This window comes from Barbatula barbatula, assembly GCF_947034865.1.
Source record: "Barbatula barbatula genome assembly, chromosome: 7".
NCBI classification, from domain to species: domain Eukaryota; kingdom Metazoa; phylum Chordata; class Actinopteri; order Cypriniformes; family Nemacheilidae; genus Barbatula; species Barbatula barbatula.
The window spans coordinates 8,290,238-8,408,984 of NC_136770.1; the positions used below are offsets into that span (position 1 = coordinate 8,290,238).

At 39.0% G+C, this 118,747-nt stretch overlaps 8 protein-coding genes across 16 annotated transcripts; 4 read left to right on the plus strand and 4 right to left on the minus strand.

The window, feature by feature from the left end:
• Positions 1 to 1,365: 1,365 nt before the first annotated feature.
• Positions 1,366 to 13,068, plus strand: LOC306896453 (retinol dehydrogenase 8). 2 transcript variants are annotated; one of them, XM_079460466.1, is made up of 7 exons: positions 1,366 to 1,812; positions 2,081 to 2,196; positions 2,699 to 2,860; positions 3,006 to 3,185; positions 10,226 to 10,319; positions 10,466 to 10,649; positions 11,421 to 13,068. In XM_079460466.1, the coding sequence occupies exons 2-7, from the start codon at positions 2,085 to 2,087 to the stop codon at positions 11,658 to 11,660; spliced, it is 972 nt and encodes a 323-aa protein (XP_079316592.1). In that variant the 5' UTR covers positions 1,366 to 1,812; positions 2,081 to 2,084; the 3' UTR covers positions 11,661 to 13,068. The 2 variants fall into 2 exon arrangements, with proteins under 2 accessions (XP_079316592.1, XP_079316593.1); XM_079460467.1 differs by lacking the exon at positions 1,366 to 1,812 and having other exon boundaries at positions 2,003 to 2,196; positions 11,421 to 11,520; positions 11,601 to 13,067.
• A 2,219-nt stretch (positions 13,069 to 15,287) lies between these two features.
• Positions 15,288 to 21,864, plus strand: LOC306896454 (importin subunit alpha-1-like). 7 transcript variants are annotated; one of them, XR_013786919.1, is made up of 12 exons: positions 15,553 to 15,715; positions 15,884 to 15,955; positions 16,030 to 16,170; positions 16,377 to 16,456; positions 16,624 to 16,892; positions 17,022 to 17,116; positions 17,324 to 17,587; positions 17,660 to 17,893; positions 17,971 to 18,153; positions 18,782 to 18,931; positions 19,340 to 19,539; positions 21,067 to 21,826. XR_013786919.1 is itself a non-coding variant. In XM_079460469.1 (11 exons), exons 2-11 carry the CDS (start codon positions 15,890 to 15,892, stop codon positions 21,120 to 21,122), a joined length of 1,506 nt encoding a protein of 501 aa, XP_079316595.1. In that variant the 5' UTR covers positions 15,288 to 15,715; positions 15,884 to 15,889; the 3' UTR covers positions 21,123 to 21,864. The 7 variants fall into 7 exon arrangements, 2 of the variants coding, with proteins under 2 accessions (XP_079316595.1, XP_079316594.1); XR_013786920.1 differs by having other exon boundaries at positions 21,099 to 21,826; XR_013786921.1 differs by having other exon boundaries at positions 15,593 to 15,715; positions 16,030 to 16,182.
• Positions 21,865 to 22,519: 655 nt separating this feature from the next.
• Positions 22,520 to 23,088, minus strand: anapc11 (APC11 anaphase promoting complex subunit 11 homolog (yeast); the record flags this gene model as incomplete). Its single annotated transcript, XM_079460472.1, has 3 exons — positions 23,040 to 23,088; positions 22,807 to 22,920; positions 22,520 to 22,665 (listed from the first exon to the last, which is right to left on the minus strand). The coding sequence occupies exons 2-3, from the start codon at positions 22,913 to 22,915 to the stop codon at positions 22,520 to 22,522; spliced, it is 255 nt and encodes an 84-aa protein (XP_079316598.1). The 5' UTR covers positions 22,916 to 22,920; positions 23,040 to 23,088.
• A 662-nt stretch (positions 23,089 to 23,750) lies between these two features.
• Positions 23,751 to 32,682, plus strand: ccdc40 (coiled-coil domain 40 molecular ruler complex subunit; the record flags this gene model as incomplete). The annotated part of the gene is made up of 19 exons (XM_079460070.1): positions 23,751 to 23,843; positions 24,056 to 24,146; positions 24,421 to 24,560; positions 25,003 to 25,086; positions 26,378 to 26,597; positions 26,670 to 26,827; positions 27,013 to 27,135; positions 27,390 to 27,511; positions 27,588 to 27,831; positions 28,485 to 28,667; positions 28,857 to 29,102; positions 29,262 to 29,475; positions 29,603 to 29,772; positions 30,146 to 30,237; positions 30,732 to 30,852; positions 30,933 to 31,115; positions 31,307 to 31,465; positions 31,601 to 31,738; positions 32,578 to 32,682. 19 exons carry the CDS (start codon positions 23,751 to 23,753, stop codon positions 32,680 to 32,682), a joined length of 2,886 nt encoding a protein of 961 aa, XP_079316196.1.
• Positions 32,683 to 35,995: 3,313 nt separating this feature from the next.
• p4hb (prolyl 4-hydroxylase, beta polypeptide) lies at positions 35,996 to 47,904 on the minus strand. Its single transcript, XM_079460232.1, has 11 exons — positions 47,553 to 47,904; positions 44,878 to 45,084; positions 43,910 to 44,043; positions 43,622 to 43,759; positions 40,437 to 40,541; positions 39,671 to 39,796; positions 38,760 to 38,960; positions 38,418 to 38,538; positions 37,937 to 38,118; positions 37,422 to 37,529; positions 35,996 to 36,937 (listed from the first exon to the last, which is right to left on the minus strand). Exons 1-11 carry the CDS (start codon positions 47,692 to 47,694, stop codon positions 36,872 to 36,874), a joined length of 1,530 nt encoding a protein of 509 aa, XP_079316358.1. The 5' UTR covers positions 47,695 to 47,904; the 3' UTR covers positions 35,996 to 36,871.
• An 8,673-nt stretch (positions 47,905 to 56,577) lies between these two features.
• On the plus strand, positions 56,578 to 64,948 carry nol11 (nucleolar protein 11). Its single transcript, XM_079460841.1, has 18 exons — positions 56,578 to 56,822; positions 56,996 to 57,109; positions 57,196 to 57,252; positions 57,609 to 57,757; positions 57,855 to 57,912; positions 58,054 to 58,195; positions 58,285 to 58,488; positions 58,613 to 58,689; positions 58,775 to 58,898; positions 58,979 to 59,076; positions 59,515 to 59,580; positions 59,664 to 59,848; positions 59,936 to 60,061; positions 60,224 to 60,451; positions 61,116 to 61,194; positions 62,063 to 62,155; positions 62,242 to 62,349; positions 62,447 to 64,948. Exons 1-18 carry the CDS (start codon positions 56,676 to 56,678, stop codon positions 62,558 to 62,560), a joined length of 2,169 nt encoding a protein of 722 aa, XP_079316967.1. The 5' UTR covers positions 56,578 to 56,675; the 3' UTR covers positions 62,561 to 64,948.
• LOC306896658 (uncharacterized protein) lies at positions 64,869 to 69,732 on the minus strand. 2 transcript variants are annotated; one of them, XM_079460842.1, is made up of 7 exons: positions 69,629 to 69,732; positions 68,809 to 68,882; positions 67,525 to 67,842; positions 67,031 to 67,348; positions 66,451 to 66,579; positions 65,968 to 66,029; positions 64,869 to 65,833 (listed from the first exon to the last, which is right to left on the minus strand). In XM_079460842.1, exons 2-6 carry the CDS (start codon positions 68,873 to 68,875, stop codon positions 65,974 to 65,976), a joined length of 888 nt encoding a protein of 295 aa, XP_079316968.1. In that variant the 5' UTR covers positions 68,876 to 68,882; positions 69,629 to 69,732; the 3' UTR covers positions 64,869 to 65,833; positions 65,968 to 65,973. The 2 variants fall into 2 exon arrangements, with proteins under 2 accessions (XP_079316968.1, XP_079316969.1); XM_079460843.1 differs by having other exon boundaries at positions 64,889 to 65,833; positions 66,451 to 66,576.
• A 25,111-nt stretch (positions 69,733 to 94,843) lies between these two features.
• Positions 94,844 to 105,715, minus strand: dgke (diacylglycerol kinase, epsilon). The gene is made up of 11 exons (XM_079461153.1): positions 104,865 to 105,715; positions 102,580 to 102,739; positions 101,465 to 101,584; positions 101,212 to 101,355; positions 100,759 to 100,916; positions 100,626 to 100,674; positions 100,418 to 100,531; positions 99,970 to 100,041; positions 96,433 to 96,560; positions 96,200 to 96,311; positions 94,844 to 95,915 (listed from the first exon to the last, which is right to left on the minus strand). The coding sequence occupies exons 1-11, from the start codon at positions 105,290 to 105,292 to the stop codon at positions 95,694 to 95,696; spliced, it is 1,707 nt and encodes a 568-aa protein (XP_079317279.1). The 5' UTR covers positions 105,293 to 105,715; the 3' UTR covers positions 94,844 to 95,693.
• Between the last annotated feature and the right edge of the window lie 13,032 nt (positions 105,716 to 118,747).

Consider the following 118,747-nt stretch of genomic DNA (forward strand, 5'->3'; position numbering starts at 1 on the left):
ACGATGCACCAGTATTCGGCGGCAGAACTTATCCAGTTCCGTTTGCGTCCTTTTAATCTTCTGTCAACTCCACATCTTCCCTTGGATATTGTGTACATACCACATCAGAAATATATACATCACGGGTGTCAGTGGAGTCATAACATCGATGGCTCGTGTCAAATACGATCCTTTTAGTCATCTTACCACGCTCGCCAAGTAGGCTTATACGGACTGTTAATCACAGTGTATTAACCAACCTGGCCAGATCGGTTGGCAATGATTCTGGTAAAAACTATTTCTCCTTTGGATTACTTAATATACGATCACTGGGGGCTAGCAATACTATATAAAGAGAAATTGAAGGTATCTCAGTTAACTATGTCTACATATTCTTCTTTTGAATCAATTGCCTTAAAAATTAATGGTGTGATTCCTACCATCCTTATAACTATCTAACTAGAGTACCAAATTGAATGGCGTAGTCAGTTACTGAACCTTTACCTTGTTTCAACTGTAGGAGTTGATCAGAGAAAGATAATGAGCTAACTGACTGACCAAAACATCCCTTGAAGTAAAAAATTATAATTCGGATTTGTGAGTGGGCCTCCGGCTTTCCAAACGTTCTGTTTTAAAAGTCTGTTTTACCTTCGCCGGTTCCCACCTCCTTCCTTCCTTTAATTGAACCTTATTACAGTGTCCCTGTGGTTTTATTGTTTCATAGATTACTTTAGTTCCATGTTTTTTTTATTAAGTTATACTTTGTCTTATGTTAAATCAATCTTATACTGCACGTGGATCCACTTCCTGCCTGGATTACTCCATGTTACAGTTTTATTGTTTTGTCTCAAGAAGCACACAGGCACTTATATTTAGAAAATCTACTTAAATGTCCTAATTGAACTATGAACTAATCCTGGCTTAGTTTAAGTCCTGTCTGTGAAACCAGGTCTGTAGGCTATACACCAATACCAAAATAACTCCATACTTCATATAAGCCCAGGGGTGCCTTTTTCTAAACCTTTGTGAGCCTAAGTTTATCATAGAGAACATGGCCACCAGCTCTACAATAAAAGAAAACACAACACAACCCAGGTTAATTATGTGACATGGTTGAGTGAGTAAAGTAACACTAAGGGCTATTGGTTTTTTAAAACTACTTCACATCTTCTTTCAACAACAATAAGCGCAACGTAAGAGTTAAACATTGTAATTTAACAAATAATACAAAATACATAGCAGGTGTACGCATCATGCAGCAATAAACAGCGGAAATGAAAACCTGCTAGAGTTCACATTAATCCTTTACTACTAAACAATTTGAACAGCTGAGGGCGGAGCGACACGTGCATCCCTGCCCCAGGTGTAGCCTCTCCTCTGGTTGTTGTGGCACCCTAGGACCGGGACTCAACAGACCCATTATATCAAACTGCATCCGTGCTTTCTTCCAAATGTATATACTTTCACACACACAGAAATATACACAGTTGTGCAATTTTGTGTTTAGCTTTAACAATCTGTGCTCTAGTGTTTCATGCATCAGGATTGGTGCAGAATGCAGGATGCTTCACAGTATGCAATATCGCTGCATGTTTAGCTTCTCTGTCCTGCATTTTTCAACAGTATATTAATTTGCCATTTTAATTTAATTGAATACCGAGCATACGGTATAAAGTAATTACTAGAAGATATTTAAATGTATCTGTTATATTTTGTTGAAGTCCAATATATATTAAAAACTTACTTGTTCTGTTTGGTGATATGGGCATGGTTTGTGTTGGGTATGGGACCGAAATGGGAGCAACAAAAAAGGAACCAGCAAAATACTTAATGGTAAATAAACCTTACTTTATTTTCATATCTTCAATATGAACGCAACATTATGTAATTTTATTACTTTACTAAAGAGATCTGCAGGGTGTATATAGATTGGTAGAATGGAGGGACCCACATTGTTCATTTTGCTGAGTCTGTATGCAGTGGATTAACATGTTTCTTTTAGCTCATCGCTCAAGCTCCCACTGCACATCAATATCTAATCCCTATTTCTCCCTGGCTCTCTTACACTCTCTTCTCTATCTCACTTTGTCCTCTGTAAAAGAAAAATGTCTATTGCAGCCATAAATCAGAAGGTTGTACTGGTCACTGGTTGTTCTTCCGGCATTGGATTGGCACTAGCTGTTCGCATTGCAAAAGATGAGAAGAAGAGGTTCATGGGTAAGTAGTAACAGATAGAAACTTCAAGAAACTGCTTCTAATGAAAATGTAGATTTTATTTTAGTATTTGGGACTTATTAATATTCAAATGATCAGAAGTTCTGCGTTACTTGTGGATTCTATAAAATAAATTGTAAGAAATAGGTTTTTGTAGATTACATCACTGCACAGCACGAATTGCAGACGGAGGGCAGCAAGTGAAAAAAGTTTGTGTTCATGAAAGGGGAAAGTGAAAAACTTAGATAAAAGTGGCTTAAAAACCTGAGTCTGCAGTCGGGAGGAAATTTAACACACCTAAACAACGATGGTTTGTGATGGTTAATTCCTATGGAGAATATCACATGCTGCCCTCAAGTGAACCATGTGATTGCAAACAACCTATTAAAAGGAGCCATAATCAGTTAGCCAGTAAATAATTTCTAGTATCTGAGATACAATCACACTACTAGAATGCATATTAGAAGATACGTTTAGATGAAACATGAGTTATGTTTATTGGCAGTGTATGCCACCATGAGGAACCTGTCTAAAGGCGCAGCTCTGGTAGAGGCAGCGGGTCGTACTTTGGGCCGCACTTTGGAGATCAAGCAACTTGATGTGTGTGATGAAACGTCTATAAAAGCTTGTGTGGACAGTCTACCCATGCGCAGGGTCGACATTCTCAGTAAGCACAGTGCTTCCTTTACATTCTACTCTTGTCAATTCCACATCAAAATACTAACGCTTTACTCCCATTACTTCTTTTTTCAATCCCAGTGCACAAAGTTGTGAAAAGTGTATATACAATATTTTCTGTGTGTTTTTGTCAGTCAGTAATGCAGGATTAGGATTGATTGGCCCGATTGAATGTCAGTCCATTGATGAGATGAAAGCTGTAATGGACACCAACTTCTTTGGGCTTGTGCGACTTCTGAAAGAGGTTCTGCCTGATATGAAGAAACGAAAAAGTGGCCATATTGTGGTCATGAGCAGTGTGATGGGAATTCAGGGTAAGTCACACCAGTAAATGGTTGCATAAACAGCTGCTAGGGCTGTGTCTTTAGAAGCTGTCAACTATCAATTGGCTATTTGCATATGGTTGCCATGTTGGAGTTCCCATATGGCCATCTAGCCCATCTAAATACCCATCTAGGCAAAAATTCTCCTTTTGACATACATGTCCGAGGTAAAGAGGCCCAGACTGGCATCCCAGAAGTTGATTGGCGCCATCTTGTGCAACAAGCCAATTAGTTAGGGCTAGTCAGTCTTTCACATACCTGTAAATGAGATGAGAAGCCATGACTTCCACATTTGTGCAAAGGTGGATTTATTTACAGACTCAAAAATGTAATTCAGACCACATTGTGAGTATATAGATATATACAGTGCATGGTTACTTAAAAGTATCAATGAAACAAAAAAAGGATAAAGAAAATTTGAAATCTATATACAGTACAAAAACTTTATAGAAGATTTGAATATATGTACTGGTAGCAACAAAATGCAAGTTGCTGTGCAAGTGCAACCAGACTGTTGCGCTGATTTTAAGATAGACCAGCACTAAAAATTCTTATATCAAGACTATATTTCTGTTGGATATTCAGGTTGCAGACAGAGGGCCCTATCAACAGGAGTGACGCAAGTGTTTTCTACTAGTTTCAGGCCGACGCAGTTTTAAATAAAACTGAAAGAATATCAATGTAAAAGATTTGTATCGTGTATATAGATTGTGTATATATAAGATATAAAATACCTTAAATATGTGGATAATGGGCTATAGGTGTAGCTTATCAGTAGCACAAAGCTAACTGGAAAATTAAGTCCAAAGGCACTAGTATTCGGGACAAGGTGCTCTCGGCTGGAGCCTCATAAGCAGTCTCATTCCTAACAGAGCGCCCCCTCCAATTGCCTCCTGGCGTGAGGAGAGAGCCGTTTATGCAATCCTTAATTTGCAACCAGTGCAGTGTTGACAGAATTTATCTGATTGTACTTTTTTGTTCTTGTAAGAACCATAGTGCCATAGTCTAACCTTAATGACATGAAAGCATGAATCAACTTTCCCACATCTGCCATTGATAGCATGTGTAACGTGTCATCTGAGGCAAGATTAGATCCAAACACAGTTTAATAAACATAATCCATGATACGGCATAGGTCATAAATCCAGGCAAACGGTATATCGAAGATAATCCAAAATGAGAAACACAGTTCAGGCAATGGTCATGGCAGGCAAAAAAACCAATCACAAAACAATATCCAGGTACAGGTTAAAACATGATTATACACGATCAAGGAACAAGGTAATGCTATCAGGAAAAACAATACTTTGCATTGAATGAGACGATGTATGGGGTTGAAAAAGTCCAGGTGATCAGCAACAGGTGTGACACGGAATGCGTGGAAAGGGTATGGGATCTGTGGAATTGCAGGGCAATCCAATTGGTGTTCGTTACAGCATGTGCCTTAGTTTGGATATCTTCTTAAGGTGATAAAACAGTTTTAGTTTTGGAGACATGAATTTCAAAAGACAGAACAGGGACAGGGATCAAAACAAAGTTTGGGTTAAAAATTCTCCCCCAGAATGTCCCTGCTTGTGAGGCAGTACTTTTCTAGAGTTCCGGAAGATTCGGGGGTTGGCCTTGGTCATCGAATATGCTGATTGTGGTCAGTTGTGGCCTGGGGGTTAGAGCGTTGGGCTTGTGATAAGAAGGTTGCTGGTTCAAATCTCAGTGCCAGCAGGTCATGACTGAAGTGCCCTTGAGCAAGGCACCTTACCCCTGATTGCTCTGCAGTAATGTGTCACTGTAAAAAAAACTACTTGTAAGTCGCTTTGGATAAAAGCGTCTGCCAAATGAATAAATGTAAATGTAATGTGATGATTGGGTTGAGTTCACAAATTCATTGGTTGACTCTACATGCTACATTGTGTTCCGGTAAAAACAAAACACCATTTTTAAAAGTTTTGTCGCGGTGAGTGTAGATCCAGTTTAAAAAATGACGAGTGTCTGTCACTTTATGTGAAGTCATCATTGTTCGACATTACGGCACTCTCCTGGACTGGGAGGATCCACTACATGCAGTTCTATGTCTCGGGACTGATTTGCCTAATCTTCATTTCAAAGTTCCTGTATGTCTCTCAATCTGTCCGGGCCTTTTCCCTTGATGTGCCATCCAGGAAGTTCTCGTACTCTTGACTTCCTCCAGCGGCGGTTTTGGTGGCCGGCCATTAAGAAGGACGTTAAGGTCTATATGGAGGCTTGCCGTGCATGCAGCCAGGGAAAGTATACACGTCAGCCTCCTCAGGGGCTGCTCCACCTTTTCCCGGCAGGCCATAGTCACACCTTTGCTGGACTTTGTTACGGGACTCCCACCGTCCAAGGACAACACAGTAATTTTGGTGGTTGAGGATCACTTCTCTTAGGCTGCCCGGTTCATTCCACTTCCCAAAGTGCCTTCAGCCAAGGAGACAGCTGAGCTCCTCATGAATCATGTATGCCAGATATTAGAAATTCCCCTGGACATTGTCTCCGACCGAGGTCTCCAATTCTTTAAGCGCAGAGGGGCAGCTGTATCTAGAGTTTTGAGTTAACATTTAAAAAATCCCTGTTATCTGTCTCTAATAACATTTTGGGCTGTTAGAAGACGAGGTGTGCTGCTGCGTTTTGAACCAGCTGAAGTGGTTTGATAGCCTTTGCAGAAAGACCAGCAAGGAGAGCATTGTAGTAATCCAACTTTGAGATTACCAGGGCCTGGACAAGGAGTTCTGCTCAGTGAGGACAAGGAGTTATGCTCAGTGAGGTAGAGTCTAACCTGAGATCGTAGAAACACGAGTAGTTTTGTCTTGGCCAGGTTCAGCTGGAGGTGATGCTCTTTCATCCAAGCTGAGATGTCACCTAGGCAGGCTGTTATGCGAGCTGCTACAGTGGTATAATCTGGGTGAAACAAGATGTAGATCTGGGTGTCGTCAGCATCGTCAGTGATACGAGAAGCTGTGTGCCCGTATGATGGGTCCTAAGGATGTCATGTAAATGTAAAAAAAGCAGCAGTCCAAGCACCAATCCCTGAGGGACCCCAGTGATCATGTGGTGAACAGTGGACAGCGAGCCCCTCTATGACACCTTGAATGATCTGCCGGAGAGGTTGGACTGGAACCAGCGGAGAGGGGAGCCTGAGATTCCTTTCGCACCATAGTGGATTCGCTATTTATATGGCAGAGCCGCAAGACTACTAGACAATTCCCCAGAGAGAAAACTCATCTGTTCATGCCAGTGGCGGTTCTAGACAACATTTTTTAGGGGGGCCAAGGAAGGGCCAATGTTTAACCAGAGGGTTATATTCAAGATGGGCTGTACTGGTACATCATTCTTGGACTTGCTGATATCTGTAGGAAGATGTACAGTAAACACACATTTGTTTACTTATGCATGTTTATCGACATGTATTTCAATTTATAAGACAAGTTTTTACTTAAAAAAATAAACATTAAGAGTCATATTGTCACAAAAAGGAATTTACAACAGAAAGCACCATTTTAAGGACACACAGTAGGCCAACAATGAAATTATAATTGCACTGCTTTACAAATACTAAAGACCTTCTTCATCACAAACCTGATGGTGCAGTACTTGATCCACTTTCTGTCCCTCTGGCTGTTCCCCTCTCTGTCCCTGTATATTTTCTTCCTCCTCACCCTCTTCTTCATGCTCATCACCCCTTCTTCATGCTCATCACCCCCTTCTTCATGCTCATCACCCCCTACTTCATGCTCCTCACCCTCTGGAATTTCCCTCTCTGTGTCAGAGCCCTTACTTTCATCACATGCTCTCTCTCCAACCTCCACTGACTCATCTGGCTCTCCCTTTTCCAGCTCCTTAACACCTTGATTTGTTTCTCTCACTTTTTTGTTTACTGGGGCAAAAAACGATGCTATGTGCCTTCCTCGTTTCATGATAACTATAAGAAGAAAAATACTTAGGGGCATGCATTACATTTCTTTGCCTGGGAACATGTGTGCAATATATTTTCACAATAAAGGATATTTTTGTCTTCATTTATAAATATTGTATATGTATTAGCCATTCATGGTCAATGCATATATTGCAGTACATTTAAAAATATAAGCACTAGTTTCCCATATATGGAAATGCATTATGTAATTTATCGCATTACGTTTTGAAGTATATTCCCATATATTTTTGTTTCGTGAGGGCATTGTGTAGACCTAGTAGCAAGGATACTGACATTTAGATATTCGCTTCAGCTTCAATAAGTTTGCTTAGATATGAATATATCTAGGGACATGTCTACAGAGGCACGGGTCTCCCTAGGCCTCCATGTAGAACCGCCACTGGTTCATGCGGGAGAATAAAAGGCGTGAGCAGACCATCTAGAGGACAAGACAGATTTTGTATCTTTATGTACACGATAATAATCTTTTGGTAGCACTTTAGATTACGACCTGCAATGTACCGCATAATTAAACAATTGTAACAATAATGTACATCTACTTTGTAGGTAAGGGGGAACAATATGCAAAGTTTGAGGAATAAAATACTGTTTGTATTTTAAAACTAAAGGGTAACTATTTTAATAATCGTAGCGTGAACGTACACAACATTTTTGTAATTTCAATGTACCCATAAATAAGCTACTGTGGATATGAATTAAGTATGGGTATTCTTATTTTATTATTAAGGCAAACACGAAATAAGGGGATATTATGTGTTCAGTTTTTGCGAAAGCAAAACAGCACAAATAAAGCATGCAGACTGTCTGTCAAATTGAAAATTGAAAATTTTATTTGATTGATTATGGGATTGTTGGTCCCTATGCCTTATTTTGATGAGTTTTCATGTGTAAAATATGCAAAATCAATGTTGATCTTTTGAGACTATAATCAAGCTGTTGTGTATTGACACAAATATATATGTATTTAAATAAAGTGTTCTTATTATGTCTCACTACTTAGTGAAACCACTAGGTGGTTGTGTATGTTCCATGGTATTAAACTTCTGTTATACTGAAGAAGTGCGTGAGCAAAAGGCAGCCTGAGCAGTGTAACCTGTAGGCCTATACCCTGTTCGGCACGCACGTGTCTTTTCTTGGTCAGCTAAATCATAAAAGGCATAAACCTTAAATACTAGTTATGGTTCCTTCTGTCTGAAAGTAGAATACATTACAAAAGTAGTTCAAGATCATGAAAATCATGTGTTCAGCTGGGAGTACAGCACGTTCAGCTTGGGAGTACAGCATGAGCACAAAATACATCGATGCATGATCACTGCATAACTGTTGATTAACTATAAGATTGTGTAATTTATGCAGGAACAGAACATGCAGATTGCCAATAATCTACAAATCCAGCGTTATATCCACCATTTATATAACATTCCTATATAAGGAGGCGGGAATGTAAAACAACTTTTTAAATAACAAAAACAAGCAATAAAACAAACTTAAAATGCTGGAAGCTCCCTCACGGTTGACTGTCGGCTACACAAACACAATAACACATCACATAAAGTCCAGGCCTGGTCCTCTCTCGCCCTTCCCTGTTGTCGCTCCTCTCTCATGCTTCCGGAGCTCCTCCGTTAGAGATGCGAGACGGGTGCATGCGCAGCTGTTCCCACACCTGTTCTCGTCCCGCCCTGCTCACCACATACCCCCATAGCCCTTGCTATGGGGACAGTCTCTACAGCCATAGCACCCAGGGGTTAGGACAGCCGAGACAAGAGAAAAGGAGACAGAAACACAAGGAATGACACAGGCGAGAGAGGAAAAAAGAAAAAAAATCCTGCTCCGGTAGCTGCTCTTCCTCGCAGTGCAATCCGATGGTACTGGACGCTCGGTGGATGGCTCAATCCTCCTCCACCCCCTGGAGGCCAACAATGGCTCCTCCGGCTGAGGGCAGCCTGCAGCTTGTCCTTCATGGAGGATGGCAGCATACTCTGGGCCACGGCGAACCACGGCGACTCCACTGCTCCCTCTCAAAGCAGCGAGGGCTCTCCGACAGCATGTCTGTCCTTCTTCCCGGGTTTCCGCACCAATGGAAGGAGGCGGGAACCGTGGGCGTACTTTTCCGGGAGAACTGTCCAATAAGGGACTAAGAAAAGTTGTTTCGTAAGGGAAAATACAGAGATAGCCTTAAAGTGGTCGTATGGCGTGAATACGTTTTTTCTTATGTGTCATAAGTTGCCCATGCATGTATTACAGACGTTTAACAATAACAATGACAATAACCTCACTCTACCCATTACATGGAAAACACAAGGCTAAGTTTGTGTTCATTTATGTTACTGATCTGTGTACAGCTTGCGTGACACATTTTAAAATTAGACCTTGTTTTATTTACAAAAAAAGAGAGATTAAGACTTTATAATGAATTTTGCTTGATTTAAATTTGGTTTTAGTTATGCCTGATGTTAGCGTTGAAACATTTTTAAGGACATATTTTAAAGCTGGTTATATTTCCAGGAATAGTACTTGTTATGCTGTTTATCTTTTCTTAAATTCATTGTGCTTAATGCTGAGTGAAATGGCTCTAAACTGGTTAAGAATCTTAATTAGGTAATCTTGCTCAATGTATTTCGAAACCGGGCCCATTAAAACTATTATTAATACAAGGAGCATCACAAGGGTATATTTCAGCACCTACATTGAATAGATTAATAGAGTATTAATACATAATTAATTACATTTATTGCAGCTCTCAGTATTTAAAAGAAATAGTGCATGAGTGCTTGATCACATACAACTGACAATGGTTGAAGGCCAGCATTTGTTAGAGCTTTACCTATTGACATGATACATGTATATATATATATATAGTTATGCAACCTGCCACAGACAAAAAGAACAACCATCTTTAAATAACAATAAGTTTTGTTTTTTATTTATTTATTGTGTATGCTTACATTTGGTTCATTTCACCTGTGTGTGAAAGTTGCAACAATGAATGTAATAATGTATTTGAATCTGTATTTTACAGGATTATCAACATCGATTTAACCATTTGACTGTTATTTAATCACTGCCCTGTTCATGTACACAGGTATATTGTTTAATGACATTTATGCTGCATCAAAATTTGCTGTAGAAGGATTCTGTGAAAGCCTGGCAGTTCAGGCACTAAGATTCAACCTAAAGTAAGTTACCATTTGTAGTTTGACTTTTGACTTTTTTTGTAGTAGGCCTGTCAATATAATATACTGCAATATTGATTTTGAGACCTCCGTGGTCTTTTTGGAATGCTTTAAATATCTTAAATTACACCTAAACTTAATATGTGCAGTATAAGCCTCATTGAACCTGGACCAGTTATCACAGAGTTTGAGCGCAAAGTTTATGAAGAATGCTTGAAGATAGACCTCTCCAGAGCTGATAAGGTGACTGCGGACATGTTTACCAACATCTACTTGAAGAATTACAGCCAGATATTTGAGACTCTTGGACAAACACCAGAGGATGTTGCAGAGGTGCTTACATGACCACACACACACACACTACAATATCAATTTATTATCAACTTTATTAGACCACCGCCGGTTTGTGTCATGTAAATATTACATAAAATACATACATTGTATCCATGAGATTTTAATGAAAACAACAAAAAAACTAACAATTAAGAAAAGAAAATCTAAATAACTGCCACTTCTCTCTACCCAAAAATGGTTTAGGCTAAAAGTCATGACCCTAGCTTGTGAACAGGTTCAGAGCTATGGGTGGGCCTAGGGGGCTGAAACGATCTCAGCAGTCAGCAGTAGAACTCTGCCAGTTTGTTACTGCAAGCTGTAGGTTTATTGTGACAGCAGGCAAACTTATGAAGCTGGACTAATGAGTGGATTAGGCATGTTTGTTTAATCGGCGAGAGGAATAACATGGATGAAACATTAGCAATGAGATCAGGTACGAGGGAGAAGGCCATTAACAATAGGTAAGACAAAAAGTTGTATTTTCGCATCTTTTAGTACTCTTTAATAGCAATTTTCTGTGAAATATGTGCCGATCAGGTTTATTCGGGTCCAGCTTTTAAATAATATTCGGGTCCGGGTAGTTCATTTCCCAGGTCGGCACAGGCTCGGGTCAAACTTTAAAAATATTGGACAGGTCCATTCAACAATGTCGTGATGCATGCGCGGATGTCATCTGATGCATTGTGGCGATTCTAACAGCAATGATCAATTTGTAAATGTAATTTTGTCTAATAATAACTAACAGTCCGTTGTTATTTCTTTATTTACTAGCACACATACAAAATCATTACCATGGAGAACCCACCATTTCGCCATCAGACCAACACTCTGTACACACCAATGACAACCCTGAAATATGCTGATCCAAATGGTGACCTTCCCATTGAGACCTTCTACAAGATGGTATTTGAACATGACAAGGTTTTTAATGCCAGTCTCAATTTCCTCAAGCTCCTACGCTGGAGAAGCCGCAAGAGCTTTACTATTGAGAAAGACAAGACTGCGTCCTAGAATACTCTACTGTAATATTCTCGAAAGAATGAACACAAAAAAGTAACCTGTTTTCCCTGCACTGAAAAAGTTATGTACAAAATGTTCTTTAAGGGAACTTAACATTGGCATCATGGTATAAATGTTATAGAAATACTTCGGGCGCACCCCATTGTCTAAAGCATGTGAGAAATAAAACCTATATGTAAGCTATTGTAAGGTAAGGTGACGTAATGATCAATGCTATAGAGACCAAATAAAATCCCAAAAGGTTTCTTAAAACATAATGTCTGCATTGGACTCCACGGAGTTAGATGTGGGCATGCATGTTGGTGCATCAGCAGAGAAGTTTAAGTAATCTGAGGAAACACTTGGGATTATGACTTGTTCTGTTGCCTAACTGTCTGTTGTTAACTGAATTTAAACTGCTCAAACAAGGAGCAGGGGGTCATTTATTCAAAACTCAATGACCACTTCCTCGATTTCCACTAGCGCTTTGTCATCTGATATTACAATAATGAATCACTCAAAAAATATTTGAGCTTGATTATTTTATATTTTTACATAATCTCTGCTAGCAATGAACACAAAGTTTTTTTCTGGAACCTACTGTTCGCATACAATTACAGTGCAAACGTTACAATTGAAACAATGGGTGGGATTCATTGTAGTAGACAGCGGGTTAGTGGTAACACTTGGTAGAAAATTGTCTTTGACGCAGATAACTCAATATTATTCCATCTATAAACTAAACGTGGAAATTGAAATCTGTCTATATAATAGATAGTTATCCACACATCTATCATCCAGCCATCCCTCATCTAACCATCCTTCTATTATAGATAAATACACATGGATAGATTTATGAGAAAATGCTGCACAATTATAACAAAAAAATAGCTAATATTGTAATTTCAAAGCACAAATTGCCGACCCTATATACAGTAACTTTCTAAACATTAATGTTACAATTAACCCAGCCTTATTATAGCATACAAATAGGGGATTTCAAACATGCTTCAGACCAGCGTTTTTCAATTGCAGTAGGCGACCTGCGCCCCCCCAGAATGTCTTAGATGTCTCTGAAAACCTGATTAACTCATAGGCTTGAGCATACCAATAAGCGACTGACATTATAGCACTGTGAGAGTCATTTGAAAGCAAGCATATAGATTATAGATCTACTTTCAAGTAATTCCTGTGGTCTTGTCATGTCATTCGCTATATATTCAAACAAGACTAATGTTTCAGGTGTCTCCATAATTAACACACAAGCTAGGGAGTTGTATCAGTATATCCTTTATTTTAATCAAAAGTCTTGTTAATTATTTATAATAACACAGTGATCTGTTATCTTTTGTTTCTAAAAGTACAGTCATGCAATAAATGTATTGCAAACCAACTTTAAAATAAAAATATTGCTTACATGAATCTTGTGACTTATTCTTTTGCTATGGAGGAAAACATTTGTTAGATTGTTGATATGTCTTTTAAAATACTTCTGGAGACACATTCAGAAAAACTTGAGATGGAAAGAGTCAAAGGTTTTATTTGCTTTGTGCCAGGAAAAATAATTTATACATTAAGGATATCTCGGTCGCTTACCATTACCTTTGGAATCTGTTATGAAACCAGAGGAAAGATTCTGGTGTTGGAGAATGCAGATGTAACAGCCGATAGGATGGACTAAAAAAGATCCTGTATTGTCAAGACGGAGAGAAAGGGTGCAAAGAGGATGTTTAGATGAATTACTGCACTGAAAAAAACGGACTCATCCGTTACATAATAATTTCGACATAAAATTTGCACATTAATATAATTGTATTTTATCATGTTTGTTGAGTCCAAAAATGTCTCATCAGTTGAACGTCCTTTATTCATGTGTTAAATTTTGACATAAAATTTGTACATTTCTATAACTATAATTAATCATGTTCATTGAGTAAAAAAACTCATAAGTGATTTTCCTATATTGCATTGACAAATCAAATATATCTACATTACATTACACTAAGATTCCAGCAATGAGTGAAACCCTCATGTGTGTCAGCAGCTACACCCACTTCTGCCATGCCAACTGACTACTATGGTGGTGTTCTCATGCCCAACCCATCATGTGACATCATCGTGGCACATTCTCTCAGTGAGGTTCAAAATGGCACAACTGTTGTTCGAGTCTTAAATTGAGTTGCATTCAGGTCAACACCTGGGTGAGCTTCATTCGGCTTCACCTGTTGACATAATTTTAGGTGAGGGACATGTTGTGCAACCTCCTCTGTGCATGATTTAGCCCCATCTGTACAGATAAATGATAGTGGGCGTGGTTTTCTTGCGCTCTGTCTCTATTACTGTGGTTGATTGTGACAGAAATGATAAATAAGTAGATAATTTGATGTATGGTGAAAATTTTTGTTTTTTATGTATTTTGTTATTTTTAAACGATAATTTACAAAGTAAAGAACAATACATTTATTTAATATATAATGTAAATAGTGTAGACATAAAAGGAAGTGGGCATTATGAAATCAAACTTTTCACAATTTATCAATGATTTTAAAATATGTATCATGACATTGGATCAAATGAAAAACAAAAGTTGTTTAAAAGCACTTAACTATATTAAAACTGATGTTTTTCTTTCTCTCTGGCAATGTGATGTATTTGTGGCAATTAAAAAGAATTACTGGAGCAAATCAGTTTGAAGGTTTCACTTTAGTTTCAAAACCAGTGTTACAATAAATTACATTTATTACATGTTGTATAGTAATATGTTATAATATAATAAAGAAACCCTGTGTGTACGTATATTTATAATACATATAAAAGTAAAAAAAATAAAAATAAAAGGTTGGTGCATCACCCTAATGAGGCGCCCCCGCTAAAAATGCAAAAAAATTGCTATAGCTACAGAACCTGAAAATTCCTTAATTCATGTTTAATAATAATAATAATTATTATTATAAGTAGCCTAGTAGTAAGACAATGATGAAGATGCTATTAATATTTATGATCCCTGATCGTTTTTATTGTCTTTTGTTGAGTATTGGTATTTATTTGACTGCCCCCACGTGGTAAATAGAGAGAACTTTATTTCCACAATCAGAAGTAACGCACAAATAATATTTACATACATTCTTAATTATCAGAGTTGAAAGTCCAAGGTAAGCAACAGCTGGCGCTGTACAAAAGATTAAAACCAGATCATAACCGTTCTCTAATAAATCTCTTCAAGGGTCAGTCCAAACTGTATCTATAGACACTCATCGTTACATTTTACCATACTGTATAGAACTTGTAATGTTTGCTTCCTTTCATTTGAAACCCTACCTAGCGTATACTATTAGACAAAAAACTGCTCGGTAGTTTCGACCCAGATGGGACTCGAACCCACAATCCCCAGCTCCGGAGGCTGATGCCTTATCCATTAGGCCACTGGGTCGTTACGCACAGAGAAGCGAAACAACCTGTTTTGAACACCAAACCTTTTTTGAAATTTCTCAGGTATGAGTAATGCTAACTGTGTTGTCTAGGACAATTTGTCTTTCAAAAGTCTGAGCTCTGGCTGTCAGGTATGAAGTACCGCGAGGTTTTGTGGTTTCTATAGGAACCATGGAACTGTGTTTTAGCTGTTGATGTCAATACGTGTTTGACTTAATGCCGCGATGCGCAGACCGATCGAAGTTCGACGTCAGTACCGCGAGACTATATTGACCCGTATACTTTCAAATCGCCTTTGACATGCCTCGAACAACCATGAACTTTCAGAAGATATCATTTCGTCCTATATTAGACCGGTTTTTTACGTTTTACACAACTCTCAAATAACACGCACAGTCCCAATTCCTGTTTCAGCGTCTCCTTCAGGTTGCATATGCAGCCAGGTGTACTTGGGTCGATCTGCCCGAAGTGAACTAGAGAGAGTGCATCGTGTTAGCACCGCCCATTTCTGCATCATCAATGTTACGAACACGAGGAACTGCTTCTTCCTTCTTAAATCTTGAGTTACTTATAAATACAACCCTTTCAAACGGATTAGCGGTCATTACTGGCTGTTTTAACAGTCTGTATCGTCGTTGGTGTGTGAGATGAACGATTTTCTTCTTTCCGTTCATTATTACTTAAAGTGCAGTGAATAACAAAACACTTGACTAAAGCTACGTGGCCGGGAATGTTAGCGCTTTTATGTAAATCATTATGTGTGGTGTAATATCTGATCAATAATTATTTTAATTCGTTTTCAACAGAACGAAATGACTTCCGGGAGTGACAATGTCTTCCGTTTTAATCAGTTTAAAAATAAAGGAATAGACGCGAATGTAAGTCTACAGTCTACTTGTGCAGAATATATTTATTAGATTTGGTTGAGGACGTTGTTTTCTTTTATATGCAGAAATTAAGACGAAGAAGATTCGAGGTCAACGCGGAGCTCCGAAAGGCGAAAAAAGATGATCAGATTTTGAAAAGGAGAAATGTCAGCTGTGTTTTAGATGATGCCGTCTCACCATCGCAAGAACACATTCAGAATGCACAGGTACTGTTGAAGGTACAGTTGTTGTATGAAAGCGGACTTTCATTATCTGGACTGGCAACCCAGAGCAGGTTGATTGTGTCCTTACTTCACACTCGGGGACTGTTTCCGTAATGCCAGTACCACAAGTCACTCTAGATAAAGGTATATTAAATGATGACAAATAATATAAGAGTCTTAACATTTTTATTTGACTGCTTTTTTGACAGAATTGGACACTCAATGATATTGTCTGGGGTATAAACAGCCACACTATGGATGATCAGTTACAAGCCACACATGCAGCAAGGTAGGAGACTGCACAATGAATTAAAGAAATGCAGGCCTTAAATATCTTTATAAAATGTGCCACCTAAACATTCTTAGAGCAAAAATAAATCCTGCCGTTTTACCTCTTGGTAAAATTATGTTCAGCCTGTGTTTATCTTAACAGCCATCTGTAATTGATGTCCACAGGAAGCTTTTATCAAGAGAAAAGAATCCTCCAGTGGACCAGATTGTGGATGCTGGCCTTGTTGCTAAATTTGTGAGTTTACTGGAATTGGCTGAGTGTCCTGCCAATCAATTTGAGGCTGCTTGGGCTCTGAATAATATCGCATCTGGGACCACTGAGCAGACAAAAGCTGTAGTGGAGGGAGGCGCAATCCCAGCTTTCATTAGTCTGATTTCCTCTCCTCATCCTCACATCAGTGAACAGGCCATTTGGGCACTTGGGAACATAACAGGTATGAAAAGGTGTTTTCTAATTGTCTGGACTGAAGGTTGACCATAGATGAAAAAATCGTGATTGTGTTATTTGCCATTTGTGAGTGCCCTGATAGAAGTTTTTCATGCTGTACTTAATTTTTTTTTAGGTGATAGAGTAGCATACAGAGATGAAGTAATCAAGCATGGTGGCATTTTTCACCTTCTGTCACATCTTAGCGTCCCTGACTTGTCTATTTTTACAGTAAGTTTTATACATGACCGTTAATTAAGCATGCCGAGTATTTTTGTAATTCGATAAATTGTTTCCAGATAACTGAACACATGACCTACGTGTTGTTACCATTATGCTGTAGCAGTTTAGCTACCGGAACACTTAATTTAAGAGGCACTGTAGTTTCTCTGCATGTTTTCATTTGTAGTAAATTCTTCTTTCATGTATTAATTTCAGCCCAGCTACCTGAGGAAGGTCACATGGACTCTTTTGAACCTGTGCCGAAATAAAGACTGTGCCCCGCCAATGGCTGCAGTTAGGCAGATGCTGCCCGCACTGCTCCGTTTGCTTCACCACAGTGACAGAGAAGTGCTTGCTGACACATGCTGGGCAGTTTCATACCTAACTGATGGCCAAAATGACCGTATTGAGCTGGTTGTACGAGCTGGTCTTGTGCCTCGTTTGGTGCAACTTCTAAGTTGTGGGGATACTGAAATTGTGGTAGGTTTACTGATACACAAAATCAAAAAGCCATTTAGATTTTTTTTACATTTCTGGTTTTCTTGTGCCCAGACTCCATCACTAAGGGCGGTGGGCAATATAGTGACAGGTACAGATGAGCAGACCCACAGTGTGATAAATGCTGGGGCTTTGGCTGCTTTCCCTGTGTTACTGCGTTATCATAAGCTCAGCATTCAGAAGGAGGCAGCATGGACTCTGTCTAACATCACTGCTGGAAAAGACGCACAGATTCAGGAGGTTATCGATGCAGGCCTAGTGCCTCCGCTTGTCGAGCTCCTAACCAAGGTTAGATAACGTAACTACGTGAACACAGTCATTTCCATCCTTTTAACAATTGATTTTAATGCTCACTTTCTGTTCAGGGAGACTTTAAGACACAGAAGGAGGCAGTATGGGCAATTACAAACTACACAAGTGGTGGAACAGTAGATCAGATTGGGTATCTTATTAAGTGTAATGTTATTGTCCCATTACTCAACTTACTGTCAGCCAAAGATATCAAGATGATCTTGGTTGTCCTGGATGGCATTTCCAATATTTTCATGGTATGCTCTATGAGTACTTGAAGTATAAAACTATTTAACAAAGGGTAATACAGGTGCTATAGCATATTTTTAAATATAGATATTTTACAACATCAAAATTGGTCACTCTTTTGGTCTGTTGGTGGGTTTTACTAATATTTATCCAAGAAAGGTATAAAAAGAGCTTGTGACTCCATTGAATTATAAGACTACCTGACATTAGCTGATCAAACACCTCTAGCAGTAAACCTAAGCAGTACCCCCACTTCAATTGAACATGTGCAGTTGCAAAATCAACACCAGTACTTCATTTTAAGTGTAATAAAACTCAAGTACTAAAAAGGAGTATTGAACCTTTTATAGTAGTAACATTTTATTATGGTACCTTTTACTCAAGTGCTTAATTTGTGTACTTCGTTCACACTGATTTTTGTCTTTGGTACACAACTTTGCTTAAGTGTAAATAAACCGGTTCATGATAGGATTTGGGGGATAATTAAAGTTAAAAAGTTTGGCAACCACTACTTAACCAGGTATCATTTAGTAACAGTCTGTCACACACCCATTTTAGATACTCACCTGAAATTGTCTATCAGTATTGTCTATTAATAATCATATATTTTTTAATTATCACTATGCTGATTTTTAGGCAGCAGATAAGACTGGAGAAGCAGAAAGATTGTGTCTAATGATAGAGGAGTGTGGTGGATTGGACCGGATTGAAGCTCTGCAGACACATGAGAATGAGATGGTCTACAAAGCTGCTCTCAGTTTGATTGAAAAGTACTTTGGCAAGGAGGTGAGTGTTGATTGAAGACAGAAAAATTGAAACATAAAGTGTCTCAAGCTTTTTTTTCGGACATGTGGGCTTATCACATTTATGTGGAAGCATAAGGTGTTTTATTTAAAGATCATGTCTCACACACAGTTTCAGCCAATCTCATATTAATCTTGAGTAGCTATACAGTAGTATTGCATACTTCGTATCTTACGTGTTTAGTTTGATCACATTCATAATAGAGTGCAGTTCATGTCTGGCACTGGGACCGCACTATCTATCAGTCTCAAATGATTGCCAAATCCAGCATTATATACACACCTAAACTTCACTATTGCACGAGTAACAAGCTACAGCGCAGCCAATCTTGATGCTCGTCGGTTGGCGTGCGGGTGGGCTCTTTTATTTAGCCTTGCTGTTCTTTTTCAGGAGAATTGCCCAATAAAAGGAATATGATCCCTGTTACAAAACAGGGATCCAGACTTTAAAAATAACTTTCTGAGTGCTGGGGGAGTAAATCAAGCACAGAAATACTAGGTCAAACGTCCAACTCGTTTTTTGAGTTGACCATGTTAAGCATGAGAAGCCAGCACGTTCAACTGTGTAAAGAGGTCAGAATGCATGACAAAGTATGTTACCTCCACTTAAATATATTTTAAGAGACAATTAGGTCCATAAATATTGGACAGAGGCAAATTTTTTTAGCTGTGTACTAAAATACAGTTTTATAATGGATAATGTCTAAAAGTTCACACTCTCAGCTTTAGAGGGTATCCAGATCACATCCAGTTTAGCTGAAGGAATTACAGCTCTTTATATGTAGCTTCCTCCTTTATCAAGGGACCAAAAGTAACTGAACAGTTAAATAAAAAGCTGTTTTATTCACAGGTATTGGCTTTTCGTTAAATCCTTTCTTCATAAATTGAACATGTTAAAGGTCTGGATTTGATTTTACGTGTGATGTTTGCATTTGGAAGCTGTTTCTGTTAACCTACATCATGCGGTTCAGTGAGATCTGAAACAGATCATAGGTAGGTTTCAAAAACACAACAAATCCATCAGAAAGATCCCAGGAACAATAAGAGTTGACAAATAAACAATCTTGGATGTCTGTATAACATAAAAGTGGTGGATTATGCCATTATCCTCTCCACGATAAAGAAAAACATCTTCACAACGTCCAGACAAGTGAAGAATTAATCCGGATGATTCTATCTTCTATTGCATCACCAAAACACCAGTGACCCAGTGCCTTAAGAAGCCATACATGGAAATGAAATCACAATGCCTGAACACTATTTTACTGAAGAGGTTGTGTGCTCATATCATGAGGTATTCCAAGCCTTCTCCATATCTTTTATTCACATTAGTCTTGTGCAGGTTGATATCATTCCAAAAAATACATTTTTAGAGCTTGTTCGGCTGTTTTAGAAGTCAAATCTACCCATCCCATTATGGCACCGTGTTGTGAACCCTCTGTAGTTGTCCTTGTCTTCTCTTTATTGTTTATTCATTGTCATCTTTACCTCCTGGAGAGTGTTCCTTGCTTTTTTCTTTATCATGGAGAGGATCATGTCATCATCCACTAATTTTATTTTATATAGACGTCCATAATTTTTTGTTGCTGAGCTCACCGGTGTGTGGCCATTCTTGATATTCCTGGCATCTTCCTGATGGATTTGAAATCTAACTATAGTCTGTTTTTCTTTCATGGAGATCTCCCTGAACCAAAGGATGTGGGTTCATAGCAACAGCTTCCAAATGCAAACACCACAAGTAATCAACTCCAGACCTTTAACATGTTTAATTTATGAAGAATTTATTTAACGAAAAGCCCATAAATGTGAATTAAACAGCTTTTGATTCGACTGTCCAATTACTCCCTTGAAAAAGGGGGGAGCACCATATTAAAGAGCTGTAAACTCTTCAGCTAATCTGGATGTGAGTACACTCTAAATAAAGCTGAGTGTGTTCACGTTAACACAATATTCATTATAAAATTGTAACTTAAATACAATTCGGTACACAGCTAGAATAAAATAAATTGCCTCTGTCCAAATATTTATGGACCTAACTGTATATGAACATTTACATTTTATTCCAAGCATTACTGTTTTTTTCTGTAAATATAATTTTTACTCCCTACCTTTTCACAGATTTTTACAAATGCAGTCTATTTATTTTTTAGGAGAAGATAAATCCATTGGTCTAGGAACCACCACTGAGGATTACACATTCCAGTTTGCTGATAACAGAAGCACTTTCATTTTTACTTGCTCTTCTCCTTTTTAGGGCCCTACTAGTTTTACTCTTAGTTATTAGGACCCAAGTATTAAAAGTATGAAGGGGCCCTATTGTTTTTTAGGGCCTAAGTACTGAAATTATGAAGGGCCCAAGCCCTAAGTTTTTACTCAAGATTTCACTGAAACAATAATTCAGTTTACATATTGAGTGAATAACATTTTAGGATGCTTAACATAGCAAAGAAGTACTTTCAAGGTGTCATTATTTTATAGCAAGTTATTTAAACCGACCACATACACTATTTTTATTCAGTCAGTTTGACACTGCAGTATTTATCCAAAAATATTTGTTGACACTGCAACTAAGAACATTAACCCAGGGTTTAGTGATGTACAGTGTGAAACGCCAAGTTATGCATACCCAGGGTAATCTTTTAACCACTGGTAATGTACAGTATAAGCAGTGTGAAAAGCCTTTATAGACAAAAATACAGCATGTTCAACATGTACATATTCAAGCACAAATATTATGCAAAAATGTTGTAATCTTTTTTATAAAAAAATTGTCAGACACACTAAAGAAACTTTAGTTGACCCAAGTTTACTATTTTCTATCAAAGTTGTAATATTTTCAGAATACATTTGTAGCAATGTGAGAATAAATAAAGTTCTCAAATAAAGTTGTTTTTTTATTTGAATGTCAACAAACGTAAATTGCAAAAATTAAAATACAAAATTCAATATGTATATGTCGATTCAAAATGACAAATTCAAGGTGATCTAATCTTGCTATTTATGATCTGGCTAAGTGAATTTGAATAGTATAGCCGTACTGATTTCACTTTATTTTTGTGCGTTCTTGCGTAGCTTGAAAATGGAATAGACAGACAGTTGATGCTGAATCTGAAGATTTATGCCCTGGATGAGAGCGAAAGCGTGATAAGGCAGAACATGTGGACCAATCAAAAAGTAATTTGCTTCCCATTCTGGTACTGGGGTCTTTCTGAGCTGCGTTTATGTAAACTCACCAAAATCCATTTCTAGTTTAGAAAAACGTTCTCCACAATGACCACACAAGCTTCTATAAAAAAAAACTCAATTTACCAAGTGTGCCAATAACAGGAGTATGTGATATCTATGATGAACTATTTAAGTACAAAACTGTCATTTTCCCATATTTTTTTATTTTGTAGGATTTTTCATTACAAGTTCTTACAAACACATAATACACAACAGCACCCGTTTGATCAGGCACTTATTTCATCTCCTCAGGAAGTGTCACCCCTAAATAAAAAAAAGAACATCTATTAATCTTGAGTTTATGCATTTCACATTTACAAATCGAAATGTTGCCTGTCATGCGTTCTCACTCTTTAAATTTCCACTCCTGACGGCACATGGGGCACTGCTGCTGCACCTGCTGGGAGTTCAGCCACTTCAGGATGCAGTGCATGTGGAAACAGTGAGAACACTGACCCCAGACGAGTGGGCAGTCATCTCCTGGGACCTTGCCTGATAAAACCAGAGTAGATTAATAAACACACATATGATCCAATAAATCATAACTATGTTGGGTCTTGTGTGTTTCAAAAACAGTATATAAGTGGATATCTTGAAAACAAATGCAGTCAATGCCAAAATGCAATTACGCACAATCTGGGCAACAGCCATTGAAAGGTGCTCGGCAGATGCCACAGTTCTCATCGTTGGCTACCCACAACCAGGATGCCACACCATTCCACTGCTTTATTTTAACCTTCATCTTATCTGAAAATTCACCAAAACGTGTGTTAAAGGTTAAAGGGTACATGCTCGTGCACAAATTTTTGCCTGATTTTCCGGCATCGCATTATTTGTTAAAGTTGTATTGTATTAACGACACTTACCCGCCGCATAACATCTTTTTCGTCTTTTTGTTCGTTTTTTTGCGGTCTGTGCGCCAACGTTAAGGTGCATTATCGCCACCTTCTGTGCTGGTTCTTTATTGTTCGCACCGTTTATATGGCGGACCACCAACGTGTAGCGGCATCTAGACATATTCGTGGATGTTTATATTACCTAAGATGTTCATTTTACTGATGTTAATGCACAGACATAGGAATCACTATCTCATTCCATTCATCGGTGATAAGGGTAAACAGTTCCTCCCCACCTGCAACTAGCAGATCTTGCCAGTAGGGGCCAGGCTACTACAGTTCAACTCAAACAAGCCCCTCGTTTCATTTACTTCAAACGTCACACATTCACGTGTTTTAAGTGTGGCGTCTCTTAGCAACGAAATAAAACACCGCAGTTCTCGCTCTACTGTATGGGTTGGATCAATAGAAAACTGTAGATATCCATAAGTAAGATTATTAAAACATTTAGCTGACGGAACTCCCTAATGTCATTGTGTTAGTTTAACCAAAACAAAAAATAACCAAGAGGAAAATACACTTGATCGTTACAGCTTTGTTATAGGCTACGTGGGACGAGACCACGAAAGAATCAGGTGATGATTGTTTTTTATTCTTCTTCATTTTGTTTGTTTAATACACGTCTCTGTCTGTATAAATCGTCTTACTTTATTAGCCTACCTGTTTATCTATTATAGAGAGATGGACGGTGGTCGTAATGGACGTCTGCTGGAGGACCAAATGAACAGGCAGGATGAGACTCTTGGCCAAGATACTGAAGTCACTGAGCCAGAGGTTTCCAATGAAGCTTTTAAAATAAAAGTCTTTATGCATTTGTTTGTTTTAATAAAAGTTGAATATTACATATAAATAGATTTATCATGTGATAGTGTATGATGCATACGTTTCCCCTTACCCTGGGTAAATATAATCATTAGTTTTATTTATAACCAAAACAATGAACATTTTGAACCAAAGTTGTTTTATTTTTTTATGCTTTGTTTTAGAGAGAAAGTAACTCAATGGAGCTGTCAGACAGTGATGTTGGGGGCATCGATTACTCTGGGACCAGTGAACCCGTGCTTTTGTCCCACTCTGGTGTGTGTTGGTTTGTTATGAGAATAAAATTAACTCACATTTAAATGGTGGTACTGTTGGTCTCTGTTACAGGTCAGATGCACACATATGAACCTTTCACTCATAAACAAATGTAATCCTTTGTGCAAGTATTTTGGGTAACTTTATCAGGGCACAATATCAGATTTTCTCAAGGTAGAAATAACGTAGAATTGTGTCTATATTTTATACATACTCTTATTTAGTATGAAATAATTTGCTTCCTATTTATTTATTTTTTTTCTTTTGTGTATAGAAACCGACATCCAGAGGACACCTGTCTTACCCCAGTACTCTTTCCAGTTGGAGCTCAGTAGCAGTGAGGCACAATGGAGAGTAAGAGAAGAAGAGGAAAATGAGGAACAGGAAGAACTTCTGGTGCTGGATCCTGAACATGTGTGTAAACTTGTTACAAATCTGCATCTAAAGTAGTACCTGAATAAACTATTTGTATCATTATTATACAATTTAGTGTCTCGCCAGTGTGTTGCAAAAGGGTATGCAATAGTTCGTAATAGGAGAAAATGCCGTTGCCTTAACAATTACACACAAACTACATAGTAATACTTATTTATAGTATTTTTTTTATTTTTTATTTACTACTTCAAATTCACTAAACTCCACCCTATTACAATGAGTTTTGGCAATATCAGTCATTAAAACATAAATCGACCTGCAATTTTGATTTTTGCTGAAAATAGTGGACAGTCCAAGGATACCCATGTCAACATAGACTAACGACACACTAATAGTGTTAAGAACAGATAGTTAGTATGCAGCGTCAGTGTTTGTATCATGGATTCCTATGTCATGATCTTTTCCCATTTGTTCTCATTAGCCTCTAATGAAGAGATTTCAGTCTGCATTGAAGAAACACCTTAGTAATCAACTGGAGAGACAGAACCTTGAACTCCGTGAGAAGGTAATACCAAAGTCCCTTTAAGGAAAGTCACATCACAACGAGAGGAGTGATTTCAGTGTTGTCCTATCTAGTTGAATGAGCGAAATCAGATATCTCTACAATTGCTTGTTTAGGTCACAATTAAACTTTGTATTAAACTACACTGATTAAACTGCCATTGGTTAATGTCACAGCTATGTGACACAAGGTCATGTTAAAGAAATTAAACATGTTAGTCGGAAAGTTGTGAAGCATTGCAGACGCAGTGTCGGTTATGACAAACTATAAAGGATAAAATGATTGAATTTCGCATTCTGCTGCCTCATGGCGTTTACTAATCATCATTGTCTTTAATCTAACACTTAAACCACTTCATTTATCAACGGGACATCTATGGGTGTTTTTGGCTTATGTTTTAATTTATTGAAAGATCACATCGGATTAGATGATCAAATATCATAGTATACTAGATATTTTTAATCTATTTGTCATTAGTTGATGAAATGTCAATAGATTTTTAGTCTAAATTTAGTAAATTGATAAATCATCAATTGTCTTTAGGGGCTTTGGCACTACGGGAACGGTTTTGTAGTTCCGGGACGATCAGATGGAAGTACCGGCTTTTTGTTGCGTTTGCACCGCAGAACTTTGTTCCTGAACTTATCAGGTCGGAAAGCGCCGTCAGTATAATGAAAATGATGATAACAACACCAAATTAATACTGGAAATCATTTAACTAGATCTCTAGTTTGTAAATGTGCATTAAAGCTGTTGGGAACGTTTGTAAAACTACCTAAACTGAATTTTCATGATAAGGGTCAAATTCATGATTTATTGGGTTTAAAAAGGGAAAATTCTGTTTTCATTTACTTACTTACTAACCCGTAGAAATGTCTTTGTTCTGATGAACACAAAGAAAGATATTTGGAAAAATGTTAGCAACTGACATTTCTGGGACATCATTGACTACCATTTTTTTTAACACAAAACTGAGAAAAGCAAACAGTTCTAGGGCACTAGTAGTCCATGATGTCCCAGGAATGTCAGTTGCCAAACATTTCCAAATGTCTTTTTTTGTGTTCAACAGAACAGATACATTCATACAGATTTGGAACAACTTGGGAGGGGGATATAATTCATGACAGAATTTTCATTTCTGGCTTGCCTATCCCTTTAACATTTTAAGTGGCCCCAGTTCATTTTATTCAGTTCCAATACCGATGATTGATGCTCCCATAATTTTCCTCTGTATTACACATCAAAAACAAAAGCACCCATGCAAAAAGGAGGCTAAGATGGCTTCTTTCTGCAGATAGTACTGGAGAAAGCTGAGGTGCAGAGGCGTCAGGAACTTGCTGAAGAAGTGTACATGGTGCAGGAGGTGTTGGCCAAACTCCAAGCATCTCTGGAAGCCAGTCATGAAGCTAATGGCCAGACTGCTGCCCAGCGGAGACAGGCTCAAGATGAGCTAGATACAGTGAAGAATCAATACCATGCAGCTGCTAGTCATGCCCGAAAACAACGTACACAAGGTGAGAATTTGTGAATGAATAGAAATTTATTAAAGAAGAATCAGCACTTGACTACCTGTGCTTTCTTTGTAGTGTCTGAATTACAGTCAAAGGTGGACAGCATGGCCATGATGCTGCTCTACATGCAGAAGGCCAACACTGACCTGCGCTCGGACATCAAAGCCATAATAAATGCTTCAAACAAAGCTCAGAGGGAGAGAACTCAGGCAGAGGAGCACAAATACCAGCAGGTAGATCACTGTACCTTATCAGTATGGTCATGTGGTAATGAATCATGTGCCTCATTTTAAATGTATCATTGCTATCTATCCGATGTGATCCATTCATTCACCACCTTCTGAATGTGGAAAATATCAAGAAAAATTGCTCTAAACCTCTCGCAGACATTCAAACACTTTTATTTATTTCCTGTCAGGATGTCTATGTCGAGCGCCTGACCAAGCATGTTGAGAAGCTTTCAGGACAGATCGCTCTGTTTGAGGTTCAAATCACTGCTCAGAGTGAGGAGACAAAGGCTGCAAAGGACACTTATTCTGAGGTTGGAATATAATATCTGCATGATTTTTAATGCTGGTCCAGGAGGTTTTAGTCTAGTGCTGGCCAAGCATTTCACCAGTGATATTGAGCTGGTAATATTGTCTGAATAACTTTCAACATAAGGATTAAAAATAATGCAACATTGGTTTTGGCATGTCAGGTAAGATTACTCCTGACAATCCTAGGAAATCATGTACACACAATGACAAATGACATTTCCCGTGCCAAGTCCATGGTTGTATGTGTTTACTGTAGGCAGAGCTTGAACTAGACTCTCTTAATGTCGAGCATAAGCAGTTGTTCCAGCAGTGGAACAGCAGCCTGGTAATGATGAGAAGGAGGGACGAAGCTTACAATGCTATGCAGGAAGAATTGAGGTAAGCATAATACTCATGTTATGATGTTTGCGTGTGCTCTCAACATTAGCATTGACCTGTATTGACTGTTCTTCAGGCAGATCAATGATCAGATGCTTTGTCTAGAAACCAAAATTGACGGCTATAAAAAGACCATTACACAAGAAGAGGAGCAGAATGAGCGTCTCACCCTGCATCTGAACCAGGCCCAGGCTGACTGCACCACTTCGCGTAAACTCATTTCACACTCCCAGAACCATCAGGAGGTCTTGCAGGCCCAGTACAGCAACTACACACAAATACTGCAGCAGACGGAGAAAACTCTTAGCACACTGCGTGCGGTACTGTATTTACATCTGCTTATTACACATTTTGTCATGTGTTTATACTGTTCATAGCTGATCTGCTGGTCAAACTGAGTCCTAGTCAGGCCCAACAGGATTCTGGCAACAAGCATTTTTCTTGTTCACAATAAAATCAAAGTTGCTGCCAACTGAGACCAAATCACTCACAATACACTCCATAGCTGAAACATAAATATGGCCTTTCGCACCAGGAGGATACTTTTGGGCATGTTCACAAAGCAGGAAATAAGAAGCATTTTAATTGTAGAAACACCAGTTGAATGCGTTACTTCAGAGTAGGGTCTAACCCAAGCCAAAAGAAACAACCAGTAACATAACTACATTGACTGACCAAATTCATGCATGGAGAAGTACAATCACATCAATGATGTAAACACACAAATCTGACAATGTACCAGAAATTTTGTGTAATTCCAACAGTTGTGGTCGTGACTGGTCTTGAAATATAATGCAGAGACAACTAAGTCTGAGACCAAGAAAAGGCAGAGACCATCAAAAAATGAACTGGAGTACTACAACACTAGCTAGAACAGACAGACATACAGAAAGCCACTGTTAACTGCAATTACATGTCACTTTTGTCTGTGGCGTCGTGTCCTTGTATCGATCATTTGTTGATTTGTTTTCAGGAGCGTGAGGTATATCAGTCCAAGCTAAAGGCTTTCAGAAAGCAGATGGAAAAAGAGTCTGCAGTGTGTCTGAACCTGCAGGATCAGATCATGAACAAACTGAAAGAGAAGTTTACCTATAATAATTCAGCAAAGTATTCATGTCGACTGTCTGATAAAACTGCATCACAGAGGAGAGAGAAGGTGAGATTTTCTTAAACGGTATCAGGCAACCAAAGTTATGCAGGCAAAAGTTTCTTTACTGAAATAACCATTTGTATGAATTACCACTAAAACAAACATTTTAGTTTGAGGTTAACTGTGATCTTGGTGGGTTTTGTAATAAATAGTACTAGTACTAATAAATACGCATTTTTGTTTGCGATTTCTCAGGGGGCTCAATTAACTAAGTTGGAGAATGGCGTTAATGCTGTAAAGCTGGAGAGCCAAAGGTTGGTGACACATCTGAATTCATTAGCCGCACTACATGCAGAACTTGAGAAAGAAATGTCCCAACAACACCAGCTGCTGTCCTCTCGTGAGGCTGAGATCTCTGGAAACGTCACAGATATTGAACGAAAGCAATCAATGATCAATATCTTTAACAAGAAGATCAAGGAGATTGTATCCAGTACTGGGGTTAGTGCTCACATTCATGCCCCTAACCCATTTTCTCAAGTGCACGAAACAGTTTTTAAATTTTACGGGCTTAAAATTTTGCTGATCTTTGATTTTTATATCAGGAAGTTTACATGGTTGTCGTTATGTGTTGAGAGTTTTACATTTGTGTGAGAACAGCATGAAGACCTAAGCCCTTTGGAGATCTGTGCAGCCACCCTGTCCAAGGAACTTGAGGAAGTTGGCACAGAGATTAAAGAACAGCAGCAATTGTGGCTCTGGCAGCAGGGGGAGCTTGTAAGATTCACCCAGGAAAAACAGGCCCACAGCTGTTCTGTCCAGACCCTACGCACACAACTCACAATACTGCAGCAGAGCCAGATTAACAGAAAGAGTATGTACCCCACCCCATCACATTTTCTGATATTCTCATGGTGTATTAACAATTGGGTGTGTAATGTCTGAGTTGCATTACTTTATGTTCTTACATTTGTTTTTGTGTGTGTGTGTTTGTGTATTAGGTGAGATGGAGCAGGATCAGCATGAGCAGGCAGATCTGGAGAACCAAATCAAGGATGTCATGGCAGACATGATAAAACTGAATTGTTTGCTCAGTAAAAACAGTGATCTGAATCAAACACTGCAGCAGAACAACATTCTGATGGAAACTGAGTTCAGACAGAGACTCAAGGTGCGCCACTAAACATTGTTTAGCATATAGTGTGGTGATATACTGTAGGTTCCTATCCACACATGATGTTGTGCACCCTTTAAATTCGTTTTTCTAAGTAGGGACGGTACCAGTACCAAAGAATAATAAAAACAATGTGTTTGTTGATCAATAGTATTTTGATGACAAATTAATTCATTTATCGGGTGCTTCTATTCAAAGCGACTTAGACGTGAAAGTGCATTTAGCATTTTTGTCAGTGAGCCAATAACAAATGCAGTCTACAAAGCCACATTTAAAATACACGCAGCCAGATATGTAATTGTTGCTCATAATTGTTGTTGAAAAAAAGTCAGATTACTCTATTTGTGTGTGCGTTTTTGTGTGTGTGTAGGAGGCTAAGAGCGAGTCGGTCAAGTCTCAGCTAAGGCTGGAGAGCTTAAACAAAGAGAAAGAGACACTCGTGAACAGCCTAGTGGAGGCAGAGTAAGTCAAACCCAATTTAGTTATACACACACACTGTGTCAAAATCCGTTGAGGGAGGATCTGGTAGAAGTTGTATGCAAGAGCATGTAGGTCTACATATGTGGCTTGTGCGTACATTTACCTACAAACTACCTAGGTATTTTAGGGCTTCCATGGCATATCTAAGTGAATCGCTGAGGTTCCCAGAATGCTTTGCATATTGCAAATTTCAAAATACGTACATTTAAATCTACAGTAAATTACTGGCAACCTGCCGCCAGTAACACTGTAATTTCTACAGAAAGTTTTAACAGTGTAAGAAAGCTGATTTTGAGGTATACACATACATTAGCCAAATAAAAATGTGACTTAATTCATATACAGTAATAGTAAACCAATCCAAAAATAAGAACCAATAAAAAAGGGTATATTAAATATTATACAATCTATCAAATGGAAGAGAATGTATTAGGATGAATTAGCACTGGTGTGTGTGTTTGTGTGTGTGTGTTAAGGCGACTTATCATGTTATGGGAGAAGAGAACCCAGCTAATGCGAGAGACATGGTCTGCAATCGACTCTGACATTGGACAGGGAGACATGCGAACAATGGCACGAGAGGTTCATCGCATGGAGGTTTGTGAGTATTACGTGTGCAGGTAGACTATGTGTAACGGTAAATGACATAGCTATTATATACAAATATACACATGCAGGTTCGATATGCTCAGCTCATGAAGCAGCAAGAGCGGTTGTTAAGAGACATGGAGTCAATGGTGTCCAGGCGAGAAACTATCATTCTGAGTGAGGCTCAGACACGATCTGACCATATGCAGTCTACGCACAATGAATACCACACTATTCAGGGTCTGCACCGAAAGATTCTACAAACAAAGAAGGTAGGTATGTTTGTGTGGTATATGGAGAGTTGTCTAGATATATTGTGGCCATTCCAGTCCAGTGTCTGTTGAATTTCAACAAAATCAAACCTCAGGAGTGACAAAGTTATCAAACAAATATGTGAAAGATTGCAGGATAAGAAACATGCCAAATTATACTGTTTATGATTTGTTTTATTGTGTGTGCACAGCAAACAGAAGAGTGTGGTGGTGTCATAGCTCAACTGGAGGAGAGGCAGCATTATTTGAGTTCTAGTCTCCGAGAGAAACAAACAGGTCTCAGTGACCTGCAGAATAGCAGAGCTGTTCTCGCTCAGGACCTCACTGCATTACAGAAGACTAAAGAGAGAGTCAGTAAACCCCAACACTTACTTGGACAGATGGCCTTACACTGTGATTTCATTCCACACAATATATTTCGAAGTTTTATTTAAGTTTACTTAACTGTGTCAAGTCCCCAATAGTTCTTTGCTTTTCTCTTGCAGAACTTGTCTCGTCTGCTGACTCTCCAAAGTCAGGCGAAACACCTCCAGGATGTGAAGCAGGGGCGGTACCGTCCTGTGGCAGGTGAAGACACTGTACTTGAACTGGAAAAACAGAAACAAGAGAAACGTTTAAAAATGGTGAGCAAAAGTTGATTCTAGCACACATCAGTCATAAAAATGTAACTGAGGTGAATAAAAATACTAATTCACTCCTTGACAGTGTCACTAATATGTCACTGTAGTGTTTGACAGAAAGCTCTTTATGCTTAGACATGACCAAATAAAATGTTAAATGCATCATTTTTTTAAACAAAATGTGTCTCTGTTAATATGCTTTAGCTCATACTAAAGGCGTCAACAAAATTTACATTTACATTTTAGGCATTTGGCAGACACTTTTAAGTATTATTTTGCGTGGTAATATACGCTACCTATTTTCATGATTCTAAAGCTACTTTGATGCCCCTAGTCTTATAAATAGATGTTAACCTGGATTTCACAGTCAGGGTCATATATTGTTTATATACACTAGTCTTGATAAAGTTTCATACTTAAATGCTAACTCGTCATTTTAAAATTTGTTGGAGCAACAGGATTCAAAATGGCCTCATTTGTGACATCACAATGTTTCTTTACAATCCCCTTAACATGCATATGTAAATTAACAACATGCACAATATCTTGTGTTGAAATCGCAGCATTGCCACGTACTTTGTCTTTGAATGCCTTGTACGTTTAAATGTGTTTATTAGAGAGTGCAGCAGATCATGTCTAAGTACATTGATTCCCAGAGAACACACAAGTATGGATTGAATGCAAACTCAGAATCTTTTGTTTTGTTGAGTTGAATATCCCTTTAATATATTGTGTAAGGGGAAGCTTAGTCCTACAGTGGGGTGAAATAGTTCAGAAAAAAGTGACAGAACACAATAATCAAATTATTTTAATGTCTAGTTTTTGTTGTGCTTTTATCTCAGGTCAGCTCAATTCTTCAGTATTTGACCCAGGAGTGCCCTCAACATCACAGCACCTTCCACAGGCTCAACCTCACACTAGAAGAACACATACAGACTGGACTTTAGGACATCCATCCAGCAAAGACGTACTGCAAAGCACTACATATATATATGTGCATGCATGCACTGTTAAGAGTAGTGTGAAGTATGATACATTTTGAGTAATAAGAGAGAGAAAGAGATCCATTGAACACAAATTTTGCCTTCAGGCACACAGTCAAGAACTTTAAACATCTGTATTAGACAACAACTTTCAAGTTTCAGTGTATATTCAAGAAGTCATATTTTGCTTTAAACAGAGCTGTGATGTATCCTGAAGAAACTCTTTTCCAACCCATTAAAACATAAAAGACAAAACGTGTAGTTTGTGACTTATTTACTAAGGACAATTATTTAATATTACAAGTCTGTTATTGGCAAAGAACCTCTTGCGCAACTGATAGGGTTAGTTCACCTGCTCATCAGTTGTTTTTTGTTTTCTGTTTCCAATAGTTTGTTGTGATCGCCTCATCACAAGCTTCAAAATGAGACAACACAAAAATCTGAATGGTACAAGATTTTGCTGGATTTGCAGTATCAACAAAATAAAATATGTTGTTGCTGTCCTTCCAAAGCTTCAGATGTCGAAATTGTTCAGGATATGAAAATAACACTCTACTTTTAGAATGATTAAATATTGTGTTGTCAAATACTTTTTATTGGTTACATATTAGCAAAACCCAGTGACAAAAATAAAGGGTGACTAACAATAATGATATTTATGGCCAAAAAAAGTCACATAATTTTTGTCACGCTGAAACAGTTGATTCATCTTTTTTGATTGTTGTACGGTAAGGTTTAGGGTAGGTGTAGGTATTAATGTCATTTATTGTAATTATGTGGCAAGATTTCGCACCACTTCCGGCCATAGCTGTATCCCTTCAAGTGGGCTTTGATTACGTATAATATATTATAATTTTACAGCAATATTACAATTACATTTCCAATCTCACCCATCACAATTCAGTATTCACAACTAATTGTATTATTAACTTTATAATTTAACCTTCTAAAATAAAATAATCTTTAAAATGATGTATGCTTTTATTGTTAAACTTTACGTATTTATATTGAATACTGTATATCATTTGAATTAGGTTTATTAAAACATCTCCCAATATCACTGGATGAATATGCACACCTTACAATTTCCAACAGTTAAAGGATGTTAATAGTGAAGTATATTAACTACAGAGCAATTGCATATCTTTAATCTTGTCCACTTATTAGGCTAAATTTGATTCATTGGGTCAAAGATAGTTGTGGGCTAATGGTAAAAGAGATAGACTTAAAACACAAAGGTTGCAAGTTCGATTTCCAGGCTGGCAGGTTTCCCTAAAGGGATCACCTATGGCATACTGATCACATATTTAAAATCGTATTATGACTTTAAATCCATTTACATAAACAACTTAGACTTAAGGTTTTTCATACCGACTGTATTCCCTAAATAAATATTTATGATCCTCAGCCTCCTACAGTTTAGTATTGAAATGTCTTTCTCCAAATTACAATTAGCCTTTCAGGATTGGCCATTTTCACCTCTTTTGACATTTGGAAAGCCATGGCTTACTAGCTAACAAAGTCTAACCAAAAAATGAAGATGGATATATCTGAAATACATAAATGGATATATTACATGACAAATGGGACATGCAACCGTAGGCCTAAGGTTTCATTCTCTAGCTCTGTCACAGCAGACATTCATCCTCTAAGGCAAATGAATTATCATGGTAAGTGTGTACAGAAGTGTTAAACAAGTCTCTTTTAAAAGGTTATGACAACTGTATCAGTTTCTACAATTAAAGGAGTCTACATTAATATGACTCCATCAGCAACTGTTCAAAATGAAGCTGATACATTGCAAAGTTTTCACAAAACCAAATAATAGAGTAATAGAAAACAATGCAACAGATTCAACATTCATGACATGCATGCTGCTAATTCTGTGTAACTGAATCATTAATTGAAAAGGGCGTTTTCAAAATAATAGTTCAATAAGAGAGGAAAATCATTCTGTGAAACTAGTGTCAAACAAGTGGCCCTTATTTAAGGACGAAGGCAGCAAATGTTGCACTGTGCATTTCTCTCTAAAAATCAGAGTAAAAGGAGACGTTCCAGACAGTTCAAAAGAACAGCGTACATTGATTTAAAAAAAAAACATAACGCAGTGCAGAAAATGATAGGCTTCTTAGCTAAAACTATATAAAATGATTAAAAATGGCAACCAAACCTGAAAAACGTGGAAGAAAATTTCCATTCATGGATCAGTTCGAGTACATTAAAATACTTTAAGAGGTCATGTTGCCTTATGCTGAAGAGGAAATCCCCTTGAAATTGGTGATTCAACAAGACAACGACCCCAAACGCACCAGTAAGCAAGCAGCATCTTGATTCCAGACCGACAAGATTAACGTAATAAAGTTGCCAGCCCAATCTCCAGACCTTAATCCAATAGAACATTTGTGGGATGACATCAATAACACGGTTTCTGAGGCAAAACAAAGAAATGCAGAGGAATTGTGGTCTGTATCATCCTGTGCTGGACTAACGGTTCACAGGTGCCAGAAGTTAGAGAAGCCAGAACTCCATGCAACACAGAGGGGTATCAGTTCTCAGAAACCGTGGCTATACAACTAATTATTAGTTCAGTGATTAACAAGAGCGCTTCAAGCATTTTTCATTTTATACAGTAAATGACTTAAAGAAAAATGCAGACACTTAAATTTTTTTGAACAGCCCATTGTTGGTAGTTAACAAATTTGATACATCTTTTCTTCATGTTTTGATTTATAATAGAATGTGCAGTGTCCAATGCATTTGTGTATTGGAATAAGTTAAAGCTTTACTCACGTTTTAAACACACTTCTATTATTTTGAACACAACCGAAGATGTTAGGCTTTTTGAGTCTGAATTTTTAGAATTAATTTTGGACTGTGTTGCTAAATTGTCAAGAGATTTAGATCACCACAATGTTGACCAAGTTTAGTGGCAAACACAAACATCATCATGTAGGAGTATTAAAATGGTCACCATATGCACTTCCCACAAAATCTTGTGGGTCAAAGCCAATAAAGCTCAATGCAAAGGTTGTGTGATGTACCAAATTTCATACATGAATGTGCCCTTTGTATACAATTCTAATTGGCCTTTAACAAGGGTGCTGCAAAGTTCCCTTGACTGCCACACCCACGAGCCAACCTTTTAGCGTAGACAACTGTATAAATTCTTGGCCACGTTAAGGACCTCAAACACATTGAACCCTTGAAAACCAAGGCCTTTCACACTTTCGGTGCTTGGGGCCTTATCAACAACTGGTTATCAAAATAAGCACAACCGTTTCACCATTTGTTATTTATTTGGCCACCAGTTCACGTCTCAATTTAAATGCAATGGGATGCTTTGCATCTCTGTCAGGTTAATCTGTCGGACATCCCTTTCATTTCAAAACCCTAACCCAATCCCTTAAAAACTTAACCGCAATTCCCAAACCCCCATCTTTTAATACCCCCCCCAAAAAATTAAACCCGCCAAGAAAAATAGACTTACAACCCAGAACCCTATCATAAGAGGGGGAATAAAAGGCTTTCACAGACCACTAAGAAGCATCAGCTGGCATCTTCCATTAAGGTCACGAACAGCAAGAAGGTACAAGAGATTAGTAACTGATATGGAATGATGGCATTAAAACTTCTTGCACAGTCAAACAGCTGTTGTGCATTAATTCACGGTTTACATTTGTGTCCTTCTACACGGTCAAACATTCATACCCTGAAACAACGGTCCAAACATTTTAGCAGTAATACTTGAAAAATAAAACCGAAAAGAATCACCCCTGAATCATAAAAATAGTCAGCAGTTTTAAAGTGAAAGTTTGACAGAGCGCTACAGATTCCTAAAATAAATTATATGGTAGTATCAGGGTACAATAAAACATATCAAAAATAATTTGGGTGGAGGGAAGTTAAAGTTCTTAAATGCCATTAAGTTCTTTATGTGGGCAGAAAGACACTTCTCTGTACTGCATATGACTGGTGGAGTCAGTGAAGACCACAGTACCGGCTGACGAAGCTCCCCGATACACCTGGTGGCTATAAGATTATTTAGGAACAGCTTTAGTGTTCAAATACAGGAAGGTTTTCAAATGTAGGTGGTGGTTGTGATGCAAGGCTTTGTCCATTTGGGTAAAACGGTTTCCCTTCTTCATTCCGACTCTTATAACTCATCATGGTCCCCTTCCACATCAGAGTCATCTTCCTCTGCATCATCAAGATCCAGATCCTGTGGAAAGATGCTCAGTTTAATATGATGTAAAATTAAGGTCATGCTTAAGTACAAATGCAATAACTAGACCAGCATGAAAACAATTGATCTGGGGCAACCAAATTATGAAAAACGCTTAAAACCATGTGCACTTGCTTGTGTCGTCTGACATGTGGTTAGGTGGGTGCTTAAAAAAAAACAAAGTATCTACGAATTAATGACAATAGCTGCGTTTCCATTACCCTTCAAATTGCGCAAATTGAAAGTGAAAACACGTTAATTCGAAAAACTTTTCCCACCACGCAAGGTATTTGTTCAGGCAATTCGATGAAACGATCAATGCTTCAACAAAGCCCGTTTACCATACATTAAGGAAACGTTTTCAGATCTGGGCATCGACAAAGCAATAGTAATGGTTGACTAAATACACAATGGTAAGGTTTCCGTTGAATATATCAGTTAAAAATACTGAGAATAAACAAATTGTAAGGATAGTACTTACTTCTGATTCTTCACCATCATCTCCTGCTGGTGCCCCACCATCTTTTCCTCCGCTCTCCAAAAACTTTGTAAATCCATCTAGTGTTCTCTCACCATTGTAGTCAATTACCTATAGGAATGAGAGAGAATGCTTAATTCAAGTACTAGTTAAATCATTTACCTACACTCATGTCACGCCAAACCTGTGTGACATATTCTGCAACAAACAATATTTTCACACAACACTGGCCCTCATTGACTTTATTGTGTGGAAACAAAACATCTTTTGTTTGAACGTGTCATACATAGGTTTTATATGACAAATGGATGATCAAATAACAGATTTGGTACTAAATCTGAATGCTGCTGTGTGTTGTCCCTCTTATTCATTGAGGTTGTTAGGAGGTTTTCCTAGTTCTGGTTGTCTTAGCAACGTAACAGTTTAAGTACAGCCAGCCGTTGTCAGAAATTGTGATGATGTCTTATCAATCCAAAAATGGCTGGTTGCTTCCATGACATGATAATATACCAACTCACCTTACGGTCATCACCAGCAGGGAAGAACTTCAGAGTAGGGAAGCTATGTACTTTGACAGTTTCAATCTCATTAGCTGTGGAGTCCATCTTGGCCACAATGATGTCAGGGTTGTTTTGGAATTTCTCACCCAGTTGATCCCAAATGGGAGTCAGCTGCTTACAGTGACCACACCATGGGGCATCTGGTAAAGTTAAAACGTGCTCATTAATGCATTACCAAAAGTATTAAAGCTAATTTGAACAAAAGATGCGAAGTTTAAGAAAATATCTAAACTAAATATGCATTTGTTTTTTTCTCCAAGTTCCAGAACAATGTTTACCTACAAATGTTACTTTCACCGATTCAATACCCAGGGCCACCTAAAACTATAGTATTGCTCTTGCACACTTTATGGCAGTATAAAGGACATTAATATTGGTGCTTCCGTCACATTATAATGCAGACACGTGTGACCACACATATACTCAAACAAATACTTACAAAACTCCACAAAGACATTCTTGGCAGAGTTGAAAGCAATCTCTTCAAAGTTTTTGCCCACCAAGACCTTGACGGGGTTCTTATCCCAGTCTTCAGGAATGTCCTGACTCATCAGATGTGGCTGAAGATGAGATAGATTATATTACAGCACACACAAACACCCATTAACTAAATAAACAATTGCCAATTCACTTGTTAAGTTCAAAACAGTTCATATGTAAATATCTCATGGTCAAACAAGTTGCTTTTCCACACTCACTATTTGATCTAGATAAGACTTATCATGTGACCAATGCTTTTGAGCACAAGGTTAATACTAAAAACCTGAGCAATTCACTTTACCTTTAGTTTGCCCTCTGTAAAGGTGTTGCAAAAAGCAATGATGTTCTCTGCTGTGATCTCAGAGGTTTCCGGTCTGTATTTGGTCATTTCTTCCTCTAGGGTGATGAGGCGGATCGCTGGGCACTCTTCCTTCTTTAGGCCAAAAAACTCCAAGATTCTCTGGTTATCATCCACATCACTGTCAATAAATATGAAGAGAATCTGTGGAGAATAGCAGAACTAGGTTAAACCACTTCATAGAATGCAACGGTTATACTTGCAAAAATAGAATGATGGCTTTTGTTAATATTAAACTTTTTTTACATTTTGTATATCACATTTCACAGGTGCAGTGCTGCAAGGCAGCTTAACAGTGATTAATTCATGTCTATTCCCCCTAATAAAGGTAGACATGCATCACATGTCTATTGAGCTGAATCTCTCTCATCTGTTGCACTACACCCAATAAAATGGCAAACTCAGGCCTGTACAGTGCAGCACATGTCGCACATCCTATGCCAAAATCAGTCTGTGCTACGACAACTTTAATAGTGTCGCACACGTATGAAACAGTTTGGCAGGTGCAATAGACAAAGCCGCATTTGTAATGGATATTCAACTTGAGTCTGCAGTCATTGACCTGCTTTGTCGTCATTGGAAGGGCAAGTTTACTGTGCCATTAGCTAACGTAATCGACCCTAGATGTCCTTATTTGTAGGTAGCCAGAATATCTATACCACTGATCTTGCAGGTTAAACATTTCCCCAAAAAACTAAATGACCCTTCATTGACGCAATGGGTGGTGGTCAGACACAATGGGGTTGTGTTAGGGGACCACTACGATTGCACAGCTGGCCGAGGCGAGTGCAGCTCACGTGTGTCTTGTTTAGGATTTGGCATATTAAGATGGCAAGAAAAGCATTGTCACCCACCTTGCCTCGGAAGCCTGCTGCGGCTTTCTTAAAATGGTCCATCTTGTCCTGGAAGTCTTTGGCTCCTTTGGGCAAAAACATTAAAATGTGGGACTTGATGTCACCCCCAAAGATTTTGGGAGCGGTCTGAAAAGAAAAAAATTCAATATCATGATCCATCATTCTCCCTTACAACATCCAGGTTAAAAAATGTGCCACATACGCATATCCAGGTTTATCACATGCTTTTTAACTGCCTTTGTCACTTGATATGCGTTTAGAGTCTGGCAAATTAAAATGAGTCTCATTTGTTTGGTCACAGTAGTGGAGTAAATCTCTCACATGATATAGAGAAGTTAGTACTAGGGCTGGGTTTGAGACCATTTTGCCGATTTGATTCTTATATGGTTTAAATTTGATTCAATTTCAAGTCGATTCAATATCGATTAGTGATCAGTATTTTATTAAGATTAATTCGTTTTGCAGACATGAATCCATATTTAAATATAAAGGCTGATAACTGAAACCCATCTACTCAGCTAAATAAATGAAATACACATTCACGTTAACAGTATAGGCCACACATTTTTTTTTAAATTAAAATTTCAAATAAAAATTCTAAATTGAAGAGCGATCAAAATCAATCGATTTTTTTACCCAGACCGTTAAAACGCATGTCATGTAGCCGAAACATAGGCAATTTATTAGACAACGTTTTAAACTAAAAACTGAACTTTGAGGACATGGAACAAAGGAGTGAATTGATAAATTAATGTCAAGAGGTTACCTGCTCTGTGAACTCAATAACCAGTGGAAGCTGGTTGGCCTTGATGAAGTTCAAGAGATTTTCTTTGTTGAGCTCTCCATCGAATATGTTGCGACCCTCATCAAACTGAAAGAGGGGAGAAGGAGACAGAAAAAGGGAGAGATATTGAACATATATCCAATATATTCTTTTGTGTACGAGGAAACGTTTTAAATATCTCTTTATAATGAAGTGTCACAGAGAACTACACTACTGGAAGTTTTAGAACGGCATCAAAGTCATTCAATTCAAAGATATATATATATATATACATACACATCTCATCTTATAAATAGCACAAATCCAAATAAATATCATGAAAAGAACTAATACCATCGAACAGAACTTTAATCATACACCCTACTTACATAAATGGCCAGCAAAGTAAAGTATAACTATGCATAAATGTCAGAGTAAATAACTGTATGACAGACCAGGTTCAAAATGAGATAAAGTGGTCAGTTTCATTGTACTCATAAGTGGTATCAGTGCATCCCTAGTTCCAAAGAACAAATACTTTCTTGTACTTGTACGAAATTGATAGCAATGTCCACTTCACAATCAAATAATTCATGCACATTTTAACTCATCTTGTCACGTTTGTCTGACGGAGCATGCAACACGTTATGGTTTTTAAACGCAGATGATAGTTCTGCATTAAATCGCTTACACAAGTGTCTACCAGGGATGCGAGATAACAGTCTACGGCACCACAACTCAGATTCCTTATTTTACACAGGACTGGTTGGAAATGTGCATTGATACTCGATTCTTAATGTTATGTTGTAATTGTAGTCTTGAGAGGGGAAGGTTAAGAGTGATTTTTTGCAGCTCTACTAGTATGTCCTTAAACATCCGCTAGCCAATACAAATCGCTATTTTCAGCAATAAATAAGTACATTTTGCAAAGATATTTTCAGAAATAATAGACAAGAGGTTATAGAATAATACTTAAAACTATTGACACATTTACTTTTGATCCATTTTTTGATATTCATCAAGAAAGCTATTGGTTTTTGGTATCGGAGCATCCTTAACTGGAGCTGCTAAACACACAGATGTCAGAGGGAGGGCAACTAAATAAAATTAATATCATGAATATTTCAGCCAAAGAAACACCAAAGGCGCAATAATATCACATCACCACCCAAAAACATCATGTTTTCACGTGATAAGCCAATAACGTAATTACTGTGACAGGCCTAATGTTAAGATTTAAAATCTACAATGATACCTTGTTTGGCTAATATCATTCTTGGAAAACAGAATATTTAAAGTCTGTAAACTAAAGTCGCACCTGCCACTGTCGATCATTCAAATTGACATGTTAAACAAATAATAAGACCTCGGACCCCATCAAAATCATTAGTGAAAGTCAACCTTTAAATGTTGTTTATATGTGTATGTGATGTTTTGAACATGCTTTATGAAAAAACGTGCGAATTCACAGGGTTTATCCTGGCTCAAAACATGAGGCGGAGATGGAGCCATCCTGATCTTGTAGGCCTACGCACACGCACTTGTATGTCTTTCGTAACTTTAAGTGGCTTAAACACTTTACATATTAGGACTTAAATTAGATGAAAATGACAAACAAGTTATATAAAACATGAATTTCACCAAACATAAATGTCTTTGAAAAGGATAAAAAGCTTTATTTGAAAACTAACTATTCAGACCACAACACCCAACTAAATTAACCAGTCTTCCATAACACATACTGCGTTCTCTGTGATTCACTGAGCTCTTCTATTCGCTAGTGACACAACTTTTTCAAAGGAAGAAATCATTTGTTTGAGAGTCGTTCGGATCGCAATGTGCGTTCTGTGTACAGTAAGGCTGAATCAATGAGCAATAAACATTACAATGATGTACACAGTGTTCATTTGAGAAGCCTTTTAAGAAAAAGATCGTACTTAGCTGCAAAACAAACAATAATCACCTGAACAGCTGTAAAACAGCTAATACAGCTCCAGCAACTAGCCCCTGGTGCCTCTCTGGGCTGATAGCGAAACAGCACCTCCTTTACTGCAGTTTTAAAATCCTGATTCATCATTCAAAGCCATTGCTGACTTGTTTCCTTCATAAAACTGCAGTTTACCAAACTTCCCCGGTTTCTACATCATAAACCTTTAACTAATCATGTTAACATAGTTGACAGTTCATCAGGTCGCCTGAGCCATAGATACAAATGAATCCACGTATACTAAATGTGGAAGGGTGTAGTGACATTCAAGATATTTTAAGACAAAAGGAAACTATTGACGCTCTTCCTCTGCATGGTATGGTTGGGCTCAGTACGAGTTGGTTCAGTAAAGATCAGCTCACTTTGGTGCAGTTTTCTGTAGTACCACTTCAAAGTGGGTGGGATTATAAATTCGTCATAGTTGCACCGCCTCTACTGCCACACAAACAAACTAGGATCAATATTGATGGCAGATGGCTGCACAACAAAAAACCACAAAAAATTACCAGAGTTTGGAAACTCCTGCCACAAAAACCGGATGACGACATCATACATTTGTTCTAGGCACACATAGGTAGGCTAATCTTGCACCCATCAATGTGTTAGGGTCTCAATTGCCATGTGCCAGGGTAATCAATTAAAGATCCAAGTCCGGTCCGTTGTCCTTGTGATTTTTTTTTGAGGGGGAGGTGTGGCTCCACCACATGACGTCATCAAATGCCGCTCCTCTCGCCTCTGAGCTTTCAAGTGCACTTGTCAGTTTTGCAACGAGTTTATCACAAAAGTAGCAAAAGTCAAGGCAGCAAAATTTGAAACTGCAGTGACAGAGGTTGTGTAGAGGCCTATTTGTGGTTGCAATTCAAACCATATCTAGGAAAACGTGTAAATACGCATTGCAATGCATTTGTATCCATTTTGTAAATGCTAGTTTACACATTTGACTTTTTCCGCAACTTCAAATTCAGAAGACAGATTTTTGTCCACCAGTGCAAATCTCAACATTCAAATTCACTTTTTTATTTTACACGTTTTTTGCATTGGGGTGTGAACATACATTTTAGTGTACAGGTACGAATACTTGCTTTACAAATTCCCAAATTAAAATATACATGCTCTCAAGTATTGGTAACCTCACTGCTAGATGCCACTAAACAACCCACACACGGAAGAAAGTGGAAAAAATGTTAGGGTGCAACAGTACCTTCTTAAAAAGCACCACACCATCCTGGGCAATATCCAACTTTGTATAGACAGCATCGTCAGAGGTAATGCCGAAGCGGATGTCATCTACAGCCTCTGCAGCTTTAATGAAGGCCTTGGCATTATCTGAGTCAACATCCTAGAGCGGACATAAAAACAAATAAAATGTACTTCACTTGCCTGGAGCATAATTAAATAAGATATTTGTGTCATCAAAACAGCAATTGAAAAAAATAATAAGGTCTTTACAGTGAAAAATTTACTTTAACACAGTGAAAATGAATTTTACCTTAAAGAAACCAATGACTGCAACCTCGTTATCGGATATTAGAGACTCGGCTTGTGTGACATCATTTAAAGTAGACGCTGCAGGACCAGTTCGCTTTTTCAGCCAGTTGACAATATCATCAGCCTGTCGACCAGCTGAAGTCAAAGAGAGAGAGCATATCAGAATGGAATAAAGAAATCTGACTGTAGCACCAATCAAACACGGTCTACTAAATTTCCCAGATTCACCAAAACGACATAGACAAGGGATCCTTCATATAATTTAATAAAGGTGGTGCAACAATACAGTTGGCATACATTCAATACATCTGTTTTTGGTTAGGATGTTTTTTTTATTCTTTGCTTCAAGGAATAGGAACAGTAAGAGTCAACTTGACCTTTACAATAATTTATGCCTAGACCACGATTAGTTTCCTTCTGTCTGGGCATAAAAAATAAAATGTACTTTTCACATCTTTGACCTCCATTTTCATTCCATTTGAGGGGACATCTGAAGAGGTGACCGGGATGATGCACTAGTGTCTCATGCAGTGGTCACAACCTCAACACATTACTACTGTTGTTCAGAGTTTAGAAGTAAGCTTATTGGTCAATCATAGTTCGCAAGGAGATATGACAAATAAAATGTTATGGACATGACTGCGATGTGGCTTCCCAAATATAGCCCAAATTCTTTCAAATATGTGCCGTCATGACTAGTGATGTCAAAACATCCAGTACCCTGCCGGCAGAGTGGCCCGAACGATGAATTTTCCACTGTAGCTTGCATGGGCACGTTTGATGGTTTGCAACGGTCTGTTATGTTAATAACACTTTTTTTTAACGCCTTTCACCAACTTCCTTTTCTGTGGTTTCGATAAGACTTTCACTTTCAACTGTTATAGAGCTGTGAAACAGAAGTCATTCTACTGCTAAAAGCATCAATTAAAATCGTCCCATAGTAAAACAGAATACAGTAGGACATCTCACCAGAATACTCCTTGGGGTTCTCTTTTTCTCCTCCCTTGAAGAACTTGATGGTGGGATATCCTCGAACACCAAAGTCTTGAGCAAGTTCATTCTCCTCTGTGGCATCTACTTTACCTAGTCGGATATCTGAACCTTCTGCTTTCAGGATTCCTGCAGCTTTAGCGTATTCTGGGGCCAGGGCCTTGCAGTGCCCACACCATGGTGCATCTGCAATGAACAAAGCATAACCCAATTAGTCAAGATCATCTTCATGTGTAGACTGAGGGTTATTTATTTGCTTACTTTAAGTGGCCTTAAAGGGATAGCTTACCCCAAAATCATGTAAACATCAGTTAAAAAAAAAAGTGTCAGTAGCCAAGCAGATTCTCCATTGACTCCCATAGGATTTATTTTCCCTACTATGGCAGTAAATTGGGGACGAGTTCTGCTCTGCAACTGACATTCTTGTGTTTACCAGAACAAAGAACTGTATACAGGTTTGGAACAATCTGAGGGCGAGTCAATGCTGACAGAATTTTCATTTTTGGGTGAACAATCACTAAGGAATTCCATGCGAGGGGACCCGCCGTGTATGAATGTATAAACAGCTAATTTTAAGGTAATCATTATTTTTGCCGTTTTATGTGCAATCCAGTCATTTATATAGACCAATGATCATTACCCCTTTAAACAAACTGAATATGTAGGTTAGTAACAAACTTCAGTTCATGACTTAACATACCATATCAGTGTTTCCCCTAAGTTTACTGCTTTGGGGTGGGATGGGGTTTGTTCTCAATATTTGCTGTGGAGGTCCGGACACAGTCGAATATGTATGTAAAAGGTTTATGTATGAAACACAGAAAGGCCTGGTAACTGCTTTAGCACCAGAGCCTTCCAACACATTTCCACAAAGTGCTATTCTACTGAAAACTCAATGTAACAAATGAATTTATCATGAGCAGAAGTACTTAAAGTACCTACAAGTAGCCTTTCCAAGCAATTCATACTAGAATAGATTCTAAATAATCTCAGATTAAAACATGATTTATTATGAAATGCTCTTAAAGGGGTCATATGACATGAATGTTTTCTGCAAAACATATTTTGGTTCACTTTGAAACTATGGCGGAACAAATTAAGACAAAGGCGAGCCACCATGGTCTTAATAATGAATGGGAAACACTGCTGTCAGTACAATTGCTTTGGTATCTGATGTTCCAAATATGGAAAGAGGCGTTAGATTTCCATCACACGCTTGCAGTATTCGACCAATCACTACGCACGGGTTAAATGGCCAATTATAGCACACCTCACTTTTCAGTAAAAGATCCGCGTGTTTCAGAGAGGAGGGGCAAAAAGGAGATACAAACATGCACGGTATGTGGAAAATACGTTTTTTTAACCGGAATCGTGTGTACACATTCTATATCATCTAAAACAAACAATGATATTAGTTTTAGATGTGTCACATGACCCCTATAACATGCTTACATAGGGGTCCCGTTGGAGGGGCGGGGCGCCCCCTAAAGTAATGGTAGGGAAAACACTGCATGTTGTAAGATTGAAGACCAAAGTTCATGCCACTGTCAATCATTAGAATCATAAACTCCTAATAAAACTATAAATCATGTGCTGTTATTAATTCATTGCCTATGAAAGTAAAAATATTAAAAAGTAACTCAGATTTCTCATGTAACATTATTTATTGGTTTAAGTACAGCAACATGATTCCAGTCAAAGTGTAAAAAAAAATATATATATATATATATAACATACACAAACACAGACTAGAATAACCATACCTAAAACTAAATTAAACCAAATAAATGCAGTCACTTGAGGAATAACACAACCTCAATGATACTTCTAACCCATAAATGTAATGAAAACAATATAGCATTACAACTTTGACGTTAAAGCGCTGGCTTTAAATCTATGTAAAAATGTTTATATTATGCATCAATTATTTCAGAAAGCAACATATTCCAGAGCTGGGAGCTTTTCAGAGAAAGCTCTTTGTCCGTGTACTTCAGAAGTACACGTCAACCTAGCTTCGGATGCATAGTTGAAACTACCGCCCGCCCATCTCCGACCCTCCACGCCTCAAATTCTGACGAGACATTTCTGCAAGGTTTAAGAATTCATTTTTCGAACAATTTAAGTTACCCAGTGTGAGCTTGTACGTGTAACCATACAAAATAAACTTTGTTATACTTGACTTCTATGACATATTCATCTGAATTCAATAAAAGAACACAACTGCCAGTAAAACATTGCACTCCAAATAACAAGTACAACGCAATGCTATGACTACACTGTAATACGTGCATCAGCTGTCCGACCTTTCGTTGAACCTGCGTAATTGTTACGTTAAATACAGAAATTGAAGAGATTCACCGTTCTTTGAATGATTCAATTGGATTGTGTTTCTTACTAACTGGTTTAGAGTTTTTAACATTTCCCTTGCTTGATATATGGGGAACAAATCAATTTTAAAATCAGGAAGTTACGAATTCTGAAAGTCAATTGTACTGTAGTTAAAAAAAATGGAACTAATAAGGATGCAGAATAGGGAAAACAAGATGCGTCTGTTTCGCTTGTGTCCGGTTTTTGGGACGCAGTACACACATACTGGTAACTCAATCACAGATACAATATAGTGCAACGGCACGACAAATCCAGGTACTACTTACAGAACTCAACGAGGACATTTGGGTAAGTTTTGAGCACCTCGTCGAAGTTACTTTTCTTCAGCACGAGCACATCTTCCTCCTCAGGAAAATCAGCCGCGGCGGCGACGGCGGCCAGTGCGCACACAACCAACAACTTTAGCATCTCGGATAATCTTCAAGCCAATAACTCTTAGTTAAACTGTAATTTAACACTCGAAGACAGGTAACGTACTGAATTCTTTTAACTTGTACTGGTCCTAAATTTTGTTCTATGCCACTAATAACGTGGCAGTATGTCCAGGAAACGAAGAGGACTGTGATCATGCGCATGCGCATTTATTAGTCTCAACGCTGTTCGTGTTGAATTGTGAGTGGACCGCTCGTCTCCTAGCACCTGGAAGTGATTCAACGCACTCTGTATATTGTAAATGTACTAAATCTACTATGAAAAGGGAAACCCTTATGACTATTAATTCTGTAACGTTAGCAGATTTGTTAAAATGCACACGTAGCTATATGGGCGCCATTGAAATTAAAAGTGGCAACCCTAGACTGTATAAAGGTCGTTGAACTTCGTCCCCCCTGGCTCACGGAGCTTTAGTAATTTGCCATTTTGTCAGGGGACAGTGCGTAACAATCGGTAAGAATTATACAGTAATCGCATGTCTCTCGTGCTTCTGTAAATACATCCGAATGTTACCAACAGTTTCTGAACCCTGTCTGGGGATGATCTGGAAAGATTTATCACGACTTTTAACTCAACAAATCCGTAAAGATTAAGGGTGCGTCCAAACGGGATTTATCGCCCTACGAAGAGACCTTCGGGAAGGGGACACCAATCAGGCTATCTTCCGTCCTTTCAATATTCCTTTTTTTAAATAAAAAACGGAAAACGAAAATCTTTTTTTTCGATTTCTTTCACAAAATAAAACAATTATTTAAAAAAATAATTATAACCCTTTTCTATACTTTTTAAAGAGGGGAAATTAAATAATGAACATCAGGCTGCATTTTAACCATGGGCTACAGCTAGCCTTCAATTTCTCACGAACAGTTGCAAAGGTCGCCGAAAGGGGTGCAAAGATGCTAATATGCGCCAGTTGTAAAGGCCAGTTTTAGATATGTAAGCCTTCTTTTTTAAAGCCTTGATCACTAATATAAATACGTCTGTCAAGAAGAATAAAAATTATGATAATTGTAATATATACATTTAATTAATTTTTTTGTATAACCTTCATTTTGTGTTTGTTTGTTGAAATTTAAATGTGAGATAATAATAATAAGTTTTATTTATATAGCGCCTTTCCAGTGCTCAAGGATGCTTTACAATAAACAAACAACAATAAAGGCAGTTGACAAAGACAGCAGATAAAACAACAGTAGATGAGAATTAGGTGAATGGGGCAGCACATATATATGAAAAAAAAATGAAAAAAATCCTTCAGAATTATGACAAGTAAGTTTTGAGCATGGATTTGAATTCAGAAATAGTGTTGACAGAACAGAGAGATCGGGGGAGAGAGTTCCACATTTTGGGTGCAACAACACTAAATGATCGGCCCCCCATCGAAGCAAGGCGATGCCGAGGGACAACGCGAAGGCAAGAGTCAGAGGATCGTAAAGTGCGAGTCGGGGTGTAGTGAAGGAGCAGGTTTAAGAGATAAGGGGGAGCCAAGCTCCTCAGAGATATAAAAGTGAGAAGGTGAATTTTAAATGTAATACGGTAACCCACAGGAAGCCAGTGAAGATCATGCAGAATTGGGGTGATATGTGCAGAACGCCGGTCACCGGTTCTGTTTGTAATTTTTATGGACAGAATTTCTAGGCGCAGCTAGGGGACGGAGGGTGTCAGGTTTGGGGACCACACGATCTCGTCTCTGCTCTTTGCGGATGATATTGTCGTGTTGGCCCCTTCAAACCAGGACCTTCAGCATGCACTGGGACGGTTTACAGCCGAATGAAAATCAGTACCTCCAAATCCGAGGCCATGGTCCTCAGAAAAGGGTGGCTTGCCCACTTCAGGTTGGTGGACAGTTCCTGCCTCAAGTGGAGGAGTTTAAGTATCTTGGGGTCTTGTTCACGAGTGAGGGAAGGATGGAACGGGAGATTGACAAACGGATGGGTGCAGCTTCTGCAGTAATGCGGTCGATGTACCGGTCCGTCGTGGTGAAGAAAGAGCTGAGCCGCAAGGCGAAGCTCTCGATTTACCGGTCAATCTACGTTCCTACTCTCACCTATGGTCATGAGCTTTGGGTCATGACCGAAAGAACAAGATCCCGGATACAGGCGGCCGAAATGAGCTTCCTCCGCAGGGTGGCTGGGCGATCCCTTAGAGATAGGGTGAGAAGCTCGGTCACCCGGGAGGAGCTCGGAATATATTGCAATTTGAAAATAGAGCTAGCACATTTGCCAATGAAAAGTGCATTCTAAAAGAGATCTTAAAGATGAGGTAACACACACAGTTTCTGCCAATCTCATAATAATCTTGAGAACCTATACAGTAGTATTGCATACTTCGAATCTTCGAAGATGTTGAGTTTGATCAGAGAGATACAGCTGTACGATTATTTCCTGAAAAAGATGAGCTGCTGAAGGCGTGCAGGGAGGGGGTGGAACTACAGCACGAGCACATAATACATAATCGCATTATGCCTGCCTTTTGCTTACATTATGCACATACGCACCGAGTGCCAACAAAACACAGACAAATGACTTAGTTTGACCAACGTCTGTTAACAGTAGTCGTGCCACTCGCTGGCCATGTTTGCAACACCTCTGGGCAGCTATTTACATCATCGTAAGTCCACAGTCCTATCTACTAAAATGGGGAAGGCTATATTTCTGACAATCACAATTAAACAGCATATTTCCGATCAAGAATTTAACATGACATTAACTGTGTCATAACCTTTTTTGATATGCTTAAATTGCGCTAAACATCACCTTTTTTCAAGGCCACCTCATCTACTGTGGCTGCGCATAGGTTTGACGATTGGCTCGTTTTACTGGAAGCGCGGACTTCCTTCGTTGAATCATCCATATTGCGCATTGCATTCCTCGCCGTGCATTTTGTTAATATTACAGTTTTTTTCAGTCACTAACAAGCGTTTGTCTAACCAGTTGTCACATTTTCAAAACTCTAAACACAACTTGCACAGCATCGGCCTTTTGTGGCCATACCACTCACACATTTCATGTCGTTTTCACACAATATGCAGTCAGTGAACAAATTTTCACAATGCTGACATTTTCTTAACAGACAAGTTATACCTCCAACAAAATTATGGATTGTTTTTGTAGTATTTACGAATGCTAACACACAACATCCCACAATAGCAAAAACAATATTCCAAACCTTAGAAACAAGATAAAAACCTCTGCTTCTACAATGATATCAGTTCAAAAACAATATATCTCAGCTGATAATAAACAAACAATCGAATAATTGACACACAGATGATGTATGTTGGGTAAATTGGGCCAGCTGATTCCAGTCTGGTTTAGACTCAATGGCAGGGGTTGTTTTTTACTTATACAGTAAAAGGAGGACTTTAAGGAGTTATCTTTTTGAACAGAAACAGACAAACACTGTAATGTCTGGACGAGGAAGAGGAAGAGGAAGAGCAAGGGGCCCAGTGAGAGATGCAGTGAGAGGAGCAGGCCCAGTGAGAGATGCAGTGAGAGGAGCAGGTGCAGTGAGAGGAGCAGGCCCAGTGAGAGATGCAGTGAGAGGTGCAGTGAGAGGAGCAGGCCCAGTGAGAGATGCAGTGAGAGGTGCAGTGAGAGGAGCAGGCCCAGTGAGAGATGCAGTGAGAGGAGCAGGTGCAGTGAGAGGAGCAGGCCCAGTGAGAGATGCAGTGAGAGGTGCAGGTGCAGTGAGAGGAGCAGGCCCAGTGAGAGATGCAGTGAGAGGAGCAGGCCCAGTGAGAGATGCAGTGAGAGGTGCAGGTGCATTGAGAGGAGCAGGCCCAGTGAGAGACGCAGTGAGAGGAGCAGGCCCAGTGAGAGATGCAGTGAGAGGTGCAGGTGCAGTGAGAGGAGCAGGCCCAGTGAGAGATGCAGTGAGAGGTGCAGTGAGAGGAGCAGGCCCAGTGAGAGGAGCAGGTGCAGTGAGAGGAGCAGGCCCAGTGAGAGATGCAGTGAGAGGTGCAGGTGCAGTGAGAGGAGCAGGCCCAGTGAGAGATGCAGTGAGAGGTGCAGTGAGAGGAGCAGGCCCAGTGAGAGATGCAGTGAGAGGAGCAGGTGCAGTGAGAGGAGCAGGCCCAGTGAGAGATGCAGTGAGAGGTGCAGGTGCAGTGAGAGGAGCAGGCCCAGTGAGAGATGCAGTGAGAGGAGCAGGCCCAGTGAGAGATGCAGTGAGAGGTGCAGGTGCATTGAGAGGAGCAGGCCCAGTGAGAGACGCAGTGAGAGGAGCAGGCCCAGTGAGAGATGCAGTGAGAGGTGCAGGTGCAGTGAGAGGAGCAGGCCCAGTGAGAGATGCAGTGAGAGGTGCAGTGAGAGGAGCAGGCCCAGTGAGAGGAGCAGGTGCAGTGAGAGGAGCAGGCCCAGTGAGAGATGCAGTGAGAGGTGCAGGTGCAGTGAGAGGAGCAGGCCCAGTGAGAGATGCAGTGAGAGGTGCATTGAGAGGAGCAGGCCCAGTGAGAGGAGCAGGTGCAGTGAGAGGAGCAGGCCCAGTGAGAGATGCAGTGAGAGGTGCAGGTGCATTGAGAGGAGCAGGCCCAGTGAGAGACGCAGTGAGAGGAGCAGGCCCAGTGAGAGATGCAGTGAGAGGTGCAGGTGCAGTGAGAGGAGCAGGCCCAGTGAGTCCAATTCAACATCCATTTCTATAAGCTTTGCACTTTGCAAGTAGGTAACCTACACAGTAATAGGTTACAGTACAGTATGGTATACAATAATGACTTGATTTACATAAACTTTGTTTCAGAGAGTTATGGAATTGGAGGCCAACCAGGCCCCTTATGAATTCGTATACATAGATGAGGCAGGATTCAATCTGGCCAAAAGGCGTCGACGTGGACGAAATGTAATTGGAAAAAGGGCCACAGTTGTTGTGCCACGACAGAGAGGGGCAAACATTACCATGTGTGCAGCAATTGCAAATGCAGGATTACTCCTTCACAGATGTCAGGTTGGACCCTATAATACGGAGCGCCTCCTTGCCTTTCTCAATGATCTCCACCAGCGCCTGGTTCCAGAGCAGGATCAGGAGGGTGAAAACATGAGGACATTTGTAATTACCTGGGACAATGTGGCTTTCCATCATTCGCGAGCGATTACCACATGGTTTGAAGTCCACCCAAGACTGGTAAGTGTCTTCCTTCCAACCTATTCACCGTTCCTCAACCCCATAGAGGAGTTATTTTCTGCATGGAGGTGGAAGGTTTATGACCATCAGCCACATGACTAGATGTCCCTCCTTGAAGCCATGGATGCTGGCTGCAGGGACATCACAGTTCATGATTGCCAAGGGTGTATCCGACATACCAAGCGGTTTTATCCCAGATGCATCGCCTTGGATAATATAAGATGTGATGTTGATGAAAACATGTGCCCTAACCCTGAAGATCGCAGAGATTAGATACAGTAATTTTTTGCTTTTTTTAGTTCCTGCCCATTTATCTGGGCTTTTTGCTGTTGTTTTTTGTTCAGAATGCTCTTGTGTGTTTCATGGATATTTTGTTCTGTAAGCAATACTGTAAAACTTTTTCCGTTCTATCATACCATGTTTCTACTGTACCTCCTGTAGTAAACAGTAAATGAAAAAAACATGACTTTCTTTTTACTGAAATGCATTTGAATGTGAACATTACTGTACATGTGGACATACAGTTCCCAACCAAGAAATTGGTGGATTGCATGGTTTGCATGCAAATACCTGTAAAACTAAAACATAAAAGTCTATGCAGTTTATGTAATGTCAACAATAGCCAGTATTTTGAAACCTGGTGTACTTTGATTGACTCCATGTACCTTGTGAAGTGAAAACAAGTGTTATTCTTTGACGGAATAATTTCATTTTGAGTCAGATTTCCAGTGTTTTGGTAAAGTTCGTGTGTGCAGAGAAAGATGTGTTCCGTTTTGAAATGAAGAGTTAGTATATATTTAACCAAATGTGTTTTTGAGAAAAAAATTATCCATTTGGCCAATTGTGTTTTGTAGGTGTGAGTCTGTGTTAACAGTTTAGAAAAAGTATCTGAAGTATGGGTAAGTGCTTGTTAGCGATTGAAAAAAACTGTAATATCTTAGGTTTGACTCAGAGCCATTGAGAGAGAGTCGCGTCAATGGAAGTAAAAAAATTGAATTTTCACGTGTCGTGTAATTCAAAGAGCCTTCAAATAGTTCCAGGAAGTTATATTTTCTCTTTAAATGCTTTATTTCTTTAATTTTGTATTCATTAAAGGACTTACGTCTTTAAATGGGTTAAAGGTTTGTCACAATCGTTCTTTTTTGCTGCAGCTCCATGTGTTACTAGTAACTTCCGGGAACTATTGAGCGGCTCCATGAACCGCTATTGCTGTGAAAAAACTGTTCCATTGGAGTCAATGTAGTTGAAGCATCTCCCTCTCTCACTGGCTCTGGTTTGACCTACTGCGTGCAGTTCATGTCCGGCATTGTTGGGCGTGCTCTTTCTCACGCTTGCTGGTTAACACGTACGTGTGCTCTATCTCTCACAATCACGTGTGGGCTTGCTCTTTCACTCACTGGATGACGTGTGGGCGTGCTTTTGCAGAAGAATTGTCCAACAAGGGACTAAGAACCCTTGTTACGAATCAGGAATCCATGTTCGAAAGAAACTTTCCAAAACCTGTACGAACCCTGGCAGAGTGAATCGAACACAGAATTACGTCATACGTTCAATTAGTTTTTTAAAAAGTGAGATGCTTGAGAAGTTGTTAAGCTTGAGAAGCCAGCACGTTCAATAGTGTAAAGAAGTCAGAATGCATGATCTGGAAACTTGATCAAAATTTAAAGGGATCCGTCGGGTCAGGACAAAAATCATCGCAGGTAAACACAGAGTGAATTTTCGGCGGGTGCGGGTGGGTGCAGACCTACCAGATGGCACTGCCCAGTTCTCCACACTCAAAAACCAGGGGAGGAGTTTCATCATCAAACAACAAAAAAACTATAAAAAATAAGTTCACACATGCATTAACATTAAACAAAGTGACTTTACACACAACATTTTGAAATTTTCTCTTTGTTCGTGGTAAGTCTGGCAAAGTGCAAGCTATATATATTTACTGCCGTCATGTACACTGCTGTCTAGATCAGAAATATGTCCGTAAGTGGTTGTTAACCCTTCTTGGTAAGGATCTCATCTGCAAATCCTGCTAAATGCCATACTAGTTTGTGTAAATGGACATGAATGACTGTCGTTGCTTAGCAGCATCTTTGCTCCCCCTGTTGGTGACATTTGCAACTGTTCATAAAAAACGTAGTGTGGCTCAAGGTTAAAATACAGCCTTTTAAGATGCTCAAAAATTATTTCACATCATAAACAGTTTTAAGCAACCCTCCTTTCAATTAAAAAGTAATTATATTTTTCCACTTAGTTTCATCGGACACACCTGCCAAGTCCGGAGTTAATTTCTGGTCTGTGTTTGTTTATTGGTCTGTCTGGTGGCTAATAATATTACTATTTATATGTTAATCCATTTATATTCCTCTTAATTGATACGTTTATTGTGTAATAATTGTATTAAATAAACAATTTGTTGAATGGGTCATGTATTCATTTTATAATGTATATTACATTAATTTCATGTTTGTCTCATTTAAGTTAAGCCATAACGGTTTTTCTACTGGTAGCTCAAAATTATACTGACTAGATTTTTTACTTGCTAGCTAATGTATTTTACTTGTTATTTCTTTTGCTTGTTTTCAGAAATTTTCTACAAGGATTCTGTTCTTTGCAGATGTGTACAGCAAGTTACGTTTAGGCCACAAAAGCGTGCAAGCGGAGTAAAAATTTTTTATGTTGTTGCTTTGAAAAAGTCTATAAGGCCATTTTTTATATTTTTACCTTATGTCTATATATACTTATCTTGTCTATTATGTATGTCAAATACTTAAATGTACTCAATTAATACAACCACAATTATTCTGATTGTATTAAGACCAATATCGTAATAATGCCATACTACAGGCTTTTACCAATAAATGTAACAACATTTTACATAGCAAAAGCTGCATCTTACATGGAATGCAATATACTTAAGGGCTACACTGACAAAACAAGCTAAGAAGCACTTATGAATTATTTTACTGCTGTTCTAGATCAAGCCTTTAAGGTAATTAACAAAACGGCTATTCAAACGATAATAATATATACAGTATAATAAATAATGCAGTGAAGAATAAGGCATGTGACACCACAGTATTGCAAGAGTGATTAGAGAGACTCAGTAGCCTTGCTTTCATATTGGTCTCACGGTACTTCCATTCAGTCTGTGTGGCGACACATGAAGTTGAACAAGTCTATTCTTGGAGGGAACTGATGAGTTGAATCAGGTGTATTAGTCCAGCCAGTTATTCTTTGAAGCCCTCCATATCGTGAGCCTGACATGGTTACCACAATTGCTGTACTGTCCTGCTTTCTGCATGATCCATTCCTCCTCTGAATCGTATCATGTATATTTATAGTTTTCACATTACATCACACCCTTACAGGAACACCCACTTGGCAGGCAAAAAGAAGGCTTTCTTTCATTGCCTACCAGTTATTTTACCAAGTTTGCTTAGCCAAAATGACCCACAGCTGTATCAAATTGTATGTTCTACAGGTGCATATTGCTACTATTGTGCTATTACAAAGCAAGAATTCGCAACACGACGAGTGACAAAAGACAATATATCTTTAAATCTAGAATGTGTCATATTTGATTGGATGTAGTAAGTAAAATACAAAGGACGAACATATATCGTTGAGTAATAATTTACAGAACAGTAACAGCAATAAAATAACTATACAAAATATGATGCGTTTTTACTGTAGTGGTCATTGATCATTAGGCCTTTTAGAATGCAACGCATGCTCCAAACCACTAAGAGGCAGTGTTGCAATTACTGTTTGGAAGTTCTGTCGTTCTGCAGTTGGACCGTGTAATCTCGCGATAGTAAAAGCCACGCAACACATGTGAAAACATGGCAGCGCTGTACGAAGGATACACGCTGTGTGGATTTGCACCGTTGCAAAACACTTCGAAATTAGCAATTCAAGGAGTTGAGTTGTATGGCGACGTTGAACATGTTCTCGTCACGGACTCCCTGAGATCTGCAACTGTTTACAAGGTAAACTGATTTAGAACGCTTAACGAGAAGCCGTGTCGCGCGTGGCTGCATACATTGTCTCTCCTTATTAATCATTCAGAATTTTACTCTTGCTTTGATGTTATTCACACACGGTTGTTAACAGTATCTAATATAATTTGAAAACTTTTTTTGTAAATAAATTGTATTTCCAGGTATGTGACCAGAAGCCTCTGGGCAGCTGGACGGTAAAGCAGGGACAGATCATCACCAGCCCTGTCGTGTTTAACACGCAGAATCAGGAATATGTGGTTGTTACAGATGATAAGGTAAAAATGAGGATTGTAAAACAATTTTTTTTCTGATTAAGAGGTTGTTGTTTTGTTTAACGTAAGCGGTCCTTTTTGTGTTGTAGGTTGTCAGAACTTGGAAGGGTGATGATGTTAACATTGATAAAGCTTTTAAAGCAACAGTAAGTGTTTTGTAAAACCTCACATAGTATTTTGTATCGTCACATGTAATAGAATCCGTTTTATTACATTTATTCGTTGTTTGAATGGTCAACAAACTTTAGATGTTAAGTAGTTATTCCTTGTCTATAAGGAAAGACTAGAATCAAACAACTGAATACGTATGATATCCATCCTTGATATTTCTAGATTTCCCCCTACCCCTAGATGATAGCTGCGTCTATTCTAGATTGCTTGCTTGTACTTTTGGATAAGTCATCTGTTGATGTATTGACATGATTGAAGACAGGGGTCCATGTGTGCCCCAATTTGGTGTGATTTTCAGCATCCCAGAGCTAATATGCCCGACTGCTTACAGGTGTCGGCTGACGTGTTCAGACTGTTGTCCATCCCTGGTTTTGAGCCGGTGGTGTTATTCCGTCATGGAGCTGTTAGGTTCCTGAATTCACTGCTGGCAGCTCCACAGCAACCCATAGAGAAAGTCTTGTCAGAGAAGGAGGTTATCAGGTTGGTGGTGTCACTTTTCTTGAGTTGGATTTTATGTTCGTGTTCTCTGCGTGGTCAAGACCTAAAGTGTACGCGTTTGTGTTTCTTTTATTTTTAGGTGGAGTACTATCATTAATGCTGATCAACAGCTGGTTGTTTTGTTCACCACAGAGCAGGTTCAGTTCCAAGCTTTTCACTTTTCTAAATGTAGTATTAGGCATTTTCTAAAAATAAAATCAATATGTGATATCTGTTTTTTTTTTGTATTGCTGCATAATGTATTTATCTCAGGTCTTATGTGACACTCTTTGTTTTAGAAAGGAGAGTACAGCCTCTATGTTCAGAAATTTAACCCCAACACTCTGGTGAAACACATATTTGAGAAAGAGACCCGGCTCACTACACCTCTCAGCTTCTCTGCCACATGCAGGGGCAGCAACATACACTTGATCTCCTTGTGTATGTTTCTTTTTGTCTATCTACTATTCATGTCAATCCCAACTGGCAAGTGGTTACTTATGGCAGCTGTATTTCTCGCTCTCATTTAGACTCTAATGGCAGTGTTTATGAGAGCGTATTATCAGTCAGAACTTCAAGCACAGGAGCTGAAGGTGCCCAGAAGCTGCCTCGCTCCGTGTGTCTCAGCCTACCTGTTGGGGAGGAGCAGGTAACATCTGGTGCTGCAGTTGTGCTTGATGAGGCTCATGTGGCTGTAGTTGGATTCCCCCATCCGTCTGCCGGAGCTAACAAAGGTCCTTATAGCTGATATTCCATTGTTCTCATCGTCTCCACAACTGCATGAACTGCATCTTTCATTAATCTCTCACTGTCTGCTTGGAATTATTTGTGAGATATGTGATATTACTTTATCTGCAGATTACCTGTGCATTTGGAATATTCACTTCCAAACTCTTCAGGCTAGTAAAGAGATGCCAGGAGGTTTGTTTACACAGGTGCGAATAACATTTTTATAACTTTAAAGATAACTTCTGTCTTTTTTTTCTTATGGAGGTGAATAATAAAGTGTTTGTGCTACAGTTGTGGTGTTATGGTGGGAAGCTCTATGTACCCCATGGAAAGACATTATCAGTTATTCCTTTTGAGTGCCGGAAATCGTCTCTCGCAGCTGCCATGGGAAGACTGAATCAGTCTAGACAAAGTGGTAAAGACTTTCGGTTCAAATATGGGATGTTCTATTTCCTTTTTAGCATGACCCTAATAGATACTTTTTTTTTTCATCAGAGTCGCAGTCTTGTGCCCTTGTGTCTTCCTGGACCACCCAGCCACATGGTGATATCACAAAGACACAAGGAACAAGCAGGATTTCAACCAGACAAGCGGTAAGACACACTCAGTGGCACCCGACATGTTAAAGGGATAGTTCACCCAAAAGTTCTGTCATTATTTAGTCACCCTCAGATTTTTCCGAACCTATATCATTTTCTTTGTTCTGTTGAATGCAAAGGAAGATAATTTAATATCTGTAACAAACAGATTTCATTCCCCTTTTACTTCCAACGTCCACATTCTTCACATATCTACCTTTGTGTTTGACAGACCAAAGTCACGTGGGTTTGAAATGACAAGAGGGTCAGTAAATAATGAAAGAATTTTAATTTTTGGGTGAACCATCCCTTTAAAGGGTCATGCAGGTTTTAAAGTGTTAAAATAAGGACACAAATTATTTGATATTCTGGCCATGTCTTTCAATTTAAAGTTCAATCAATGCAACAGAATTTTAGGTATTTTTTGTGACTGTTCTTTTTATGTTTTTTAAGAGCGCTTCTAATGTAAAGGGCACATCCTCTGCACTGACAGTCGATCAACTTACAGAGCACATTAAGGTATAAGGGTGCTTTTCTTAATGATAAAATAGCTCATTCTGTGTAAGATCTGTGTGTTTATAACGTGTGCTTTTCTTTGCCAGACTGGGACATTAGAAGAGGTTCAGGTTGTAGTGGGTGAGTTTATTTGCCGAGGTTCACAGACTGACCTCCAGCTGGCAGCAGGCGGAGTAGCTTTAGAACTAGTGTCAAGATCTCAGACGGATGGCAAATTCTACCCTCACAGTGCATTTCTACAGCTGTTAAAAACACAGTACCTCTGTCACAGGTTTGAGCACAACATCTGACAAAATCCTCCCCCATCTACACAAGCTTTCTTTTTGGTGTATTTGGCTGATATTATCCTTTTGTGCAGTGTTTGTCCTGGAATGTTGCTGTTGGCTCTGGAAAAGAAAGACTTTGAGCTCTGTCAGATTGCTTTCCAGCTTTTCCCTGACATTCCTGAAGCTATCACTTGTGCCTATCTCAAAACTATTCTCAGGTAAGTCCTGTTCACCAGATAACTAAAATTTAAAAAAAAATTTAATAATTAATTTTAAAATTTTAACTTTTTCTTTAATTCTTTTTCAGTTCTGTAAAATAATCTGAAAAGATCCTTTCTCATCGTTTTTCCTGTTTTGTGTTTTTGTGTCTCTGTCTTTAGTACTCCAGACTCTGAGATTGACTCTGTGAATCTTGACATGGACAGTGTGATGTTCATGAAAGTTCTGACTCAGACTGGATTCTCATCAGAAGAGGAGGGTAGCCAGCAGAATGGTTTCTGTCCCCCAACACCCGAGGACAGCGGATCTCATACCCACAGCAAGCCACAGAGAGACCCCCTACACCTGGACATGAAATGTCCTGTGGGCTTACACAAGAGCACCCTTCTGTATCCTTCACCCATGATGCTTTACAACAAAAACATAAATGTTTTTTACTATCATACCTGGAAACTCACCCCTTTTTGGTGAAATTTGCTGTTTTGAATCCAAATATGCCATTCTTGTGAGTCGAATAGATCGGAAGAGTTTTTGCCCAGTGTTGAGGATTTGGGATCGTGAGACGAGGGCTATGTATTTACGAAGGCAATGTAATTATTGTTTTATGAAAATCTCAAATTCAACCAAAATCCCTTAAAGGTCAAAAGTAGACTGTGCGCATTACGACGCATAATTCCAGCAGCATGGGTCTCATTTGTGTATAAGCGTCACTTAGGTCATACATCATGTGATTAGCTGGTGCTCTGTTGGTGTCATGAAAAACTTGTGCAGACCAAAAAACTGAAGAAAATGTTTTTAACCAGCAAATAGTGGCTGGTGTGAGGCGTTTTATTGAAGCAAATATAATATTTTCTTGTCAGAATGCGTAATTTACCTTTTTTATTACAAATTAAAAATAAGAATAAAATACTCCCCAGACCCATCGCACCCGACCTAAATCCTCTTAGCCCCCTTGTATAACATTTTCCTTTTTTCCCCACCTCTTCCGAATTTGCAGGTCTGTACTATTTCTAGGGGGCGTAATTTCAAAATTTTCTTTAACCATCCTATTAGAAATGATGTTGTGCAGACAGCGTACAGCGACAGACTCCTGCTGCCACATCTTAAAGATCTCACAGTTCCACATGTCATTGTGAGTATCGGCAATCCAATCCAAGTGCTCAGATTTGTTTTTGGTTTAAGGTTTTCAGTAACCTATGTCCATTCACATTTATTTCCTAAATGATGGTTGTTTTTAATGCTTGGTCTTGTCGAAAGAACATATCTATAATCATGAAGATATGTTATATTATATAACGTATGTAGTTCCACAGTTTGCAATAGGATTGTTTATATTTATGCCTTTGTTTTTAATCAAATGTTTTAAGTTGAAAATGGTCATGGGACATGTTCTTGAAAAAGTCCCACTTATTAAATTTTTTTGCATTTGGTAGGACTTACATAGCATCAAATGTATAGGATAATGCAATGTATTTGCAATCCCCCGGGTTGAACACATAACCTTGGTGTTGTCGCCACGCTCTTTACCACTACAGGAAAGCTTGCAACATTGAGATATTTTGTATATATTTTAAAGATTTAACCAAATACTACGTCATACTTCCAACTAATTTTAAGTTGACCATGTCAACCATGAGAAGGCAGAATACATGAAATAGCATGTTACCTGATCTTTAAAGAGAACAACTGATTCTGAACTAAGTGAATATTTAGGAGAACTATTCTATAAGGGCGATTCACATTTTGTGTCTTAAATGGTGCAAAGATGCAAGCTGCGCTGCTTTCTCTAGTCAAATGACCTTTGGTGCCCGCACGCAGCACTGAAAAGTTTAACTATTACTATCTCGATGACCGCATTGCTCCCTATTTTAATGTGAAAGCGCTCCTTATAGTGTTATCAGGGCAAGTTAATGAACTGTGCAGGATAAGCGTTGAAGTCAGGTCAAGAGAAGTTCAAACCGTTAACGTTTATCTCATTCATTACCTGTTTTTGTTTCTAGCTCTTTCTACAGTATCTACAGTTCCTTTATCTTCAATATTCTCATGAGGCAGGCATACAAATCCAAGCTCTACGCTCGCCAAGCATGGCCCAGGTCTGTCACATCCTGTACATACAAATTAATGTTGGATTGTTCCGTTTAAATTTGTTTGTTAAGATGTTTTCATTTTATTTTTCAAGATCGTGGACTGGGTTTGTTTATTACTAGATGCTCATTTCACAGTCTTGGTTATGGCACCAGAAGCTAAAAGGCTGGTTTCTGATCTTCACAAGTTTGTGAGATCACAGGTAAGGTCACATGTCTCCTAATGCAGATGAGAACCAGCATTCAAAAGCTTTCTGTATCAATGTTATTATGCTAAAATTGTTTTGGAATTGTTCTCAGGTCAAACTTTATGCTGAACTGGACAAAATTGAGGGAAGTCTTCAAGTGCTCAAGAAAGACAAGCAATCTGAAGATTCTGGTGTTTACTCCATAAAAATGATTGAGCTCTTTTAGATGTCCTGTACAGATTATTTTTAATAAAATTCTGCCAGTGAGCTTAATTTTGTGCAAGCTCATTAACAGTATTTCTTTTTCTCCATGTATTTTTTAAAACTCTTCCATTTCTTTTAGTTATACATTCAAAAATATTTTTATGAATTGATAGATAGTAAAATAAGTATTTTCAGACTGTCCCATAGAGGCTTGTCAAAAATATGATTTGGATATATCTGTACCTTTTTTATATTTAATCCCATTTGCCTATTTTACTTCTGAGTGATGTGGTGGCCTATTTGTAATGCTTAATGAGAAGACAGAAGCAAAATTGTTTTTGATTTAAGGCAACTTTGTTGTGTACAATTTCCTTTATGCAATCTAAATATAATACATTAAACTAGATATTAAAGTTTGGACAAACATTGTTGCTTTGAAAAAGACTGAAATTAAAATCTTTTCATGTAGTCAAAATCGTGAAATGCTGCTTGAACATGTCTTTGAGGAAAAAATAGCTCATGGCCATCCAACTATTATCATTTGGGAGTAAGTGAGCAAATAGTTTAGGTAGAGACATTAGCCCATGTCACTTGAAACATGTAAGATGAGAAATATTAACAAGGTGCTTAACATATATGATGTAAAAGAGTGTATTATATAGCATTGAAGGCAGGTTTCCCAGAGAATTGCAATATAAATGCTTTTGTTTAGATGGTGAGAATATTTTAAGATATGAATCTTGTAGGATGTATTTATGTCTCAAGACCTCTAATATATCAAAAGCTCAAAGGAAATGTGTCCCCCTTTGAGTAGAATTTTTAGATGGTACTGGCATTCTTCCAAATATATTTCTGTCTGTTCACTAGAACAAAGACATTTATACAGATTGGTGGGAACTCGAAGGAGATTAAATGATGACCGAATTTAGATTTTGGGTGAACACCCTTTAAACTGACATGTCTATATATAATGTCATATTGGTTGATGTCCAGCTGGTATCCGATGTACAGCCACTAACTGCCTATTGAAACAAATTAAATAGGATGAACAGTAGTGCATGTGCTAAATAGTTGCGTTAAATGTGATAATAACAATAGTAAATATGCACAGGCTGATCTATTTAAAATACAGCTATGACCAAACTATGAGAAAAAGAAATGATTCACTTATAGCTCAACAGTGCTCTTCAGGCTATGCAGTCTGTATAAGAAACAGAATTGTTTAGTTCTGCTCCAGAGTCTTGAGTTATTCATTCTTAGGTCTGTGACAGTCCCATAGGCTGAGGCTATGCAGTATTTCCAGAAAACAGAAATGATTAGTTTGCTGACATTTTTAAAAATAGCAAGTCACATCCTGTTCTTTTTGCAGTGGTTTTTGTTCTCTTTATCAACTAATACAACAGAAGGACAAATGTGACTAACAGTGAGAAAATTAACTCTAACAATACAATCCATGAAGCCACACAGTGTGAGATATCTGTTGGGAAATGAATGAATTATTTCCTAAATATTTGGCCTTGTCTAGATATTAAATAGATCAACCTTTCAACATTTGCAAAAGGAGAATTTCGCTTTTAATGTACCATTTTAATAAAAGGTACTTATATTTAGCGATATTGACAATGACAGCCCCTTTATCATTGCAGGTTTCTCTTTTACTTAAACAGTGTTGGAAACATTTAGTAAAAATTTACAGTGAGTTGAACAGTCACCGTGTGTTTTGTGTGTTGTGTTGCCTAGACCACTTGGGAGAAACCTAGAATTGTTTAAGGCTGTATAAAATAGGAAAGAGTAGAAAAAGAAAAGAGTTTTGTTTGCTGCCCATTTGAGACACTTTGTGTTTGCTGCTCAAATGTAAATCGAATGTATTTGTCTGCGTTTGCTGCATGTAATCTCTTTGCAGACTTAAACAATATTTGTTGATGTGAAACATTATTTTGCTTATTTTTGTTTATTTAATGCTTTCTTGTAGGGGATTTTTATGTGGGGTGATGATTATACTATGCCTAAGTTACTTTGTACCTGACCTCAGAGGAGTATACTGTTGAAAGGTACTCCTTATGGTTTATGTGGATGAATTTTAACAGCTGGAAGTAGGATAACAAGTTTGCTTCGGTGGCTTACTCCATTGTCAACCTACTGGGAATATAATGACTGTGGACAGATTTGTATTATCATTGCAACGGCTGTGGTTATCCTCATCTCAACCCGACAACTTGTAGGACTTATTTTCTTGTGTCTTGTCTAACAGCTACATGTGGTGACTGGTGTATTTGGGTTATTTTCTATATTGGGTGATGATGTGCAATGAATATTCTTGAATATCTGATGACCAAGAATCTTGTTGTTTATGCATTTTAATGGCTATATAGTACAACAATAGCAATTAACAATCAACCCATTTACAGGCAGATTACGAGTCGTCATTTTTTCATATAAATGTGATCAGTGCAGAGTAGCTGATAAGTACAGGTCAAAAAATATAAAACATTGTTTCAGTGTTTTATAGATATTTTAGTGCAAAATATTAGATCTTGGCCCGGTGTCACAGAGCTTAAGCAAGTTGAATTAAGTTGCTTTTATATAAATGCTTCAAAACAATGCCACTGACTTATTTAATGATAATATGTTAAGTTAGTTTCAGGTAAGTCACCTCTAACATTTATATTAGTCTGGAAAAGCCTTGTCTTTGAAACCGGGCCCTTGTTTTTAAAGATCTATGGTAAGTTACCCAACCCGAATCTTATGAAACGATATCAAAGTTTTGGCAGATCGCTACATTAAAACAGAATAAAGACATACAGTAGTTCTAAAATGTAACTATGGTTTAAAAAATACAAAATCCCCAGAAAATCTTCCAAAACAAAGAAAAATGCACAATACAGTACAATGTTTTAAACATTCAGATTCTTACTTGATCTCAGTTTATATGGCTTATTTTACATCTCATAACACATGTGTAATCAAATAGCTGTTGGTAGTTGTTAGTAGATCCGGGGTATAAAAGTGGGCTACTCACTCCCTTTTATTTTAGTTTTGCATTTTTTATAAATGTGCAAAGTTGTCAAAAAATCATGTGTATGGAGCTTAGATTAATGTGGATAAGTAATTTATAGTAGTATAAATAGAAGAAAATAAACTATTATAATTAATATGTTATTAGCAAATTTAAAGAAACAGTTTTACAGATTAAAATATTAGAAAATGTTAATAACTACAGTCTTTCTTATCTATCCTTCTTACTTTAGTGAAAGAGTAGCAATGCTGATCCTTCATTTGGGAATTCAAATCAGGACTGAGGAATAAAATATAAAAAAAAAGAAAAAACAAATGTGAGTTAGAACCAATAATGTCAGTCATATACCCAAACACATTATAATAAAACACAAATCAACTCCAACCTAATCCAAATATGAACTGTGGGCCTACCTTATTTCAAATGATGTCTGATGTCACAACAGGCTCAGCAGCTTGTCTTGAGTCATAATAACCTATTTAAAAAAAATAAATTATATTTTCTTTCATGGTGTGTATCTGACTAATTGCTACCAAATGTGCTTTTGTTTACTAGGAAAAAATTATAATGAATGAAACTTCAATAGGCCGTATTAAGATAGACCTGACATGAATAGAATTCATTTATTTGTACGTAATTTAGAATGAAGTGAGGCAATTATAAATTAAGTACATAAACAGGTTATACATGCAGTACAAACATGATAAATCCTTTAATTTATTTTCTTATACATTATTCCACATGTGGCTAAAATATAGGTCAGATATATTGGTTGCTGGTAAAAAGTGAAAGCCTGTCAAAGAAATCACATCTTAATTTATGCCATCCACTGATTTTATATCTAAAATAAAGTAAATGAGTAAATGTGCTTAAAACAACTGTTAATATATTCTTACCTTGACCTTTTTGTCTTCTGAAAAGCAACAGAGCAATCAGAAGACCAGCAATAAGTGAACCAATAACCATGACACCCGCAATAATGTTTGTATTATTGGATCTTGATGCTTCCATCTCTTCAGAATCTTCTGGAGAGACAAGCGCAAAGTTTCAAGTTTATTCAAGTCTTTGGTAAGCACCATATATAAAGGTCACTTTACTTGTTTCTTATTAAAGTACAGAAGCATTTCTATATCTAAAAATAGAAATACTACATAGTAAATACTGAAGAGCAATAGATATACACTGAAAAAAACCTGCTGAAATCTTGTGACAGTAGCCTGAGATATCATTGGTAAGGCTTGAATATGGAGCAGATCCACTTATTATATAGACGGAAAATAACATATGGCCGAACTCCTATCAATTGTTTTTCCTGAACAATACACTCTTCACAATGTCTTTTTGTGAATACAGTTACATGATTATTACAATGTGATACTGGCAGCCCTACCCAAATAAGGTTTTTGTTGCACAACCTTTTAGCTATTTATAATAATTTCAGCTGAAGATAATGGTCAGAAAAAGAAGCTTAATTACGTTTGGCAGGCGTGATCTGGAATGTCTTTTCTCCTTCCTGAATGTATTTATTGTTTAGGACGATGCATGTAAATGGTGCCAGACTTAAGTCAATAGATTTGAAAGTCAGTTTGCCAGACAAATCCACAGATTTTGAACTGCTTGTATCCTTGGTGGTTTTTGTCAGAATTGAGTTAATGGTCCAGTTTGTTCCATAGCGGTCAAACCAATGGATGGTTCCTGCTGGGTAGCCTTCTGTTGCATTGCAGTAAAGGTCAAGTGTTCCTCCCTCTATTACATTTTGAGGCCATGCACTTACAATGGGATCTTTGTACTTTGCTTCATTGGGAGAAAACAAAGAAAAGTGGAGGATAAGTCAATAAAGAAGTACTACAAAAAACAAAGTATGTACATTTTACACAACAATGGCTTAGAATTTCAGTCTGACTGAACTTAGAAGGCCTTGAAATTTTTACATTTATGTATTTGGCAAACAAAAATTGTTTATGTCTCACCTGTGATACTGAGGCTAAATTTCTTAGATGCTCGGCCTCTGTTTGTGAAAACAATATACTCATATACTCCCGCATCAGAAAACATTGTGTCATTTATTTTCAGAGATGGACCGTCAGCAGGGTTTTCAAGACTAAAGCGAAGATCACCAGATACTTGCTGTTTTTCTATTAAGTGCCAAAAAATAGTTTTGTTCTGGCCCACTTTTTTTAAAGTAACTGCATCTATTTTAACATCTTCACCTTCTCTGAAATGGCATGTTATAACTGTTGTATGAGCTGAAAGTCCAACAGCAGTATCACATTCCAAATTCAACAAACCTGCATATTGACAAGAAATATTAACATTAGTTAAAAACAAGTTGCATTTTTTATACTTGACACAATGCCGGAAACCATAGAATGCCATAGGAATGGTTTGTATTTTTGTAGGCCAACGTGAAAGTTAGTTGGACACGTTTTGTCTATCAAGATAATATTTACAAATAAACACAACATTTATTAATTTTGAGGCCTAAATACGCTACCCGTCAAAAGTTTGGGATCACTTGACAAAAATGTTTCTCGTGCTCTAACAAAATCTTAAGATCTGAAGGTGAAGCCTATGTTTCAATGACTTGTATCGACATAATTGTGCCACTGCCAACTATTAATCTAAAACATGGAAAAAAATACAAATAAAGAATGAGTGAGTGATCCCAAACTTTTGACCGGTAGTGTGCAGGAAGTAAAAAGCTAACATAGGCTAACATGAGGCTATAAACAGTAATAACTCTAAATGAATCTCCATCCACGTTTTTCAGATTTGTGCCCACTTTCCATTTTGCATACAAAAAAATACATCATCCCTGCAGCACTGTATTATCCAGGCATTTTCCTACTATTATATAAACAAAACAAACTATAAACAAATCCATTCTTTAGCCCTTTTTCAGGTTTGAAAACATGCACAGTAATAATAACTCAATAAAATACAGCTAACTAACACAGTAAAATATGATAACATAATAAGAAAACTTGATTTTTCAAAATGTCTGCTTTGAAATATATCAGTATTTGCATATAAACTTTTCAAGCGTTGGCATGTTTTACAAACATTTTACTGCAATATTACATTTATTTATTTTGCAGACAGTTATATTTCTTCTGACTATGTGCAAACCCCTGGGATCGAACATATGACCGTTGCGTTGCTAGCACCATGCACTAACCGCTGAGCCACAGGTAAGATGCTTGATTGTCATGTATTTGTATTATGTATGAATTGTAATATTTGAAAGCATGTACCTCCACTGGGTTCCACAGCTGGGATGAAGGGACAAACCACAAGGACCATAATTATTATAGAAGCCATGTTTTGTCTGAAAGGAAAAGTAAAACAAATCAGCCTGCTTGACCATGTTTATTTTACCTTGTTGATTGTTCGCTAGTGTTCAAGCACTCATCTTTTTCTTGTCCTTATTCAAATTCAACATGCATTTGCCTATGAGAGGCAATGTGGTTGATTTTGATGTTTTTGTATGTTAGGAGTTGGATTTGTATTGTGATGTGTTTGACTGTCGTTCACAGTAGGCTAAGTCGTATGTGAACACAGCGCTGTTGGAATTGTCTGCGTTAATTTAATGACAAACGTTGAATACGAGGATGCAACACGCCCGATTCATAGAAAGAGCAGCGCGTCCAGTTTTGTTCAGAAAATCGCTCTCGACATTTTGTCACTAAAATAACGCCACAGAAATGATCAGACGGTCACAGCGTCAAGTCTAACTATGCATCTTAAAGTCGTATACTGTATATGACGATGAGCTTCTGATTTAATTATAGTATTGCTATAATAATTATAAATTCATAAAACAAATGCAGGGAAAAGTGAAAGCGAATCGAGCCTAGAACAAGCTTTATTGCCGTCATAAACTAAACCATTTTAAACGCGGATATAAAAGAAATATTCAAAATTATACACAAACATTTTTCCCACTGCGATCTAGGAAAGTGGGGTAAATCCACCTTGAATAAAGCTTTAGTTAAACTAATTGAAGTTTATAAATGTTCAAGACAATCTAAACACGAATCAATTGTATTTAAATAAACGTTTAATAAGACATACCATGTAAATGCCCTTTCATGTGCGATGAATAAAAGATAATGAAGTGAACCAAGAGTGCGAGACTATTTCTGGACGATAAGATACTTTCACTTTCATTATGACAGTAGGCCAATAGCAACACCAACAACTTTTGACACGCGCACATAAACAAAGCGTCTTATTAACAGATGCGTCATGCCCATTCAAACGTTTATAAGTAGTTAAGAAGAAACTGTATCAGTTATGATGTCCATGTCCTCTTTTGGAGGTGTTCGAGTTTTGATTAAGGAAGGATTTTTATTTTGCCATTTAAATTTATGGATATTCATTATTAATGCATTTGGCAGACGCTTTTATCCAAAGCGACTTACATTGTATTACATTGTATTATCCTATACATTGATACATAGGTATCTGCAATCCCCTTGGATCGTACCCATAACCTTGCGTTGTTAACGCAATGCTGTTACCACTGAGCTCCAGGAATATGGCGCTCGCTTTGTGTCATTTATTTCCTTACCCAGCTTAAAGACGTGTTAACGTGCGCGTGACATGCGTGTGGAGAACGTGCGTTCGTCTTAACGTCTAAACTAACGTAACGATTCTTTCTGAGTTTACAAACAGAGTGCAGGGTGTGCTCATGGTGGTATCAGTTTCGTAGTATGGTATTGCGCAATGTTTATTCTTTAGCTTAAGAGACTTAAGAAAAGAATAATAAAATATATATATTCAAATGGCCAAAACGGCAAGTGGGAGTAACAAGGTTGGTTCGACTTTTTTATTTTTTATTATTGAAATATAACAATATAACAAATGCACAACACAAAATTCAACAAATCCAGTTGTTCCTTTCTTTCTTTAAAAGGGCATAAGCATAAACATATTAGACAACCACAACGATAATAAAAAATATATAAAAATGATATCACACAAAGGGGAAGAATCATAATGACACCGCTCTATTACAGTTTTTTCTATTACAGGCTCATTGTGTCAAAACTTTACACACAAGCACAAAAGAAAAAAACTATTCACATTTATGTCGATTTAAAACTCTGCTATCAAAACCTAACAATCCTTTGTCAAAATATCACTCTGATGACAAAATGATACTCACTTGCATCATATGAATACACTTTTAGATTAGCAGCAACACACAGTGTACTTTAAATAAAACACTATGTTTAATTTTCACTGTTTTTAATCAGTTACCATTCTGTGAAGCTCCAACAAAGGTTTTCAAAACAACCAAAAATGAAAGTACTGAAATGTTACAAATGACATCAACTCAGTACTGTGCATCACAGTACTATACCATACTATACTTTACAGGACAGTACAGTATACAGTAAATGCAGTAACGCAAAAAATACAACAAAAATATAACCAAAAATACATTATTGTTCATACAAAAAACAGGCCAATTGTACATGGGTGGGATAATGGACCCTGTCATCTGTCTGGCCACAGGATCTCATCAACAACACAAGTGATATTTTCTTAAGCTTCTGTGAAGATATCATCTTTTGTGCTGAATCCATCCATGATTTGACCATACCTAAAGAGCATGTGCATGTGGTTGGTGGTCATATACGTGCCATGAAAAATATTCAATAGGGTTTGGAAATGGCGAGTAAGGTTGCAAGTATACTGATCAGGGTTGGTGAACAGCAAACCTCTACAAGTAAACAATGTGTATAAATGTGTATACAGTTCTACACTTACAGAACCCACTACACTCTTAAAAAAGGTGCTTCAAAGATCCTTCGATGCCATAGAAGTACCTTTCGGTTCCACAAAGAACCTTTAACATCTGAAGAAACGTTTTGTGTTTCAGGTATAGTTACAAAAGCTTTAAGTTTTGATACTTTGGTCTAAGCATGCATGTGGCTACAGTGTTTAAGCAATGGGAAAAAACTGTAAGATTACTTAATGGTTCATGTTTAAAAAAAAATAATAAACATGAATATACATTCTGATGTTCTAAAAACAAAATTTCTCTTTTGAGAAATGCATTAACTGGTTTGCAAATCTTAAGGGTGATTCAATAAATGTACCTATATGACTGAGACATTTTTTAAATGAAATACAGCCCAAACAGTTTGTGCAAAGGAGTATAGTGATTTCATTAAACGTTCCTGAATCAACGTCCTTTGTGATCTCGGTTCAACACTTTTTAAATTTATATACTTTGTATATCTGTGCTGCAGCATTACATTCAGTACAAAATCAGTGGTGTAGTGGTTGAAACGTGCTACAAACTATTTTGACTCTGTGAAGTAGGTTCGAATCCCATATCATATATGCTTCCATTTGTTTTTGAGAAGTGAATAAATCAGTTTGCATGTGATAGCTCACACGAGGAAAAATTGTTCTGAATTTTTGAAGAGATTGACACTTTAACTGAGAATCAGCAAATCAGTTTTGATCAACAGGCCATGTACTTTTAGATAATGTGCTAACTGTTAAGAATTTTACATAATTTGCCAAAACACATGCAAAGACTCTTTCGAAAAATGAGCCAAAAAGGAACAACATTAACTGCTTTTAAAACACCTACCTGTAAAGAAAATGTTTGCAGATAAGATAATCACTAATATTAAATTGCAAATTTACTTGTTGCTAAGAGTTAGCTTATTAAGCTTATTAAGACAACTGATGTCCATAGCTAAGGGATAACTTAGACCTATTAATGTAAGAAAATCGTTTCTGGATGGAAGACTTGTGTTTAAGTTCATATACCTAAAGAGAATTTAAATGGATCATTTGATTTTGGTTTATAGACAAACCTGTTTTGAGTAATAATTATGGCAGTGATTGGACACAAATATCTGTGTATGGCATACAATCATTAATTTCAACTGGAACTTTAAATCACCTGATATTAGGCAAGAATCAGTCATCTTTTACCTGAAACAAGATAGATATGTTGGTAAACATTTTAAGAAATAGTGACAGAGAACTTACTTTGAATTTCCCTCTATACAAACCTATCTCCAGCTTTAGTTTGGTCTTTTTATATCGTCAATATTGTGTATTGAATTTTTTATTTTGCATTCATTCAACTTGAAATTTTATAGCCATGGGTGTACCTTGTGTGGAGAGAAATGAATTATTCACAATACATTGTGACATTCTTCTGCAACTGCTAATGATGTTTAAAAAGTTTTACTTCTTTGGACAGTCATCTGAGATTCTTCAGTGTCCTATATGCAATGAACCCCAATGGTACTAAAGAAACGAATTGTCTTGTGAAGGAAATGTATATAAAATGCTGTTTACTGTCACAGTACAGCACAACGAGCGCTTCAAAGCTGCGTTTAATATGGAATGAACGCGCGTCAAATTACACTCATGCACCACAACTAACGTTACGAAACATACAGTATTTAAAAGCCATAATAGTATACCTTTTTGTTTATGAAATTAAGTCTGTTAAATCCTCAAAAAGAGCAAAAAGGGGCAAAACATGAGGGTGGGTCTTAGCCCTATAACTCTGAATGAATGCAGCTTCCTCACGGGTTCCTGAATAAACTGTCATGCCATTTTAATGTCCGAATTCGTTCTAAAACTGAAAACCCAGAGTATCCCGTTTTCTCGGGTAAAATTACTCTGAGTTTGCACTTACCCTGCTTTCTGAAACGGGCCCTGGGTCTGTAGCCTACTACAAGGATATTGTAAAACATAAATCCATTGTGTGACGTAAAAAATCATTAGTAAATGTATTTTTTAGAAAATAAGAAGAATATACAGAATTCTCCAGGCGTATGGCAGACGCACGTTCTCTATGGAAGGCCAATAGGGTCAAAAACGCGCGAATTTTAACACGTACTTTACGTGTACTTTACGCGTGAAAAATTAACGTGTACTTTACGTGTATTTAACACGTACTCAACGTGTTAAATACACGTCAAGTACACGTAGAATACACGTAAACAACGCGTGATTCAGACGCCGGTTTCCAGTTGAAACGGGTCAATATTATTGGCTGCCTACGAATTGGGTCAAACCATTGCTGCACACTTGGGGGGTTGCCTGCTGCTCATAGGCTACATGCTACCACCATGAAAGATCCTTTTGTTTATTTGTAATTTTCTTGTGTAGCCCACACGTATAAATGTCTATAAGTAGGAATTATTTGTTAGTAAATATTAAGTTTATTAAGATAAGATAAAAGTTATCTAGAAAATCAGTTTTCTAACAAAAAGTTACAAATGTGGTTCTTTATAATTCTGATACAATCCATTGTAATGAATTTCGATTTTTGGTAAACAACAAACTTTTAAAGACTGAGATAAATGTGCTGCTATGACCAGTAGGGTGCACCCAAAATACCACAGAAGTGCCATATTACAGAATCGAAATCAAATCACAATAGATATCAATGAAATAAGATACTGACACATGTTTTTTTCTGTAATAGCCCATCCCAGGTCATACTCATGATTTATATATTAAGGCATACCATACTTTAATAAGACACTAATATCACTGCAACATGCGCGGAGTTTGCGGGGGGCAGGGGGAGCATTGCTCCCCCTGGCGGCTGAAACGGGTAATTGCATTGTTTCAACAAAAAAAATAATTGCATTCTTTAAAAAAATTATATATTATAAATATCTTAAATAAGGATAAGGAACTGGCTGCGGTTGACGATGGGAGCAGCCAGGTTTTCCTCTCTTGCGATCCTTCACATCGAAAGCGACATTACGGCCAAGCTCTCACCTGAGACCATTATCGACGCATATGCTGGACGCAAAAAACGAAAATTACTGTTGCACTAGTCTGGACAATGTCTAGGTCTGTAAATTTGATTTCTCTGCCAAATAACTGCTTTAAACTCAACACACTGCTTTCAATATGCTGTCTTTTGAGGGATGGGGACGGGGGTCCCACTGATATAAAAATTAAAAGTGGGGAGTATTGTGTGACTGTCAGTTGAAAATGTTGCGTCTTGTCACACTTATAAGAGAAAGGCAATTTTGTATCTATGCATACTGTAGCCTCTCACATGGCGTCTTTTTTATTTTTTCCCCTTGTCTCAAAATGTTTTAAATGTTTCATGAAGTACAACAAAATGCAAAATATAACTTGTTTTTTAATCGCTCTCATTGCCACAATGTGTTTTGAAAAAAGGAAAGAAAAACTTTAAAAATCTTTTCGTTTTGGTTGAAGATAATATTTTAACAAAAGTGGTCCGCATTTTATTGCGTTGATCCTAATTGTGTCCAAAGATGCGATGCAAAGTCAAGTGGCTTACCTGTTTACTAATAGAATGATTGTGTTGTTGTACTGTTTTTTCTTCTTCTTTGGGTTAAAAATAAATATATGTGTTTATTTAGCATGTTTGTTGTGTCCATATGTGTTAGTGCTGTGTTCCCCAATTGATAGCCCAGGTCCCAGCTGCTACAATGATTTTTTTTTTGCCCCCCTGGCTCGAATGTCAAACTCCGCCTATGCACTGCAATAATTTAAACTGCAATGCTCAGCTATACTCCACGTTTTCAACTGTATAGTTTTAACAGTAGAATATGTTTACAAGTAATCTTATTTCTGAGATATGCTTTTATTTCTTGAGAAATGGTACCGTGGCCAAATGTACAACAAAATAGATATATGATATAAATACATTAACTGGTTTAAAAATAGATATAGTCTATGTTATGATAAGGCTTAAATATAAATATAAGGCTATGTTATGTTAAGTCTGTAACAAAAAATACCTTAACAGTGGTACCTTGACAGTGGTACCTGTAAGAAAAACAGTCAACAAACCAATAAGAATATTTAGTTTTATTTCCAAATTACAATAAAAAATATAGCTGCAGAAACTGTGGCAGTGGGATAATGCTACCAACTTGTAGGGTAGAGATTCAGCGCTACAGGAAGACTGTAAGATACAATAAGGTGGACTTCAAAATTTAGTTTCTACGTATACAGCATCCACCTGAAGGTTGTGTGTGCAAAAATTTTAGCTGAATGCACAACCTAATCTCCCCTGACCTTACAGGACATGTAAGATAATTAAGTTCGAGTTTAAGCATAACGGACTTTTGAAATTTCAGCCCTGCATGTTCAAAAATTTGAAGAAAGTCAAAGAGATCGTTTTCCCAATAAGTTTAAGTTTAAGTACAATTTATTATCAGATGTAAAAGCTTCTTCCAGCTGGGGTTGTCTCTCAACATGAGCGAACAACTGAAACACACACTTCCGGGTTACAGATATTTATAATATATGTGACGTCGATTCTCTCTTAAGGCTCCTCCCCTTCATTGGACGGGCGTTCAATCCTCCGGAACCAATCACCTCGGGACATGTTAATCTGACTCCATTCTCCCCCAACCATTGGTCCCTGCAAAACATTTTGAAAATAGCCGGTCCTGCCGAAAGATGCGATTGACGCACACACATACACTCACACACTTGTTATCTGAGACCCTGCTTCTGCATACCTCAGAGCTCGTGTTACACACTTCTGCCAACTAGTTTTCAAGACAAAAAACCCAGCACAGCATGGACATACTCATATCATTATATTTAACAGTAAAACAACAGTAAACATAAACTTATAATACATAGAACATCGTAATCCCAATAAGCAGGACAAAAATGACATAAAATGTAGAATAACTATAAAGAAAAAAGACAAGACAATATGTGTCAGCTTCAGTTGAATATCAGAAACAAACATGAAAAACTGCTGTTAAATCCTAACCCTGCCAAAATGTCCATAAGTACAGAATTAGGCAAATAATGTATATCACCACTATAATTTGTGTATGAAGTGCAGACTAGTGTCCAACAGACAGAAGGATAACATCTCCACATAACTCCTAGCGATTGTCCCCGAGATCCTGAGGATGGCAGCTTGATGGTGTGACACTTTATTAATGAGAGATAATGATGTCAAGAGCCAATGATTCCAGGGTAAATTTTATGAGCAAAAAAGTTTTTACATTTACATTTGGCAGATGCTTTTATCCAAAGCGACTTACAAGTAGTTTTATACAGTGGCACATTATTGCAGAGCAATCAGGGGTAAGGTTCCTTGCTCAAGGGCCCTTCAGTCATGACCTGCTGACACTGAGATTAGAACCGGCAACCTTCTGATCACAAGCCCAACGCTCTAACCATTAGGTCATTTAAGAGATAGACTAATTGCATTTGACCGGATTGTGTTCGTGGTAAAGATACTCATGTGGTTGAATGCGTTCAAACAGTCACAAAAGACCGCCTGCTCTCTGCCTTTGGACAAAATCCATTAACATTCTGGGACTTGCATTAGCCTGATAGGATTTAAATGTTGCAGGTTAAAGAACTAAAAGTTTGGTTTAAAGACAAAACCATACCAAGAACTATGTTTTCGCACCATTACCGATTTCTAACACACACTCATAGTGTTCAGTGTGCTCTGGCAGTTTTAGGAGCAGAAATAAAAAAAATGCTTCTCTCTGTATTCATAGGTACATTGTATGCACTAATTTAGTCCATTTTACTGAAATATTAGAAAAAAACCTTGAATTAAGCTGACCAATTTAGGCGTGGATGTCAACTTGCCTGGCTCAGTGCATGGATCTGTGTTCTGTCAGTGCTTGAGAGGTAAAGTATGGAAACAAAACAGAACACTTGGATTGTGGCAAAGAAACCCTATATACAATTTTCCCTTTTTTGCACTAAGACAGGGCGATTAATGGCCTGTTTGTGGCAGATAGCCATATGCAGATGTTTTTGCAGAGGTCTCTGCTTTGACCACAGAACCACTTTAGTGTGGCCTCACTCAAACCAGTGTCAGGATGGTTATGACCTAAAGTATTAAAATTGTATGATTCAGCTGACCATTCAGCTGGGACCAGCCATCAATGACATCAATATACTTTGTCACTTTAAATGCAAACTGACACTCCAATTTTTATATTGTTTGTTAAATGGCTAAATAGAGGAAGTAAAGTCTACATTAATACATATGTATAGTGTTCATATGGCTGCTTAATTATATGAGTTTACATACTGACATCTGTTTTCCACCTGTTACGTCTTAATGTTGTGTAATGGAAATTTTCTAGTCTAGCTTCTTGATGTGTCTATCTATATGTTTATGAAGTTTTTATCTATGTTTTCTTCTCTATGTTATCATGTTTTTCTCTATACGCGTCATACCACTCTGCCTTTGCCCTCGAGCAGAGGCCAAGATGTTCTGTTTGGAATAACGGGCATCACTTCTCGTAAACCAGCTCGGGATTCTGGCTAGGGGGCAAAGGGAGGGGGTGTCACATTTTTAATCATATATATACTCTGGGTGCAGAAGGAAAGAGTGCCTTTGCTCTGCACCATGCTCATTGCTTATGATGCAGATTAAACGACAATAAAATACTTTGCAAAGTACCTGATGTCTCTGTGTGTTGCGTTTGTCAAAATTGACTCACCTTGATTAAGGAATAAGAAAATTCCACAACAGTTGTTTCATTAATTAACAATCCAGCACCTTAAAAGGGCACTGAGAGGGTTACATGGTTCTTAAAAGGCCCTGACAAAGTTTAACAAACAAATGTTAGTTTAGATACGTCATTTAATTCTGAGAACGTGGCATTCGTTCGTAGCATACGACTGACTTTAATTTATATACAGGAATTAAAGATTTTTTGTTTATATTTCTCTTGTAGAAACTGAATGTAGAGGCTTCAGTTTCCTCAAGAAGGGGACAGTCATTTATGTTCACATTCAAATATATGCAATAAAGAATAGCTCTGTGCATTTACCTCCATGCTAAGTTTCTAAATTCTAAGTTTCTATCAATGCACACAGAAAGTGTCTTTTCTTTATTTGTTTCATCCTTATAAAGGTTAAAAAACCTTTTAATTATATTTGGTCTTCATCAGCTGCCAGTACTACTATACGATTTGGTTGTTGGGCGCAGATGTCACTCTTTCATGTTATTATTCACCCATTTCACAAATAATTGTTTGATAAAATTAGGTACAAGCGCTCATCCTAATCCTGAAAGTCTTTTAATTAATTTAAATTATATCACACGTGTTTAAGTGCAAAATCTCTGAAACAGAAATGTTTTAACAAGCACCACCTGCTGGTTATAATTGTTGGCACAAAAAGCTCACCTTGTTTTACAAAGACCGTACTACAATGCGCTTTATCCTATAACTATCTTAATTAAGTACATCTGCTGTAACTGTTTTATATAATTATATAATTTTTTTATGCTTACCAAAGTTTGATAAATGGTAAAGCTAGTATTTCTACTACTGTGTTTATTTAAGAAAAAGGCTTAAGTGGAGTAAAAGCAGTTCATTTTCATTTTGTAAAGCAATCATATTAGTTTATCTACATAACAATAATAAATAAGAGACAAGAAAAGACAAATAAATAGAAGTATCCATAGCATGTTTAATGTTGGTAGCACAGAGTCTATAGGACCCCCCAGGTGTGCAGAAATGGTTTGACCCAATTCGTAGGCAGCCAATGATATTGACCCGTTTAAACTGAAAACCGGCATCTGAATCACGCGTTGTTTACGTGTATTCTACGTGTACTTGACGTGTATTTAACACGTTGAGTACGTGTTAAATACACGTAAAGTACACGTTAATTTTTCACGCGTAAAGTACACGTAAAGTACGCGTAAAGTACGCGTAAAGTACACGTACTTTACGTGTTGTTGACGTGTTAAAATTCGCGTTTTTGACCCTATTGGCCTTCCATATGACCGGACCTCTTGAACGTTTGTGCGCGGGACCCACGTGACGACCTGACGTGACGTCAACGTCTCAAAATAAGCGCTTTTTAATCGATAACACATCGACATTACAAGCATTAAGTTAATTTTTACTTAAAAACTATCTGAACTGCTTGTGCTGTACTGTTTTTATTAACACTGGGTGTGTTTGAAATGTATTTCAGTGTTTAAAGTGTTTACCATTATGTTTTACTCTGTAATACAGGTTTACTATTTGATTGTTTTATAAAAACAGGGGTTTCAGATGGATTTCAATGTTTAGAAATACGTCAATTTGCTCTGTGTGTTTTATTGGTTACACTCTGTTTTAAGTTTTAAAGATAAGCAATAGTGCCTCCAGAATTTAACTGTACAGGCAATTACACATATAACAATAAATGCATTGAACTTCAACTGCAGTTTTCATGAGAGGATTCATCTGAATTTATTCCTTTACAAAAGATGTATAGTTTAAAAAAATATATTCTTATCAGTGTAAAAAAAGAAACAGTACATTACAGTTTTTCTCAGTCCAAATTGCTTAACTACTTTAACTATAGTTTAACCATGGTCATTTGTATTTTACTAAATGTAATCAATCCACTAAAATGAAAATATTACCACAATTTTACTATAATAAAATACGGTTTAAACAAGATACAATTTTAACTTTATTAAGAAGAGCTATAGAAACATAGAATAAAGATGAATAGAATTGTTTAATTACACAGTGCCTCACAAATAAAAGTCAGGAACAAAAGTGTTATTTTATGAAGCGCTGATTTTAATTTAAACCTGTAAACAGATAAATATGCTGTGTTATGAACTTACCGTCACCAAGACTTGTTTGTTTTCATATCAGCCACAAACAACCAATTGGCCAAACAACCTTGTAATATTTCTTTAAATAAAATCCTATAACACGTTCCTGCGTGTGTTTACATGTTGTTAACACGCACCAATAGCGCCCGGTCGACAGAGCCGGTATTCTATCGTCTTAATAACGTGTTTTCCACCTGTAAGAACACGTTTAAACACGTTTGTGTTTGCTTTGCCTTTATTTAACATCGTATGATTCAGTATCCTCCAGCTAATCCGCTTTTCATTCATTTAATGTCTGGTTTAGACGGTTATATAATGTAGAATGTTATTAAAGTAAAATAAAGTGTAATCCTTCTTCGGGGTTTATTTTGTTTGCGGACCAATTTTAGTGGCGCATACCGCCACCTAGCGACGGAGTGTAAAGTCCCATAGACCCTAGATTCCATAACTGCGTTACTTACGTCTGGAATATTTATTTATTTAATAGTTTACAGCTTCAGGTGAAAGCTTTAAATGTCCATGTTTTGAGTTTTGTAGGTGCTACAGTAGTAGACTAATATAATTGTTCCCACATGAGAAATACTCCAGTACACTTTTAATATAGTAAACTGTAGTGATATTCCTTCATACTAAGTGTTAGATCTTTACTAAAGTAAATGTTAAAATATAGTATGGGGCACGACTGCCCACTAATCCCCATACAGATTTTCATCTTGATGTTCAAATTAATAGGACTGTTCATTTTGTTCATTTGTATCAAAGACAATTCATTCATTGTAAATGCTCCTGAAATTAAAGGGTTAAATTCCAACACAAAGTGATATATATTGCACTGCACAGTCCTTTAATATTATTTTTAATTAACCAATATATGATTTTTAAGGTTATAATAAAACGTTTTATTTTATTCTTCAGGCACCTTGCAATAACGACAAGACACATACCTTGTTAAGAAACACGAAGCTAGTAGGGAATGTTGCAAGAAGTTTGATAAATTGACGGCATTTACACCAGAATTACTATTCACAAATAGACATTGTGTAGTATTATGGGATATTGTGCATATTATATACATATATTGATCTATACCATATTTAATAATTGAAATGACTATTATGACTGCTGGACACACACACACACACATTTGGAAACAGTTACTAGGAGGCACTAAAATTGCTTATCTTCACAAGCTTTTTTAAAGTTTCACCATATTGTTATTGTTAAGCAAAGGAGCTGAAATATATATACATTTTTTTCATTTTTCATCAAGGTAAAGACAAAACTTAAAACAGAGAGTAAGCAATAAAACACACAGAGCAAATTGACGTATTTCTAAACATTGAAATCCATCTGAAACCCCCTGTTTTTATAAAACAGTACAATCAAACAGTAAACCAGAGTAAAACATAATGGTAAACACTTATTCTATAAACACTGAAATACATTTCAAACACGCAGTGTTAATAAAAAAACAGTAGGCCTACAGCACAAGCAGTTCAGATCGTTTTTAAGTAAAAATTAACTTAATGCTTGTAATGTCGATGTGTTATCGATTAAAAAGCGCTTATTTTGAGATGTTGACGTCACGTCAGGTCGTCACGTGGGTCACCCGCACAAACGTTCAAGACGTCCGGTCAGACGTTCGGTTAGACGGACGGTCGGTCGGTCGGTCGATCGGACGTTAGGTTTTGGCACTGAGTTCCCGCCATAACAGGAAAGCTATGTTCGTCCATCCTCGGGATCCTGTTGTTCGACTCCCCCCCCCCCAAACTACTTCGCGGGAAAATCTCGCCCTGCAGCCGATTGTAAAGATTTTATTGTTCATGTGAATCACAGTACTGATTGCCTACACCAAACACTGAACCCTAAACCTACCCGTCATTGTAAGCCTAACCAATGAAATTAGCTGGAGGGCGGGATTTCCGCTTAACCGTTTTGCGGCCAGTGTTTTTTTATAGAAATATAAAAAATACGGGAGAAATACGGGAAAATATTTAAACGGGATGATAGCGGGATAACAAGGTAAAATACGGGACTTTCCCGGCCTAAACGGGATACTTGACAGGTATGAACTGACGTCATCAGCATCTGCGCTCAGTCGGGACTGTGTCCCCTTAAAAAAATGGGTGCGTGACACCCCTGAGCATAGATATTTGAAAAGGAAAATAAAGTTTTGCAAGACAAATAAAGCATTGAACAATAAAATAAAACAACAGAAAGCCAAAATTGCCTACTTACTAAAGTAATATGAAGAGATACATATATAAAACGTATACAAAAGTATTAATGACACTTCACATATACAAATAATTATGATTATTATCATTAAAATGAAAATTCCTCTGGAAAATGACTATTCTGATTTACTCACCCTCAAGTCGTTCGACATCCCTAAGAAATCCGTTCATCTTCTGAACACAAATTAATTAATTAACACATGATATTAAATAAGCAAGGAAACAGTGCTCTAACTGCACCTGTGGCAGTAATGTGTGTCGACTATGCCACACCGAGATCTAGCCCGGGGAAATTAAAGTAACCACCATGGCAAACAACAAAGAATGAAATGTTACAATAAACAAACAAGGATAATGAAATAGCATTGCAAAAACTACAATAATGCTAGTAAAAGGCAAAGGAAATGACGTTACCAAACGACCGTAAGGCTGGTAAATGAAATAAACAAACAAAAGGCAAAGGAAATTACTTTTAAGAGACGATTAAGGACGCACAACCCACTCGAACGATCACAAAATAAATCACAGAAACACATTCATTCGTGAATATTACACATCTGAGGGCAGATATTCACTACTCACAGATATTCAGATCACTTACTGGTGCCACGGTATATACTGTACCACCCTCCTTTGGTGCTCTCAGTACCTGATGCATTACTGAGCTCCACGTGTCATGAATTTTGTGGCGGCCCGTCACACTGAGATCACAGAGATACACCAACTGGCCCTCCTGTAGCCTCACGAACTCGCCGGTCATGGTTTTTCTTACGGCGTGTAGCTGCTACGTGCAGCCGCTCTCTGGCTCCATGAAATGCAAGTTGCAACTGAGCCTGATGTTCTCGGACCCATTCGTGAACAGTGAACCCAGGTTTGGGACAAGCAAGAGTTCCAGTCACTTTCTTGTGAGACTGGTAAAGTTCTTAACAAGTTGTGCATGGTCCTATTAAAACGCTCGCACTGCCTGTTCCCCGCTGGGTGATACGGAGTAGTGCGTGTCTTTTGGATTCAATATAAACCACAAAGCTGCTGAATGAGCCCATTTTCAAAACTGCAGCCCTGTTCCGAATGAAATAAGACCACTGACAGAATTTTAGGCCATTTTTTTGGCCAGGTATTAAGAAAGATGTCGTGCGATATTGCCGAACATGTAATTTATGTCAGGTCATTGGTAAACCTAACCAGGTGATTCTGCCTGCACCTTTACAGCCGATTCCGGTAATGTCTGAGCCCTTTGAACAGGTTATACTAGATTGTGTTGGTCCGTTGCCTCGAACAAAATCTGGGAATCAATGGTTACTTACCATAATGTGTAGTGTGACCCGTTTTCCAGAGGCCGTTCCGCTCCGTAAAATCACCGCTCCTGCCGTCATTAAGGCCCTGATGGGTTTTTTCTCTCTTTTTGGCCTTCCAAAAACCATTCAGACAGACCGCGGTACCAATTTTATGTCCCGTGTATTTGCTCAAGCTATGCGCCAGCTCGCGGTCCACCATGTTACATCCAGCCCGTATCATCCGCAAACTCAGGGAGCACTCGAGAGGTTCCATCAAACTTTGAAAAATATGCTCAAGTGTTTTTGCCTCGAGTTTCAGCGTGATTGGGATGAAGGTGTTCAACTTGCTCTTTTTGCTGTGCACGAGGTAGTGCAGGAGAGTTTGGGTTTTAGTCCTTCGGAACTTGTTTTTGGGCACACGGTTCGCGGGCCTTTAAAGCTGTTGAAAGAGTCGTGGCTCGCTGAGTCTAAGGAGTGTCTCAGTTTGTCTGATTACGTGTCCAACATGTGGAATAGGCTTAGTCGTGCATGCCAGTTAGCTAAAGCTAATTTAGGTCTTTGTCAAAAGAGGATGAAGCAGAGGTTTGATCAGAAGGCCGTTTCTCGAAGTTTCAGTCCAGGTGATAAAGTCCTTGTGTTAATTCCTGGGATGGGTTCTGCTTTGCAGGCTCGTTACAGTGGACCTTATCGTGTGGAACGGCGAGTGAATGATTTGAATTATGTAATTTCCACTCCAGAGCGAAGAAGAAAGACCACACTATGTCACATTAATCATTTAAAATTGTACTGTGATTCAGAAGAAGGTTCCATTTTTGAACTCAACTCTCCCTGCACTTCTACTGTCAAAAGTGATGTTCGCGAAATATAAGTGGCGCTGTCCAAGACGTGTGGTGTTGAAGTTTTCCCTTCATTGGTGGTGGTAAACCCAGCTAAAAATGCGTCTCTGTCAATACAACAGGGTGATGTGGTGAGTGCCTTGTTGGAAGATGAGGGTCGTGTTCCATCCGTTGAAATGATTGGAGGGAGAATGAAGAATTCTGAGATTCTTAATGACCAAGATTCATTTTTTTCTGAGTTGTCCACATTAGAACGCAATGATCTAATCTCCTTGATTGAACAACATGAGAGTTTGTTTTCTTATGTGCCTGGTCGCACAACGGTAATTGAACATGACATTGATGTGGGGTCCACATGCCCAATCAAACAGCATCCTTATCGCACCAACCCATATAAAAGGGTGTTGATTCAGACTGAGGTAAAATTTATGTTGGAAAATGGCATTGCAGAATCTATTAATAGTCCATGGAATTCGCCATGTTTACTTGTTCCAAAGAGTGATGGTTCTATGCGTTTTTGCACGGATTTCAGAAGGGTGAATGCCGTTACAAAATCTGACAGTTACCCATTACCGCGTATTGACGATTGTGTTGATCGCCTGGGTTCAGCTGTATTTGTCAGTAAAATTGGCCTGTTGAAGGGTTACTGGCAAGTCCCGCTGACACTTCGCGCCAGAGAGCTCTCTGCCTTCGTGACGCCAGATCATTTTTTACAATATACAGTCATGGCCTTTGGCCTTCGAAACGCCCCTGCCACCTTTCAAAGGCTTATCAATGGCGTTCTTGATGGTGTGCCTAATTGCGAGTCCTATTTGGATGATTTACTGATTTATAGTGCCATTTGGCCTTCGCATGTGGCCCATCTTTCAACTGTGTTTCGCAGGTTGTCGGGAGCTAATTTAACCGTTAACCTGGCTAAGTGTGAGTTCGACCAGGCTACTGTGGTATATTTGGGCAAAGTGGTTGGTTGTGGGCAGGTGCGTCCTGTCCAGAGTAAAGTGGAGGTGATTTTGAATTATCCTCCTCCAACCACCCGTCGCGAGCTCTGTCGTTTTCTTGGCATGGTAGGTTACTATCGGTCATTTTGCAAAAAAAAATCTACTTTTGCCTCGCCCCTTACGGATTTGCTCAATTCGAAAGTGGCCTATAATTGGACTACACAAAGTCAGGTTGCTTTTGAGTCTGTTAAAGCACTGCTGAGTACTGAGCCTGTGCTGGCCGCTCCTGATGTTTCTCAGCCCTTTTCCATCGCTATTGATGCGAGTGACTTGGGAGCGGGAGCTGTTCTTTTGCAACATGATGGGGATGGTCTTGAACACCCCGTCTGTTTCTTTTCGCGCAAATTTAATCGTCATCAGTGTGCTTATTCGACGATAGAAAAAGAGGCCCTTGCTCTTGTGCTCGCCGTCCAGCATTTTGAGGTTTATGTTGGAGGTGCGGCGTGTCCGGTTGTGGTCTAAACAGATCACAACCCCTTGGTTTTTCTTGATCGCATGCGCAATTGTAACCAGCGCTTAATGCGCTGGAGTTTGATTGCGCAGTGTTACAGTTTGGAGATTAGACACATCCGAGGACGAGACAATGTAGTTGCAGATGCATTGTCTCGTGCTTGAGGGGACTATTCCTGTAAATAAATTGTGGGATCTATGTATATATGTAGGTGTGCTGATGGCACATTGATATATATATATATATATATATATATATATATATATATATATATATGTATCTTTTTGTTTGTTTGACAGGTTGTGGAGCCATTAGTAAATGGTAGTAAATGGTAGTAAAAAAAAATGATTTTGTTCATTTAACCCCAATTTATTTATCTTTTAAGGGTGAGGGTGTTACGCTATGCAGAGTCTTGTTGCGGTTATACGGCTGCTGTTCATCCTGTTTCCCCTAGCGCCGTGCTGTGTCCCGCTGGTTGCTGATTGTGGGTGGGGCAACCCACAATAAAGAGGTCCGGAAGTCTCGTCTCAGCGGGCTCTCACTCCATACCTGCTCTTTCCGGTAAACCGGGGCTAGGCTCCGTTGGATGCTCGCTAGGATGTCTTGCTGGATTCCCTGTAGGCGCTGAGAAACGAACTTGTCCTAAAAGGGGGTTGTTTTCTTGTTTTCGTTGATGTGTTACATTGAGAGCTGGTGGGATTCAGGTGATGGCTTTTTCTTTCACGTTGTTTATCTTACCGGTAGTTTAGCGTAGCAGCTAGAGCAAAGTTTCTCAAACTGTGGGGCGCGCCCCACTGGTGGGGAATAGAGACGTGACAGGTGGGGCGCGCCGAACGGGAGGAAATGTTCCTTTTTATGCCTTATATGGAAACGTGAGATCAAATCTTCCGGCATTTTGTATTCATGGTTACAAATACAATTGTAGTGAGGTAGGCAGGGAGAGATCCGGGATTCAAGGCCGGTGCGTGAATGATAACGAGCTGTACGCGCACTGGTCTGGTATCACGGAGGGGATTGTGATAAGTGGACGAGCGACCGGACCGTCAGTGAGAGAGGGCCGGGCCCGGAAATTGTGTTTGTGTTTGTCTTTTACGTCCTTGTTTATTTGATTTGATTAAAGATGTTAAATGTTCGTCGGTTCCCGCCTCCTTCCTTCCCTTCATGGAACTTTGTTACACTGGTGCCGCAAACTAATAGTACGGTGCGCGTACAGCTGACGCTCGTTATCATTCACGCACCGGCCTCGAATCCCGGCTCTCGTCCCGCCTACCTCGCAACAGAAATTAGGCTTGTTTGAGATGCGCCTTGCCTCGCCTGAAATATAGGCGAGAGTAGGCGGCTACAGTGAGGGGAGGAGTGAAAAAAAGTGCAGGCAAGCCGGACACTTCCTGAATCTCGCTGTGTTGTGGACTGCAAACGTCAACAATGGAAGAGATCGCGTTCGCGTTCTTTATCGCAGACGAAGTTGATGCAGTTGAAATACCACTGTTTTTACACGAAGATGGTTATGATGAGGAGAATCACCGAAGGTGAACAGTGCTCATTACTTAAAATGGCTTATTCAGTAAATGGTAGGGATATAAATCTATCCGATCTAGAGTGGTATAGCAACTTGCATCTAATGAAATTAATGTCGAGTAAAAAATAAACAGTCCTGACTGCAGATAATTCAGCACCAAAGAAAATTGTTTTTATTATTATTAAAGTTATTTGGGTGAACTATCCCTTTTTTACATGACAAATATTCCATATAAATATATTACACAATTGTTTGTCACCTTAATGTAAGTTTCAATTCATGTTTAATGATTAGGAAAAGTGTGTGCTGCAAATTATTCTTAAAAAATTATATGAAACAACAACACATTCTAAATTAAGAAATGAGCATGTGTGGGTTTTGTTTATTGCACTCCTGGGACCCGTTTCAATAAGGAGGTTCAAGCAACACTGAGTTAAAATATGAACTCTGAGTTGATTTACTCAGATAACCGCTACTCTGAGTTTTCTGTTTCAGAACAGCTGGTTTCAATCAGTTCAATCCACTCTGAGTAAGTTTACTCGAGGTTACTCGTGTTCACCGCGGCTTTAAAAAGACATCATCAATTGAGCGAAGAAAACACGATTCACCATGGCAACGGCACGTGACAAAAAGCGCTCCGTTTATTTCTTGCAGACGAATTGGAGGCACTATATATATATATATATGCAAGCCCGTAGGCAGGGGGGGTTCGGGTGGTTCGAACGAACCCCCCCTCACTGCCAAAGGTCCAGAATTGAAGTCGTTTTTTTTCATGTGATTATTGTCATCATTGTTTTAATCAATGCTTGTGACAAATTTCTGGGTTGCTGTTTCCAATTAATATGATTATTATTGCAGGACGCGTTGTGTGCGTGCGCAGACAGAGAGAATTCTCGCAATACACTTTTCAAAGCAACGCGAAGAAGCATCGCCTCTAAATGATGCAAAGATGCGATGACCTACTTGCGGCGCGATTCGCGCGAATGAGGCGAATTGAGCGTACGCGTGATTCGCGTGAGTTGAAAAATCTGAACGTTGGCGAAAATTCGCGCAGCGTTAACCAATCGGGAGCTTGCTCTGGTAGGGCCGTGAGCGAGCGTCGGAATATTGGCTTTCAGAGCCAAATTTCTCTAAATTACTCACATAGCCTAATAATTTGAGACGACAAAATGGCCAAGCGGTTGAGAAAGAGAAAGGTTAATTAATATGCATAAGAAAATGGTTTGAATTTGAGTAGCACTAAACTATTAACTATTAATAAACTATTATACCATTAGGAGTCATCATAAATACATTTCTAATCATAATTAAATCTCCACAATAATTCAAGTAGTACCTCCGGCCCATGTAATTTTCTGTTACAAACCGACCAGGCCCCCCATTAAAGACAGGGAGAATTATGTGGCCCTTGCAGAAAAAAGTTTGGGGACCCCTGGTCTACAATATAATAGCCATATAAACGTAGCGTAATTATAATAATAAAACAGAGCAAAGAGGCATTGACAGAGAGTCAAGAAATTATGATGAGAATAATTATTATTAATATTTCAGTAAAGTTCATTAAATCTATTCTGTTGTTAGTGAGGGCTTTAAACTTATGAACTGTGTATGGACTGACAAAAGTGTTACACGAGCAAGCAATTTGACAACAATGCAATAAATATTTTAGGTGCATCAAAAAGCGTGCTGGTTAAGATACCAGCAGACAAGCTAATCCAGCAGAAATTAGTTCATAAAGGTCACCAAAATGAAGTATTTGAACCTCATATTTAAAAAAAAAAGGAGGAGAAAAACTGCAAAAAGGTCCACTTTTTGAAAAAAAGAACCTCCCCTTTCAACTGGCTGGCTACGGACCTGATATGTATATATAAACATATATACCTACGATTTTTTGTCATGTAGGTGCAATCCTTCTGCAATAAAAAGAACATGGCAGCAGCTGAGAATAAAATATAAAAACATCATTCAGTCCGATGAGTTTAAATGCTCTTGGTAGTAGGATGCCTGACTGGGAAATGTTTGATATATTTAATAAACTGGCCTTGAAAGTTTTGAGTATATGAGAACCGAGCACTGTGCCTATAGAAGACAAAAAACTGGCCATGCTTGCCCCTGCTCCAGCTATGTCTAATGGAGGCCAGCTAGAGATGCTCTAGCGACAGATGCAATAGGGACTGCGCTCGTTAGGCTCGTGGTTAGAGCGCCGGTCCCTCGTTCTGACCGACGGCAGTTCGAAGCCAGAACAGAACAGAACGGGGCGAGTGGGACCTTTTAAATGTGCACCCAATCACATTGGGAAATCCTAAAGGATATTTGAATTATTAGAGTTGGCAGCAAGAGCACATTTATTTGATCAGCTTATTCAGAAAGACGTTCACCATTCACCTGCAATCTTATGAAACTCCTCTTTGATGGCTCTCAAAGGAAACTTAACACAAATGTATATAAAGTGCTTGAGAGCGATTCACACTTTTCTTACTGCTCTGCATACAGTTTCCTTGCTAACGTGTTCTGCATCCCCGGTGTTATAAAGAAAGCTTCCATTAGTAAAGAAACGTAAAGCCATACAGAGAATCTGCTCAGATGTAAGAGCGCGTTCACGAGTGAGGTTTGTGATGTAAGGATGAAGCAGATTGTGAATATATTTAATGGACTGTAAAGAAAAACTGTGCCGCTCAAATAAAGAATCCTCCGCATATGATAAAACATCCAAACGGGGCTTCACCATATATTCTCTCCCGACGTAAATGTAACTCTCTCTGAATGAATGCAGCTTCCTCGTCTACGGGTTCCTGAATAAACGGACATTTAATGTCTGTGTTACGAACTTGTGCGCGATTAAGGAAAACGATTGAAAAAACAAACGGCGAAGGCAATTTCAACACCACTCGCGCTTCTAAAAGGGGCGGAGATTGAAACAAACCTCGGGTTAGTGGAATAAAACCTGCTCCCGACCAGGTTAGGTTCACAGAGTAGGTTACTATGGTTACTCACTCTAAGTATAATATACCTTGATTTCTGAAACAGGCTTGACTTACCCCGCGGTCACAGGTTTGATATACCTCGCGTTCTGAAACTGAAAACCCAGAGTATCCCGTTTTCTGGGGTTAACTTACTCTGAGTTTGCACTTACCCTGCTTTCTGAAACGGGTCCCTGGAATCAGACATATCCAAATAAAGATATCGGATAAAAACACAAACATGAGGCCTAATTGTAAAACAATCACATTAGATGTATGCATGTATTGATGGATTGACTAATTTATTTAATGGAATAATGTTGTACAAAAATGTCAATGTATAAAGAGAATACACATCTCTCAATAAAGAGAAAATTAAAACAAACAGGACTTCACTTCATACCAAGAAAATAAAAATAAAACATGTCCTAATTACTAAGTACTATAGAAAAAGTAAATCGTATTAGGCTATAGGTAATGGACTTCTTAGAATTAAGGGGAAAAAAATATCAGCTGACATTTTCAGCCAATGAGCACGAAGCTGTGTCGTCAGTCAGTCGTTTCCCATCATGCTTTTGAGTAGCGCAGTCGGTGGAGAGCAACTGCGCTCGACTGCTCAATCCGACACAGCCGCCTCGCTGTCGCGAGAGTTTTTTGGCACACGTCAGCATGAGGTCAGAGCAAGGCGGACGTAACTCGGACACTTTTCTAACCGGCATGCATCTCACGGTGATCACCGGTGATCGGTTCTGCGCAGATTTTGTTCATCTCAAACAAGCCCATTGTTAACCTTTTGAGCGGTATCCGGTTTGGTCCCATATATGGGATATTATTTCCGTGCCCCTGAGAATACGGTCCCAGATATGAGATTTAGAATGTTCAGTGACTGCCAGATTCAAATTGTGCTTTCGCGCGTTGGTTTGCGCTGAGCCAGAGACGGACGAGCTCAGCGCTGTCATATATCACAACTATGCAGTGTTTTCAACCTAATAATGTTTATTTTAGGTTTCAGCCATTTAAATACACATAAGCACAAGTAAAACAATACATTTGGAGTTTGTAAAATACACACTCATGTCTGTGGAAGCAGCAATAACAATCTATTCAAATATAATTTGACGACGTGTGTTATTCACATCAGACAGACATAGTGGAAGTAACTATAAAGTTTACAAGAGTTAAAGTTCTCGGAGTTCACCGGCCACTTTCTTGCATGTATTTCGGGAGAAACTGATGACAGACAAAACTCTCTGAACTGCGTCGTAAAGAAACATGGTTGCACCCGTCTCACGTAGATCAAGATTATTTATAAATGACCACACTCACTTACACATTTTTGAGAATCGGAACATCAGATAGTTGATGACATGGTAAGCAAGTTTGTGAATATTTTGAAATAAAAAAGAAATTAAGGCGATCTGTCATAAGGTGTGGCTGCGGTGTGTCAGGTGACAAATATGACGCGTCGCCATGGAAACATTAAAGGGGTAATCATTACTAGTCTACATGGAGTCTATATTCAAAGAACATTAGATATGAGACCCCGACAAAAACGTAACCTGGAACCGAAGTACCAAAATAACGTGACATCGGCATATTAATTGTAACGGAACAAACTTTCGCAGCCATATTTAAACGTTTTTTTTACAGATTTCAAAATGGCACTTTTATATCTTTTCTATTTTTGAAATTAATAGTGCACAGCTGCACTTTTATTTTCTCTATTTTTTTATTTCATGAAAGTTATTATGACACAGCTGCACTTTTATTTTCTTTATTTTAGAACTTTCTGTTATTTGATGTATATAGTTTGTATTTTAGATACAACTTGTTACTCTGATACTACTTGTTAGTTCAATAAATTGGAACATATAAGCTTGTTGCGCATTTCATTAGCATTGTGTTGGGGCGATGGGGGCAGGTGGGGCTTGAAAATTCCCCCTTGTCTAAAGTGGGGAATGACCAAAAAAGTTTGAGAACAACTGAGCTACTGGAACCGTAAGACTCACAACGAACTTGTCTTTTGTTTTGGACGGGAGGTAGGCAAGTTTTGTCTTTCTTTTCAGACTTGTGTAGTTAGGGTTGTTTTTTTTGTTATTTTCTCACCATGCCCTGTTAATGTCAAATTTTTATTAAAATTTATTTTGTACCACCATCGCGTCTCTATGGTCTCTTTATGTGTTGCGTTATGCCATTCTTTTTTCTGCGTTAAATGGTGACGTAACACCTATACTGGATGCCAATAGCCAAGGGAACAGAGTGACTCTGACCCCTCATACCACCGGGAAACCCCTCTCGTTCCCACTGCATGGCCTCCCTTCTAACCTCTTTGCTAGAGGTGGCCGTAGGCTGTCACCGCACCATCTGCTTTAGCTCACGGCGTAAAGCACCATCAAGAACATATTCATTAAACTGATCCCTAAGTAAGGCTTCAGCATTTGGCATACAATCAGGTGCCTGACTCTTTATTCTTGAAGGGTTTCGCCTTCCTGCTGCCTCCTCAAAAAAAATGCCTCCTGCAATACTACATAGGAAACGGTACAACCATAAAGTTCTCTTAATATGGCAATTATACGAGCTGGGTCCGTCCGATCAACACTAGGGCGGTACTTTATCTCATAACGAGCCTCCCCCTCTAAGTGGACATAAAGGAAATCAGCTTGATCATTAGCGGCCAAATGTCGTACACTCATGCTTGCTTGTGCCTCCTCAAGCCACTCACTCAGCCGTTGGCCCGATTTCCCACTAATTATGGGGCATGTACATTCACGCGGGATGAAAACCATCCTCTCCGCTATAGGGACAGCAGCCGCACCATTACCATTAACAGCAGGCAGCAAATTAGATGGTCCAGGGATTACATTGAGATCCTGTGCAGCTAAAGCCGGTTGTTGGCGAAGTCTTTCATTATCTACTTTAAGCTGAGCCACTAAGTCCCTCAACTCTTGTAGTTCTTCCTCCATGGCTAACTCGAATCACCAACCACGATACAATACAGAAAAAAACAAAACACAATCCCCAACAATCTTACCTGACAGGTTACGGGTCCACGTGAGAACAACCGCTGCTTTGCTCAAAACGAATCGTTATCCAACTGCCCTCAAACAATTATATAAAGTAACATTCATCCACAAAACCAAAACAAACAAAAATAGGATACACTTCTCTCTTATATTTCAGTCGGCCAGACAAGTGGCCTATGAGGTAGTTTCGTCAGCAAAATGTGCTCTGTCCGTTAACTTTGACTCTGCGAAAAGCCCAGAACATGAGGGAGACGTGCGTTAACAACACTTAAGCAAAGCAGCAGTCGCCCCAAGGCAGGCCGCAAGTGCTTCCTTGCTATGGTACATATCCCTAAAACACACAATAATAGTTAATTTAAGCTACCACCCAGAAAAGGTAACCACCTAGCCTGAGTGGAAAACACTTACCTGAACAACCACACGCAGACACACAAATCTTGCAGACAATGCGCAGTGCGCGAGTCAGTTAAGTAACGTTACTCCGTTCAATCAAATAAAAAAACAGGGTAGCCGCAACACAGGAATTCTATAAAAAATCGGAATCCTACATAAACCAGCAGCAAACTAGCAACAGTACAACATTTGCGATCTATACCTGCGACACCACCACAAATTAGGTGAACCGAAACAACATGAGCCTCCAGCGTCACGTACTGCCCCAAGGGGTACCTTCGTGTTATAACATCCCCTCCTGACATGAATGGCAACCAAGACTACACCACGAGCTAATCGTAACCAAAGGGGAAGGAGGGGCTGCATTTAACCACAGTCCATCCTGCCACAGACCCATCCAAGTGCGCACACGCCTACACCTGACCTGCGTTCCCTTCCAATGGGCTCATCCTTATGCCCTAAACACTGTTTGATGTTTTTTAACTATAAATGTAAAATGTATAAAAATGTTGGTTGCTGTGGATTCTACTTGCAAATACAGAATACAGTACCTGCCAGAATACAAATGTAGATACAAATTTGTCGTTGGTTACTTATTTTTCACCATAATTTGCAAAGAAATTCTTTAAAAATCAGATGATGTGATTTTTCTGGATTTTTTCTCATTCTGTCTCTCATAGTTGAAGTGTACCTATAATGAAAATTACAGGCCTCTCTCATCTTTTTAAGTGGAAGAACTTGCACAATTTGTGGCTGACTAAATACTTTTTGCCCCAGTGTAAATGGTTCACAATATAAATTATCTAGGATACGTTGAATTATAATACTAGCACACTGATAGTTATAAGGGTGTGTTCTGAATGATTTATTATAATGTCCCATGAGATAATGTAAAGCCGTATAGATTTAAAGTATAGATTATTAACTTAGAACATGAATTTAGAATTCACCACGATATGTAGTCTAACAAATGAGCAATAATGAGGCTTCAAAATTATCATTTGGCAAAGATACATTTATACTAGTTATCAACGATTTTAAGACTTCCAAAGTAAAACATTAGTACACAGAATCGTACATGTGTATCCCCATCGTCCAACAACAACATCACACCTCTGGCAACTAAATGGCTGTGGACATTGGAAAAAACATAAGACACCACACAATCGACAAGCTCCTGTGCAAAAATGAATATACATGCTTAACCTTTTTTAAGCTGTAGCATATCATGCTGAAAACAGTATCCGATGCTGGACAGAGCGATGTTCGTATGCCAAGTTACATTTTTTGGGGCAAATCTCTTTTATTTAAGTGGGAGGCAAAGACATTGTAACAGGAGAAAATGGCATCTAATATAATACAAATATAAATACAACAATATTCAAACACAAAAGTGCAGTTTGGTAGAGAACAAAGATAATTTCTCCATTTAACAAACACAAGACAAAGCATAAGACAACTAAGAAACATTGTCCACTAAACAGAATTTTCACATTTACAATTGCCCAAGCTTTGCATACATCATAATATTTCATTTTGGACTTAAAAAGACCAAAACCTGAGCCACAGTTAAGGTTACACTTCCTGAGCAAAACAAACACGCAAATCTACACATCCCTTGTTTCAAGGGAGACATAGGTCTTGTGGACAATTCAGAATGTGCTTTGGGGGTTTAGGAATAAACACAGCAGATGTAGCTATAACAGCAGCACATGCACATTTTACTAACAATATTATTCTTATATTATAGTTGATATTATAATATTTACAAATATGACATCACATCAGATCCCAAAACACAACAGGAAGTTTGCCTGTCCTTCAACTTTTTGGATCTCTCTGAGCCTTATGGCTTTACTGATACTCTTTTACTAGGGCCTTGCTGGTCAGTAAGATTGTCTGAAGGTTCTTCAGTGTCTGATAGGCTGGAGTCGTCATCATCTGTCTGTTCTGTACTGTGATACAGCATGGGAGCCTGGGTCTTATGGGTAATGGTGATGGTACATGGACCCTGTGCCCACGGCTCCCCATCCACCTGCATTGGCATTTGTGAACTCTTCAACACCAGCTACCAAAAAGAAGCAAAAAGTAATCAGATGGGTTTTAATTTATGAAGCCTAGAGGTCTGCATGAGCTTGGTTGATAATAAGGCCCTACTCGTTGCATTATAATCTATAATGAACATCAGCTTCACTTCAACATGGCATAACATAACAACATTTAGAAGACGAGTCTAGTCTCTTTGAATTCTTTAGCTGCTACCAAAAATATTGAAACAAATTTAAAATATCATATATATTTTTAATTGGAGCACAAGTATAGCTGCATGAATAATAAAGTTATTGGTCTTACCCGTACTGTGTGTGCCTGTCCTAGCCTCACAGGATTGGCCATTTTCACCTGGATCTGTGCACAGTGGAATGAGCCATATACACCCATCACCTCTAATAAGCCATCATCCACACTGAAAACAGAAAACAAAATAATTTTTCAAACAATTACTTAATAAAAATGAAACTGGTATTTATTTTAGTCTATGTATCACTATCAAAGCTATAAGTGTACAATAATGTTTGGATTCTCACCGTGTTGGAGGATAAGGTTCATCTCCCATTCCCTCCCAGAGTCTACAGCCACCACCCCAGTAGCCAATATTACACACTATTATACCTTCCAGACTGGGCAATGTCACTCGTTCTCCATCCAGTTCTAGCTAAAATAAAAGAAAATTAACAAAAATCAACAGAACTGATTTCGTGTATAACATTATGTGCAAAGATAAAGAAAACATTACAAACTTCTTGTTGTATCCAATACAATGGCTGGGGGCTCAAAACTGCCTGAACATTGGATTTATTAATGAGCTAGTAAACTATTTAACTTTAATGCACAACGATAAGTACTGTAAAAAAGTGGAAACACAAGCACTGTGGTACTTTTGCCACAACACATGGTCAAACATTTGGACAGTGTTGTCTCGATAAAAAATAATGTTCCCTACCATAAAAAAAAGACTGTTTTCCACCCACACAGAGCACAAAAGTTGGGTTCTTAAAAAAATACAATTTGTTAACCTGTAAAGACAGACCTAGTGTGAAGTTCATGCTTCATGGGATAGTTGATTCTTTTTGGTAGGTCTTATAATTGTTTATTCGTTTGCTTAAATTTTTTTTGTATGTATGTTATGATTGATCTTAAGAGTTGATTTGGTTTAATCCACTCTCATGAAGAGTCTAGACTCAATTTGCCTCAACACGCCTACCTGAAAGTTACTAGTATGCCTTCCTTTAGATAAAGCTAAATAAAAGCTATTGACAAAAGATGTTTTTTAAGCAGGTATTAAATACAGGCAAAGAAGGTGCAGCTCTAATGGAAGCAGGTCATTTATTCTATAGACTAGGACCAACAGCAGCAAAGGCTCGATCACCTCTACAGTGGTAACTTGTTCTAGGAAGAGTGAGGAGACCAAGATTTCTGGATCTTAGCGACCTTTTTGGTTTGTAAGTAGAGATTGCCTCAAAGATATGAAGGGTCTTGATTATGCAAAGATTTCCAAACAAAAGTTAAAATTTTATAATTAATTCTTAGTGTGACTGGTAGCCAATTTAGTGAAATAATAGGCGAGATGTGATTGAACCTCCGTCTGCCTCTCAGCATCCTTGCAGCTCCATTTTGGACCATCTGTAAACCAATTATAGAGGACTGACTTATACCATAATAAAGTGAGTAAAGGCCATTGCACATTGAGTCTGAAATTTGCGTCCGAAATTTCCTCACTTTAATAAATAAATACGACCTCACGTTGTGTCAATCACATTTACACACTGCCTCCGATAATTTCGTCCGTCATATACAAATTCCGACTGAGTTCAATTTTCTGCGTTTTTCGCATCCATAACTAGTATTTTGAGAGGCGTGTTGACAATTCGTAGACACCGAGTGACAAATACGAAAAAACGCATACGAAAATTTCGGACTGTTTGTGCGGTAATATAAGCGACTTAGAACAAACAAGTGAATGATCTGTTCAAACTATTTTAACATTTTAGGACTTCCGTTTCCATTGCTCTAAAACAGTGGTCACCAACCCTGCTTCTGGAGATCGACCATCCTGAAGATTTTAGCTCAAACCTCAATCAAACACACCTATCTAATCTGAACCATCTAATCAATGTGTTCAGGTTTGCTTGATAATTACAGACAGGTGTGCTGAAGCTGGGTTGGAGCAGCAGTCTGCAGGACGGTCGATCTCCAGGAGCAGGGTTGGTGACCACTGCTCTAAAGTCTATGGGTTTTTTAAATGGGTTCTGGGGAAATCGCCCAAAAATAAGGTCTGTGGTAAACAAAACCTCAAAATAATTTCACATTTTCTATAATAACATAAAACACACCAATTATTACCTGCTTGTGAATTTTTTAAGTTTTATTGCGTCTTAAAAACGGCTTAGCTTTTTACTTCTGCCATGTTAGCTTTTACTTTCGGCTTCAAAAGTAACAAATGATGTGTTAATTTGTAAAGATATACAAAGTTGTAAACATGATAAACCTTTGTTAATCACATAGCTTATTTTTTTGATCTTCCAGAAGTCTATGGAAAAATGCATTGGCTTTCGGTCGAGGGAACCAGCATGACACTTACTTCCGGGTTAGCCTACAAAAATACGTAATCTCTGAGGTAGTCTTAGCCTCAGATGTCATGCCTACAGACCGTTGGCTAAACGTCTGATGCATAAGGCACACTTTTCTGGAAACACTTCAGCACGTTCAAAGTCGTCACCTGAAAAAAGGTAGATTGGGCTGACTGAAATCTGAAAAGTAAGACTGATTAGTCCTAACTAATTGCTAGTCAGTGAGACTAATTGTTAAGACACAGTCTTAACTTAGCGGTTAAGTTCATGCCATTGGGCCATTGTCCTGTATATGCTTTGGAACTTTGGAATGACAGGTAAATGTTACCTTGACAACGTCACATGTGAATATGGAATAGAGCACTTAGTTGTGGTAAACAATCATGTTGAATATTGTTGAATTTGTCATTTCGAAGTTGGCTTATTTTACTAAGAAAATATCTAAACCTATAAACAAACACAGTAGCTAGCTATTATTACACATTTTAAAGACACTTACCTACAAACTAACTAATCTTATATTATCTTTTTCTATAGAACTTCCCCACAATGCAAATAGTTTCAAAGAAGCTTTACTGGAAACGTATTACATTTCATAGGTCTAAGCAGTTCGTTTATAGTTCAGTTTGTCTGTAAACATCCAGCGAGCAAGCTAGGGGACTGTGGCTGAAAACCAAAAACTTGGACACTATGTCAAATGTAAGTAAAAACAGAATGCAATGATTTACAAGGGGAGGGCTAGAAATGCCTGGCCATTGGACAGTCAGTAGAGTCCTACCTCTTTTTTGTTGCTTTTGTCATGTGGTAAAGAGTTGTTGTTGAGAGGGAGAGAGGAGCTTAACATTTTCAATTAAAGATTACAAGTGCAAATTAATAAGAAAAAAACACGAATTCGGGTGCACGAATAAATCATTTCTAATAATCCGTGCAACACTGTGTAAAACACTTGTTTTGAAGCACCTGTTTGATTTCATGGTGACTAAGTCAATTTTAAATTTGATGGCAGCAACACATGGCTGCAATCTCAAAAAAGTTGGGATGGAGCAACTGGCAACAGGTCAGTTGGGTATTAAAATAGTATCTTGTCCATCGATCGGTGAAAAACTGTCTCTACATTGCGATACGATTTCTGAATGATGTGCCTCAATGTAAAATTGGAAAGACAATTAAAACATCAAATGTTCTCACTAATAGAACACTTTTTTTCATCATGAAATGAAAAATACACAAAGAAGACAGAGAACACTGTATCAGAAAAGAATGGGACAAAATTCCTCTCCCAGAAATCCACCAATTGGCCCCAGTTAAAACATTTAATATGATTTCTGCGTTCCATAGGGAAGATTGGGAAAAATAACGTGATGGGAAGACACTTTCTCCTCTGGATTTACAGAGTAAATACAGGGTTATATCTATGGGCATTATTATCAAATACAATTAACCTTTTTATCATATGATGACAAAAAAAAATGCATAGAATAATAGAAGCTTTACCTCAATCTTCTTATCCAAGTCTTTACATTCCTGCACTAAGCAATCTTTGGTACCATAGAGGAAATACACTGCCTGTGAGAAAAAAACAATGTTATGTGTTTGCTTAACCAGACAATCTGTGACTTTTGATTTAGTATATTGTTGATAATATTTTAGTATATTGTTGATAATATAACATATGATCACATTGTATTATGTGATCATATGTTGTATGTGACTGTTACAATTGTTGTCCACAGCATATGTAGTGAAATGTGAAGTGAAATATTCTTTATTTTTGTGTAATTAGATGGTTATGTAAGACTTTATTGTTGACACTATTTCTACATCTCCTCCCTCTTACCACTCTCCCACATTATTATTTCACATTATAACGGATGACCACACCCATTTTCCTAAATTAAATGAATATGTCAACTGTTTTGTCGTAAAATAAAAGACTTCAAACCTTGTTGATGATACGGCTAGAAAAGAAGGAGGGTGTTTTTTCTCGGTGTGCATGGAAGTTCAGCGCCATGAGAGCATCTGGACCCACTGAGAAGTAATTATTCATGGCCAACACCTAGACAAACAACTCTTTTAAGCTATAGTAACTTTTAAACACTGTATTTTATGCTATTTTATTTGCTGGTTAACCATGTTTGGTATTTTCTCACCTTTGATTTAAGAAAATAGCGTCCTTTTGGAACAACCTGGACTTTCCACCTGAAACATTCAGAGCGGGAATATATACAATACACTGAAAAATGACAAATGTCAAGCCTCTTTATATCACATAGTCCATCTTACCTGTCCATCTTGACCACCTCAGCTTCTAAAACATTCCTGAGCACCTGTTCTACTGGGATCTCACCAGCATAACCAGCTCCCCATCCCAGAGAGTTTGATAAATCATTTCCTGTTCCCAATGGCAGGATAGTTACATAAGGGATAAAACGATCTTGACCCTATATAAAAAAAAACAGAGAGTCCTTTTCAAAAAATGGTTTAGTAAAGTAAAAACATGAACAAATGTAAAAATAATCTACGTTATGTGGCCATTCTGGTTCTGCTCAGCTTTATTGTTTTAAAAATATATATTTTTGTGCTAGGAGCTGATCTGAATCTGTGTTTTCTAACAAAAAGTTTGGTATATTTATCTAATATATAAAATATTTTTGAATGCTTTTTAGACAACAGTGCTTGGAATTGTATATTTTGCATTATCCACACTCAGCCGCATTCTGCGTCTACAGCTCTTACCTTCAGCTTCATTGTGTCAATTGCATCCAGAACCCACCCCACAGTGCCATCTCCCCCACACACCAGGACACGCACGCTGCCCGGGGGCAGAACAGTGCACATCTGAAGAGCTTTAGAGGGGGGAAGCTCAGAAAGATCAAACACCTGAAACAAACAAACAAATCTAAAATGCATCTATATGCATTTCCAGTAACAAGGGTGTAAACAAAAAAAGAATTGATTGTGTATATGTGAGCACAAAGTGGACTCGTACCTGCACAGGATTGAGAAGGGTACGAAACTCTCCCAGTAGAACATCCCCCATATTGTTGCCACTTCGTGTATTTGCCAAAACCAGGACTGGAGTCCAGCCACTTCCACACAGCTCAGCAAGCTACACACATAACATGGCATTCCGTTAAGATTAATTTAAAAAAGGTGAATTCAGTTAGTCTGGAAACTTTTTTGACAGCTGTCTTAATGTCAAATGTGTATTACTCGAATTCGCCAACATTAGAATTTAGGAAACTACACATCACAGTCAAGTCCACAGTCAACGAAGCCATCTAGCAGACACTTTTAGAGCACTTCATGCTTACTTCTGCTGACAAGATTTATGGAGATGCTTATTTCATTTTCCAGCAGGACTTGGCACCTGCCTACAGTGCCAAAGGTACCAAAAGCTGGTTCATTGACCATGGTGTTACGGTTCTTGATTGACCAGCAAACACGCCTCACCTGAACCCCATAGAGAATCTATGGGGTATTGTCAGGAGGAAGATGACAGACACCAGACCCAACAATGCAACCTGGGCTTCCATAACACCTGAGCAGTGCCACAGACTGATTGCCTCCATGCCACGCCGCATTGATGCAGTAATTCATGCAAAAGGAGACCCAACAGAGTATTGTGTGCATAGAAATAAACATACTTTTCAGAAGCCTAAATGAAGCCTCATTTATGATTAAAATATACTTTTTTTATTGATCGTATGTAATATTCAAATTTTCAGAGAGTGCATTTGGGGGTTTCCCTTATCTTTAAGCCATAATCATCATAATTTCAAGAAATCAAGGCTTGAAATATTTCACTCTATGTGTAATGAATCTATATTATATATTGTTTTTACTTTCTGAAATGAGTGACAAAACATATTGACCTTTTTCACAATATTCCAATTTATTGAGATGCACCTGTAAATATAAAACAGCTGGAAAACCTCTGGTGAACAGACGCTTATAGGTGTGGTGGTATTCTTTTTAGTTTTCTGAGGTAGCTTTAATAGCATCAATGGTGTAATACTTAGTTTATAATAGCCATTTTTTTAAGAGAAAAAATACTAAATAATATATATAAATATATATATATACTCGTGAGTGGCTTCTCACCTTGCTGTACTCATCAGGTTGTCTGGAGTAGAGCTTGTTGACTTGAAAGAGGTAGTATGGAGGTATTATAACAGACCGGAACTCTCCCAGATCACATTGATCTCTATCTTTCAGACTGGACAGGCAGTCGTCATGCACTGTGCTTTGACACCATATACACCTACATATTACAAAATAAAAACAACAACAAATTATGAAAAATGTAAAGATTACCACATTATCTACTGTAAGATAGCAAATTAACTTTAAAGGCACAAGATACAATATTGAACAACAACTTGTAGTATGAATTAAGTAGTTACGTGAGATTATTTAGACCTCTTTACATCTGGGGATGAAGTTCCAAAAGCACTAAAATGTGTTCATTTTTATAATTATGTAATCTTCCATAAAATATTTTACTTTATGCGCTGGTGGTGTTTGAGGACCCCTTGTCCAGCTGAAACCTGGTGTTTGAGGACCCCTTGTGGACAACGAATACAAATGCAGACATTTATTTTCACCATGTGCACTTTCTGTAGTTCAGTACTTGGGGGTACAACCAGTGTTGGGGGTAGCTAGTTACTAAGTAATTAGTTACTGTTATTTAATTACTTTTCTCCTGAAAAAGTAAATTAAGGGATTACTTTTGGGTCACTCAAAAAAAGTGACTTTCAGACTTCAAAAAATTCATGCCTAAAATTTGCTTATTAGTATTCACTGGCATGATTACAAATGATAATGGACAACTTGAATCTTGTTCCTTTTGTAATTATTTTCTCTTACGTTTTATTTGCATAGAGTTCTCTGTCATTGTTGGTGTAACATCAGTGTTAATAAAACCAATGACAAATTCCCATGAAAGGCTATACCGATAAACACCGTTTATTATACTGTTTTTTTCCAATAAAATCCTTCATGCTGACACAAACCAAAGTAACACCAATGACGCTTTTAAAGAACCACACCAAAAACCGACATTTTAAATAAAATGTCTCATTTATATTAAGGAAAGGGACCCTCATCATGTGTGTGCTTGAACAGACCGTCTTTGTTGACCTTTGACCTTAAAAGTACTAAATTGCATATTTTTATTCTTTCAAAATAATAGTGTCATCAATAACACACGTAACTCAAAATTAATATTAATGTATTAATAAATAATCATTTTGGGGTTTTTTTGTGCAGTTTTAAGGCCCAATACCTGTGTTTGATTGTTTAACTTAATAAAAAAATGAAAAGGAAATGTTTATACACTATACAAAAGAGTTAAACATAGGGAGGGGGACATGTTTTTTCAAGTACAATGAAATTCAAATTATTAGAATTAGAATAATTACAAGAAGGCGCCGAGTTACATATTAATGTCTAAATCGGGTGGATTGTTTCATTTGGAAGCTTTTACATGCCTGTAAAGTGTAGGGTCAGGTTTTTGAAAATTACCCTCTTATTTCTTCTGTAATTTAACTTACTTCTGATGTAATGGAGCTAAAAACATTGATATATATACAAATAGTGGAAAATGACATCAACATTCGGAGTCTAACTTTAAAAATATGTTTTAAACCTTATCACATTTGTAATACTTTGGTCAGTTAATAAGAATACTTTGTCGTTTCATTTTATTTATTTGAATGAATTAAGAGCCATTGCATGTCTATCCTTGAATCACTTCTAATCACAAGTAATCAAGGTTGAGGTAGGATATAGAAAGTAATTAGTAATAAGTAATTAAATACTTTCTGGATAGAGTACTTTGTACGGTAAACTAAATACCCTTGAATATGTCATTAGTAACTAGTAATTAATTACTTTGTCAGAGTAACCCAACACTGTATAATGTACAATATAATGTAATGTTATTCAGTAGTTAAGGCAGTTCCTCAGAACACTGCAGTGTATACATAAACAAATTCACTCAAAAAAGTTATATTAACACTGTAAGCCCTAACGTTGTTTTACTAAAAAAAGTAAATCTGGTCCATCCTCTTTAAACGAATAAATATTTTTTGGTTTATTTACTCCACAAAGTCATGCATATTTTTTGTGTGTTCAAACGAAAGAAATGAATGTGTTGGCATAACAACCTTTTGTGTTTCCAAATTTTCAAGATTTTTAAGGTCATGAGAAATTAAGAAAATGTCAGCAAGTGTTTTAAAACAAAGTTTAACGAAAGTGTAACGTTGCACAACATGATCTCGTGCACACAACTCTTAACCAATTGGTAATACTGTACGTTAACTATTCCTCTAGAAATAGAATATTAACAAATGAGTAAAGTACGTAGCGGGGCTTTTATTAAATACCTATAATCGCAGAGTTTGGGCTGTGTCCCGCACTGCTGTTTGCACACAGTACAGTAGCTGGTGAGGGGAATGTTACCCCTGACCCATCGGTGGCAGAACTCTCCATCTTTCTGAGTCATGATTTCCTTACATGGAAGGCTACGATCTGCTCTCTGTATGCACTCCTCATCCGCACATATGCCACAGCAGTCACAAAACGCCCCTTGCAGGATGGGTTGAGAACACACGCAGCAGTAAGTGGGCTTGTTGAAGAGGTCCGTGTAATGCCAGCCATGTTTGCCTTTTCGGGATAGATCTTGAAGCATAACTTTGCGTTTGGGACGCTGAAAGCTGCACCACAGCGTAATGAACACCGGCACAAGAACAGCAACTGAGGTCCAGAGGAGCAAAGTCCAGTCCTCTTCAAGCTCCTCAGTACTGTACTCCATTGATATCGCAGAACTGTCTTATTCAAAACAGAAACGAATCAGTAAATATTGACAACCAGTCTAGATGTTAAAGCTGATATCCTAAATGACAATCCTCATTTTTGATCCATCCGAGCGAGCAGTACACTGACATTACCGCACAGCCATCGTAAACAACTCCTCTCTGTTAAACATTTGGCACAACAAGGCTAGCTTGACGTGCTCAGAGACACGCACGCTCATATTTTTTGTCTCTACTGTCATTGTAATTAAGCCTTCTTATCGAAACCCTTTGAAATTTCATTGAAAACAGCGGAACCACATCTAATCCAATACACGGAAACGATGACGTAGTTACAATCCCGCCAAAGATATTAATATTAACAAGATACGCCACTGGGTGTTACAAACGGAGAAGTATGCAACGCACAATATGGACGCTCTAGCGAAGGAAGTCCCGCCTTCCGGGAAAATGAGCCAATCGTCAATCAGAAAAGACTGACATTCTCTGGGGCGAGACTCTCGTAAAGGCGCTTGCCAGCCTGTGCGCAGGAGCAGGAGATGAAGTGACATTGAAAAAGGTGAGTTTAAGATAAATGTAAGCATGGAAAATCAAAGTTATGATCAAATTCATGTCATGGTTTATTATTGATCGGAAATATACTGTTTAATTGTGATTTTTGCCAGCTTTTAAAAAAATATCTGACTTCCCCATTCAAGTAGATGGGACCATGGACTTGCTATGTAAACAGCTGCCCACAGGCGTTGCAAACATTGCCGCCGAGTGGCACGACTTCCATAAAAAGACTTTAGCTGTGTCTGAAACCACGCCCTATCTGCTATATAGAGGGTATGCATTGACGTCACTTCCACACGTGAACATGTCCGGGACACCCGATCCAGACGACTTACGAAGGGTTCCTGGACACTGAAATATGGCACGGAATAGTGTTTCCTTGCTGAGTGTTTTTTCACCCACGTAAACATTACATACGAAATCATTAATGAACAAATACCTTAATAGAAAGAAGAGCTGTATTTTTATGTGTGTGACTGTTTATGGCCACAATTACATTTACATTACATTTAGGCATTTGGCAGACGCTTTTATCCAAAGTGACTTACATAGCATTATCCTATACATTTTACCAAGGTATCTGTAATCCCCTGGGATCTAACCCACAACCTTGCGTTGTTAATGCAATTACCACTGAGTTACAGTGAGCCCCACTTGCAAATATATAACATTAATTCATGTGGTGGTTCTAATTATGTGATAAAAAGCAGTTTACAAAATACATAATTCTGGAGTTTTCACCAATAAAATTATTAAAGCAGCCCTTCAACAGTGTTTCATGCATTCTGATTTATTTAAAATGTTAAACGTGCTGTCTGCATGCTTGAAATGGTCAACTTGTCAAAAAACGAGTTGGACGAATGACATACAGGTTTCTGAAAGTTTTTTTCGAACATGGAAAATCGTTACGTAACAACTTTTCTTAGTCCCTCATTGTACAATTCTCCCGGAAAAGCATGCAGCACGCCCACACATCAACCAAGGAGAGTCCCTTTCACTTATTTGCAGAAGAGAGAGAGAACTACGTTTGCGAAGTTCAGCTGTGTTTGTCTGTTAACTGCATTTGTTTATTATGAACATCCGTGACAGAATTGTCAGATGCAGGCTATATACATCAGTAGCCAGGTTGAGATGGTCCTCACTGCAGAACATGACATCCAGGGTGCGTGGTTGAATCCAGATCCGGCTCCTCCCACTCCCCCAACTTTAGCCACAATTTGGAGAGTTAAGATGCAAAGTGTGGTCAACAACTTTTCCTCTTATCAATGTAATCATAATTTAGTGTACACCTGTAAGTAATGATCACAGTTAAATATGTTAACCCAAACCTTTACCCTAAACCTAAATGTGATAAAATAGGTTATTAAAAGTATCCTAATTCAACCCTTACCCTAAACCTAATAAAATATGTATTAAAAACACGTTGATGAATAAAGTTTATTTTAGCAAGTTTGTTTTTCTGTCAAATTAATAACTTAGTTACGACTTAATGCTGAAATGGTGGACCAACAACAGGAGTATGATGTGTCCACCAATCGATCAATCAAGATGCAGTGGGAGGAGACTGGATCTGGATCCAACCGTACCCCCTATATCTCGATTTCTGCAGTGAGGAGCTACTGCCCCGGATTCCATTACAGATTTGCGGAACATTTAAGTGATATGTTTAGAAGGTTACTTAAAGAAATATTGTGGAATGACTGCGTTTCCATTAAATTATTATATGTGATTAAAGTATATTTAGTTATTCTGGCCATACTTCCTATTTGTACGTTTTAAGGCAGGTTGCAAACCAACGTTAGTGCATAGTGCCTCCTACTGTGACAAAAGAGTGAAGAGAAATGTCTTTATTTCCTTTTATATTTTCATATTGCCTCACTGTTCCTAATTAATCTCCATACTCGTTTTCCTGCATTTGGGCCATCATATGTGAATTCCTTAGATCCTATCTTTCCAAAACATACTGCGAATGGTCATCTGATTTTTTTATATGCCACGTGACTTGTAAATACGACACAAAACGTTTCCATTATATTTTTGCGAAATATGCCTTTATCATATTGCCTGAAAACACACCTCATGCGATAATAACTTGCGTGATAACTTTTTGCCAATACACAGGAGTTTTCAGAAATTGATGTGTTTCCATTGGGCGTATTTTCAATGTGCTATTTCAATTTGCATACTTTGAAGGGTAATGGAAACGCAGTTAGAGTCTGAAATCACTCACTCAATTTCATTCACTTCTTCCATATATAGTGGACAAATTTGACAACATGGCTTCTTCATGAAGCGAATGTGGGTGCAGTATCAGGTAGTTGACATCGCTGATGTTTTATGTGGGAATAGGACATGACTGCAGCTGGCAACAAGGCCAGACTTTTGTAATTTATTACTTAATATTATTTAATTTAACCATTTTACTTTTTTGAAGGATATTGGTTTACTTATGAGCACTTGAGTTTAAATGAGACTAGGGTGTTCGTAATAGATGTAGGCTATGGTGGCAGAATGTGGTTTGGGACCGGATAGAGTTGTTGTGGCACCTGTCTTTTCTGGTAGCTGTCTGGCACGGGAGCGGTGTTTTGTTGAACACGTGCTTGCTGTTGTTTGACGGCAGGTCACGTGCTCAGTGTCTACTTTTAATTCCTCCCGCCGTGGAACGGCCTGTGGGTGTTTTTCTTGTGGAAATAAACTTGCCGGGACAAGATGCGGCGCTACGCCATCAAGTTTCCGAGCTTCTCCGTGGGTCCGGTCATCCTGGGGAGTCTCTCCTTTCTGCCGCTCGCGGGTCCCCGAGCATACCAGAGCCGTTCGCCAACAGTCCTCCGCTCTACGACGGGGACCCCAACTCGTGCCAGGCTTTTTTGTAACAGTGCGCTCTGGTTTTCGCGCTGCAGCCGCGCCGCTATGCCACGGAGGAGAGGAGAATAGCGTTCGTTTTGACTCTACTGACGGGGCGAGCGCGCGAGTGGGGAGTGGCTGTCTGGGAGGCTCTGGCTCCATGTTGTCGTTCGTTCCAGGACTTCCGAGGGGAGATGACCAGTCTGTTTGACAGATCTGTGCGGGGAGATGAGGCGGCCGCGCAGCTTTCCCGAGTGGTTCAGGGAAGAGGAACGATCACGGACTACGCGATCGGGTTTAAGACTTTAGCCGCAGCATGTGATTGGAATGCGGAGGCGCTGCGGGCACGTTTCCTTGACTGTCTTTGTCCCAGCATTGCGGACAAAATTGCCGTACTAGACCCCCCACGTGATCTGGAGGAACTCATCAATCTGTGCCTTCGCATTGAGAGCCGGGTCCATGCTCGGCGTCGACGTCGTCCTTCCCCACCGTCCGGACGGTTTCGGGATGCCGGTCTTGGGCAAGGTTTTTCCGGTCCGTCCCACGTCTCGCCACCGGAGGCAGAGCCGATGCAGCTTGGGCGCTCAAGTCTCTCTCCCGCCCAGAAGCAGCAACGCCTGCTGAATGGTCAATGCTTCTACTGTGGGAGGGTAGATCACGCGGTGGCACACTGTCCTGTAAAAGCCAACGCCCATCCGTAAAGCGGAGAGTCCGGGTGGGCGCCATCTCTACATCCTCTCCTGTCTCCCGCACACTGCTGCCGTTCCGCCTGTCTTTCGGCCACGCAACACATTCTGGGCTCGCATTGATAGACTCTGGGGCCGAGGGAAATTTCCTTGATGTAGCTGTGGCTCGGAGATGGGGGATTCCTATTACTGCTCTACAGCGACCCATCTCGGTCCTGACGCTAGCGGGGTGGCCATTCTCCACTATCACTCACGTCACCCCTTACGTAAGCCTTTTTCTTTCTGGGAATCATTGTGAGAGAATTAAGCTGTACATCCTTGATTCCCCCAATACTCCTATCATATTAGGGCATCCTTGATTGTCACAGCACAATCCTCACATTGATTGGGCAAACTCCTTAGTTTTAGCGTGGAGCTCTTTTTGTCATGTGTCTTGTCTTGGTCCTGGCCCCTCTCCTGTTTCTGTGTCTCCTGTGTTTCAGGTTAGCGCTGCAGATTTGACAGGGGTCCCGGAGGAATACCACGACCTGCGGTCCGTCTTCAGCATCGGGCTTCCTCCCTGCCTCCCCACCGTTCCTATGACTGCGCCATCGATCTTCTCCCAGGCACTTCTCCGCCCAAGGGTCGCCTTTATTCCCTGTCTGGTCCTGAGAGGGAGGCCATGGACAAGTACATTCGTGAGTCGTTGAATTCTGGACTCATTCACCGCTCCTCCTCGCCGGCCGGTGCAGGTTTTTTCTTCGTGCAGAAGAAGGACGGCTCCCTGCGTCCTTGTATTGATTACAGAGGTCTGAATGACATTACGGTAAAAAACAAGTACACCCTTACCGCTCATGTCGTTAGCCTTCGAGCTTTTGCAGGGAGCTCAGGTCTTTACAAAACTAGACCTACGCCTATCATCTGGTTCGTATTCGCGAGGGGGATGAATGGAAGACAACGTTTAATACGCCATCGGGACATTACGAGTATTTGGTACTTCCGTTTGGACTGACCAATGCTCCTGCTGCCTTCCAGGGCCTCATCTATGATGTGTTGGGGGACATGATTAATCGCTTTGTCTTTGCGTACCTGGATGATATCCTAATTTTTTCTCCTTCTCTCCAGGAACACACCCAACATGTTAGAGAGGTTCTCCAGCGGCTTCTAGAGAAACAACTTTTCGTCAAGGCGGAGAAGTGTGACTTCCACTCCGATACTCTTTCGTTCCTTGGTCATGTCATCTCCCCCCGAGGCATTGAACCTGACTGCAATAAGATCAAAGCTGTCGCAGATTGGCCCATTCCCGACTCTTGCAAGGCATTACAGCGATTTCTGAGGTTTGCCAATTTTTACAGGCGCTTCATCCGGGGGTTCGGTCAGGTGGCCGCACCACTCACAGCATTGACCTCCTCTAAAGTCCCGTTCTCTTGGAACTCTCGTGCACAGGTAGCCTTTGATAAACTTAAGTCTCGATTTATCTCTGCACCTGTACTCTGTCTTCCAGATCCCGAGCGGCAATTCATTGTTGAGGTCGATGCGTCCGATGTCGGGATTGGCGCAGTTTTGTCCCAGCGTACCAGTCATGATGAGAAAGTGCATCCCTGTGCCTTTTTCTCTCACCGCCTCAGCCCTGCAGAACGAAATTATGATATCGGCAATCGGGAGCTGCTGTTCGGCAATCGGTTCGTCTTGCTTTGGGGGAGTGGCGGCACTGGCTGGAGGGTTCGACCCAACCCTTCTTGGTCTGGACGGACCATAAGAATCTGGAAAATGTCCGTTCAGCCAGGAGGGTGAACTCGCGCCAGGCTCGTTGGGCACTTTTCTTTGGCAGATTTAACTTTAGCCTATCGTACCGGCCCTGCTCGAAGAATGTCAAGCCTGATGCTCTCTCTCACTTGTTCGAGGCCTCTGGGGGGGAGCCTTCCATCGATGCCATTCTTCCTAGGGGGATGGTCGTTGGGGCTCTCACCTAGGACATCGAGCGACGAGTGGTGGAGGCCGGCCGTGGGGTGCAAGTGCCAGAGAGGTGCCCAGCGGGCAGGCTATTTGTCCCGCTTCCGATGCGCTCGGATGTTCTCCAGTGGTGCCATTCCTCCAAGCTGGTCGGCCATCCAGGAGTCCAGGGAACTCTGGCGTCCGTAAGTCAGCGGTTTTGGTGGCCTTCGGTCTCCACGGATGTCAAACAGTTCGTGTTGGCTTGCCCAGTCTGCGCTCAGTGCAAGACGTCTCACCGTCCTCCCGCTGGTCTTCTTCGACCCCTCCCCATCCCCTCCCGTCCTTGGTCTCACATCGCCCTGGATTTTGTCACTGGCCTTCCCTCCTCCAAGGGGAACACCGTAATTCTCACGGTGGTGGACCATTTCTCCAAGGCGGCTCATTTTATTCCCCTCCCCAAGCTCCCCTCTGCCTGGGAGATGTCTCAACTGTTGGTGGATCACGTCTTCCGACTTCATGGCCTGCCGGTTGATGTCGTGTCCGATAGGGGCCCTCCAGGGCCGGTTCTAGACATTTGGAGGCCCTAGGCAAAATTTATGTTGGAGGCCCCCCATCCCACCTCCGCCACACCCTCCTCCCCTTCACCTTTCAGAATTCACAAGTGAATTTTTGCCCCACATTGTGAGAGGAATAATCTAGATGTTGTGTTTTGGATTGTGTTGTTTACATCCAATAAGATGATTATTACAATCAAAGTTAGGAGATGGGGTGGTGGAGGGATGCTGATAATTTGTCAATGAACAGAGGTAAGTCTGCAGTATACATACCTCTTATCTTGTTGATTAACTGAATGTACTCCACTCGTGTTTAATAAGGTTTAATTATCTGAACGTGCTCCTCCCGAACTTTGTTAATAAAACATTAATTAAAAAGCACTTGAAACAAATATGATTCCTAACCATTTTATTTATACAAAACCTATCATAAACAAATGCTCTAGTTATAGTGCGTTTTCTCTTTGACTGACAAACTTCTTTACTTTTACTTTAGTATTTTGCCATTTATTTCCTGACTAGGGCTGGAAATCGATTCCAAAAGAATTGATTCCTTGATTCAGAGGCGTTAGGAATCAAGAGTCGATTCCACAGGTTGTAATCGATTCCATCGAGGGGAATCGACTCTTTTGTAAGATTCAGAATCAGATCAACTGTTAATCATGAATTTGCCGCTCTCCAACAGTGACTGGAAGACCGTATCATTTCCGCGGACAGATTCTTTCGGACGGTTTGTTTACTTTAGAACGTCTTTCTATTTTCTAACAAAATTCTGCATTGTCAGAAGCAAATTCAGTCCATCAACGTTCGCGCTCTTTTGAACTCAGAATAACCGTCAAATTATAGCCTATCCCAAAATGAAACTGATCGTCAGGCTCAGTTTATTTTTTTACAATACATTACAATCACTCCAAAACATATGATACCTGCATCACGAGCTGCACTTTCTTTGCGTGCCTGCTTAGCCTTATGCTTAGCAGCCCCTGAAGGATGCGATCGTTTCGGCGCCATCAGATCAGAAAAGTTGGATTTTATTCATCATCACACTAACGTTAATTGGTTTACTATAGGTGAGTGGCAATTGTTATATCCAATGGAAAAACAGCCTAGTCTTTTGCTGCTCTTGATTGGTGGATCTGCGGGATGTTTTGGAGGCCTACTCCGCCTATAGGTAGCGCCGGCCCTGGTGCCCTCAGTTTACTTCCCGGTTTTGGAAAGAATTCTGTCTTGGCCCGGACTTCCCAGAGGACCAAAGCAGCGGCCGACCGTCATCGGATTTCTCCTCCAGCCTACGGGTTGTCCACCAACGACCTTCCTCTCAGGGGGCCATCTCGTAAGCTGGTCCATTCCGTATTTCCAAGGTCGTCAATCCGGTGGCGGTAAGGCTCAAGCTTCCTCCTACTCTTGGTCGAGTCCACCCTGTTTTCCATATATCCAGGGTCAAGCCCGTGGTCACGTCTCACCTCAACCCGGCCAGTTCTCGTCCCCCCCACCCCCACGTCTTGTGGACGGTGTTCCGGCATACACTGTCAGGAGGCTGTTGGATGTCCGTCGCCGTGGCAGGGGGTTTCAGTATCTCGTGGACTGGGAGGGTTATGGTGCAGAGGAGAGGTCTTGGGTTCCGGCTTGTGACGTGCTGGATCGATCCTTGGTCGTGGACTTCCACCGGAGACAGGGTAAGCCCCCTCCCTAAGCGCCGTGGGGCGCTGGTGGGGGGGGTACTGTTGTGGCTCCTGTCTTTTCTGGTAGCTGTCTGGCACGGGAGCGGTGTTTTGTTGAACACGTGCTTGCTGTTGTTTGACGGCAGGTCACGTGCTCAGTGTCTACGTCACTCACCCCACCCTTGTGTTTCCCTGTTAGGGTTTCCCTCTCACTGGTGATTCACTTAGTTGTCACTTGCGCACCTGCCGGCTATTTGCCCCTTGGCTTAATTTTCCCCTAGATTGTTTCACACCGGCTCGCCATTAATACTCAGTCGTTTTTTCCCTTTATTACCCCCCTGTGTCTCTTGTCCTTTGTCTGACCGTTGCATGTTATTTGCCAGCTCAGACTGCCATAGGTCTAGCGCGACTAGCCTATTTAAACGCTATAGTATATTCTAGCCAAAGTCTTAGTTCTGTCATAGCCCAGCCTAGTCTTGTCACAGTTTTCTCGCCTGCATCTCCTCGTTGTGTTACTCACCTTTAGTCTCTGCTGCCTTGCCATTCTCTTCCTTAGTTCTCTGCTGGCGTCCAGGACCGCTCTCGCTACTCCACTCTGACCACCGAAGCACAGATCCGAAGCGGCACCGCCCACTCGCTGTATCGTCCGCCTCGGAGGCTGCGGATCCTTTGACTGTTTAATTCCTCCTACGCCGTGGAACGGCCTGTGGGTGTTTTTCTTGTGGAAATAAACTATTTTGATTTTCCCCGCATTTGAGTCTGTCCTTGTCTGCCATGACAAGAGTTGAGTTCTTCTCAGCTTTTGTAGCGTGTGACCTCTTGTTGTAGATCACTCACGTAGTGTGAAAATATTTACTTCTTAAATATTTCTACCAGAAAGACTCGGGAGGCAAAATGTTGAGTATTAAACATTTATTAAACAGCTGGTAAACAGAATATATGGTTATGGTAAATATGGATATTGAGTTTCTTTGGAGTAGGCCCTGTCCGTGGCTCACATCCAGAGGGCCAAGAAGTCCTCAAACTACCTGCCTTAAGATGAAGGCGGGGGCATAGTGAGCGGGAGTAGTGAGTTCTACTCACCCGCTGGTTAAAGTCTCTAACTGTTCCTGTAGAACAAGATTTAGAATGCAAATGTTAAATGATATGATTTTCGAAAAATGTATTGTTGGGCCAGCTCGCTTCGTGTCAGTTTTTATGTGTTTAAGGGTGATTGAGGCAACCGAGGAAAACTGGATGTCAGAAAACGAAAGCAGTGCATTAACGTAAGGAGTAAAAAACCTGCCGCGAAGGGAATCGATGAGTCTGTGCAATATGTGTAAGGTCATTGGCTTGCGTCTATTTGGATGACTGCACAACTCTGAGGGATTGGTGAAGAGGCTCGGATAATCGGTATTATAATACCTTGCGTAAAATTGAATTCACGCCAGTAGTCAACGTATATTGTCTGATTACCGTTCTCATAATTATGGATGAGGATGGATCAGACGGACGAGATCGAGATGGGGAATAGCGGAATTTGGAAGGAGAAGCAGAACATGTTAAACTGGGACCAGGCGGAAGTGTATGACTTAATTGTCGACAGGGCCACGCCTTTAGACATGTAGCGTCCGACCGATTGTCGGAGATAATCTAATCTAGTTTTATCTCCTCTAGATCAGGGCAGGGCAATGGGTCCTGGTCTTCTGAAGGGCAGAGTCGTCTGAATGCCGGCAGGCGAATACGAGATAGAGTGTCAGCGATGGCGTTATGGTGGCCCGGAATGTGTCTGGCTGTGTGTGGTGAGGAAGGCGGGACGAGAGCAGTGAGGCGGGGCCGATGGCGTGAGTGATAGTTGCAATCAGCTGTGCGCGCACCGGTCCCACATCTCTCACGGAGGAGACCGGGTGCTTAAAAGGATGACCGGCAGGACTGTTGACGAGAGAGGACCGGACCCGGACATTGTATTAAGTTTGTGTTTGTTTACTTCCGTGTTTGTTTATTTGATTTAATTAAAGTTTTATTGTTTGAATGTCCGCCGGTTCCCGCCTCCTTCCCTTCTATGGATCTTTATTACACTGTGATGATGAAATTATTAAGAACTGACAGTTATCGTCTGGCAGAGAGATCTCCCTTTGTTAATAATGGCAACTGTTGCCTTGTTGTAGCAGAAAAGGGTGATTCGTTCACGAGACCACGCCGAGCCCCAGATGACGCTAGCAACCGCTATGGGATAAATCTTGTGAAGAGCGGATGAAGCGAACCCGGAAGCGGGTTTGGGGAATCGTGTGGCAACTTCTCGGCGAACCAATGGCCTGGTAAAAATCCCCCCAAGCCGATGGAGGGGTGGCGTCGGTAAACAATTTCAGTCTGTTTCAGTTATTAAGTAGGTAGGACCAAAATCTGAGGTCGGAACGGCTTCCTTCGTCTAGCAAAATCGTATCGCTTAGTTCCGGCACCGAATGGGTCAGGGTAAGAATGCGTGAGATAAACGACCGGCCTTGGGAAATTATGCTTGTGGCAAAGTTTAAGTGGCCTAGGAGGGAAAGCATATCGCGTTTAAAAGTTGCGCTGCGTGACGAAAACTCTTCTGTGAAAGACCTGATTCTAATGAGTTTATCGCGGGGAAGGGAAGCTGGCATCTTGACCGAATTGAGTTGAATGCCTAAAATGTTAGAGCCGTAGATGAGCCCTGTGTTTTCTCAACGGACAGGGGAACGCGTACGTCATTGAAGATCGTCTGAGTATGTCGAGGGTGGACGTTTGGGAATTGGGGAAATCGATAAGTAAAAAATCGTCTGGTGAAGTAAAAAAAATTTTGACTCCCATTTTACACCAAACATGCGCGGGCCTCGGGGTGTAGGGGTATAAAGCGATGCATTCGTTAATGCTTGCGGTCGTTCTGGAGTGAGGAGAAGACATGTTGAAGATGAGGCGTTTTTTAAAGGAAGCAGTGAGTTGTAACATGATACCGACCCGGAACCCTTGAGATATTATCGAAGAAACATCTATCTGGGTGTGTCGAGAGGTAGTCTGAGAGGATTGGGACGTTAATGGGAGTAGATACGTGGTTGATCAGAACTTTCTCTTCCGATCGGCGGCTTCCTCTAGGATAGCCGGCCCGGATCTCCTCAGCCAGACGGATTTCAGGTGTGGGTCTTCGCAAAAGCTACATACGTGAGCGAATTTGCATTGGGGAAAAGAACAGACAGCTTCATAAAAATTATTGCAAAGAGAAGTGCAGTTAAAAGTTATGATGTCCCGACCCCTAGCGTCTGAACGCTTCCTTACATTTCCAGCGCTGAGGATTAAAGCCAAATTAATGTCCTTACCTTGGATGATGTTATTCCGTAATACGGGAGATACCATGACTGCAGCCGGAGGGACGAAGGGCATCAGCTCTCTTGTTCAGTAGTCTGGGCACTGACCACAGAGTCAGCTATTTTAAGGGCTGTCTCATTGGCAAAATCCTTCCAGTGTACTGCAAATACCAGGGAGCATCGATGCTTCCCATGTTCCCTTACAGGAAATGGCATGACAAATTTAGAAGACCGAAACCGTTTCACACCAAAACCGTTGCAGCCAACTCAATGAACTTTATGAAACGCTATGTAACTTTCGAAACGCTATTTTATGTTATGTATACACAAACGTTGCTAGAGTAAGCATTGATAACTTGGGGCAAAACCATGGTTTTACTACAGTAACCATAGCTACCATGGTTTTTTACAAAAAACATGGTTTTCAAAACCATGGTTATTTTGTTATAAGCATTGTTTTATTACAGTAACCATGGTTTTTCAATTTTAACTGTAGTTAAACCATGGTAAATTTTCATGGAAAAGGGCATGTCCACTGATCTGTAACCGAACGAATAATGAAAGTGTTTCTCATATGTACTTCAACCAGTAGCCTATTTAAAAATAAAGTCAGAGAGATGTCGGTTTTGCCGTTTGTTGATTAATACCAGCTGTGAAGCATTAAGCAGTCACATCACAGGAAAATAAGTGAACGGTGTCTCAATGAGAAGGGAGCCAAGGTCCTTACCAGTGCCCAGACCTCTGTACACGATATACTGATTCACGATCTTTGGAGATCTTTTTGGAGTTGATCGAGACACAGCCTGTGTTTCTTGTGTTAGTTGTCTCTCCTGTTATGGATGTTTCTTGTATTCCTTGTGCCTGTTGGTTGGTTAAATGTCTTTATTATTTAATAAATAGTTGTCTTTTTGCATTTGGGATTCAGATTCTTCACTTCATCCGTGACAGAGGGATTAAGCATGCTGGAGGGTCCAGGAATGTCATACATTCTTGCAGCTGTTCTTGAGAGGGAAGCGGTGTGTTTGTGGACATGTTTTGGGAAGACATTTCATCAAGGACCAGTGGAATGGACTGCAATAAATTGTGCTGATGCACTTCCAATCCCAGAAATAGGTCATCCATTTGCTGTGAGAGATCATTGATGAGTGATGGGAAAAACAAATATATTTTAAAATGTCCATTTGGTCTGAAGTCTATACCAGGCTTTCATTTATTTTAGTCTTCTGAAGCATGACAGTGGGCCTTGCTATTTGAAATGCCCATTTGTAAAATATTTTTAGCCAACTAATTGCTACCTTTTAAAGTTCTCTTGTGAACATGCTTTTATTCTTTGTAAAAATGTAATTGAATGCCTATACAGTACATACAGTGTAGTGCTCCCAGGTTTCCCCTCTCCAGCTGCCCAACGTTTGGTCCTTCACTCTTTTGTGTGCTTAATGAATTACCAAATTACGGATTTGTCTGTTGATAAAATGTACCCCTTTTCTGCTAATTATTTTTGGATTTTTTTTGTAGAAGGCGGTTTTGTTCTTTAGGTAGAGTTGATGATGATTTCTTCTTAAACTTAAAGTAACAATAATGTCATCCTGTGTGTCATTTTTGTCATTTACAATGGATGTTCATGTTTCTAGTTTAAAAAAATGCTTCATATTTCACATTTATCAAGTCTACTGTTCACCACCGTCCCCATTCTCACAAAACATTTGGATTTTTTCCGGTTTGTATGAAGTCCTTCCTCCGGAAACGCTCTGATTGGTGAAGCTGACCGAGTCTGTCATGATTGGTTCCCCGCTTAGAACATGTGTGAAGATGTCCCACCCATACCATATCAGCGAGCTTCAGCTTCCCAGGCTGTTGTGATGGTCGCGCCCCCCCCCCTCTTTTATTGTGAAAAAACTGTCTGTTCACCTGCCTGTTGTCTTTATTATGCTCCAGAAGAGG

What these genes read in the sequence shown, in the direction of transcription:
- LOC306896453 (XM_079460466.1), top strand. Translation starts at nt 2,085, where the DNA reads ATGTCTATTGCAGCCATAAATCAGAAGGTTGTACTGGTCACTGGTTGT. An exon ending in CAGTGTGATGGGAATTCAGG is followed by an intron (nt 3,186 to 10,225) that starts GTAAGTCACACC and finishes TCATGTACACAG; the next exon opens with GTATATTGTTTAATGACATT. An exon ending in GCACTAAGATTCAACCTAAA is followed by an intron (nt 10,320 to 10,465) that starts GTAAGTTACCAT and finishes TAATATGTGCAG; the next exon opens with TATAAGCCTCATTGAACCTG.
- LOC306896454 (XM_079460468.1), top strand. Translation starts at nt 15,890, where the DNA reads ATGACTTCCGGGAGTGACAATGTCTTCCGTTTTAATCAGTTTAAAAAT. An exon ending in ATGCACAGGTACTGTTGAAG is followed by an intron (nt 16,183 to 16,376) that starts GTACAGTTGTTG and finishes CTTTTTTGACAG; the next exon opens with AATTGGACACTCAATGATAT. An exon ending in GCATTTCCAATATTTTCATG is followed by an intron (nt 18,154 to 18,781) that starts GTATGCTCTATG and finishes GCTGATTTTTAG; the next exon opens with GCAGCAGATAAGACTGGAGA.
- p4hb (XM_079460232.1), bottom strand. Translation starts at nt 47,694, where the DNA reads ATGCTAAAGTTGTTGGTTGTGTGCGCACTGGCCGCCGTCGCCGCCGCG. An exon ending in TTATTGAGTTCACAGAGCAG is followed by an intron (nt 39,797 to 40,436) that starts GTAACCTCTTGA and finishes TTTTCTTTTCAG; the next exon opens with ACCGCTCCCAAAATCTTTGG. An exon ending in TTACAGAGGGCAAACTAAAG is followed by an intron (nt 38,539 to 38,759) that starts GTAAAGTGAATT and finishes TCTCATCTTCAG; the next exon opens with CCACATCTGATGAGTCAGGA.
- nol11 (XM_079460841.1), top strand. Translation starts at nt 56,676, where the DNA reads ATGGCAGCGCTGTACGAAGGATACACGCTGTGTGGATTTGCACCGTTG. An exon ending in GATCTGCAACTGTTTACAAG is followed by an intron (nt 56,823 to 56,995) that starts GTAAACTGATTT and finishes TTGTATTTCCAG; the next exon opens with GTATGTGACCAGAAGCCTCT. An exon ending in TTACACAAGAGCACCCTTCT is followed by an intron (nt 60,452 to 61,115) that starts GTATCCTTCACC and finishes CCATCCTATTAG; the next exon opens with AAATGATGTTGTGCAGACAG.
- LOC306896658 (XM_079460842.1), bottom strand. Translation starts at nt 68,875, where the DNA reads ATGGCTTCTATAATAATTATGGTCCTTGTGGTTTGTCCCTTCATCCCA. An exon ending in AGCTGTGGAACCCAGTGGAG is followed by an intron (nt 67,843 to 68,808) that starts GTACATGCTTTC and finishes GTCAATATGCAG; the next exon opens with GTTTGTTGAATTTGGAATGT. An exon ending in ATTTAGCCTCAGTATCACAG is followed by an intron (nt 67,349 to 67,524) that starts GTGAGACATAAA and finishes CTCCCAATGAAG; the next exon opens with CAAAGTACAAAGATCCCATT.
- dgke (XM_079461153.1), bottom strand. Translation starts at nt 105,292, where the DNA reads ATGGAGTACAGTACTGAGGAGCTTGAAGAGGACTGGACTTTGCTCCTC. An exon ending in TTGACACAATGAAGCTGAAG is followed by an intron (nt 100,917 to 101,211) that starts GTAAGAGCTGTA and finishes TTTTTTATATAG; the next exon opens with GGTCAAGATCGTTTTATCCC. An exon ending in GAACCTTATCCTCCAACACG is followed by an intron (nt 96,312 to 96,432) that starts GTGAGAATCCAA and finishes TTCTGTTTTCAG; the next exon opens with TGTGGATGATGGCTTATTAG.